Raw genomic sequence first — 144179 nt, forward strand, 5'->3', positions numbered from 1 at the left:
GAGGGGGACAGGCAGTGAGGGAGGGGGACAGGCAGTGAGGGAGGGGGACAGGCAGTGAGACAGGCAGTGAGGGAGGGGGACAGGCAGTGAGGGAGGGGGACAGGCAGTGAGGGAGGGGAACAGGCAGTGAGGGAGGGGGACAGGCAGTGAGGGAGGGAGGGAGTGAGGGAGGGGAACAGGCAGTGAGGGAGGGGGACAGGCAGTGAGACAGGCAGTGAGGGAGGGAGATAGTGAGACAGGCAGTGAGGGAGGGGGACAGGCAGTGAGGGAGGGGAACAGGCAGTGAGGGAGGGGGACAGGCAGTGAGGGAGGGAGGGAGTGAGGGAGGGGAACAGGCAGTGAGGGAGGGGACAGGCAGTGAGACAGGCAGTGAGGGAGGGGGACGGGCAGTGAGACAGGCAGTGAGGGAGGGGGACAGGCAGTGAGGGAGGGGGACAGGCAGTGAGACAGGCAGTGAGGGAGGGGGACAGGCAGTGAGGGAGGGGGACAGGCAGTGAGACAGGCAGTGAGGGAGGGGCACAGGCAGTGAGACAGGCAGTGAGGGAGGGGGACAGGCAGTGAGGGAGGGGGACAGGCAGTGAGGGAGGGAGATAGTGAGACAGGCAGTGAGGGAGGGGGACAGGCAGTGAGGGAGGGAGGGAGTGAGGGAGGGGAACAGGCAGTGAGGGAGGGGGACAGGCAGTGAGGGAGGGAGGGAGTGAGGGAGGGGAACAGGCAGTGAGGGAGGGGGACAGGCAGTGAGACAGGCAGTGAGGGAGGGGGACGGGCAGTGAGACAGGCAGTGAGGGAGGGGGACGGGCAGTGAGACAGGCAGTGAGGGAGGGGGACAGGCAGTGAGACAGGCAGTGAGGGAGGGGGACAGGCAGTGAGGGAGGGGGACAGGCAGTGAGACGGGCAGTGAGGGAGGGGCACAGGCAGTGAGACAGGCAGTGAGGGAGGGGGACAGGCAGTGAGGGAGGGGGACAGGCAGTGAGACGGGCAGTGAGGGAGGGGCACAGGCAGTGAGACAGGCAGTGAGGGTGGGGGACAGGCAGTGAGACAGGCAGTGAGGGAGGGAGAGTGAGGGAGAGAGAGACCGAGAAAGTGACAGTGAAAAAGAGAGTGAAACAGAAGGAGTGAGTGAAGCACCGTGAACGACGGAGTGGGTGAGGGAGAAAGAAAGAGACAGAGGGACAGAACGCGTGAGTGAGAAAGTGAGTGAATATAAAAATAGTAATAACAATCCTTGCATTTGGTATTGCGCCTTATCACGTCTTCGAGACCTCTCAAAGTGTTTCACAGCATATACTGTAGAGTGAATTCACTGTATATTTTCTGGGCGAAGGAGAGAGAGTGAGAAAGAAAGAAAAAGAAAGAAAGAAAGAAAGACAGAAAGACAGAATGAGTGACTGAGAATGGGAGCGAGTGACAGGGAGAGAGAGAGAGAGAGGAAGAGAGTGAGTGACAGGGAGAGACAGGGAGAGAGTGACGGGGAGAGTGAGGGAGGGAGAGGGACAGAGTGACGGAAAGAGGGAGAGAGTGGCGGAGAGCAGGAGGTGGTGGGGTCTCTGTGCCGGGAATGTATTGGAGGGCAGCAACTCGTCTCCAGGCTCGTCTCCCGCTCCAGCAGCAACAGCAGCTGCTGATGATGATGATGTCGGGGGTCCCAGGACCTCCCCCCAGAGCTGCCCTGAGGAAGGCTGGGAGTGCCCGCGGCAGGACAGCCCCGGGTGCGACCGAGGCCACTGGAGGAGGAGAGGCGGCAGCAGGTGAGTGCGAGAGAGAGGGCTGTGTGATTGAGACAGTAAAATCAGGAGCTCGGATTGGGCACACAACCACTAATAATAATAATAATAATAATAGGTCTTGCATTTGATACAGTACCATCGTCGATGCAACATTACCCCCCCCCCCCCACCCCACACACACACACACACACACACACACACAGACATCCCCCCACCACAATGAATTGTAATGTCAGACAGACCACGTGAGTTCAAATTCCAAGGCGGTGCTTGAACCCACACCCTTTTGATTCAGACACTGAATCAACTGAGACTGACGCATAAATCCCCAAGGCTAACAGGGGAAGCTTGTCATAATTTTTTTTGAATAAGCCTGGGAGGGGAACTGTGACTTTGAATTGCTTCGAACTGGGAGTGAAAGTACAACTGACTCACCGGGAGAGAACCGAGCGACTCGCTAGGACTCGTAAGTACAACAACAATTTCAACAACTTGGATTTACATAGCGCCCTCCACGCCGGACGGCGACTCAGAGCGCTTTACAGTTTCGGATCCCGGGACCGAGCCAAGGGGAGGGGGAGGAAGGTGACCAAAGGGGCGGTCGAAAAGAAAGGTCTTCAGCAGAGACCTGAAAATGGGAAGGGAGGGAGCGAGACGAAGGGAGTGAGGAAGGCAGTTCCAGAGCCTCGGGGCATAGTGGCTGAAGACACGGCCTCCGAGGGTGGAGCGGAGGACTCGGGGGACGAGGAGGAGGCCAGACCCGGAGGAACGAAGGCAACGGGTACTGTTTTGAGGAGAGAGGAGGTCAGAGAGGTAGGGGGTGCAGAGGAGCGCAGGGACTTGAATACGAGGGTGAGGAGCTTGAAATCGATCCTCTCTGGGACAGGCAGCCAGTGCAAGGACTGGCAAGGACTGGGGTGATCGGGGAGCAGAGTTTCGTGTGGATGAGAATGTGGACGGCAGAGTTTTGAATGATTTTGATTTTATGGATGGTAGTAGAGGGGAGACCGGCGAGGAGGGCGTTGGAGTAGTCCAGCCGAGAGGTGACAAAGGCACGGACCAGGGTTTCAGCATCGTAAGCGATGGTTGTTTTTTAACTAGGATTAATTTCTAATCGGGGCAGGGAAAGAGCAATGTATTCGCATTTCATTGATTATAACACGCAGACAGCCTTTATGACTTCGGTTTGGCAGGTGCCCTTCTTTGCTAGGTAGCTATTTTTGTGTTGTGCTTTATAACCCAGAGGTGAATGGAAAAGGGATGACTGGAATGCATGCGCATGACCGCTTCGGTTTGTTCCGGCACATGACAATTGTTCAGTCTTCTCAACACGTCATTCAATGATTTGGATGGTTTCATCCGAAGAGATAGATAGTAGATACGACTTTCTATGTTATCAGTTAATAGTTGATGAGGCAAGAAAGCTCTCAGTTATTGCTGCTCTGAATATTTTCAGGCATGATAATAATCCTTGCCTTTGTAACTCCTTATGACAAGACATCTCAAAGCGCTTCACAGGTTACACTGCAAAGTGATGTGACTGTGTGTATTTTATGGGTGATACCCATACTTTGAATAACTTAGTTTTCCTTGAGTGTCTGTAAGTCACAATAATGTGGGGCTATTGTGAAAATTGGGGTCTTCATTCACTACAAACGATTCACTTCAAAAGTCTTATCTTAACCAGGTTTTATAATGGGAATTTTCTGAAGTTAATATTTACTTGAAGACAGTGCTTTTCACTAAAGTATAAGAAATATTCCAATTAAGACTTTTAACAATTGTATTTGTGAATCCAACTCAGCATTTTCGAATTATTTTTCAGGAGAAATGCATTGGTTTGTGATGAGTAGTTTTCTTTTTGCCAAAAAAGCAAAAAGGTCTGTCATTCAGTCTTGGCCATGTTTGCTTTCGGAACACTACAATGGGAATTGCTAGATAAAAAAAAGACCAAGGTTCATCTGGTTGCCTTCTACCATCATGGTAGTCATGTGCTAGATCAGTGAAGATGTAGCAATTAATTCTGTGTGGATTAGTCTACTGACACATTGGAAAGTTTGGGGAACATTAGACCCCAAATTACCTTGTCGTCCAAGCATACCACACTTGTCATGTCTCAAATTACTCATATACTGTACCCCAAAATGTGTTTTCTAAAAGAAATCTATCTAATTTGTATTTGAATGAAATTACATTATCTGCTTCCAACATCTCCCTAAGGATTTACCACTCTCTCACTGAAATTCCACAGATTGGTTTTGAATTAACAAGAATAAGAATACTTGCTTTTGATATAGTGCCTTATCACGTCTTAAATCACAGGCTGTGTCCTCTGGTTCTACCAGTTGTCAGTCGATTGGCGGATTGCTAACCGGGGGTAATAATCCCTCGAAAAAAATAATAATAATTTGTTCACTCAATCCATGACAGTTTTTGGGACACTGCTGTGTGCAATTGGCTGCCGCGTTTCGCCCACAAAATGCACAGTCAATTCACTTTACAGTCTATTCTGTGAAGCGCTTTGAGATGTCTCAAGAAGGCGCTATATCAAATGCAAGAATTATTATTATATTAGTATTATTATTTTGGGGGGAAAAAGTTATAATGCAGTTCCATGAGATAATTCTTTGTTTGTGCCTTTTAATCTTCCAAAATAAAATTCTAAATGTGTGTCACATCTGACATCTTGGTCAGGGTCCAGTTGGCAGATATAGGCTGTGGATCTAACAGGTATTTTAACTGACCTGGTTGTCGCCTGGCCGGGGGAAAAATATGTATACACTTCGTACTCCAGATAGCCATTCATTGACCTCTGCTAAAAAATGCATGTGTGTGGCCAATAGATGAGGAAAGAGCACATGTAGTGACATCGGATGAGGATGGATTGAGCTCAGCTGTACCTGAATATTCTGCCAGCAGCGTTCTGTCTGAAACCACAGGGTGGCTACATGCATGAGGTGTGGCTTCTGTAGTTTGTGGAATTGTGCCCTACACTGAGTCACTGCCACTGGCAAAAAGGAGCAGGTGGAGAGAAACTAGAGAAGATCCCTCTCGAGGTAGTCCAGTTCCTGACCCAGGCGGATCAGCAGTACTCCAGGCCATTGCCGATTACATTGGCAGGACTTCAGGGGCAGACCCCATGGTCGCCGGGGCAGGAATTATTCCCACTCAGCTCCTGTTTAGACTCCCACAGAACCCGAACACTGTAGGGTTCCCGAGCTTTGCTTATCTAGATGTGGAGAAAACTTAAGGTTGCCACCCTGATCCTAAAGTTCTCTACATCTGGATAAGGAAGTTGTGTTCCTCCTGGGAAATAATGTGTATTCTATTCCAGTAACGTTTACAAATTTCTATGCAGATGGCATATAGGTGTGAAACTGTTCACTGGCCTACTTCACGTCCCCTACGCTGCCCGCCCCACTGTCAGGCCTTCAGCCTTTCTGCCCCCACTCTCTGGAACTCCATTCCAGAGTCCTTTCGCCTTGCCCTTTCCCTCTCCTCCTTCAAGGTCTGTCTCAAGACCTTCCTCTTTGACCATTCTCCTTGACTGTGGTCATCTTCCCGTCCCATCCCTCCAACTCTCAGCGCAGGTTCAAATCCCCGACTTGTCCCCTGCTTTGAGACGTCTTCCTGACATGAAAGGCGCTTTACAAATGCAATTTGTTGTTGTTTGGTTTGGGTACTCTTAAGCACGATGTTGGGTGTCCGCAAGTATCAGACACCCAGCTTGGCAAAATAAACTACGGCAAAGCTCTGTCTGTCACTGGTGGTACAGCAGAGCTCCACTAACCAAACTCAGGTCATTTTAAGCTCTGCTCATTAAATAGGTTTTGTTGTGAAGAAGATCATCCTACAACAGACCTCAGTAACACAACATTTTAAGAGGCAGCTTAGTGGACTCGAGAGACCATTTCTAGCTTGGAGACTGAATCCATTGGCAGCCTCTGCCTTTACATAGTAGTGGTTTAAAGATCATACTCCGAACCAAATCGGTGAGGTTTCAGTCCAGATGGATTTGAAGTTTCGAGCCTAGCCTTGAGTTTCTATACTTACTTTTTGAGGCCTTTTTGTGTCAACTTGATGACAACAGCATTTTTCTGAACAAAATGTGTTTTAAGAATATTTCTGCTTTAAGGGGAATGTTGCCAGAGGTAAAGTTCAGCTGACGCAACGTTCTGGCCCTGATATTATTTTTAGCTGACCTTTGTGAGCAATCGTCCGAGGGCCTCCTCCGTAGTGCTGCTAATCAGGTTTTGATTATAAACTAACTGAATGTGGGTTCTCGTATGGCTGCATAAGGATTTTCAAGCGGCAGGAGTGTTGCTGTTTAAATGCCAGAGACCTGAAATGTTTCTTACCTTTTGCTAAGAACAGGAGGAGTTTCACTCCTCTGACTGGTCAGGGTCAGGAACTAATCCCAATGGTTTAAGGAGCTGTAACAATGCAAATCAGACATGTCTGTATTTACAGTACAATACAAAATTACATTGGTCTATATCGTGGCTTTCGCGTCGGGAGGAGATCCCAAGGCGCTGAGCCTTGGGTCACTTGGCATTAGGTCTGCTTTTAACGACTTCTGGATACCTCTAAATAGATCAGAATTACACATCAGCTGTGTGCTTTTCACGGAGGTATTCCATCTTTTACTCGTTTTTTCAGTGAATTGTTGGTGAGTTTGTGTAGTGCTGTGATTGCTATCAATGTGTGTGTGTATTGCTCTGGCTTCCGATTTAAAGCACGGGCTTGAAGTGGAGGAACTCACATCTTTTCCGCAGATATGTAAATGCTGCTTGTGTAACTGTCCTGTGCAGAGTGCTCCAGTTAATTTGACTCCCCACACGTTCTGAGCTGCCTTCCTCCCAAGTCTTGCCATGTAGGCTTCATCTGATACTGTGCTGAATGACAGGATCTCTTTAAATCATTCTAACCTCTTGTAGTCGGTAAGGTTACGTAGGGCAATAAGTTCAAGTTAATCATGTGATGCACATTCAATTCATTCACAACAAGGAGATTAATGCGTGTGTGTGCGGTGCTTTCTTAGTGCCTGTCTAACTTTGTCTCAATTTCTTTTCTTTTTCTCACTTTCTCCCCCCCCCCCCCACCTCCTACTATAAACTAAATTGCAGAGAATAGCGTCTAATCTGTGAAACACAAAATACTGACCCATGAGAGCACAACACTAACTCAATCCATTTATGGTGTGGCATTCAACCAGATTAATGTGACCTGCTTCTGGTTCCCAGAATGAGTTGCTCAATTTCCTTTATTGAGTAATTCCATTACAAATTGACTCAAGATTAGACTCCCACACACACACACCTCCCAGCATAGTGACATTTCCTGTATGATACGCAGAAATGCTTATTATACCGTACTCTAACTTCCTCCTTGGTCCTGGGGCCTTCATGTACAATAATTACATTATCAATGTCTCAGAACTGTGTAACTTGGCATATGAGAATAGCCTTTTAGCAAACATCTTTCTGTGGCTACTCATTGTATGTTGGTCAATTAATATTTTTCTAGTTCAAATTTGTTGTTAGTTTACATCGGGCTTAGTTCCTGAGGAAAATTTGGGCGGTACAAGGGAGCTATCCCTACTTTAATTCATTGATAAATCTGAATCTGTATAATCTAATTGGTAAATTGTTGCTGCTGTATATGAGTAGAATACAGCATCAGAAGCTATGGTTTATTCCAACTATGAAAGGACACCAAATTCATTTGCTCTTTGTTAGAACAAATCTCACATTGAACAATCTGACATAAAAGGCTTTATATAAATGTAATGTGTTGTTGTTACTGTTGTCTAGGTGCTAAAAACTTGAGGGTGTATGATTCTACAATACCATAATAATAATAATAATCCTTGCGTTTGATATAGTGCATTATTATGTCACTGAGACGTCTCAAAGCGCTTCACAAAATATACTGCAAAAGTGAATTGACCGTATATTTTGTGGGCGAAACACAGCAGCCAACGGCGCACCATGTAGGATTGTTAAATGTGAGGTTTGTTAAACAAAGAGCAAAGCGATTTGGTGTCCTTTTACAGCTGGAATAAAGCGTAGCCAGCTTTTAATACTGTATTCTACTCACACACAGTGTTTTTGTCTTTACATATGGAATAAATACACCACCTTTAATCTGGTCATTTTGCTTCATACAGATATTCTCACTGTCTCTGTGGGATTTATGCTGACACCTGCTGACGCTTAGAGGTAGTGCTTGAATTTTATGTTGCCACACTTCAGACTGTGTCACGGAAAGCTGAGCTGCTGTTTGAAACGTTATGGTGGTCCTTGGAATTAGAGTGCAAGTGGATGGCTGCGCGCATTTTTGTAAGGCAGCTGCTGATCAGCAGGAGAGGACTGAACTTCTGGTCTGGTAGTTCCTGTGACATATTACTGGAATAAATCTTATGCCCCACATGTGGGGAAATGAGTTTCGGTGTACACAGCACCAAATCTGAAATGCCTATTTGTGCAATAGACTGTTAGTATGGTACGACTCTCCAATCAGATATGTACAGCACGCAGGAGTTTCATATAATAATAATCCTTGCATTTGATATAACTCTTTATTGGAGTCCCGTAGCTCAATGGTTAGAGCACTCGCCTCGCAGACCAGAGACCTGGGTTCAATTCCCGGCAGGGCGAAACCTTGGGCAAGTTTCCTTATTCCACACGCCTGATGATGATAATAATAATAATAATCCTTGCATTTGATATAGCACTTTTCACGTCGGGAGGACGTCCCAAAGCGCTTCACAGAACACACTGTAAAGTGAATTGACTGTATATTTGTGGGCGAACGCGGCAGCCAATTGCGCACAGCAATGTCCCACAAACAGTCGTAGATTGAAAATGACCAATTTATTATTGTTTTTGGTTTTGGAGGGATTATAATTAGATTATTATTAGATAATCCTTCAAGAAAAAAAAACAATAATAAATTGGTCACCTCAATCCATGACTGTTTGTGGGACACTGCTGTGTGCAATTGGCTGCTGCGTTTCGCCCACAACTATGCAGTCAATTCACTTTACAGTATATTCTGTGAAGCGCTTTGAGACGTCTAGAAAACCTGAAAAGCACTATATCAAATACAAGGATTATTATTACTACGTCTCAAAGCACTTCACAGAATAAACTGTAAAGTGAATTGATTGTATATTTTGTGGGTGAAACGCACAGTCAATATTCACATGGTCTGGCCGCAGGTATCTGTGTGGGGATTGTAGCTTTAAGTCGTGTCAGACTACAGTGCCTCAGACTCTGAAAAGTCAGTTGCACAGTTTGTAACTTGATTTAAGTTTAAACTGTGCAATGTAGTACAGTGTTTTACTGCATCAAAATCCCATTACAAAGGTACTCTTAAGCGAAGTAATGGGTTTCTATAGACACCTGGTTGACCAAAATAAAGGTTCATGAGTAATTGAAATATAGATGTGCGCAGCCCATCATCTCACCCAGATGACAAGAGAAGACTACAGTCCTGTGTTTTTGGTAAATTTTGAATGAGGGCAGTATAGTGCTCAGTATACAAGGAGAACCAGATATAGGATTCACAACAACAACTTGCATTTATATAGCGGCCTTCACATGGGGTAGCATCCCATAGATATTAATATACATAGGAACATAGGAATTAGGAGCAGGAGTAGGCCATTCAGCCCCTCGAACCGCCCCCGCCGTTCAATAAGATCATGGCTAATCTTCTAACCTAACTCCATCTGCCCACCTTATCCCCATATCCTTTAATCCCTCTATCCTTTAGAAAACTATCAATCTCAGTCTTGAATATGTTCAAGGACTGAGCATCTACAGCCTTCTGGGGTAGAGAATTCCATAAATTCACTACCCTCTGAGTGAAGAAGTGTTTCCTCAACTCAGTTCGAAAAGGCTGTCCCTTAATCTTAAGACTGTGACCCCTGGTTATAGATTCTCCTACCGGGGAAACAGTCTCACGCTGTCTACTCTGTCAAGCCCCATAAGAATCTTATATGGTCTATAAGATCACCCCTAATTCTTCTATATTCTAGAAAATATAGACCTAGTTTACTCAACCTATCCTCATAGGTCAACTCCCTCATCCCAGGAACTAACCTAGTGAATCTACGCTGCACCCCCTCTAAGGCGAGTATGTCCTTTCTTAAATAAGGAGACCAAAACTGCACACAATATTCTAGGTGTGGTCTCACCAAGGCCCCTATACAGTTGCAAGAGATCTAGATATTAAGCGCTCCGAAACTCTGTCCAGCGTAAGCAGCACTATATAAATGCAAGTTGTTGTAGGGTATTTAACATCCATTTCAACCAGAATGGGTTCTTCAGGACCAGCCTTGGAACAAAGCAGCAAATCCTCATTGCTGTACTGGAAAGTCTGCCTGGGTTCTGCGCTGGATTCCAAATGTGGGTTTTGAGCCATCATGATTGCCTGACTGAGACAAACTGGCAATTTGATTGATGACGGAAACTGCCTTTGGCAACTTCAGTCATCAACGTGTTGTATTTTTGTGAGGAGCTGTGTTGTAATTCACAGCTTTGGTGCTCTATAATTTAATATGGCTCCTTTCCCGTGGAAGAGTCTTGAGGTGCTAGAGTAATGTGGTGACACCAAACACAAACAAAACAAGATAACAGCCAATCCATCAGTAATTACAACTTGCATGTATATAATACCCTTTGGGTAGGACAACATCTCATTGCACTTCAGGACAGTGTGGAAAGTTGAACAAGGTGGGAAATATTGGAGGTAAGAAGGAGTTGATGCAAGACAGAGGACGAGTCATACCTTTAGAAAGATTTTGAAAGCTGAAAGGGAAAAGAGAGATTTTTTGAATTTATGCAAACATCTTTGGAGAGATTTTTGCATACTGTCTGAAAGCTTGTTCAATGATAGTTGGGATGGGTGGGGCAGTAAATGTAAACGGTCCAAGTGTACAGAACAGAGGGAGTGGATGGGAGAGTTGAATTACAACAACAACTTGCTTTTTTTATAGCATCCTTCATGCAGGGTAGTGTCCCGGAGTGCTTGACAGTGGCGGTGTCTGACACAGAGCCAGAGGAAGAGGGGAGATGACGGTAAGCACGATCAAAAAGGAAGGTCTTTAGACGGGATTTGAATATGGGGAGCGAGGGGCAAGGCGGAGGGATTGAGGGAGAGAGTTCCAGAATTTCAGGGTGTAGTGGCTGAAGGCACAGCCACCTATGGTGTAGGAGACGAGGCACAAACAGGAGGCTGGAGCCAGCCGAGCGGAGGCAGCGAGTGGTGGAGTGGGGGGTAAGCAGATCTGATAGGTAGGGAGGTACGAGGGCAGGCGTGAAGGGATTTGAAAACAAGTGAAGATCTTGAAGGATCGGTTCGGTAGTTGGGATTAGAGGAGATTGTAGAGGTGGGGTGAAAAAAGGTGTGGAAGGATTTGAATGTCATTGGGGTGCTTGGAGTTGATGCCAGTGGAGCCTGGAGCAGGTAGTGGACACACAGAGCATATTATTCAAGAGGAAATGGGAGTTCTAGATGAGCTCGACAGGCAGCATTGGAAGCCAGGTTGACAGTGGACCAGTTCTCTAACGCAGTTGCCCTGTATAAAGTAAAACGCAAAATACTGCAGATGCCGGAAATCTGAAACAAAAACAGAAGTCACTAGGAGCACTCAGCAGATCAGGCAGCATCTATGGAGAAAGGAAAGTGGTTCAACGTATCGGGTCCAACACCCTTCATAAGAACAGACGAATGCCCTGTATTAAGCATTGTCTGACATGTTACTGTACAATTAAACTGCATGGAGTTAGGTATCGTTGATGCTCTTAAAAGTCCAGTTCATATATTTGGCCTGAAGTAAATAAGCAATTTAAAAAATATTGATGTCGCATTGTGTCTTGTATCCTTCCATCTTAAACTCGGATCATCTCAATTGTACTTTGACTTGGAAAGATTATATCCCAAGGACATTTCTACTATCAAAGTAACTTAATTTTGCAAATGTCAGATAAACTAAAGCCTTGCAAACGATGATGAATAGATTCAGTTGTTTTTCTATGTTTTTTAAAAAATCTTCAAATCAGTATTTGAAGTTTCAAAATGTAATGGGGGGGGGGGAGAGGTTGTTAATGAGTTATATTAGCCTCTGTTGCGATGCAATGTTGTTGCTTTCAACTGTCATTTTACTTAACCATCGTTTTATCTTGATTTATCATTTGGTAATGGCTGGATGCATTATCAAGTCTCCAGTTTTCTCTGCACGTTGGACAGCGACAGCCTGTCTAGCCTGCTTTAGGAAACCACTCAACAGTTGCATTTTTATTCTGGTTCAGATTCACTGCTCGTACCATATTCCAAGTCAGGATTATCCTCATTAGGATTTCCTGACTCAATGAGCACGATAAATTCAGCAGACACTGCTGTGTACAATTCTCTGCTTACCAGGCATTCACATTACAGTATGGGATTGCTCCTAACTCAACTCTGTACATCAAGGCAAGCTCTTCGTGAGTATTACTACAGAGCAGACCCTGACAGTATATTGCACCATAGAGTATACTTCCTCCTTAGTGACAATCATGCTGAACTGAGTGGTTGAAGCCAGACACTCAGTGAAATGGAGAATATGGTTGGAAATGTGCACTGAGCATTTTTTCCTCTCCGTAATGTGTTCCTCGGTGAAAATTGACTGTCTAAGGGGTGACTGAATTCCCCTCCCTCCATCATTTGGGAAACAGCAGCCTTTGGTTAGAGGATAACACTGACATTGTTATTGTGACAAGGAAGATGGATCTTGTGTCTTCAAAGGATTTACATTGACCTGGGTAGGTCCTTTTTGTTTCTATGCCCCTTCCCCAATCAGTTTTGTTCAAGTAAATTATTACTCCTGTCTGTTCAGCTACACACGAGATTCAACAGAGCTGCTGTTTTAAAGGTGGGGGACGAGGAGAAACCAAAGGATAGTTTTCACAGTGCGGGTAACTGGAAGTGCTCATGTTAAGCAATGCTCTTCCTCATGAGTGTGTACGTGCATTGCTTCTACAGAGTTGCTTTATGCAGTGAACCACCTCTAGATGGTGCAGCTCCACTGTCTTCGAGTGTCCTTGTGAAACCGCTAGTTTATCTGCCCTTGAAACCAAATGGTTCAGGCAAGAAGCCTTCAATCTTGCATCACTCGCCTGTGTTTTTGCTAACTTTGTGGCGAGTCCACACATCCGGTGTGTATTGCTGGCATTGTGTCTGTCTGTCTGTCTGTTTGTCTTTCACTTGCTGCCTATGTAAATACAGTAACCTCCTGAGCTTTATCTCGACAAGTTGGTCTTGTAATATAATTACTGCATGTTACCTGAGTTCTTGTAAACTATGTCTAAGCATTTGTTGGCTGTTTTACGCCAGTTTTCCCAGAAGCTTTCAAACTTACTGAACGTGGTGTGTTTAAACTGACGTATTAACAAGTAAGTGAAGCTGACTGAGAATGAATGCCGGGGTGACTGGGTGTCTGAGCAAGTTGAGGCCTACTCCTCCTGTTGGAGTTGTACGCAGGCCAAAAGCTGAGTGCTGCGAGTGAAATCTGAGCTCATGTGAACTGCATCCACCGCATAGCATTACAGTGGAAGCAACTGCATTTGACTCTGAATTTGACTGGGCAAGAATTTCACAATGTTTTAACACTCTGAGTCACCAGGCAAAACATCGCAATAAATTAACCATTTTTGATTAGTGATGATCATATTCCAAATAGAAATGAAGGTCTTGAAAGGGTCATTTTGAGGATTACAGTAATGTCAAATTTAATCACATCCACATTGTAACCATATTTAGCAAAATGCATTGTTTATGCGGCAAATACTTATGAAGTTAATTTCCTTTTTTTATCAATGCAATACTCTGGCTTACATCTATAATAGCAAATGTAAGCAAATATTATAGTATAATAGTAGCAAGCTCTCTGAGAAGCCGTCTGGCGTGAAGGGCGCTATATAAATGCAAGTTGTTGTAATAATCCTTGCATTTGATGTAGCGCCTTAACATGTCATTGAGACGTCTCAAAGCACTTCACAGAATATATATTGGAAAGTGGACTGACTGTGTTTTGTGGGCCCCTTTTGTTGTGCAGCTGTGGAATGGGAACAGATAGCAATGGTTGCTGCCTCTGGAGACTATGAAACACGCCTCCTGAGTTGGGTCTCAGACCTACACCTGCAGAAATGCTGTTGGTTGGTCTGTCCTCGTCTGGCCTCGCTGACCCAGCTGCTGCTTACGGCTGAGAATCATTCAAAGATTCAAGCCTGCAATTCATTTTGCTCTGTAGGGCATCGTCAAGCATTCCGGTTACCACAACTAGGCCAAAGGGAGAATCCTTATGCTTTTGGTATCAATTTGGATGACCTTGTCAGATCAATGGTCACTCTGAAGAAAAGGGTTCAGTGTCGAGTTATCTGGAACAGCAAGTTAGGCATATGTATAAGTACATTCATATATGTAGCCAGGATATTGACACCATGATGACTTTCGCCTCTCATCAGATCCTGAAGCTCTTTCTCTTCTGAGGTATAAAAATCATATTTCTCAGTGTCCACTTTTCATACTGTCCTACCGGTATGAAACGTATGAAAGGTAAATTATTTAGTGATCCATTTACATCAGCGTCTTTATGTTCTGTGCCTGCTTCCAGAGAGTTTTGAGGGGGTTGTGACTATTTTTTTAATTACGGTGGAACTTAATTCGAAGCGATTTGATTCAGGGTAACATCACTAGTTGTTAGATTGGATTGCTATTTGACCCATTCCTCTCCACTTTAGCACCTATCTTTCCGACCATACTTTTGGTCGCCTTCTTTACACCCCCCCTCCCCACAAAGTTATAGTTCCCAGATAGCTGTGTGAAGCCCTCTGAGATGTCCTCCCAAAATGAAAGGCATTCTGGAAATTATTTACTGATTCATTTACATCAGCCAAGATGCCATTTTTTGGGAGTCCTGTAGCTCAGTGGTTAGAGCACTCGCCTTGCAAGCAAGACATCTGGGTTCAATTCCAGGCAGAGGGCGAAACCTTGGGCAAGTTTCCTTACTCCACACAGAGCCTAATAATAATCCCTCCAAAAAAAACAATAATAAATTTGTCATTTTCAATCCACGACTGTTTGTGGGACACTGCTGTGCGCAATTGGCTGTCTACTGTTTTGCTCACAAATACACGGTCAATTCACTTTACAGTCTATTCTGTGAAGCGCTTTGAGACGTCGAGAAGACGTGAAAAAGCGCTATATCAAATGCAAGGGTTATTAAGGATTATTATTATTATCTCTATGTCCTGTGCTTGGAATTCTTGTACAGGGCAGTCTTGTGTTTTGGATCCGTAAAAGCGGGTTTTAATGCAACGTGACCAGGCGCTGTGCGGGAAGCCTACAGGCCACTTCCAGGACTAAGAGAAAAGCTGACATGCGGGTCGGTCAGTGACGGCAGGGTCCCCCTGATCATGTGCGATGCGAGAAGTGTCAGTGATGGCGACCTGATGATCTGGAAATTAGCCTTTTTTTTAGCACAGGAAACTTTGCAATCCTCGTCATTGCTATTTCCTGGTCTGTGTGTGTGCCGCAAGACAGGAAGTGATGCTGACGTAATAAGCTGGAAGTGGAGCCCACGGTGTAACTACAGTAAACCTCACATAAGTCAGATCAGTTGGGACCAAACATTTAACATGACTTATGCAAAGTATGAGTTGTGTCAAACTTGCATTGAATATATACTCTTGAACCGGACTTGGGCAGATGTCTGACTTAGGCGATTAAATGATTTATACAGATCAGCTGTATGCGAGTTTTAGTGTATAAGTGAATTAATATTACAGTGAAGCGTGTTAAGCCCTCCCAGATACTATCCCACGTGAAGGGCCCCATATAACTGCAAGTTGTTCTTGTGTTATAGCGGGACTTCACTGCATCGACATTTAATAAGACTTGTGTGCAACAAAATCAAATGGTCTGAACTCTCCATTCGGGAAATGACGTATGTTCTCATAGCAAAAAGTGCAAGCTCTCTCTCTTTGTCCTCGCTGTAGGACATTCAGCATTAAATCCTTCGGTTGGGTGGGGGTGGACGAGGAGGGTTCGTCCACATCTGTTTTGTAGCTCTCCTCCAGCTCGGGGTTTGCGGTCGCGCTGATATGAGAGGTTGGTGAATTCTGGCGCATTCCTGGAGTCAGGCTCGTTGTTGCAGGTTGCTAGGACAACAGCGAGCTTCCCTCCGGGAATCCACGGGCTGTGTTAAATGCGGCCTTGCCCGTTCTGTGACGTCCCAGGATTTGTTGTCGGCTGTGCTTTCTTATCCAAGCTTTCTGCTGCTGCTTTTAAATGGATGGGTTCTGACAGCTTAGGCCGTTGTGACAAGCAGCTGTAAACTTGAATGTACCGATTGCTTTTTTTTTCGCTTCCTCTCTCTCGCTCGCCCGGCGACTGTTTGCTTGCACGGAAGCCACCGGAGATGGCTGTGTGGGGTATGTTAATACCATCGCTCTGCTCTGAATGCTTAAAATTCTGCTCTGCTGCTAGTACTGTCTTTAAGAGACAATTTAGCTCTTACCAGCAACCACAGTATTAGATGCTCTCTTTTAATGCCTTTGATTCTAGTTCAAGGATAAATTAATGCACTATCTTTTGATTTAACCACTCGTCTGTGGAAGAATAATAAGTAATATGATAATAATCCTTGCATTTGAGTTAGCACCTTTCCCATCTGGCAGACATACCGAAGCGGTTCACAGGATAAACTGTAATAATCCTAATAATAATCCTTGCATTTGAGATAGCACCTTATCACATAGTTGAGACATCTCAAAATGCTTCGCAGATTATACTGTAAAGTGAATTGACTGTATATTTTGTGGGCGAAATGCTGCAGCCAATTGCGCACAGCAAAGTGCCACAAACAGTTGTGGATTTTGTTAAAGGATTATTATCCCGGAAAGCAATCCAGCAATTGAATAACAATCAGGTTTCTATTTATTGCTAGGTAAACAGAAGCGTGTGAAGCAACGAAACTTGCCTAAGGTTTCACCCCGCCCGGGAATCGCACTCGGGTCCTCTTGCTTGCGAGGCGTGCGCTCTAACCGGTAAAGTTACTGCTCTGTGAAGTGTAGAGACTGTATTTTGTAGGCAAGTGGAACATGCTGATTAGTCAAACATTATACCATTACCTCGGAGAATGAAGTGCCAATTTGACCAATTAGAGTGCATATTTAGAAGTTTTTTCGAAATCCGAATTTTAAAAATTGTTTATTTTGATCAGATCGTTGAGTTCTTGCTTTTCCAAAGTTATAAAAAAACAATTTGTTTTCAGTGCCAACCTAACCTACCTGTCCACAAGGAGTTTGTATTGTTGTAAGTCTAACGATAAAATATGAAATTCAGACCGATTATCTGATATCCGAGCACAATACTTGCTCGCATTTTGTAATAATTTTGTACATTTTGTCCTAAAATTGCTATATTGCTACAATGATGTGCACAAATTGGCTGTCGATGCACCCACAAAATACAGTGACACCACCTTACAGTGTTTCATGTGAAGTGCTTTAAGACGGCTCGTGGAGGGGTCAAGGAGCTATATCAAATGCTAGGATTATTATTAGATGTTGGTGTGCGACCAGCTGGCTCTTCGATAACATTTAGCATGTCGGTGTGGCAAACCGCCTGTTACTTGTGAATTTGCAGAACTCTCCTCCGTACTCCACAGCTGGCAGCTTAGGAAGTACTAATCTGATTTCTTTCACTGTTAGATGTGATAAGGTTCTATATGCATATGCAGTGTATTTACTAATAAGCTATCAGAGGGAGCTCCAATCTTGTATTAGTTCTGTTGCTTCAAAGGTTGCATTAATCAATGGTTTACGGTAAAATTGAAGGCAGTAAATATTCCAAGCTTGGCCCCATTGCTCTACTGAAAAGCTATTTATTTACAGATCACCTTTCCATTAACTGTGTTGGCTCCTTGTTTCTGCCATTTTCATATTGCGATGCTTTCTCCAGCACTTTGTCCGGGTTTCTACACGACACAATGAGGCACTATATTAAACGCAAGGATTTTTTATTTGTTTTTTTGTGAACTCATTGGAGGTATTGGTGTAAAAGATCTGATTGCCTTGTGACAGTGTCTGCACTTGAAATGAGAAAATGACCAGTTTGGGTCACCAGCTTGATCTAATATTTCAAATGTTGGTGGTTGGGTAGTGAAATTGAGGCAGAGAGTTAGTGATTATTTCCTTTGTGCTCTGTGCAGGTACAGATTGTGATCCATTGGGAGTGTCTTGGACCTAAATAGTTGTGCATCACTTTATAGGGAGGTTCCTTTGATAGAGGATTGTTTTACATGGAATAACAGAGTAAAATTCATTCAATGGTGGACTCTATTAGCAGAAGGCATCAATCAAGCTCTTTTACAAGGCTGTTTCTCACACCAACTGCAAGTATGGACATATATAAAACCTGATTTAATCAAAATCTACACTGCACACAAGTAATTCAGTGAAGTAGGTAAAGTGCGCATTTGGTAGTTCATCACTGTAGCCAGTAAGTGTGCATGCGGTGTCTGGTCAAGACTACATATCCCTCGATTCAATGCGACTTGACCCGTCACCCCATGAACACTTACCGGTAAGCATTGGAATCGTGGGAAATGAAGTTCTGCGCATGTGGTGCGCAGAGACAACGCCCGGCGTAGAGGGCGCTATATAAATGCAAGTTGTTGTTGGTGATGGATCAAGACTATGTTTCCCCCGATTCACTGCACCACATGTAAGTACGTATACATCGATGGGTCAGGATGTCATTTCCCGTGATTCAATGCAGCCGATAAACGCTGGAATCATTGAGGATAGGGAAGCGGCATTTTGAGTTAGGAGATGATAAATACGACTAGTGCAAAGAAATCTAAATGGTTTTGATAGGAACCTGAATGGGATTTGGGTGTAGGTATGATTTGGGCGATTATATGATTCGTAAAGATAAGACTTATGAATTAAGTTGGTAAGTCAGCTTACTCCTCAAGTCTGAGGTTTTTAGTAGTGAAGTGGAATGTTCACACCCGATATCCACAACACGAAATTTGTGCAGCTTTTTATGAACCTTCACTGTTCCTCCCATGTAACTTGCGTAAATCTCTTGCAGTGTGTTCTATGGGACCCAAAACCAGCAGGCTGTACAGTGCTCTGGCTCCGACTATAACCACAAATGGAATCCCACAGGTGCCTAAGTTCATGATGGACCCCAACCTGGAACCGCTTGATCCAACAGACCCCAGTGACCTCCTGAAGGAATGTCAGAAAGCTCTAGAGAAGCGTCCGCCCCGGCTCCAGCGGGACTTCCTGGAGCTAAGGAAGATCCAAGTTCCCACTGATTGCCGCCCGATCCGGGTCATGCAGTGGAACATACTAGCACAAGGTAGGGCAAGTCTCCCTGGCTACGCTGGTCACACAACAGAACCCACATTTAAAATGTGTGTTCTGGGGCGCTTGTATTAAATTGGATTCTGGTGACGAGGTGGATTTCACGAACTAGTTCTTAATCTTGATATGTTTAATAACGTGTACTTCTACAGGATTACCCTAAAGCCAGTGTGTCCCACTTATTTAATCTGGAGATGAGACCAAGGTTTCACTGCCTTCTGCTGAGTCAAAATAATTCTGGGACATCTTAGCCACATGTTCCTATGGTCCTCCACAACTTTTTTTTAAGATTAAAGCTTCTTTATTTTTGCTAACATTTGTATTCTACTGTACTGCCTATCAACAAGTTTACCATCTCTGCTGTAGTTTGTTCAAATGTGTTAATGTAAGTATTAGCCCTAAAAGTTGATGTGCTTAGAGCTATTCAACTACTGGTCATATGCCTGACGCTGACAGCATCACCATCCATGGATGCCTTCCCCCACCTCCACAATATCGCCCGGCTCTGCCACTGTCTCACACCGCAGGCCACCAAAACCCTCATATATGCTTTCATTACATCAAAGCTCAACTATGCAAACTCATTGCTCGTCGGCCCCAACTCCTCCCTTCATAGGCCGCAGGTCATCCAGAACTCTGCAGCCCGTGTCTTCTCCCGCACGAGCCTCTGTGACCCTATCACCCCCATCTTTGCCCGACTCCACTGGTTTCCCATCACACAGAGGATACAGTTCAAGATCCTGGACCTCACCTTCAAAGCCCTCCATGGCCTTGTTCTCCCCCTACCTCTGCGACCTCCTAACTCCCAAGCATCCTGCCCGTTCCCTCCACTCAGCGGGCTCCGGCCTGCTTCACATCCCCCGCCTCGCCCATCCCACCATTGGCGGGTAGGCCTTGTGCCACTGTACCCCCATCCTTTGGAATTCCATCCCTCAGTCCCTCCACCTCACCCCCTCCCTGGCCTCCTTCAAGACTCATCTCAAGATCTCCTCTTCGACCATGCCTTCGATCACCCTCTTTCCCCCCCCACCCTGCCCTCCAGCCTCCCCGATTCCCGACTCCCAGCTCAGGTCCGAAATACTGACTGTCCAGCACCTTGGGACGTCCTCCTGACATGAAAATAATAATAATCCTTGCATTTGATATAGCGCTTTTCACGTCGGGAGGACATCCCAAAGTGCTTCACAGAATATACTGTAAAGTGAATTGACTTTATATTTGTGGGCGAACGCGGCAGCCAATTGCGCACAGCAATGTCCCACAAAGAGTCGTAGATTGAAAATGATCAATTTATTATTGTTTTTGGTTTTGGAGGGATTATTATTAGGCTCTGTGTGGAGTAAGGAAACTTGCCCAAGGTTTCGCCCTCTGCCTGGAATTGAACTCAGGTCTCTCACTTGCAAAGCGAGTGCTCGAACCACTGAGCTACAGGACTCCATGAAAGACGCTATACAAAGTCATTTTGTTGTTGTTATGACTACCAGATACATCAGGGCAGCGTTTCTCAAATGCAGCCACTCGCTTGAATTTTTGGGGCCACAGCAGCCCCCACTCCACCCTCCCACTGCATGAGATTTGCAGCTGCTATTGACCAGCTTTAGCGTTAATGCAGATCATGGCCAGATTTCCACATTGACCAGGAGAGACAGGACCCTATGTTTTATATTACACAATAAAATGTATCATCAGTCAGGGGACACGAGCCATTGTCTGGCATTGGTGCTTGTGTTGCAGCTGGAACATTGAAGCAGTAAATGTAATACTAATCCTTGTATTTGATATAGCATCTTAACATGTCATTGAGACGTTTCAAAGCGCTTCACAGAATATATTGTAAAGTGGATCGACTGTATATTTTGTGGGCGAAATAAAGTGGGCATGTACAAGTGGTGAACAATTTGTCCCTAATATAAACTAGAATAATGTGTGAGTGTGTGAGAAAAAAAAGATGTATTTTAATTTCACCTATTTTTTTTTCCCCCTGCTCCTGTTTTGACACAGCTCTGGGGGAATGGAAGGACAATTTCATCAAGTGTCCGAGAGAAGCTTTGAACTGGTCCGAGCGTAAATACCTCATCCTGGAGGAGATCGTAACCTACCGGCCTGATATTGTGTGTTTGCAGGAGGTGGACCACTACTTTGACACCTTCCAGCCGGTACTCCGAGGGCTGGGTTATCACTCCACCTTCTACCCTAAACCGCGGTCGCCGTGCTTGGATGTGGAGAACAACAATGGGCCGGATGGATGCGCCTTGTTCTTCCTACGGGAGAGGTTTGAGCTGCTTGACAGCGTCACCCTCCGTCTGGTGGCCAAGAGGCTGCAGACCAACCAAGTGGCCATTGCCCAGACTTTGCGCTGCGTGGAGACGGGCAAAGTCTTCTGCGTAGCCGTGACCCACCTCAAAGCCTGCAGTGGGTGGGAACGATTCCGCTCGTCGCAAGGCAGCCACCTGCTCCACAACCTGGAGAGCATCACTGAGGGGGGCGGCGCACCCCTCATCGTGTGCGGAGACTTCAATGCCGAGCCCACTGAGGATGTATACAAACAGTTCAGCTTGTCCAGCCTGAACCTAAACAGTGCTTACAAGCTGCTGAGCAAAGACGGGCAGTCGGAGCCTCGCTTCACCACCTGGAAAATCCGCACGACCGGAGAGAGCTGCCACACTTTGGATTACATCTGGTATTCCAAGCAGGCTTTCATTGTGAATACGTTACTCAATATGCCAACAGAGGAACAGATTGGCCCAAATCGGTTACCATCCTTCCACTATCCCTCCGATCACTTGTCTCTCGTGTGTGAGTTCAGCTTCACGGACAATCCCATTAAATCCTGACCCCAACATCACCTCTTTTTGATACCCACGCTTGAGATTAAAGCTCCAGATTGGAATGAAGCAGAATGACTTGTGTTTCTTTGGTAATGACCTAAACAACACCCTTGCCGTGAAACCACCTGAAATAAACATGTAGCCTCAGAACAGGAATGGTATGAAAATGATGTACATTGGATGTTACACTATTTGTGTTGCTTTACAATTTGAGATTAAGTTGAAATGCCAGTGAACTTTGTAAGCGGTTTTTAACTGTTTTGGAGGCTTAGAACCAATTCTAGATATTCAGTAACCTGAATGTGCGATCACTTGAACTGTTTTTGTTTTTCTTAGCATGTTCTAAGTATTGGTTAGTGGGTGAGGGTTTCACTCTTACCCTCCTGTGGTGGATAACCCAGTCGTGACCTTAATGATCAACTTTAGCCCTAGACGTTGAGAAGAAAAACTGGAGACTTGTTTGCTAAAGCTAGCAAATTCCGTTCCCGTTACAAAGTGCAATCAAACAAATGTTTAGCTGCATGGTTGATGACTTCTCCATCACCACTACCTAACAGACATAGTTACTGTAGTTCAACACTGATATATTGGGAGCGTGGAGAACGGGAAGTGAACCTCCAGGACAATCCATCCACCAAGTCTCCAAATGTTCTCAAAGTCTGTTCTCGAGGGAGTGATTCAAGTACTGACATCACTTCACCTTTGAGCACAAATCACCAAGTCACACATGTACAACTCCATCTGACTCAAGTGCTGCGTTAGTACAGGCCTGTGAGCATCTTGTCTGCTATGGTGATGTAACGTTTTGCAGAGGAACCAGATATAATAATAACCTTGGATTTGACTAGCGCAGGATCACGTCATCGAGGTGTTTTGTGGGTGAAAAGTGACAGCCAGTTTGTGCACAGAAATGTCCCCACTAACAGCCAATGGAGTGAGTGACCAGGTTTATTTGGGGAGGGGTGTCAGCCACTGGGAGAAACTCTTCTCTTTTCCGAAGGACGGCACTTTCGACAACGCAACATATCCAGCACTGTATTGAAGTATCACCCAAGTGTCAGCTTAGACTATGATTTCAAGTCCTAATTTGGAGCTTCAATCCACAACCTTCTGACTCGAGAGGTGAGAGCGCTACCTCCTGAGCCAGACTGACACACAGAGGAGAACGTTCAAAAATCTTGTTTGTTTTATTTTAAAAGAAAAGGGTGTCAAAATACCAGCTCACCATAAAGCTTCACCTTTCAGCCACAGTCTTGGGCTGTCAATTCTTAATTGAAGGAAAATGAGAGGATGGCAGAGATCAGGTGGTGGTTTACCTGCTTCCTATGTTCGGGAAAAGTGCTGACACGGTTAACACTTGCCTGAGTATTAAACCTTGCAGTGTTAAATTGTGGGTAAAGCTGAACTAGCTTTCCAATCTTGATTTGCATAGCATTCGAGTATCTTGAAAGGATGTTTGCAGCGGGGGAGAATGCTGCAAACATCAAACACAAGAAGAGGATCCCTTAAAGTTTTAAACTTTTTATCTAAAAAATGCATTTCAGGGAGATATTTCAATAACAGTGTTATCCTTGATTAAAAGAAATGACAAATTGCGGTTAAGCTAAGCTGGTGTGGAATTTGTATGCATTTGACCAAGCATTGATATCAAGTTTATTTTGGTTTTCATTAAAATTTATGGTTCTAGTTAGTTTTATAAACTTTCAGAGTTTTTTTTACATTAGCAAAACTGCTGGAATGTCCAATGTTAACAATTGATGTACTGGAACTTCCTACCATTTAAAACAAATCCACTACCCAAACTTAGAAATGTATTTTCAAGTAAAATTTCTGAATCGATAGTATTGCCTGAAAAGCTCCTGTGTGTTGCTGTAACCTTCAGAAACTAGAGGGTAATAAGTGTAAATTAATAAGCTAATAGTAATGTTTTAAGTCCTAAGAATAACCACTGTGCTATAGTTTAAAAAGCTGAAGAACTTAGAAAACTATTTTAGCTAAGATGTATTGTGTTTTCAGGAAGTCTAAATTTAGACAATTCTCCAAATTCAAAGGCGAGCAGCTGATAAGACTTTAAATGTAGTCTGCCTGTTCAGGTGCATGTTAAAGGTCCCATGGCACTACTTAAAACAGAAGTTTCTCCCAATGTCCTGGCCAACAAACAATCCCTCAGATAACATTGATCATTTGTTTCATGGCTGTTTGCTGTGCGCAAATGCCCTGCCCCCTTATAAGCCCTGTGTCAAATGCAAGGGTTGTTTTACAGAGAGCTGGCTTCCAAATTGAAGAACGGTTTAAGAATCTTCCAGAATTCTGCACAATCTTAAATTTTAAGACCATGGGATATTTTGGGCTTTTTGCACAAAGACTTGAAAAGGAAATGTGGCTCTGAATTATTCCTTTTGGAAGAGCCTTGCAAACAACTATGAATGTGATTTTTTTTGTGTGTGGGGCAGAGGCAGACGTAAATGTCTGTATTTATTCTCTGTATCAGTCTGATTCGGTTTTGTTTATATCATTGTATGGTTTGTTTTTGCTCCAGTCGCCTGTCTCTCTGCAGCATGTGTGACCCAGAGGGTACAGTAAACACCTGATAACTCAACCCTGGCTTAACTTGTCACTACCACTTAAGTCATCACACTGTCAATATCCTGGCCACATTTATTTATGTGTGCGTATTTATATGTATGCCTAACTCACCACTAGAGATAACTAGTTACTGAGCCCTTCCCATGGAGTGACGAGTTATCAGGAGTTTACTGTATTTCCATTGAATTACTCTACCAGATTAATTGAACCAATCCCTGATGATAGAAAGATGTCTGTTCTTGTGCTAACTGTTTCCTGGCATTACAAATGTAAACTCGTATAACTTATTTTTGTGACATAAAATATAAGTATTTTAATATTGAAATCAATTTACATATAGCTATTAAATGCTTACATAGAAGTATGTTGTACTGTTTTTGTTTAACCCCTTCTTTCCCCATCCACACATCCTCTGTATTTATGGTTTCAAAGTGCATTATTAATTTATTATTGATGCATTCACTCCTCTTTGTGCATTTATCTATTCATTCAGAATTGAAACTGTAGGCAAAATTTGATTCCTTGAAGCAATCCTCAGCTTATTTAAGGATACTTTTGAGATCACCCAGTAGGTGGTGGCCATCTCTCAGTGTAAGAAACCCAGTGGTCTGAGTTTTGTTAAGTAGAGATGATTATTGCAATGGGTTTCACCCTTCAGTATCCTAGTTGGATAAGGAAATACCACATTCTTCGCTGGCATGAAGAACATGAGGGAAATAAATTAATTTTCTTATCCTCAATGTAAGTCCCAGAGTTTAATAAAAAAGGAAAATAAATGTTTTTCTCTATCAATCACCTGCACATTATTTTGCTGAGATACATATACAAGAGAGGAGTAGGTAGGTACATTAGGTGTCCACCTGACTCAGTTAGTAGCACTCTTGCTTCTCAGCTCGGAGTTTGTTGGTTAAACCACAGGAAGATGATCAGTGCCAATACTTCTCAGTAAGTTACTTATATTTATCGTCTCTTGAAATGTTGTCATTCTTAGAATAAGAAAACCGTATAGCTATTGTGTCCCTTCCAGGGATGATACTCTCTTTATTTCTGTTGAAATTTATTACAATTAACTCATCTTGAATTAAAGACCATTTGTTTGTCTTAAGATGCCTGGTATTTGTGTGGGAGTGTTCCAATGTGTGCAGTTGCATAAAGAGGTGATGCAGAAATGGGAGCTTGTTAAAATGAGAAGGATCTTAAAGTTCTGCTGACCAACCAGTGCGGAAAGGTAGTGGGAAATTAGAGCTGGTCACACTATTCGTATAGTATAAAATGCTACTTTTGGTCTAAAACCTCATTGATCCCCCGGCACTTTGTTTCTGAAGAAGAATTAGTCAAAGACTTCAGCACAATGTGTTATACTTACAAGTCTGACCATAATCTCTGCATTCAAACTCTTTGGGGGTTTCAATGGCATGGAGTTAGAGCACTCGCTTTACAAGTGAGAGACCTGAGTTCAATTCCAGGCAGAGGGCGAAACCTTGGGCAAGTTTCCTTACTCCACACGCCTAATAATAATCCCTCCAAAACCCAAAACAATAATAAATTGGTGGTTTTCAATCCACGACTGTTTGTGGGACATTGCTGTGCGCAATTGGCTGCCGTGTTCGCCCACAAATATAGTCAATTCACTTTACAGTATATTCTGTGAAGCGCTTTGGGACGCCTAGAAGATGTGAAAAGCGCTATATCAAATGCAAGGATTATTATTTCAATGCCACTCAACAACAGGTCACTTTTCTTTAAAAAGCAGAAATTTGACGGATGCTAAATGAGAATCATAACGCCACAAGGCAAATGTCAAGCTGTCCCCAGTCAGGTCACTGACATGATTGCAGTACATTGTTCGTTACAGTGGCAGTGCACAAAAACAGGCCATTCAGCCCCAACTAGTCAGTGCTGGTGTTCATACTCCATACAAGCCCTCACTCTTCTTATTCCCCTCTGTTCCATTTCTCCCTCAAGTATGGATCAGATTTTCTCTTAAATACATTGATACATACATCAGTGATATCCTTCAAACAGTTAAGATATTTGCAGTGTTTCAGAATACAACACCAGACATTTCACTCCAATACTCTTTCCAGAGGAACTGAATGAAAGTGGAAACTTGTCAGAATGGAACTGATTCAAGAAATGCAGTTTCTGTGATATTTGCTGATCAAGTAAGATTTATTGGTGATAACTGACTAAAACGTGTTTTTACGTTTAATTTCATCTTTTAGTAAAAAGTCTTTAAAGAAGACATGGACACCAGATTTGTTTGTATTTCTTTACCAAAAGTCAACCAAAAACAGGTTTCACTTTTATATTTTGGTAAAATCTACTTGAATACACTTTGAAACAAGAGTACAACAAAATAGAATATACTTCAAATGTTGAAACTGTACAAACGTCTTCAGTCAGAACACTGGGCATCTTCCTCATTGAACGTTAAAGAGCGAGTTTCAGGACCCGGTGTCAAACTTTTATAAAGAATTGTGATCAGCAACATTTTGCTTTTTTTAAAGTTTGGTTTTACTGCTCTTTCACAATTTCTGAACCCTTATGCTCAAACGGTAAGTCCAATGAGATCCAATGGCACCACCACGTTCAACAGGTATAACTGTGTCAAAACTACATTAAACTAAAAGACTTACCCAAAGTTTTTTTAGGTTAAGTGAGTTATCTTTACTCAAGATATGACTTAAAACCGACCCAAGTCAATGCCCCTCATCCCCCACACCACGCTGTGAGACACTTCCTCATGTGAAGAGCGCTATATAAATGCAAGTTGTTGTTGCCATTAACTTTTTGCAGGGGAGTGGGGAAAAGGAAAGGTTTCAGACTGTTAGTGCTAATAAACATTTTTTGCCTTTCTGAAGGTGCAAAGTGTGTAAGACAAAGTTAAACTTCACTGTTTAAACTCAATGATTCACAAAACAATTGTCTGGGTGGGTGTCTGGAACAAAAAAAGGCTGATCACAATTCTTTCCTTCCGCCCAAGAAAAAGGTTCCGGATCGTGAAGTTCCCTAATTAATTGAAGTCTGCAGGTTTAGAAGTACCTAAAAAGAAACAGCTCATTGCACAAAACCTAAACGGAACATGACCTTGAAATGACAAAAAAGATAAAATCCAGAGTGAAATGTTGGTACAGACACAGTGGGGCAAAGTGACACAGGCATTAGAGAAAAGTTGTGCAGCCGAAAGTCTGTCACTTAAATTTGACCACAACCCAGGTAGCTGACTGACTCTAACTACCATAAGATAACATGTTACTCCATAACAATACTGTGCTTTTAAGTGTAAGATTAAAAAGAGCTTTAAACAAAAATCTAGATCTTTTTTCTTAGCTTATTTTTTTTAAATGAGAGGGAAAACTGAAGCTTCCATTTTAACGTTGCTCACAAACTTAATTATACAAATCCTGCAAAAAGAACTTCACATTCATCTCTCCAAATAAAAGCAGTTTAATCCCGAGCTTCTATTTCAACTTAATCCTTCTTCGTGTTCCAAACACAGTTTTTTTTAATATATAAACGAGAATTCACTCAGCACCAGTAAAAGAAAAAAAAATACTGCGTGCACACAGTGTTATTTAAACAAATGCCGCCACTGCAGTTGATTGCAAAAGGCAGCATCCCCGGTTTTAAAAAGGCCCAGTGTCACCAGCGATTTCCTGCACACTAGTAACCAATTCCTATCCTCCACAGGTTCTTGGGCTCCCAGGACCCCAGGGTCAAATAGATCCAATCCTGTCACAGTTCTAATGACAAGCACGACTGGCCTGATTCGATCAGGCAAGTTTCACCACTTAAGGTTGATGAAGAAAAATATTCCTGGTTCAAAATGTTTTTTAAAAAAAAAGTGGCTTTCATTGCAAGATGAGGGCAGGTTACATTGCTCCCACCACAGCACTGCTACCTGCTTAACAAGCACCTTTTTCTTTGGGGTGGGGGGGGGGGGCGGGGAAGGAATTTTTTTACTTGCACTGACAATGGCATGAAGACACAGCGGGCTTTTTTAAGAAAAAATTGTGCAGTATTCATGCTACAAAACCAAATCATAAACGCTAGTTTAGTGTTTCCAGAAATTCTTTAGTGTAGGTTCAAAAATGTAGTGAAACTCTTATGGTCCCTTATTGTTTGCGAATTGATGATGCTTTCCACCTGCATCTCAATTTCATTGACGTCTCTTGTATTGGTTCCTATTTTGTTTGTTTTTCTTTTTTTTTGAAAAAAAGAGACTGTTTCTTTGTCAGCATTTGATGGCGTGGCTCAAACCCCGCCTTGAACCGTTGGGACGGCAAAAAAAATAATTAAAAGGAAGAGTTCGTTGCCCGCTGAGAACGTTCCTTTTTTTAAAAAAAAGTCTTGCATACGACCAAAGTTTCTTCCTTTTTTTAAAAAAAACAAAACAAAATCAAGTTCTTTTTCAGCTGGTTATTTTTCTCCCGTCACCGTCGATTCTGCCTCTGTTTTGGACGTCAAAGGAAGGGCAATGGCCGACGGCGTGTTGACGACAACCCAGCGAGTCAAAGTCTTGCTGCCCTCCACAATTCGCTCCACTTCCTTGATCACGGGCAGGTTGTGCAGCTCTGCCCCCACCTTCCCTCTCTGCCCTTGCTGCCTCATCTCCGGTCCTTTGATGACCGCTGTGATGACTTGAGGAGCACTTTGGCCTCCTGCCTGCTGGGCGGGCACTGCTAGCCTCATGACCGGCGTGCCCCCCGCCACCGACACGGGGGACAGAGCTTGAATGGCTGTCGCCGCCCCCACCACATTAATGCCGCCGGACGTAGCCAGGCCTGCCTTTGTCTGTAAGTGGCACTGGGCTATCTGTGCCACGGGGATGGTGATGATTTTGGTGGGCTGCATCGCGATTTTGTCGCCATTCTCTGCCGTGCCGGCGGGCACCATGGTAGGAATAGTCTGGATGACCACCTTCGGGGTCGAGCCAGTGGTGTTTGTACTGGTTATTACCGTGGAAACAGGATTCAGCGTCTGGACGGCCATCGTTGAAAACTTCTGCCCCGAGGAGGTCATGACGACAGGCACTTGCATTGCCACCCGTAAGGTTCTGCTGCTGGCAGAGAAAACAAAAATTGACAAATTAGCAATAATTACCCATTTCCCTTCAGGTTTCGAGTTCCACTTACTGTGAAGTCTCATTCTTTTCTGGAATGCATATAAGACAGGTGCTTAATGTCAGCCTGACTCAGTGGGTAACCCTCTTTTCTCTAAGGCAGAAGGTTGTCGGTATAAAATATGATAAACTGCTAATAGCTCGTCATTCCAAGGGAAAAGGGTTCAGTGACAAGTTATGCTGAGAGGCAAGTTAAACATGCGTATAAATACATAAATGCGTATGCAATATTTTGAGATGACTGGCCAATCCCGTTGCCGGATGGAGCCTGAATGCTGGTGGCCGGGGCTTTATTTTTTCTAGTTATATAATAATCCTTGCATTTGATATTGCACTTTTCACGTCTTCGAGACGTCTCAAAGCACTTCACAGAATACACTGTAAAGTGAATTGACTATATTTGTGGGCGAAACGCGGCAGCCAATTGCACATAGCAATGCCCCACAAACAGTCGTGGATTGAGTGACCAAATTATTATTGTATTTTTTTTTCATTTCATCAGAATTCTTACAGTCCAGAGATGGGCTCTCCCATCAAACTGTAACAGTAACTGTCAAGTGTATAAATAGTTTCAGCAATTCAGAAAAAGATTCCTAGGATGAAAGATAATATGGCTGACAAAACAACTAACCAAATAACATTCTACTGTGCTTTGGAAGTCCGAAACTCAAATCCATGCGAAATATGGGAGACCTGTTGATTTTACAGTATATACCAATGGGAGTTCGGGAGTCCTAATGCCAAGCTAAAATTCATCCTCAGGATGCATGCACAAAGACAAATTTGTTTATCTCTACCTCAAGCTGATCCTTATCCAGGATTCATGATTGCTCCACCCAATTCAGATAATTGTTAATAGTAGTTAATAGTTTCAGCCTTTAATATTTTATTAGTTTTCCCTTTGAGTCGAATTATGTCTTTTTTTTCTCTCTCATATTCGCTTTTAGTCAGGTGGCCTATTCGCTTTAGTCAAGAGTTCTGGAACGTTACCCTGCTTGAGAGGCGCTATACAAGTGCAAGTTGTTGTTGTGTGCAAAACCTAATTACCAAATCATGATACAATGTCAATACCGGGATTTAATAATAATAATTGTTTAATTTGATATAGCGCCTTATCTATCATGTCGTCGAAAAGTCTCAAAGCACTTCACAGGAATCTTACTAAGCGTAATGACCGTATAAGTTTATAGACGGACGTAGATTGTAGATTTCTCCCTTCCCCAGCCCAGGAATCAGCTGCCAATTGTGGTGTCACAACTGTTGCCTTAGTGCCTTTGAACATGCATTACATTGCAATAATTCATACCATCAGCGCACTGCCCCCTTCACATGAGACATTAAGTTCAGGCTTACAAAGAGCAGTGCCACTTAGAAAGGCTGCAGCTGAAATCACTGCCTGAGGCAACTTCAGAATGATATCTATGCTTCGTGATAATCGCAGCTACACTGATGGGAGTCGAGAATTCTTTACTTGGGACAAATAAGCTCCAATTAAAAGCTTTTAAAATCTGATCTACTGTTTCCTACCAGGTATTCAGGGTGCAGTAACTGGGTGCACATTGGTACTGTGATATGCACCTTCCCCATAAAGGGAAACTATGGCTCTATTTATTATAAAATATAGAGACACACATCCCTTTCGGGTGGTGAAAGTGTTAAAATGCTGGAATTATGTGGAAACAAGATAAACCGGATTTTGGAGCTCATGGAATTAGCTTTTTATTAAAAATGAAACCTAAACAAAGTGATAACATGCCATTATTTATCATCCTCACATCCTCCACACAATGTAGCATTTAAGTCCACCAAATTGTGGACTGCTGGAACTTTTATGATAATAATAATCCTTGCGTTTGATATAGTGCCTTATCACGTCTTCGAGACGCCTCAAAGCGCTTCACAGAATAACAAAAGGAATTGACTGTATATTTTGTGGGCAAAACGTGGCAGCCAATTGCACTCAGCAATGTCCCACAAACAGTGACCAGTTTATTATTGAAGTGACCAGTTTATTATTTTTTTAAGAGGAATTATTACCCCCAGAAAAGTGATCCACCAATCGACTAACAACCGAGTTCCTACTCACTGCTCGGTAAACAAGAGGCGTGTGGAGTAAGGAAACTTGATAGCATTTAACCTTGAAGAAATCCCTGTGCTCCTCTGACATATCACTTGACCCTCCAGGTTAGACACACAAACGGAGTTAACTCCTCCCACAGGCAGTTTCCAGTTTGTTTACTGCAAGGCAATAAACCTGGCAAGATTCACAGAACTACTTCATCTCCAAAGCTAAGCAGCTGCCACGTTCCACCATAAAAAGTGCCAAATTTAAAAACAATTCAGATCAAAGGCCACAGGTCCATTTGTTCTAAGATTTTTTTTAAAAAACATCGAGTTTTCATGAGTACGGGTCATGGCAAGTTGCCCGCGCAAATCTGTTGCAACACATAATCCTGGGATTCCCTTCAAGAGGTTTCAAGGCTTCTACCTACGCAAAGCTTTACTTGAAATTGTTTAACTAGAGAGAACAGAGTATCCCAAACGTAGGAAATCCTCCACACGTCAGTGCACAGTGTGCATGAATTTCTTTCCTCTTAGTTTTACAAACTGGGGGGTAAAATCTGCAATAAAGTGAGATTTCCTCGAGTTAAATAGGGAACATTTAATGATCACCAGCAGGTGGCACTCCCTCTCCACTTAGGTAGAATTGTTCTCTTGCAGCCTCATCCGACACCATTTGTTTTTTATATTTTGATTTTTTTTAATAAATTGGTTTTTTAAATGCGTTTCGAGTTTCTGGGGCAACTTTAATGTTCCTTTTTTTTTGGTCAATGTTTCCTGGGCTCGATCAAGCAGGTAGTGCCCTCCTTCCCAAGCTCGGAAATAACTTTTAAAGAGATCGTCAGCTTAGGCCTAGCTTTGGCATGAATTCTTCTCCCCTCCTTTCCAGTGAGCTGGAAGAGAACAAATCATCTTACCCAGAGAAGCAAGTGCCATCTCGTGGTAGTTATCAAAACTTTTGTTATTTAGCCCAAGGAAGGCTGTAAAATTACCAAAATTTTGCCCTTGGTTTTACCCGAGTCTAGAAACCAGATTATATAAATCAGGGCTTGTTGAAACAGGTCCTGATGAAGTTTCCTGAAGTGGCACAAAGGCAGGAGTGAGAAGGTGGAAGCTGGGTGACTAGGTGACTAGCATTCTGTTCACTTTCGTGCTAGTTAAAAACATTGTATATTACCAATGGCTGGGTTCCAACAAAAGTGGTAAAGCCTTAACTAGAACCATATCCCCAAATAACGTGTCACAAGCACTAGAAAAGGAGGGCCAACTGAGTCTTTCAGCCCAGTTAGGTTCCTGAGCTATCCCACTGCACCACACAAGTTCCTCAGCTTTAGGCTGGTGTTCAACAAACCTCTCGTAATTGCATAGTTATTTAATGTAATACCCATGTGCCTGGGATCTACTAACCTGGGAACAGTTGTGGTTATGACTGGAAGGGACGTTGTAGTCATATGAGACAGGATTCCACCTTGACCAACCGGTGAGACCTTCACTGTTGCCATTTTGCCCAGCTTCACAACACTTTGCTGAGCTCCGCTCCGAGGACTTCTCGAAGCCGCCGTCGTTGTCTTTACCAATATGGACGAGGAGATGCTGTCTGCAGAGATGGGAGTTGTCGCTACTGGGCTGCCAATGGCAGCAGCCAGCATTTCTGATGGGTAGGGATCTTGGCTAGTAGGGTCCACTTTCTCTTCGTCAATGATGATCAAGTTTTTGGGCATCTCCTTGAACTGATAGACCAATCGCTGTCCCTCTACCTTGGCCAGAATCCCTCTTTGGTAGTAATACCTAGCCAGAACAACACCAGAGTTGAAAGCCATTGTGACTACACAACACATTTAGTCCAGCCTATAAACCTCACAAGAGACATGGGTAGATGTTTCCATTATTAATTCCCCAACTAGTTTACGTTAAAGTGGAAACAAAGCGCTGACATCTCTTTGGAACTAACGGGTATCCACAAGCTGAGTCTGCATTCAAACAAGCTCTTTGATTCACTCATAAAGCAGCACTGTGGAAGCTGCCTCAGAGCACATGGCTCAAATCTAATCAAGGGTTGTAAAGCAAAGTGTTGATAGAATCGCTTTATTAGGTACTTGACACTTCGATTTTGTTACCTTGACATTTAACCCATTTTATTACAACTGCTGTTTGTACAGAGAAAAGCAAATGTAATAAAAGCTATGTAAAAATGTTCCATCTCCCAAAAGCAATAGGTGACTAGCTACCACCTGTATTGCACTGGCACTTGAATCTTTATACAGAAAAACATAGCTTGTCCCAATTTTTTTTCTCACCACTGGCTTACACCTCTCTACTTCTTGTACAGTCTCTTCTTGCTGAGCTGTGAGTTCATGGGTTCTTTGCCCTGTGGTGCTCTGCCCAAGTGGCTATTGTTCTTGTATGAACCTGGGCAGTGAGTGGCAACAGACCACTTGACTGGAGAGGGTGTTACAGCTGACATCAACCCACTGGCTGCCACTCACATAAATACACACACATAAACGGAAACACGTACACACACGTAAACAAGCACATTCACAGACGTAAACACACACACACATAAACACATACACAACCAGTAGAGGGTGGTGTAGTAGGAGCAGGCAATTAAGGGAGTGTTCCACTCCCATTTAGTACTGACTGAAACCAGCAAACTCAGCAAGGATTTGAACCAACGAGCTCCTGGTCCACAAGCTGCAGCTCTATCTACCGCACCATCAAGGCTGCACCACTATATGAGTGGCAAGCACTGTTCATTCGGTGCTTACTTACCTTCAACAGTTATCTTTATTATAAAGTTTGTATCATTGCAGAATGCAATTTTACAATAGCAAGCAGGGCTCTCCTGATGGCTCATTAGGTTAATGCACTTTGTGTCCCAGTACAAAGTCATACACAGTACAAATGCCCAGCAAATGCACAGTTTCCCAGTCTTCCCGGAATTTGCATTCCTCGGCCGAAAGGCGGCAATAGGCAAGGGCTTGGGATAGACTTGGACCTTAGTGTCCTTGGGATGGGGGAAATAGAAGGAAATTTGCATGGATTTACACTCCCGCTCAATAATGAACTCTGTTGGAAAGTGCGTCCACACATGTTTATATAGCACAGGCAGGCATCACGCAAGAACAGCAACTGGACTTGATTGAAATGGAAGAAAAGTGAAGGCATACTGCGAGGGTTGGCCAATAACAATCACAGCCAGGACTGGACTCAGTAGTAAACAACTACAAACTACATTTATATTGCGCCTTTCACTTTGGGAGGCCGCCCCAAGGTGCTGGACAGTCAGGGATTTGCTCCCGAGCTGGGGATTGGGATTAGAGGTGGCGGAGTGCAGGGAGTGTAGGGGTAGGAGGGTGACCAACGGCACAGTCGAAGAGGAGGCTCTTGAGACCGACCTTCAAGGAGGCGCGAGGTAAAGTTTAGAAGCAAGTGATTTCCAAACACAAAGCCGTAAGATTGAGATACTGATAAGAGCTACAGTTTCATTTGTGAGGCTTCACATTGTGTGCTTTACCTTAGTGCCCTGCCCATGGTCTCGTAGTTCATATCCGGCTTGTTTTTGTGTTTACCCCACAGCTTTGATACCGCCTTAGAGTCCACGAGTTTAAAGATGCCCTTCTCACGCTGGGTCCATTTGATGTACCGAGGGCAGGTGTTCTTGTCCTGCAGTAAGTCCAGGAGGAACTCCCAGAGGTAGGTGGTATTCCCTGAAGAAGCAAAAGCACAATGATTCAAATCAGACCACAGGAGGAGTAACAGAAATCATCAGCATTTAAAGTAAAGGGAAGCAAATGTCTGCCAACTTTTCCTCTTAGGCAAAGCAACACATGGCATTCCCAGTGGACAGGATCAAGTCCTATCCCCCTTCCCCCAACTTCAACTCCTGAGATCACTGGCTGCCACGTTTCACCCACAAATACAAAGTCACTCCACTTTATAGTATATCCTGTGAAGTGTTTTGAGACGTACTGACGACTTGATCAGGCGCTATATCAAATGCAAAGATTATGATTATTATTATCATCATTTCAGCCATGCTGCGGTGCGGAGGGTAAGCTATCATGGTACAACTATCACATATCCACTAGTGGCTAGCCAAATTGCTCCAAAGGCTGAGATTGTGAGAGCAAGTTACCGAGGCACTACCTAGATTCCGGATTCATGAACACACGCTCGTATATCCAGGGCTTGGTATCTACCTTGATCGGTATGTAGAGAGTTAAGCAATTGCTGCTCAAGCTCAGCGCCTCCAACTTGTGAAGCCATTGTTCACTGCTTAGGGACGAGTAACTGAGCTGCGGTGATAGCAAAGTCCTTTTACATTTAATGCTGAGCTGTGCTGGTCACCAAGAAGCTCACAAGGAGTTCCTGGTACCTGCCACCCCCCCTCCCCCCCGAGGGAGGCTCAAACCTGAACTTGTCAGTAACCCCCAGAGGAAGATAAAAGAAGTCAAAACACTTTCTGGAGAGAAGGGGAGGAAAGGAAACTGGCGAGCAAGAAAATCAAACCAAAGGAAAGCTGCAGGACTGCACTGCGAGGATGTTTTAATGAGCAAATGTGGGTAAATTATTTATTCTATTTTATTCAACAACAACAGTTTAAGCGTAACTACAGACAGTATCAGCATTTTTACCTCATACTTTATGACCACCAGGACAACAGTTTTGTCATCTCTGATTCCCCAATGTGTTATTCCCTCTGGGGACCCAGTTTATTTAGTGCGAACACTGACTGCCTTACCCTTCCCTTCTCTCGCCTTCTTTTTCACAGACAGGTCCGGCGCACTGCTAGGCAACCCCGATTGCTGGTTCTTTGGTTTTCGACCAACTGCAAGAAACATTTCAAAGCTTATTTACTACAAGTCTCGCCTACACCGAAAGCACAAGGCAAAATAGGCACTTCTAATAATCCTTGCATTTGATATAGCGCCTTTCGCATCGGGAACATGTCTTAAAATGCTTCAGTGGGTTATATTGCAAAATAATAATAATCTTTACTTTTGATACAGTGTCTTTCACTTTGGGAAGAGGTCGCAAAGCACTTCAGAGGATTTACTGTAAAGTGTATTTTGTAGGCAAATGCAGCAGCCACTGTTACACACAGCAATGTCCCAAAACACAGGCATGAAATGAATGACCAATTTCAATTGGGGATTGTTGGCCAGGACTTTGAGTAAAACTTGCTTCTCTTTTTGAATAGTGCCTTGGGATCTTAAACTGGCAAACAAGACCTCGGTTTAATATCTCATCTGAAGGACGGCACCTCCAACAAAAATGGCATATCCTCAATGATACATTGGAGTGTCAACAGCAACAACAAAATTACATCTGTAAAGCGCCTTTCACGTCGGGAGGACGTCCCAAGGCGCTGGACAGACAGAGTTTCCGGCCCGAGCTGGGGGTCGTGGTCGGGGAGGGTGGAGGGCAGGGGTGAAAGCAGTGAGATCGAAAGCACGGTCGAAGGAGGGTCTTGAAGTGAGTTTTGGAAGGTGGCGAGGGAGGGGGCAAGGCGGAGGGACTGCGAGATGGAGTTCCAGAGGGTGGGGGCAGAGTGGCAGAAGGCGCGACCGCCAATAGTGGGGCGAGCGAGGCGGGGCACGTGAAGCAGGCCAGAGCCCGCTGAGTGTCAGGCAACACTATGAGTTCCAAGACCCGACGTAGCACTTGAACTCACAACTTTCTGACTCACAGGCAATAGTGCTACCAACCAAGCCAGCAGACACACCTTTGGCATTGCTTCAGTAAGTTCTGACTGGAATTTAGCTAAAGGGAGTCAGTGCCGAGGAATGGGAACACTTCTCTATTTGAGTTGCACAATCTCATTTACAGCCACTGCCAGGACCGGTACATCAAAGCTCTTTCTAGTCTACACAGAGTGACTCAACTCCAACCTCAGATACTAAATTCAGATGAACTAGACTAAGGAGAATGTGGTCTACTGTGTAGAAATTCATAAGACGTCATTAAGATTGATTCCAGAGTCATAAATAGAGAATGTTGCCAGTAATCATAAGTGTATCAGGGCGATCCGTGCATATGCTGACAATTACCAGAATAATTCCTTATTTATTTGTGACTTGTGTCAACATGTAAGTTGTCCTGGGCTACAGTCTTGTGCCCAAAGTGGAAATGGGCTGAAACCATCCAACCTCATTGCACTTAGGATTTTCAAATGCAGGGAGAGGAAACATTCATCCACGAACGTTCCAGCTCCTTGAGACTTCCTCCCGACATGAGAGGCACTATACAAATGTAATTTTGTTGTTGTTGTTGTTGTGATGAATCCAAGGCCAGATTCAAAACAAGGTCCCTAAGGTGAAAGGTCAGAATTACATTAAAATCTTTCTGTACAAAAAGACACTATTCAGCCCATGTTTTTATAAATCGACCATTGGTTTTACGAATCTCACTTTGCACCTCCTTCTTACCACAACCTTTGGTTTACTGCCGAGGTGTTTATCCAGGTCAGTTTTGAACGATGAGTTCTACCCCAATCCCCAACTTCCAAACGTTCGAGCAAAAAAAACTAAATCAGTCTTTCTAAGACACGGTTCATTCATGCCCTACAATAATAAAACCGCAAGATAAGGAACATTTTGTGAGCTGGAAAATAAATAAGCAGCATGATAAAGTAACAGCACACCTTTCTTTTTCTTGGCTGGCTCTGGGGCTTCCAGTATCGGAAGTGCAGGCGACGTGTCCATGGGCTCAGACTCTTCTGTCGATACTTCCACGACAGTCTCTGTGATGACGTCGGGCCTCATGGCAGCGTGAACGAACTCGGGGGTTGACACACACGGTGGAACAAACACCTGAACTGCATTGAAGACGTGCGAAAAAATACCATCAACAAACTGCTCCTTCTGCTGCTGCTTTTACACTCAAAATTCATCAAAGGTCAAACCTAGAGCTTTTTTTCTACCTGTAGAACCTGAAACAATTCATCACGCCCAGCGGGTGAACAAAACGCCATTTGATATCCTGACACGGTATTAATCTGCAATTTGTCCCTCTTACGTTTTCATCAACAGTAACGTGTTACGCTGACACGACCCAGCAGTGTTGCACAAATAAACTCTACAGGCATGAATTTCCACCTGGTCTTCACATTAAAAGTATTGTCTTACTACTTACTCTGCAGAATTTCGGAAAAATCCTAAATTCAGTCTCAATTTGGAAACGACTTTAAATCGACATTGAACAAGAGGCAACATTTTAGGATTGCAATTTCAATCCCTTGTTGCAAGTGAGCGTATTTTGACTGAAATTCTTTTCATACAAAGGAGAGCAAAGATTCAGCTCTTGATCACTGAGTCAGTACGATTTGCAGTGTCAGTGGACGTCAAACTTGTCTGCATAGACAATATAGACCCTCAGGCATTTAACTTAATGAAAGCCTGGCTTCATAAATGGAGAATCATATCTATCTTATAACTAAACTTTAAGAATCAATCCTACTTTATAACTAACTGTACATCCATAGTTGTAATCTAACATATTTTTATCTGGAAGGTTTTAATTTCATGCAATTGCTGGAATTTCCAATTATAAAGAGTGTGAAGAAAGGACGAATTTCTGCTGAATTTGAATTTCGGTTGAAATGCAATGTAGGAAAACAGAACAAAAATGATTGGATAGCAGAGGATTTACAATCTTTTTTCGAAAATATATTTTACGTAGAATTATATGGCATGGAAACAGGCCATTTGGCCCAACTAGTGTTTATTCTCCACACCTCCCCACACTCTCTCTCCAGCTCTCTATTTGAAAGTATAATTTCACAACTCTCTTCTACCCCTCTTTGGGCAGTCTCTTCTCCCTCATGTGGGCATCAAGTTCTCCCTCAACTACATTGATGCTTTTTGCTTCAACCACAGCTTGTCACGGAGTTCCACATTCTCACCAACATCTGTGTGAAGTTCCTCCTAAACTTGCTATTAAATCTACTATTGCCTTAAATATATATAACATTTCTAATTTTGCACAAAAACAGTGTGAAACTAGAATAGAATGGCTAAATGAAATTGGCGGGAGGGGGTAACATTCCAGAAGCATTTCTTCCCAACATTTGATTCAAGAAACTGTAGTGCAATCTTAATCTATGGTGCAATTTTAAGAACAGAGTGGTAACCCAGCACTTTGGGTAAGATGCACCAAACTGCACTAAGTAAGAATTATTAGCCTTAAATATACTTATTCTCTTTCAATTACTCTTTTTAAAAGAATTAATGTAAATGCACAACAGCACGACAAAATGTATAAATTTTATTTTTGTCAAGCATAACAACCATTTGCTTTTACATAGCGCCTTCCACACAGGGTAGAGCCTCGAAGCACTTATAAGCATAAGGAGCTGTAGAACATTTGAGAATGCTACAAACAAAGCAACATACACAAGCTGGAATTTCACATTAGCTGCAACACTTGGCTGTTGCTTTTGCAGATTTGGCATTGCAACAGTGGCATTCCTGACGTACAAAACATTATCAAACTGGAAGTCGCTGGTCTGCGTTACTTCAGTGACTTTTTGAGCCTCTCTTGGGAGACTATAATTTCACAACCAGAAATTACCCTGTATCTAAACAGTAGCCAGTTTGGAGAACTAAAATGCCACCCTTGATATAAAGTTGGGCACCATTTATCTCTTTACAAAATGGGCTTTTATAAAGAGAGGGGCTTGAGGTTCAGTGAAATGTATTTGCACACCAAGCTCTGGAAGCAAACCCTTTCAACAACACAGACACAGAAATGCTCCAATCCTCCCCACACAACACAGTGAAAACCAACTGCAAGGCGGACAACCTACCATCATCGCGATTGATTTTTAGCTAAATGTAAAGGTTTAAATCTAATTAACTGGATCTATTTGCTGCTTCAATCAATCAATCAATGAAAGAAACAAAACACAATTTCTGTGACGTTACTCGCAGAGCGAGAATATCAGCCACTGAAAAGTGACCCAAGATCCCCACTTCAACACACAAGTCGCCTGAGGAGCACTCTAACCACTAAGCCACAAGACTCCAGTAGTAAAAGCTGGAGATACACAAGGAATCCTTAGTAGCAGAAAGCAGGTTTGCCACTTTTTCTCTAGCTTTTCCAATTGCATACTCCATCGACTTGTCCCCCTTATCCAAAAGCTTTACCCCCACCTGCTGCAAGTGTGAAGCATCCTCCTGACCATGCAAGTTCATCGGATATTTCCCAAATGGTTCCAACACTCCAAAGTTCACGTTGTACAGATTTCCACACATCTCCGTGACAGCACAGACCTATGGATTTTTAGAATTACACTGCAAGCTTCCCAGGTTTGTGATCAATAATAATGTAACCTCTGTGCAGCATTCTGCAAATGTATTAAATGTCAAGCCAAGTTCAGGAGAAACCCTTTGCCTTCACTCTGTGTTTGGGTTAAAAGACAACACTTAAGTACACAGATTTTGAGTGAAAATCCATTCATATTCACAAGACGGTAACAATTTACAAAGCTAAAGGTTCTGTTTCACATCAGGGAAAGACCAATACACACGTCAGTTAGAAATCTGCTTAATAATATAATAGCCATCATTATCATTATCAGAGAAACCTGCTGAAGTAGGTGAAAGCTTAAAAAAAGTAAAGATTGGTTTAAACAAAAACTCTATTAAAAAAAGAATCAAATTTTCCCTTCAAAACTTGCCCAAATAGGAATACGTACCAGAGTTCTTGTCATCTCTCAGGATGGTCGGAGAATCCATATGAAGCAGTGCCTCAGCTGCCTCGATGGTCTTGTCTGTGCAGTGTACGACATTGCTGCTGTGGACCGATGCTTCCACTGTGAAGTTAAGAGCAACAAACAATGAGCAAAGATCCTCCCTGAATTACACAACCTGTTATTTAGATGGAAATTGGCATTAAAAACCAACTTGGTTATTGTGACTGGTGAGACAATGAAATAGCAACTCCAAAAAGGATCATTCTGTAATCACTCTTGCTGTACAATCTATGCTTGAAATATATACCGTATTTGTAAATGTGAATTAATACCACAGCTTGCACTTATTAAGCACCCTTCACGTAGGATAACCTCTAGGAGCTATTTACAAAGAAGGCATTGGACAGCATAATAATAATAACAATCCTTGCATTTAGTCTAGCACTTTATCACGTCGTTGAGATGTCTCAGCACTTCACAGCATATATTTTAAAGTGGATTGACTGTGTAAGTTGTGGATGAAACATGCATTTTTATGGGCAAGGAAGCAGAGAGACCACTGGTCACACAGAGAAAGTACGTCACCGGCAATATCTTGCACGATCTGCTTTCTGAATATATGTAAGTCTGCCTCCAGCTCACTTGCAGCCAGACAACAAAAGGAAAGAAAACTCGACTTTCAGAGCAACTAATCACGTTGAAACATTTCAAACCATTTCATAAAGCACAATCATCATGTGTAGTGATAGTGACTATTTTGTACAGGGGAAATGGAGCGCCCACATTATAGCCACGAACCCAACGGAACCAGCAATTAAGTGAATGACTAATTAATATGGAGGATTACGGCTAAGAGACCGAGAGAAACTGCCATGTCTTTTCAAATGTCCTGGAATTTGTATCCTTGACCTTGGTTTAAGTGTCATCCAAAAGATGGCACCTCGGACAATGTATCGTTCCCCAAACACTGCACAAAAATGTCAGCCTTAGAGTAGATTATGAGCTCAAAGTTCCTACGTTGGGCTTGAACCTACCAACCTTCTGACCCAGAGGCAAGAGTCTTACCAACTGAGTCAAGCTGATACCCAGGAGGTTGAGTTAGTGGATCTCAGTCAAAGGAGCAGTAGATTTGCTATATATTGCCCTCGTCATCTGAACTGGGGAGGTGAAAATCAACCACATTCCTCGCTATCTAGTGCCCCATCTAGTAGAAAATCAGGACAAGATATCAATGAAGGCACAATTGGGTTTGACGATGATGATCCTCACAGTTCAATCGCCTGCCAACATCCAGGATCACACGTGATAAATGGCTTCTTACGAGCAGTACCAAAGAGAGTCTGGCTCCCGCCAGCACAAATTCAGCACCTCCTCAAGAGAAATAGCTTTCAAAGAATACGATGCACCTTTCCTTTTAAATAACCCAAATTAAAATATAGTGGTTCTCTAAGAAAGAGAAGTGGTTGAACCTCAAATCTTGTGCAACTTCCTTTTGAATGTAATTGGGAGTAATTCGGTTATATAACGGTTTGCAAGTATGCAACCCTTACATAAGGCTGCGGAGAAAAAAAAAACATTGAACAAACTTAAAAAGCCGCACGCTTTTTGGACCAATTGTAAAGCAGCATTTCACCGAATCTTTGCATAAACAGTGCATGTGAACAATCATTGATGTTTGGTCCCGTTTCCTGCCAAATCAGAATTGGACTAGATCCAGCGGTGACCACACCGCACTACACAGGAAACCACAATATTTCACACTTGGAACTGGAAGGTCCAAAAAGTACAGCTTCACCACAGTACTGCACAAGTCACATACTCCAAACAAAATAATTCAAGGGCGCAGCTGAACTGCTTCTCTCTGCCAGACTGTTACAGACAAACTGATGATTTATTTGCTCTGGCTATTTTGATGCATATTAACCCAGCATCCAAACACAACACAAACCTTGCAAGATGAACTCACTATTGAAAAGGCAATTTAGATTTGAGACAAAAGGGTCCTGCGGAATCATGACAAATCTGAATGCCCACCCCTCCTGTAAACGTTTTAGCCGCATTTTCCTTCCACTGAGAATCGTCAACTCAGCTCAGCTGGTAGAACGCTCACTTCTGAGCCAGAAGGCTGTGGGTTCAAGCCCCAGCGAGGAATTTGAACTCAGAGTCCAGGCTGGCAGTCTAAAGTATTAGGGAAGTGTGTAATTGTCGGAGATGTCATCCTTTAGAAGACACATTCACTTAAGGTCCCACCTACCTTTTCAAGAGCATTAAATGTCCCATGATACAGTTTGAAAAAAGAAGCATATTTCTCCCAGAGCCCTGGCCAACAATCCTCCAGCTCAGTGGTAGCCAAACCATGGACTGCGAGCCAGAAGTGGCCAACAGGGCCATTAAGAAGTGGCCCGCCGAACATTCGCACTAGTCGAGGTGAATCCATTTTAAATCAATGTTTTGTTTCGAAGTGTTTTTTCTTGATTTATGGCATAACATTTATGGCATAAATCAAGAAATATTCAATCAAAAAAATGTATTTTGTTGGCCGACCAAAAAGGTTGCTAGATGTTCCTCATCATCTTTAACCAAAGCTCATTTCTCTAGCAAACGAAATGCCTAATAAAAAAATTATACATATACAAGATGGATTTGTACATGTTTGTAAAAATTACTCTGAAGGGGTATTGAGGTATGTTAAAATTATAAAAAATGTTAACTCCTAAAAAGCAACTATCCAATTTGTGGTAATCCATGCAGGTCAGACCGTTCCTTTAAACTTCCAACACCCATGCGTACACAGAGCTTACGTGCACAAATACATTTTAAAATGGATGCTCGGAGGAAGAAAATACACAAATTATAGTTGCTACACATACAGCCCTCATATCCAGTCTCCATCCTGCTTCTCATCAAAGTGGCAGGAATGAAATGCAGAGTTTAATTGCTACATGTACACAAAATGTAAATTGCAGACACATCCAGCAGCTTCCCCAACTCCACTCTACCACCGAACCTAATATTTAACAAAAGATATACTATATTTACTATTTCAAAAATAGGAAGCATAGGAAAAGAGAAGAAAAATACTTTTACAATTAGGCTTTTTTACTTCATCTTGCACACAGAGGGAGAGGTGAAATTATAGTGTAAGCTGTAGCTTTAAAAAGAAACTGCCGAAAGAATAGCAAACAGACAGAATAAGTAGATCAAACATGTCTCAAAAAACAAAATAATGATTCTTTCTTTCAACTGATCAAGAAATGATATTTGCCACATTTGTTTTCCAAATAATTGGATGTAGCTGCATAAGGAGAAACTACAAATAATCAAAATTATTCCAAGTAATGCAAACCTACATACAAACTGTCACTCAGCCCTTACAAATTCACATTAATTTTCAAATATCTCCAATATTGGATATTACCTGAGCCAGTAGAAAAGTGCAGAAATATTTGGGAGAGATTTTGCAGAACTCTTTACAAATCTGTAGATAATCGAGGAGAAATTTGTTAAATTTTGAGGGAAATTGCGGAGGGTGGTATTGAGATGCATTTTGCTGCTAACCTACAATTTTTCCTCTTTTCTCATTTTCAAAAATGCTTCATGCTCAGGAATAAGCTCCTTCAGGTATGTATTACAAAGCTGTGATGGTGTTGTGATAGTCCCTCCCTGTTTCGTGTACTTGCATAGAAACTCTTGGAAGGCAGGAGCCTTTTCAAGCGGTTTGTCTGCTCTAGTCAAACAAAGTCCAATATGAATTCTTGCCTCTCCATAGGTGGTGCAGTGGCTCTAGAGAAGCAGGTTGTCAGAGCAACTTGTCTTTGAGGTCCAGATCTACCTAAAAAGGAAAAAATAAAAATGAATCTTCATGATCATTTGTCGCTAGAAATGTTCTGTCTATTTGATTTTGTTTGCTGTGGTTGTTTTATGTGCTTTTAAAATTCAATCAAAAAGGGAGATTAACTTTTGTAATCATATAAATTAAGATTTTCTTTCAAAATTAAAGTGAAAGCAAACAATGATACATTTTCATTTAATGTTATATATATCAAAAGTATTTTACCTTCTTTTATTTTCTTTATTGCCACTGCCTTGTGTTCACGTTTCCGCTTCCGCAAAAATTCACCGGACGTGCGATCGGAGCCGCTCCGGCCACGGTAGTGGCATCGAGCAAACAGCGCGAGGGGCCTGGGGCACTGTGGAAAAGTTTGTACCCAAGGAAGCCGGTGTAGCGGGTTTGTAGCGGGCGGCGCCATTGTGGAGGAAAATGCGGTGGTTTGTCCGCACTTTTCTATTGGCCCAGGATATTAACGGCCCATATCGCTAGCATTTTCATTTTCATCACAGGTGAGAGGTAGTTAGAAAGCAACTGAGAGAAAGAGAAATTGGTTCCTTAAGTCAAAGCAGCAAATGAGGGAGAGCCAAACTGTGGAGGTCTCCTGGATCAATTCTGGCAATATCCCTTGATACTCCTCTTCATCATGGCATTGCACCAGAGTTACACAAGGTATTCAAACTGCTTCAATTTTAACACAGCTTATGTGCAAGATGAGAAAACGATTCTTCTTGCAAAGAGTAATAAGAATCTGAAATGTACTACAACATCACCCTTCATGCAATATAATAGTCCTGTAGTTTAGTGGTTAAAGCACTCGCCTTGCAAGCAAGCGACCTGGGTTCGATTCCCGACAGGGCGAAATATTGGGCAAGTGTCCTTACTGCACAGGCCTCTATTTACCTAGTAGTAATTAGGAACACAGTTGTTAGTCGATTGGCGAATCGCTTTTCCGTGAGTAATAATTCCTTCNAAAAAAATAATAAATTGGTCACTTTAATTCACAACTGTTTGTGAACAGTGCTGTGCACAACTGCCTGCCATGTTTCGCCCACAAAGTATACAGTCAATTCACTTTACAGTACATTCTGTGAAGCAAGTTAGATGTCTCAAAGACGTGATAAGGCGCTATATGAAATGCAAGGATTATTATTATTATTATTTACGCAGGTCAGCATCTCAGAGCACTTACCTTAGAAACCATAGATGAGGAATCAGATGAAGGATTTAAGATAGAGATAGATACCTGGGCAGTAAAAAGGATCCAGAGAAAAGGCGGGATTTTAAAAAAAAGGTTGTATGTCTTTGGTTTCTACTCTTCCTAATTTTCTACACAGAGCGAACTGAATCCTTGCATTTGATATACTGCCTGGTCAATAGAAAAATGCGGCTACAACCCCCGTCTGTAACAAACTCGCCATAAATGTAGTTTCTGGCCCGCGGGCCGCTCACGCTGTTTACCTGATATCACTGTGGGTGGAACCACTCCGGACGCGCATGCACAGTGCGGCGCAAGAGACAAATGGGCTTCACTCGAAGGCCCCGCTGCTGTGATTGTCTGCGTGTCTCTACGTTAGTGTCTACGTCTGTCCTATATGTGTGTGTGTTTATGAATGTCTCTGTGTGAATGTGTGTCTCTGTCTGTGTATGTATGTATCTTTGTGTCTACGAGTGTGTATGTGTGTGGCTGTGAGTGTGTCTCACTCTCTGTGTCTCTTTGTGTGTCTCTGAGTGTGTGTCTCTGTGTGTCTGAGTGGGTGGGTGTGTATCTCTCAACAACAACTTGCACTTATATAGCGCCCTCCACGCAGGGTAGCGTCTAAGAGCGCTTAACAGTGGCGGAGCCTGCCTCCAAGTCGGGGGGGAAGTGGCTGTAAGCATGGTCAAAGAGGAAGGTCTTCAGGCGGGACTTGAAAAAGGGGAGAGAGGGTCAAGGCGGAGGGATTGAGGAAGAGAGTTCCAGAATTTTGGAGTGTAGTGGCTGAAAGTGTAACCTCTGATGGTGGAGTGGAGAGTGCAAGGAACAAGCAGGAGGCCGGTGCCAGTTCGAGCAGATGTGACATGTGGTGGATTAGGAAGTGAGGAGGTCGGAGAGGTAGTGAGGTGTCAGGGAATTAATGGATTTAAACACAATAGTGAGTAACTTGAAGTCGATCCATTCAGCGATGGGGAGCCAGTGGAGCCTGGCCAGAACTGGTGAGATGTGGGTACGGAGTTTGGTCCGGGCCAGTATGCGGGCGGCAGAGTTTTGAATGAGTTGCATCTTGTGAATGGTAGAGCTGGGAGACCGACCGGCAAAGAGTGCATTGGAGTAATCCAAGCGGGAGGTAATAAACGCATGCGCAAGGGTTTCAGCTGCATTTGGGATAAGGTACAGTCAGAGGTGGGCAATGTGGCGGAGGTGGAAGAAGGCGGTCCTAGTCAGGGACCCGATGGGGGGGGAGGAAGGACAGTTGGGGATCAAACCGGACGGCTAGATTGCACATTGATTTGGTGAATCTGAGGGAGAGCCCAGGGAGGTTGAGAAGTTTAGATCCGCAGGAGTGAAGACGTTGACGGGTGCCAAGGAGTATGGCTTCCATCTTGTCCATATTCAACTGCAGGAAATTTATACTCATCCAGGCCCTGATGTCTGTCAGACAAGCAGATAGAACATCGGTGGACCTGGAGTCAATGCTGGAGGAGGCAAAGTAGATTTGTGCGTCATCTGCATACATGTGGAAGTTTACCCCATGTCTGCGGATGATATCGCCCAGAAAGAGTATATAGGTGAGGAAAAGAAGAGGCCAAGGATGGAGCCGGGGTCACCTGCAGGTGACCGGGCGGAGACGGAAGGAGAAACCATTTGCTGAGATGAAATGGAGGTGGTTGGTTAAGTAGGACTCGAACCATGCAAGTGCGGTCCCACTAAGGCGGATGAGGGAGGAGAGATGGTGGAGGAGGATGGCATGGTCGACTGTGTCAAACGCGGCAGAGATCCAGGAGAATGAGGCAGAAGGAGCCCTGGTCACAGATAGAGAGGACGTCATTTGTGACTTTGACAAGCGCCGTCTCTGTGCTGTGGACAGAGCAAAAACCAAACTGCAGGGGCTCGAGGAGGGAGTGGAGGGAGAGGTGTGACCAAGTTGAGCTGCAACATTGCGATCCAGGACTTTGTCAAGGAAGGGTAGGTTGGAAATGGTAGGGTGAGAAATTAGAGGGATCGAGGGTGGGTTTTTGAGGATGGGTGTGATAACAACTGTTTTCAAGGGGAGTGGAACAGAGCCTGAGGAGAGAGACTGATTGACTGTGTTGGCCAGCAGTGGCGAGAGGAGGGGGAGTTGACTGACCAGCAGCTGGGTGGGGAGGGGGTCAAGGCAACAGGTGGTGAACTTTATACAGGTGATCATGGTTGAGAGGGGGCAAAGGGGTGTAAGGAGGGAGGACGATGCAGTCAAGTGGATGTTTTCAATTTTCTGGGACCTCTTTGCACTTGGCGCTTGATGTGACACACACAAATACACACACTCACAGACACAGAGACACCCACACACACTCAGAGACCCAGAGAGAGAGAGAGACACACACACACACACACACACACATAGTCAAGAGACACAGACTCTCGGTGTCTGTGAGTACGTGTCTCTCTCTCGGTGTCTGTGAGTATGTGTGTCTCGCTCTGTGTCTCTGTGTGGTGTCGGCGCTGAGAGGCAGGAGGTGGTGAGCTCCTGTAGCCTCACTGGTGTCGTTCTCCCCCACAAAAAAATGGCAACCCAGTTTTTGCTAAAGAAGCAATTAATCTTTTTCTGCAAGAATCTAATATTTGTTATTTCCTTCTGTTTAGTTTTTATCAATAAAATTAAAAAATGTAAAATGTACCTCAATAGCACCAATCAATCCCTGCAAATTTTAGCAAAGCCCTCCGCAATTTCCTAAGAGATTGGCAAAACACTCTGCATTTTGGGCAAAAATGTCCGCACTTTTCTATCAGCCCAGCTTATCACATCTTCGAGACATTTCAAAGCACCTCACAGAATACACTGTAAAGTTAATTGACTGTATATTTTGTGGGCGAAAGGTGGCAGCCAATTCCACACAGCAGTGTCCCACAAACAGTCGTGGTTTGAGTGACCCAATTTTTTTTATTCATTTTGAAGGAATTATTACCCCTGGAAAAGCAATAAACCAATTGACTAACAACTGAGTTCCTACTTACTGCAAGGTAAACAGAGACGCGTGGAGTAAGGAAACTTGCCCAACGTTTGGCCCTTCCCGGGAATTGAACCCAGGTTCTCTCGCTTGTGCTACAGGACTCCAAACAAATTACTATCATATTCAATATTCCAGAGATTCTCACTTTGCTTTGAACAGCCTAATACACTTTCTATAATCAGATGGCAACAAGATTCTTTTTAGGAGTTCAATTTTGGCCAGCAAAGAATGTGATGACATTATTTTGATCAAAAGTAGATCTGCCAAGTGTTTTGTACCTGAATCGTGCCAGGATTGCAGAAAAAGGCATTAGATGTTATCTTAAAATATTGAGCACAAGCAAAAGGCATTAAACTAGCTGCAGATTAAAATAGGGCTGATGCTGTTTTTATTGACGATAGAAGGTCAAACTAGCTACAAAGCACTATAAATAGACGGTTGTGTAGTTTCAGATAAATCTGGGCTCAGTGCACGAAGGGTGAGGTTTTAGATTTCATTAACAACATTACATCAGAAGTGTTCTCCCTCTCAAACACACAGACGGACTGGACTCATGCTCTTATTGCAATGCCACCTGTTGTAAGTCAAACACAACTTTCACCAAGGTAGTCACTCATGGTTGTTTCCATTTATGGAAATGTGCGAAGCCAAATCATCGGATGGAAACAGCCGCCCGAATGGATGTGCACAACCCGGGCACAGTCAGTATATCTCTTCCTTACTGAAGGGGAGAGCAGCCAATTCTAACTAAACATTAACCCGCGACAGGGAAGAAGGGGAGGGCTGAGTATTTCAAAGAGAAGAACGTATTTAAATACAAAACGTGGCTTTGCAGCTTGCCAGAACAGGATGTAGACAAACTTTTTTTTAAAAAAACTTTTCAATTGATACATATTAATCATACCAACACCACCAAAAAAAAGCTTGTTTTTAGGGAGGATGCCTTTTGTACCGAAAGTGAGCAAACAGACTACTAGAGATTTCCAATTGCAAATTTATAGTACGTCAATTTCAGCTCCCATTTCTCCGCATTTTTAGGAAAGTTGTAAAGTTAAAGTACACAGAAATCTAAGACGTAAAGTAGTGGTCAGGTTGTGCAGGAGCCTTTCGTCTCGGGTCACAGTCCATAACTGAATTGAATGGGTAACTGCCTCAAAATAGGACCTGTGAAAAGTGTCCAAAAAGTTCATTTGATTGTCAAATACACACACTGGAACCCTGAACCGCAATAACATTGAATTCCATGCAAATGTCTCATTTCAGAGAAAACAGAACTCCTTCAAACCATACAATTTTTCACAACCGGTTGTAAAATCAAATGCCACACTTTTCTGTTCTCAAAATGTATTAAGAACACATTAATAAAATCTACTACTGTCGATTTTATACAGTGTTTTGGGACACCCTCCCGACGTGAAAGGCGCTTTATGCATGTAATTTTGTACTGTACTGTATTGATAGCTATAATAAATAACAATAATCCTTGCATTTGATACAGCACGTTTCACAATTTCAAGACATCTCAAAGCGCTTCACAGAATATACTGTAAAGTTAATTGACCGTGTATTTGTGGGCAAAACCCGGCAGCCAATTGCGCACAGCAGTGTCCCACAAACAGTCGTGGAATGAGTGACCAAATTATTATTGTGGGTTTTTTTCTTGAGGGATTATTATCAGGCGTGTGGATTAAGGAAATTTCCCAAGGTTTTGCTCTCCCGGGAATCAAACCCAAGTCTCTCACTTGCGAGGCGAGAGCTCTAACCACTGAGCTACAGGACTCCACAAGCTGACAATCTCTTTGGATGTATTGTATATGGAACTCCTCCCAAGGATACCAATATACAGTCAATTCACTTCACAGTATATTCTGTGAAATGCTGAGATGTCTCCCAAGACGTGATAAGGCACTATGCCGAATGCAAGGATTATTATTATTATTATTTGCTTGGCTAAGAATCTCAGCAAATGCATACCACATATTCACCAAAGAGGACATGTAACATTTATTACGACTTGCTGGCCAGTTGGGGACAATACAGCGAGATAAATAAATAAACACGTCAGTTGCACACAGCCTTAAGCCATTTTCGCTATGCACAAGGTGTACAGAAGACATAAAAACCGAGTAGTTTTTCTTCGACGTGTTTGCTTCCTCGGGTACGTTTTCCAAGCCCGTGCGTGCGATGGGTTTGGAAGCTCGATTTTAAAACCCTGACTTCGCGCGTACGGTACTTACTTGTACATTATACCCGTGGGACGTTAAGATTACTTCTGCTCTGAACTAATCAGCTTCGTGGTTGTGCGCTTTTCTTTGTCTCGCTATGCACTTGACCTGGTAGGGAGGGAGGGAGGGAGGGAGGCCATCCGCTGACAGTCAGCAGCTGAAAACTCTTCAGGAAACCAAACCAAACCACTAAAATCGTACTGGAAGTGAACCATTCGCATTCAGAACAGAAACAATAGAGTGGCTGCAGCATCTCGATCCCTCTCACGGTCTTTGCTAAACCTACAATTGAACTTTATTTCATGATTGTTTTTTTTTTGGGGGGGGTGTGGGGGGGGGTGTGGGGGGGTGTGTGGGGGGGGGGGGGGGGGTGTTGGGGGGGGGGTGTGGGGGGGGGTGTGGGGGGGGGGGGGGGGTGTGGGTGGGGGGAGCAGACGGGCTGGGGAATGGGAATCCAGTTTAGCATTTTAATGTGGCCTCGTATCTCGCGTGAAGCGCAGTGCGCGACTCTGCACTGAACCGAAGAGGAGAGAGCAACCATCAGCAGGTCGGAGGATAGAGAGAGAGAGACAGAGAGAGAGAGAAAGAAAGAGAGGAAGAAAGAAAGAAAGAAAGAAAGAAAGAAAGAAAGAAAGAAAGAAAAGAGCAACTGCGGCCCCATTGCACTATTCCCGGGTGCAGCGGCGCTCGCTCCCCGGCTTCCCTCCCCAAAGCCATTCCACCGAGGGAGGGGGGGAGGGGGGGGGGGGAGCCCCGGGGTAAGCAGGAAGAAGCCTTTGTATCGCCTCCCCCTCCGCGTCTCCTCCCCCTTTCCTCCGCCGCCACCATTCCCGTTATTGCTGCGTCCCTTTCCCCCCCTCCCCCCTCCCCCCCCCCCCTCCCTCGCTGGTCAGCGGCAGCTCAGGACAGGCCATTCAACTTCCGTGTTTACAGCCCCTCCCCCTCCCCCTCCCGCTGCCGCTCGCGCTCTCCCCCCACACACACACACACAGACACACACAGAGCATTCCAACCCGGCCCGGGCTCGCGTTCCATTCTCGCTCTCTCCCCGTCCACCCCCCGCGGGGCTCGCGCGCGCTATCCGGACCGCGTTCCATCGCCCCTCTCCCCCCCCCCCCCTCCCCGGGACCTCACTCAGCCCCAGTCCCTGTCAATCACCCGCGCGCCGCTTCCGCCAACATCAAACCTGGCGCTGCTGCACGGCACCGGGGCAGTGCCGGGCCGGGCAGGGCAGTGCCAGGCAGGGCAGTGCCGGGCCGGGCAGGGCAGGGCAGTGCCGTGCAGTGCAGAGCCGCGCCGCTCCGCTCAGCGGAGGGAGGAATTTCTGACTCGAAACGCAAAGCCACAAGGGCAGGACTCGAGAGAGAGAGAGAGAGAGAGAGCTTTGGGACAGGGCGAGAGAGGAAGAAAAGAGGAGGAGGAGGGAGGAGGGAGGAGATGCTGAGGGGAGGAGTGGCAAAGAGAGAGTCCCACTACCAATTATTAATTCGTTCGAAATATATTGATACATATATATATATGTGGTTTTTGAACTTAAAAAAAATGGGCGCGGTAGCGTTCTTTTATTTACGTGTGAAAAGACTGGGAGGGGGGGGTGTGGGGGGGGGCATTAACGTGCCAAGACGTATGGGAGGGAGGGGGGGGAGGGGGGAGGGGGGAGGACAAGAAGCCACCAGCGCACTTCCTGGTTCCGCAGCTATTAATGTAAAGTAACGGCGAGCGAAGCCTCACACAGTCACTCACACACACACACACAGAGCAGCAAATCAAACCACACCACACGCTGCCCCTCTCTCTCTCCCTCTCTCCCTCCTCTCTCTCTCTCACACACGGTACTCTGCATACAGTAGTTTCCTTTTATTTTGAAGCCAACCATCTTCAACGTGCAACGAAACACACAACTTGATTTCCTTCCTTCCTTTCTCTTTCCTCTCCTCCCCCCCACACACACACACACACACAAAGCAGGAAGAGAGCCCCTCTCGCCATGCAGGTTGCCAACAAGGTGCTCACTTCCTGATCTCTCTTCCCCTTTCCCTTCTTTCCTTACAGTAACGGGACTGGAGCAGACAGTTGCATTCCCCACCTCCCGTCTCTCCACACGGCGGCGGGGGGGGGGTGGGGGCTGACTCTCTGGGGGCTGTGTGTGTGGTGGGGGGGGGGAGTGGGGGCTTCGCAAAAGTTTGTTGGTCTGGCGGGTTTTACCGGCTTGGATGAGGAGGTCCAGTTGGTTTTTCCGACCCTCGTGAAGTGAAGTCGCCATCTTTCTCCGCAAACGGCAGCAGCAGCAGCTTCCCAGAGAGGGGGGGGGGGGGGGGGAGAGCTGATCGTATCACTGCGCACCCACAGGAAATCTTCACAACACAACGCACAGCGCCGTATCCGTCCGCAAAAGCCAACACTTGCACCGTGTGTGCACAGAGACCCGAGTTACACACATACACAGACACACATACACACACAGACATACACACACATACACACAGACATACACACACAGACATACACACAGACATACACACACAGACATACACACATACACAGACATACACATACACACACAGACATACACACACATACACACACACACAGACACACAGACATAAATACACACACACCCACACATACACACACACACATACATACACACACATACACACATACATACACACACATACATACACACACACACAGACATACACACACATACACACAGACATAAATACACACACATACATACACACACAGACACACACACATACACACAGACACACATACACACACATACACACAGACATACACACACACCAACACACATACATACACACCCACACACATATACACACATACATACACACACACACCCACACACATACATACACACACCCACACGCATACATACACAGACATGCATACATACACACATACATACATACACACATACACATACGCACACACAGGCAAACACATACATACATACAGACATGCATACACACACGCACTTTCACACAACTCCTCCATGTTTTTCATTCCCTTTCCTATAAAAAGCTCCACAATCGATCTGATCCCTTGTTTTTTTTTCCTTCCCTTCTCTCTCTCTCTCCCCTCCATCTCTCCTGACTGTAACATTAAACGGAGGAGAGAGGGGGTCGTTGCTTTGTCCTCTCTCTCTCCCTCTCTCTAATGCCCACAAGAAGATGCACTAAAAGAACAGATCCGACACCAGGAGTCAGACTCCGCGGTGCAAACAGAGGCGGAGAACACACAGCGCGCGGTTCAGATCTCCGGTTATCGGTGCGGGATCCCCTCCCACAGAAAGTCAGGGGTTCTGTTAACACCAACAGCCGCGCCTCCGCCTGGTCTGCAGATCAGATCGGATCGGATCGGATCGGGTGCGACGTCCACACGTTGCATTCGGTTTTGCAAAGTTCTCGAAATCGAAGCGGAGCAAAGACGCTTTTCCAGCTCACGCTGTGTGGGGACGACTAAGGCGACGAGAGAGAGAGAAAAAAAAAGACCCCAACAAATGCAGGAGCTCCAGGAGTCAACGGGAGTCCTGATATTTGCTGCAGCAACAACAACAACAACAACAACAACAACAAGATTCCATTTATAGAGAGCGCCTTTCAGGTCGGGAGGACGTCCCGAGGCGCTGAAACTCTCAGGCAATGCGCGGGTGCGGTCTGGATCACTTGAACCGCAGCAGAAGGTCTCACGTTACTCGCAGAAACTGGGATTTTGCAACAACATCAAGCGAAAGGGGCTCAGGTCGGGAGTGGCACGAAACCTTCCCGAATGTTTGGTTCGATTCGAAGCATAAAACTAACGACTAAAAGACCCGAAGGCAGTTTCGTGGTTGGAATGAATGGCGAAGCGGGTCCCAATGCAAACACTTTGGACGGATCGCCAATTTAATTTAAAGGGGCTGTCGTCATTGTGTGATGAACACGGCCTGGGATTGTAAAGCTGTCACCATGCCACCAACCAACGGGGCTGCACAAAAACATGTCCTTGCTTGCTTTATTTATTTACTTTCATTTATTTATTCATTTGACAATTACTTCGGCTTCTGTCGTCATTTCGGCCAACTCGGTGGCAAGTAACCCGATGCCTAATGCGGAAATAATAAAACGATTTTTTGGTCGTGTCTCAGGACATTAATATCCAGGAATCGCTTTTATCAGATTACCCGTGTTAATCAGAGCTTCCTCGCCGTGTGCACAGTAAGGGATACTGCACACTGGTAAGACACATCAGCATATAACGTGTAAGAGAGCAATGCCTAACACACACCATCGGGGAACAGAAGTTGACGCAAGACGATATCTTAATTTTCTTTCAACACAGCCATTCGTGCATATGTTTGCATAACGTCTATCCCGTTAGCCATTTAACCCAATAGTTATGCAGACGAGGCCATGTCTGGCCGTAATTGAAATTGGATGATCAAAAGACTTGAAAGGATACTTCAAAACTGTCTTTTTGTTTAAAAAAAGTGCTCAAGTTCCATTTTCTTCTATTGAACCGCCCCACTCAAAACTCAATTAGTACAGCTCAAGAGAACTGGGACTGGAGATTTTGCACAGGGAAGATTTTACAACATTCATGTTAGGAAATATACCACACAAAGGCACTATTTAAAAAAAACTGCAACCACAGAAAATGAGGGCAAGCAACCACTTGCAGTTATAATCTCAATGAGTTCTGAAAAAGGTATAAGTTGCTTAAACCTTGAGGTTGTGGTTTTCTGTGGTCATTTCTCTCTCACACACACACACACACACACACAACTTAGACCACATCATTCACGTTCGGTCTTTACTTTGATTATGCCAAATAAGGAAAAAATAGAGGGAATTGCAAGGCAGGAAAGCACAGATTCAGGTTTGTGAAGGGCAAGTTTAGGACTGACGCCAGAAAGTATTTCTTTACAGAGAGTAATTAAAAGATAGAACAGGAATGATGGTACAGACTAGGAGTTCAGATTTTAATAAAGCATTTATATGAAATAATACCTGTATTTGATGTAGCACCTTATTCCAATGGCAAAACGATTTAGCACTTCACAACATTCACCAACGTGTAGTGTACCTCGAGGTCAAACATAGCAGCCAATTTGCACACAGCAATGTTCCACAAAGAGGAATGAAGTGAATGACCAATTTTATCTGTAGAATTGTTAGCCAGGACACCAAGAAAATCTCCCTTCTCTTTTCAATTGGTGCCACAAAATCTTAAAAGTCTACCTGTAGAGGCAGATGGGAGACTTCGGTTTAACATCACCCCCAAATGCTGGCAGCTCCAAAAGTGCATTGCATTGGAGCATCAGTCAAACTATCACAACTGTTTTACAGCAGAAACTAGTAATTCAACAAGGAAGTACAGCTGTTGATCGGTATAGGCCTGAAGAATGGTTACATGTCATTGAGTTCAGCACATGTATCTAAAGTAATAATAATCCTTGCATTTGATATAGCATCCTTCCATGTCATTGAAACATCTCAAAGCGCTTCACAGAATATAGGTTGACTGTGTATTTTGTGGGCGAAATGCAGCATCCAAGTTTTGTGCACAGCAATGTCCCACAAACAGCCATCAGAGTGAGTGAACAATTTTACTTGGGGTCAGGACTGGGAGAAACTCCCTTCTCTTTTCAAATTGTGCCATGGCATCTTCAATTTCGACCTGAACAGGCAGAAGGGACCTTGTTTCAACATCTCCTCCGGCAATGCAACACACCCCAGTACTTCATTGGAGTGTCACCTTAGACTATATGTTCCAAGTCCCAACGTGAGACTTTGAACCCACAACCTTCTGACTTAGAGGCAGGACTGCCACCACTGAGCCACGCTAACATTTCACTGCTGTCTTTTTACGTACTTCCTGGATGTGAAAATACTGTGTTTGGTCAGTTGTCATGATCCAGATTTCCCAGAGTTCAAACTAAAACTAGCCAATTCCACCTTCATCTAGATCTGTGTAGGAGTTGCTTACATAATATGTCAGAATATATCAGAATTGCAACAACAAGATTACATTTGTATAGCGCCTTTCACATCGGGAGGACGTCCCAAGGCGCTGGACAGTGTACAGAATTTCAGACCCGAGCTGGGGTCGGGGGGGGGGGGGGGGGGGGGGGAGAAGGGAGGGGAGGGGAAGGGGGGTGACCGATGGCATGGTCGAAGCGGAGTTAGCTGAGTGGAGGGAGCGGGCGGGTTGGTAGGGGGTTAGGAGACACAACAGAAATTGTCAAACATACCTATCTGTTTAAATCAATTCTCTTGTGCTAAAAACAGGGATGAAATGGAAAATAAGTTTTCTACAACTTTGGAAATTTATGAATGCGAGCACAAAATGATAATGCAGTAATGCCCCCCCCCCCGAGTCACCAAGCTGAATCTGGCAATTTAAGTCATTGTACATTTTCAACTGGGTTCTCCCTTTCAAAAGAACAACAAATTGATCTGTAATTCTCCAGTAACTTTGTGGTCAAACCTCAGATAACATCTTCGTTTCCACAAGTGAGTATTTAAACTACCACTAGGTTTATAGTCAGTAATGTACAGCACATACGATTAACAAGGACAACAACAACAAATTACATTTGTATAGCGCCTTTCACATCAGGAGGACTTCCTTTGTATGAAGTAAGGATATTTGTTCACAGCTGTAGCGTGAACCACACGTTTGAAAAAAATACACATCACAGAGTTAACCCAGACCTCAACCTTTATGTGGAATAATGTGGCTTTGTGGTAAAAGGGACTCGCCTCATAAGCAAGAGGACCTGGATTTGATTGCCGGCAGGTCAAAACGTTGGGCAAGTTTCCTTACTCCACACACCTCTGTTCACCAAGCAGTAATTGAGAACTCAAGTGTTTATCGATTGCCGGATTGCGATTCCAGGGGTAATAATCCCTCCGAAAAAGAAGATTTCAAAAAATAATAATTTGGTCACTCAATCCACGACAGTTTGTGCAACACTGCTGTGCGCAATTGGCTGCCTCATTTTGCCCACAAAATATAGTTAATTCACTTCACAGTATATTCTGAGACATCTAGAAGACGTGATGAGGCACTATATCAAATGCAAGGACTATTATTATTACAGCCATTTTAAACCTCAATCCAAAAGGTTAAAGATTTTACTGTAATTGAAATTCGTCCAACTTTACAACTGTCTCGAAAGGCAAATTAGACTAATCAATAGTTTCATATCTGAAGGGAGATGGCTGTCAGAACTGATTAACATTTGCTTATTGTTGTGGTCTAAGCCTATTGCTGCAATAACTAGGCCCCTCCAATGTTGTACATCAAGGAAATAAGATGGATGCATCCCCAGAGTGGCTCTATTTACTTTAATAGGTGATGTATTTGGGCACTGAGGTAGGACAGGATTGATCTTGCCTGGAATGGCCCACTCCAGTCAGATAAGCCTGTGACCTACATTAGTATATGAAGAATGGCCAGTAGGTTACATACCAAAGATCCACACCCCAGCAAGAGTCACCACCACAGAACAGTATCGGAAAGGGGAGAAAACTAGAGCAAATCTTCTACTCTTACCCCATCTGATCGTTTCCGTTATCCTTCCACAATCCTCCTTTTCCAGTTGTATTGCTGTTAGTCTTTCCACTGTGAGGCAGACTTGTTGCATCAGTTAAATTGACAAGTGTGCGCTACATTTTTCTCATATTTGCTTTGCTCCATTTCTTGGGTATTCTCATCCACTAGTCTTGATCCTTTGCAGTTTTCATTTTTATTTCCACTTTCTTTATGCCCCTTTCTCTGCTCCCACATTTATTCTTCTCTTTTCTCATTTTCCATTCTCAATATTTGCAGCTTCTACAACCAGCAGTTTGGCTAGCTTTGCCTGTTAACACCAAATTACATACAGTCTGATGTTCTTCATTACCCATACTTCTACACAAAATGCGGTCCACATTATTCCAGGGCACTGCTGGTGACAAGACAGCCGATGAGCCATTTTAGAAAAATGGCTCATCGGCAGGATTTGGAGGAGCAGACCATTTAGCTCTTGTTAACCCTTTTTTTTTGGTCACCCAGGTGTCTGACATACAGAAACCCATCACCATGTTTAAGAATATCCAAACCAAGCTGGGATTTCCATGCATCCCACCTACACATGGAAATCCCAGATAGATTGTTGGGATGGAATACACACTCTCTCCCTGAAAGGATGCATCCTGCCTACCTAATTCTGGAAAGTATTTAGATGCAAGTTGCAAGAGCCAAGGTGGGGACCCCAGAGTGTGCGTTGTGGTACTGCTGGAGTACTAGCAAGCTAAAACCAAAGCTTGCCATTGATATCGTTGTCTGGTAAGCTTTCCCGTTGCTTGTCCAGTTAGGACCATGCTAGCGGTTAGGACTTTGGCATAGCAACTCTCAGGTATTAACTTGTCTTATTCAGCAGCACACTCACCTCGAATTAGAAGGTTGTGGGTTAAAGCCCTACACTGGAACTTGAACTCATCGTCTTGGCTGACACTCCAGTGGAGCACCAGGGAAGCTCTACTATATCGCCAGCGGTGCCTTTGTTTGGATATGATATTAAGCTGAGGTCATGTCTGCCTGTATTTCAAGTAGATGCTAAAGACTACATGGAACTAAACAAAAGGCCAAAGGGATTTTTTCCTAAATTCCAGGCCATCAATCATCTAGATTAATTGGTCATTTGGTTCATGGCTGCTCAAATGTGCCAAAAGAGACAAAGCCACTTGACATCATTTATCTCTAAACCAGTGCGAGATGTTTTGACTTTTATAGGCGTGATATCAAACCCAAGGATTAACAGCAATTCATATCGAGAGGGGATCAGTGTTTGATGAGCATAAGACGGAAGAAGGCAATCAAATGCATACCCTTTCACCTAGAACAATTGGGTACTTGAGCTTAATGTACAGATTGGTTCCAGCGAGTGGCTAGTCACTAAGAGCTTGAAGTTGATGCAAGTGGAACATTCCAGCAGGATAATCCCATCAAATTATTTGATAGATTATTCCCTACAGACTGACAGCAGAGGGCGACGTAGTCCACAAATCATTGTGATGCCTTTTAGAAAAATGGGAAGTTTGGAGTCTTAAACTCAAATAAAAAATGAGGTTGAGGGGATCAACGATAAAATCATGTAGTTCACCAAACCAGAACAGACAGGATAGCAAATGAAGAAGAGTTTTCCAGGACAACATCTTTAGATTGATAAAAGGCACAGTATTGCAGATGATGGAAATCTGGTATAAACACAGAAGTCGCTGGGAACACGCAGCGGGTCAGGCAGCATCCATGGAGAGAGGAAAATTAGTTAACATTTCAGGTCAATGACTTTTCATCAAAAGGTGATTGATCTGAAACATTAACTCATTTTCCTCTCTCCATGGATGCTGCCTGACCTGTTGCGTGTTTCAGCGACTTCTGTGTTTATATCTTTAGATTGATGGTTGTCGTTGGTTCCTTTTGTGAGAAGCAGATTTACAATAACAGCAACTTGCAATTATATAGGGTCCTTTAAGCAGGGTTGCTTCTTAGAATCCTGAAAAGATTTAGTTCCCAAACTAAAGGTCGAGGAAGAGGGTTGATGTGAAAATCAGTAAAATAGTGGAGTACTTACCCTGGGAATCCATACTCTACTGAAAATATCTCCCCTCTCCCCCACGCAGTTGAAAATATTCTTGGGGGGGGGGCAGTGAGTAAACCTCAGTTAATGGATTGGTCCCCTTTAAGACAAGTGACCCGTTGGCTTGAATGACAGGTCTATCGACTAATGTCGATTACTTTTAATGATGATGGTCAGGTAAGGATGCCCCGATGAGATGCCTCCAAATTGAAAATCAGCAGGCACCGTCGACAAGTTGGGAGGGGGCAAAATGGGGCCCATGGATACTGTGAGTTGGGGCTGCTCAGAGGATTGGTTGTGGTCCTCCAATGGCTCAGGGCTTTTCCCTCCCCAGCTCCACTTAAAGAGGTGAGCTGTATATAGATTTGGGGGTGCTGAGCCCCTCTAGCCCTAGCCACCAATGCACATATACATAATAAATTGGTGACCCAGAGAAGATCTTGTGACCAAATCCTATTATTATTTGCTTCTCCCGAAAGACAAACTTTGGCTTCACGCCTGGGTTCAGACCTGATGTGATGTTGTGTAAGTCCCCTCAACTCTGCTGGAACAGTTGATTGGTTTGTATAAATATTTAGTCACAAGAGAAATATAAAAAAACATTTGGGGAAAAGCAGGGGAATGGGACTAAACTGAATACGCTTTTGAAGAGCCAGCATAGGCATAATCGGCCAAATAATTTCCTTGTGTACTGAAAATTTCTATATGTCTATGGTTAAAGGGAAGGTGTTGTAAGACACAGCATGAAATAATTAGTGGTTGAAAATGGTCTTCTGATATAGGTAGTTAAGCTCAGAGACATTACTTTGCATGAAGGATGCTAAGTTATTGTTATTCTTTGATGTAGCATTTTAAACCTAGATTGTACATAAACAATAATCTGAGAAAATTCAAACACATTTAATGAAATTAAGCTAAACGGCCAAACAAATATGGGTGGTGGTGGCACAGGCGGAGAGAAGAGAGATGTGATTTGGATTAGAAACCCTCTCAATAAGTGAAATAGATTGTCATGAGACTATTAATTAAAATAGTCCTTGCATTTGTTATCGAAATTTCTCAAAGTGCTTTACAGAATTTACTTTTAATTTAATTTACAATTGTGCGCAATTGGTTGCCATGTTTCACCCACAAAATGTACAGTCAATTCACTTTGCAGAATATTCTGTGAAGCTCTTTGAAATGTCTCAATGACTTGATAAGGAGCTATATCAAATATAAGGATTTTTATTATTATTATTAGAGTGCAGTGACTATTTTTTCAGAAAATAAAGAATAATTGTTCTCTAACAGTAGAAGCATAGTTATTGGGCTCAGGAAGTAATTTCGCCTACCGATTATACACTTACCATACTTTACAGCAAATCCTATTCTTTGAGATGTCCTCCCGACATAAAAGGCGCTTTATCAAATACGATTATTATTTTTAAAAAGTCACACAGATTTTGGTCATTCTTTTTCCTTAAAGAGCCTTGGATTCACTCATCACACCCAGGATACATGGAGTGCAAATATAGAAGAGTGACAACAGTCTATGGAACAATACATCTAATTCCTTTTAATTGCTATTGAAACCTGTATGCAGCTCAAACAGTGTAAATGGTTGATTGCTGTCTATTTTGTCTCGCTTACAAGGCATACTAACTGTTAAATTAAAATCTTAACGACAGTTAAAATCCACAAATTTCAGGTTGTGTTTTCCATTTAAGGTTATTTTGGAAAAATCTGAGATCAGGCTTTAATCTTCAACAAGAAAGCCACAGCACTTGAGCAAGAGGCTCACTTGCTTCCGTTTTAATATAAATGCAATTAAGGGACAAGTCTCAGCCGCTTACTCACCCGATCGATCAATCTAAAAAAATGTCTGGTAAATACGCTACAGTGTTACCCGCTATCCATAATAATTGAGATCAGACTCACTGTGGATATCGAAATATGCAGATAATAGGTCATCATACGGATTGTAATAAAGAGTGAATTTAAACTTACCCTGTACAATAATGTGCTCTCTGCACAGCACTGCATTTTCTATGTACAGTACTGATCGTAAAATCAAATGCAGCCACAATGACATTGTCACTCACTCACTAACCTCTACCTAACAGAAACATGAGTAAGATACTTAAGCAAAATAAATGAGGCACAATAAAGTTGTGACTTTGAACTCAATCGAGCTGACACTCCAATGCACCAATGTGAGTAGAGTGCTGCATTCTTTGGATGAGACATTAAACCAACTGCACATCAGACTTCCGGCTGACCATGTCCCATCTGCCTGTTCAGGTGAACTTAAAGATCCCATGACGACACTTCTCAAAAAGGGAAGAGTTTCTCCTGGTGTTGCCCAACCCCCAAATAAAACTGGTCTCTCATGTCATGGCTGATTGTGGGACCTTGCTGGGTGCAAACTGGTTGCTGTATTCACCTACAAGATACACGGTCATTGCAGTAAATCACGTGAAATGCTTTGAGGCATCCTCTCTGCTATATCAAATGCAAAGTTTTTTTTTATTAGTTGGGGCGGCAGAAATTTTTGTCATTATTTCTGCGCATTGAATTGATTCTGCAACAGTTCCTATTGAAACTGTTATAATTTGAATTCATTTACCACTGTTACATTTTAACACACAGAAGACCACATGGCACTGCTCTTTTCCTGGGATCACGACTCAAATTTGTTCCAAGGATCATATTTGAGCAAAAGGTTACAATACATAAATTATAGATTATAGATTAAATGCAACAATTATCAATGAATTACCCTTTTTTTACTATGTGTGGTCACTGAAACAATTAAGCAGAGCACCAAATTCATTGTGTGAAATCAGACAAAACGGAACAGCTTTTTTGGTCAGCCAGGAGTCTGATGTGCAGTTCCATTACCATGTCCGGAGTCTAACTTCTCACGCGGGGGGGAGGGGGGGCCGGGAAAGAAAGAAGAATACGGATTGATGCACGCCACACAAACTTTGTCTAAACCTAGAAAATACCAGAGCAAATCAGCAGAAGCTGACACTCACAATTTCAGGTGCTGGATCAGCTAAAACCACGTAGTTTATCCGTGCAAAGCATTGGTAAGCTTCCCGCTGTTTTTCCAGATAGAATCAGCCTACCTGTTAAACGTTCTTTTACAGGGCTATGAGGTACAGAGTCTAAAGAAACCAGTCTCCTAGTGACATGTCCACCCTCCCAAGCCCCATTGAGAAGCCAGGCAGAGAGTTCAATTGCCAACAGTATCTTGGAATACTTCAGATCTTGGGTACTCAATCAGCGAACCCACTACATAGTTGACTCATATCCACTCATCCTTTTGTCGGATGTGTCACCGTGAATACAGCCCAATCTTCAGAGAGACACCGCTCAACTTCCCCACCCTCTGAGGGTCAGTCACAGGTTGGTTACAGAGTGAGATGTAGAAAGAGACTAACAGGTAGTACTTTCTAACTTGTGTCAAGCTTTGTGTCAAGCAGTGATTTGGTGTTATTATCTAGCCAATGATGGTTGTCTCCACTGATAAGAAGATTTTCCTTAAAGTTAGGCTACCATCTTTTGGTAACCATTTTATGCTGAAACATTGCTTTTGACCATCACCAATTCCTGAACAAGCAACAAAGTGTTAGGCTGAAATGCACTGAATTTATCATAACAAAATGTAGAAATTGTGTAACATATATATCTTTACACTAATAAAACGACTAATAAAACAACTGCGCTTCAAGAAAGATCTCAATAACCAACTGATGTAGAGACATCATGTAGATTTATACCTCATCGGAAAGGTCTTGGAGCTGGGAGTGACATGGGCATATTTGTTTTCAGGTATCTCCTATCGTTCATGAGTTATTTTCAGTTTTGCGTTGTAGTTACACCTGGTGGCCGCCGAGTCAAAATGGCGCTGTGGCATCGTGTGTCACAGAGCACATATGTATGTACGCATCGCAGTTACACCTGGTGGCCGCGTGGGCTGACCGTGGCGCTGTGGCATCCTGCGTCACACAGCACGCACATAGCCAAGCGGCGGGAACAAAATAAAGAACACAGGCAAAGCTAAGCTGCGGCAACAACAAAATAAATTACATTTTTAAAGCACCGAGTCCTCCCACTGAGTCCTCCCAAAAGTAATCCTCCCAAAAGAGTCCTCCCAGATGAATATAAAGATGAAATGTCAGTCTGTGTGTCAATCTACATTCCATATTGGATCCTTTGGTTGCAAGCGAAGCTTCAACAGGTACAGCTAGTACTGTAGCACCAGGGCAGCATGCAATTAGGAAGTCAATGTAAACCACAACAAACCACAAAATGCAAAGAAGATCATTGAAGAAATAAGGAAAAATTACTTTTTTAAAAAAAACACATGAATTTGTCAATGAATGTATATTGCCCAAATCCCATAATAAAACTGTGTGTACTGTGCTGGGCCTAAGCTAGGGCATCAATATCTAAACACGGAACTGAAAGGGAAGTGCTCAATAGGGCACAATATGTACACAGTGAGCAAACGGGGTATGCAACTGGTTGCTCAAGTCTCTATGAAAAGGTCACGTTTAATTGGCTGTTTTAGCAGTCTGCAACTACAGTAATCACTCTCAAGAAGACAGGTGTGAAAGTCTGGTTGATCAAAGTCTTGATGAACAAGGGTTTTTAAGGAGTTTTTGTTTTAAATACTGTGATCTAGTTGTGATTGAGGTGTGACTATAATTGACCCAGGTATCCACGGGGCAGGAAGGGGCAAAGAAAATCAGGAAGGAATCATGCGCCTGATCATTATCTAATGACCCCTGTGTGCATAAGTCAATATCAGTCATGGACAGAATCAGAATTGGCTCTGATATCCTTCCTCATGACAAGCAGGCTGCCATCCTAACCCACACATACACTACATCATGCAGTGGAAAGTTGCTGATTCCCATGGGATGGTACCTGTGTGAAATCATTACCTTGGTGCTCCAAAGAGATATGCCTGGTTCATCAACCAGGCTTCGAGAAGCAGTCATGTCCAAGTAGACAGAAACCCATCTGCCAATGCCCTGATGGACATGTACCTTTCTCCATGGCTATCATCTAGTTGAAGCCACCTGCACTCACCTGTCACAGAGTGGCCATAGGAGGATGGTCCTGTCCCTCCATTCACCCACAGAATGGTGAACAACACAATGAGCTATGGTGGAGGAGTGGGCCGCGAAGGGAAGAAAATTCATAAGAAAAAAAATATATTCAATAGGGCACAAATCTGAAATCTTTCATTTCACTCACAAATGTGCAATTGTACATTTTAATTCCTTACCAGCACAATAATAATGATAAATGTGGATCGTAATACAATCTTGGGAGACAGCTGGGGCAGAATTGAAATCCGGAGGATTTCATGAGCTTGTGAATATCATTTCATCCATTATTATGGCTCCTACCTGTTTCTGACGAATCCGTCTCGATCTCTTGCTCTTCAGCAAAATCTTGCAACAAGTACGTTTCATCATCGTAAACCAGTACCTGTGCGGCATAGACCTGGTCGAGCCTGGCACTGGGAACTGGCTCAACAATCACCGCTGGGTAGTTTGCACTGCTCTCTGCCTCCTGAAAAGCAAAATAGCACAGAATAAATGAAGATTAACAAGAATGCATCAGAGAAAGATGCTGCTTTAGCACAGTAGTGTATCACTTTGCATTTAAATTAAAGCAAAAAGGCAGAAATCCACTGATGAACTTGTGGATTCAACCCACAATCTGCATTTAGCCCTGAGCCATATAGACCCGGTTCAATTTCCAGTGTCTGCTGAGATAGCTGTTCTTAGCAGGGCACTATTAATAATGATAATAGCATTTGACGTCTCAAAGCACTTCACAGGATATACTGTAAAGTGAATTGACTGTATATTTTGTGGGCAAAATGCAGCAGTCAATTGCGCACAGCGGTGTCCCATGAACAGTCGGGGATTGAGGAACCAAATTATTCTTATTGTTTATTTATTTTTCAGGGGATTATTCCCCTGAAAAAGCGATCTGCCAATCTGTAAACCGAGGCGTGTGGAGTAAAGAAACATGCCTAAGGTTTCATCCTGTCCAAGCATCGAACCCAGGTCCTCTCACTTGCGAGATGAGTGCTCTAACCACAACACTACAGAACTCCACATTAGTTGCAAGGTGTGTGCTATAACCACTATGCCACAGAACTCCACATTAAATCAACATTAAAAATCAAACTTAGCCACCGTGGGCTCGCCACACCGTGGGCTCGCTTAGAATTCACCAACACACACACCAACATATCTGATGCTACTGGCACTGGAGGGGATCAATGCATATTAACTGATATTCAATAGTTAAAGTAAGACATGAAGCTGTCAAGATAATACAAACACCAGCACAATGAGTGGATTCATTCACCTCCTTACAACAGAACAAAATGCTCTCATTCACAGCTTCTGTATTATCACAGACATAGAGACTTTGTGGCTCGAGCTGAATATGGCTTATATCAGTGAATACTTCACTCTCTGACAAGATGCACGTTTGGTAAATTTCCAAACATTTTTCAGGCTAGAGCCCGTAGCATGGAGGAATTTGCTACGTCAAAAGAGTGTGTGTATGTGTAACCAACCAGTGCATGCAGATTTTGAAGTCTTTTCAGCATGATTATTGAATGTTTAAATATTCAATATAAAATAGTAATTGAGCAAAGAAAACCCTGCGTTGGACAAAAGAGGTGGAGATGCTGAGAATTTACTATGTCAATATAATAATCTCTTCTGGCTATGAATCAAATTGGGATCTAGCTATAAATACACAGTCACTACACAGTAAATCCTGTGAAGCTCTTTGAGATGTTTTCTCAAGGCACTATCATAATTCCTATATTTTTGTAAAATAATAAATAATCCTTGCAATTGTGTCTTGGGGATTGTTGGCCAAGACACTGACAGAAACTCCCTTCTCTTTTAGAATAGTACTATAGGATATTTAACTTCCACCTGAACACGCAGATGGGACATCTGTTTAACAGCTCATCCAAAGTACGGCAACTCCAACAATGCAACAAACCCCCAGCACTGCACTCTATCCTCCTCCACCGTCTCTTCTCTCACTCTTCATAGTTCTGACCTTAAATGGTTCAGATCCAACTTCTCAAACCGTCTCCATTTTGTCTCTACAAACAGCTTTTCCTCCATCCCCCGTACCATCTTGTGCAACGTTCCTCAGGGCTCTGTCCTTGGTCCTCTCCTCTTCAACCTGTACATGCTGCCTCTTGGTGACATCATCCTCAGACATGGGATCAACTTCCAAATGTATGCAGATGACACCCAATCTATCTCTCTACCTCCACCCTTGACTCCAGGACAACTGCTGTCCTGACAGAATGTCTGTCAGACATCAAGTCCTGGATGAGAGCTAACTTTCTATAGTTGAACGTTAACAAGACCCTCCTGATTTGCTCCCGTCAGGGCCTGCACACCTCAGGCACTGGCAGCATCACCAGCCACAGATGCACACTCCACCTCACTGAGCCAGACAGGAACCTAGACGTCTTGTTTGACCCTCAACTGTCCTTTCTCCCCCACAGCCTTGCCTTCCCCCACCAACTCAACATCGCCCGGCTCCGCTATTGCCTCTCTTCTCGGGCCACCGAAACCCTTACCGAATCCCTCCACAACAACAAAATTACATTTGTATAGCTCTTTCACATCGGGAGAACGTGCCACCACAAGCTGCAGACCATCAGAACTCGGCAGCTTGTGTCCTCTCCTGCACCAGGCTCTGTGACCCCATCACCCCCACCCTCGCCCACCTCCACTGGCTCCCTATCCTCCAGAGGATAGAGTTCATTATCCTCATCCTCGCCTTCAAGATCCTTCACGGCTTTGCCCCTACCTATCTCTGTGACCTGCTAACTAACCCCTTATCAACCTGTCTGCTCACTCAACTCAGCAGTCTTCGGCCTGCTACACATCCCCACCCGGACCACCCCTCGATCAGCGGTCAGGCCTTCAGCCTCTCCGCCCCCACCCTTTGGAACTCCATCCCACATTCCCTTCACCTCTCTCCCTCCCTTGCCTCCTTCAATGCACGTCTCAAGATTTTCCTCTTCAACCGTGCCTTCGGCCACCCTCATACCCTCCCTTACCCCAACCGCACCCCCCCCCCACCCGGGTCCAAATCCCTAACTGTCCAGTGCCTTGGGATGCCCCCCCGATGTGAAAGGCGCTATACAAATGTAATTTTGTATTGTATAGTGTGTACTAACATGCTGAACCATAACCCAGCAAAACACAGAGCCACTGGAAACTGGCTCACTAACTTGACACAACCTCCACATTTAATGTTAGCTAACAATTAAAATACATGAAGATCAATCTGCCAACAACTCATTCTCAGGAGAAAACCAGGACAAGGTGATGAACAGGTAAGGAAAAGTGCTGTCAGCTACACACCATAACTCATTATTTAACCCAGTCAGAAGCTAACACTGGACCCGCTAAGTAGTCAAAAAGTGTACGTTGTACAGCTGAACTCGTAGCATGGACCTTAATAATAATAATAAATAATAATCCTTGGATTTGACAAAGCACCTTATCACGTCTTCGAGACGTATCAAAGCGCATCACAGAATATACTGTAAAGTGAATTGACAATATATTTTGTGGGCGTAACACGGCAGCCAATTGCACACAGCAGTGTCCCACAAACAGTCGTGGATTGATTGACCAATTTTTGTTTAAGATTTGTCACATGTTCAGTCTCCAGTGGCATGTTCCCATTAGACTAACGGTCTTAAAAATGCAATCCTGTCTGCTAAAATCTAACGGTATGAAATGGCTTGTTGGTTCAGTTACTTAGGATATAAATAATATTTCCCATATGTCAACATCAATAATGAATTCCGCACAATCTTGAAAAACATTTCTTCAGAAAAGGAGCAGCTAAAGCATAACATTCTTACAATGAATTACATAAAATAAGCATGTTTCCATAAACAAAGCATCAAGATAAATGATGTGTTTACAACTGCACAAGAGGGATACATCCTAAAGATACCCCAAGGATTAAAGGAACACATACTAGAGTCAAAGCCAGCCCAGAGTTAAAGGGACATCCACCAGTTTCATAACTTGGACTACATTCTTGGGAGATAGAAACATTAAGGGATATAGCGAGAAAACAGGGAAATGAGAATAGGCCAGGTCTTGTTACTTAGTGCTAAGCAATGATCTGTGGCAGAGCCGTCTTAATGAACCAAATGACTTTCTCCTGTTCCTGACTACCCAGCCCATGTTAAAGAGATATCCCCCAGCTACCAGCCACTCAGTGTTAAAAGCAAAACATAGCTCCATGGTTCAGTATATTCCTATTAAATAATAATCATTATCTTTGATATACCACTTTTCATGACAGGAGGATTCCTCAAAGCCCTTCACAAGATTTACTGTAAAGTGTAGTGTTTTGAGAGCGTATGTGGCAGCCAATTTGTGCACAGCAATGTCTCAAAAATAGCAACAAAGTGAATGACCATTTTCATGTAAGGTAAATTATTTAGTTGGTCGCCCATCAAACTTAAGGCTCCTTTGGAGCAGAAATCTCTGATGTAAAATGCATTCTTTCTTATCAAAAATTTTTTTTAAACAAATCTCCTGCTTTCGGTCAAAAATCAGGATGGAGGATTTGAAACAATAATTGTTTTCACACAACCGAGCGATTCAAAACATGTCGCAAGATGACATTCACCGAATGAGGCTCAGTATACTCATTTTGACACGTCAGCATCCTGACTGCTTTAAAGCACATCACTCATACATGTACCAACAACAAAACAACGTGTATTAATATAGCATCCTTCACGCGAGTAGCGTCTAGGAGTGCTTACCACGATGAATGCAGATGGGAGCCGCATTTCCGGTCACGGTGCAGCTGTAAATTTAGCAGAACAAAGGCCAAAACAAACTGATTAAGACGCTATATTAAAATACAAGGATCATTTTTAAACAGTCATAAAGACTGTGTTGTGAAAGGGAGTGGGGAAAGAAGGCCTGAAAAGTTTGAATTCCCATGTACTGTCCCATGTTCCACAGGTTGATAATTTTCTATTACGCACAAGGATTGCTGGATTTCTTTTTCGAAACAAGATTGCATGCATAACAGAGAAAATCACAATTGTGTACGTACAAAATAGGGGAGTTGGAGGGGTGGAGGCTCACGTGGAGTATAAACAGTCGCGATTAGTTGCGCCGAACAGTTCATTTCCCTGCTGTAATGCTCTATGTAATTCTAAATGTTTATGGTACATTCTAACAGTTTAAAACAGAAATGAGTGTGTAGGATTTGCAAAAGAAAAAAATAATAATTAAATATGATGCTCCTTGGCTGACCTGCTGCTGTTGATTCTCCATTCCATTACTTGCAAAGTCAAACACCAGGCCTCCGCTATCCACCATCACTGATGTCATAGCACATTCCCTGGGGCCTCGAAAGGTGCTATGAACAAACCGCTCCCTCACACAGCAGTACGTTGCTGCCACAGTCTCCCAGCGCTGAACAGATCCTTTCTGCTCCAGGCACCTCGGGAACCATGCAGCACTTGACAGCTTCTTCAAGGAGCAAAGACAACGGTGCAGCACAGAGAGCGATCCCTCCGGAACGCACTTCCTCTACAGCTCACACCTTCCGAGTTCACAACACCAGGAAAACGACATTTCATCAAGTCTTCAGACAGAGTTTAGTGTTATCTGTAAAAGACACACAAAAAAATCATCCTACTGCTTATTGACTTTTTTTAAAAGGTCCACACATAAAGGGATGTAGCCGCAGAAGGGCAAAAGCTGGCTTGATCTTGAGTTTCGGTATGAATACAAACCCTGAAAGCGGGACCTCACAATCCTTCTGGCTTTTGGGGTTTTAAGCAGGAGATATCCGAAAAGCTACCACAGAGATATCTGGATTTTAGCAGCCTGGTGTTCATAGTCAAGTGGCTTTTTGATCCTTCAATGTCAGCTCTTCCTATCTTTGTGACGTGTTTCCATCATCCACCAAATATTGGATTGTTCACTCACTAACAGGGAACGGGAACTGGGTTTGGACTGTTACAAGACAGATTAGTTTTACCCACTGATGAATTGTTGCTGCAATAATAATCCGGAATATTGAAACTATCTCACCTAGCTCAGATCTCTAAATTCATGAGTTCTTAATGCAACAACAATAATTTGACCTTCAATTGATTTTCACCTCACACAATCTGCACAGTGTAACAGTGGTGACATTTCATTAGTGGCTTACATTAAGCACTTGTGGCTATAAATTTCACCCAGGTCTAGATTTACTCTATTTATGTCTTTTTTCGGAGCGCCCAGAAGGTATCAAATTGTTGAATTCAGTCCTAAGCCTAAAGTAAGTTGCCTGTAGTTCTTAAAAGAAACTTAAAGAAAACACAATTTAAATTTAAAGTTTTATTTTAAGTACACATTTGCTAAATTCTGGAAGTTCCAAAACTCTCAAAAGTGGAGTAAATCTAAACCCAGGTGGAATTCCCATGCCCCAAATTAAGTTTATAAACAGTGCAACAAGAGGGCAGCAATGAGCAGAATCTCCATCCAATTTTGACAGTTCTATTGTTAGTCAAACCGTTTTTATTGATACGCTTTGCTCTGCTTCCGCCCAACCATTTAAACTAACCTTCAGTAATGCCGAAACACAACTTCCATTCCATGCGTGAATCTGTAACTCTCAAAATGAACCTGGAAGGAACCCAAGTCTCTTTTTAAACACAATTACAAATACATGCAATAACTGCCCTTAACAAAGAAACATGGTTACCAATCAACTTCACTTACATCTCTCCCCCGCTCCCTAATCGAGTCCTTCCACTCCAGCTTCTGCCCTGCCCACGGCACAAAGACGGTGCTCGTCAAAGTCACAAATGACTTCCTCTCACTCTGTGACCAGCGTTCCCTCTGCCTCCTTGTCCTCCTGGACCTGTGCTGGGTTCAGCACAATCGACCACCCCATCCTCCTCCACCACCTTTCCTCCCTCATTCATCTTAGTGGGATTGCATTCTCCTGGTTCAAGTACTACTTAACCAACCGCCATCATTTCATCTCCACAAATGTTTTTTCCTCCTGCCCCCGCCCAGTCACCTGCGCTGCACCCTGAGGCTCCTTTCTTGGCCCCCTTCTCTTCCTCATTTCCATGCTTCCTCTCAGTAATGTCAGCCACAGACACGGGGTCAACATGTATGCAGATAACACCCAAATCTACTTCTCCTCCTCCAGCTGCGACTCCAGGTCCCCAATTTCACCAATAAAATATTCCAACAATCATGTCCAATTCTAGCAATGAAACATACAAAATAAACATATTCAAATCTTCAGAGGGGAGGAAGGACAGAATGGCTCTGTGACCTGGTCACTCCGGACAGTCAGTCTTTCAAAAAAAAACAATGCTTGCATTTAATGCAGCATATTTCATGCCAAGAGGACATCTCAAAACACTTCATAGGACTGACTGTGAAGTGTAGTCACAGTGTATCTGGCAGGCGAACGAAGCAGCCAATGCGTACAGCCATGAAGTGAATGACCAATTTTATTTGGGCAGCAAACACCACATCTTAAACCCTGATGCAGGCGTATTTAGGCACTGGTCTCCCATTCCAAACCTTTTTGTTGGGGAGGCCGTTTATCCCAATCCGAATCTCAGTCTCTCTGCAGCCGCAGAAACATCCCAAAGCCTTTGCTCACTGCTGTCTCACTCTGCATCTTTCCCCTTTGGGTTGCACTTCCCCTTTCAAAAACCACAGATATCTGTTCTTACGTATTTCCTCCCCTGCTCTGGGTCTCCTGCTGGCTTGCACAAGATGCCATTCCCTGGCCAAGAGGGGCGGGTAATCAGGCAAGCAGTGACGTCCCCGCCGACAGGGCTCTCTGAAGACAGCTGCAAGGAGTTGCACAAGAGCAGCTCAACATAACAGCCTCCAATTTGTTCTCTTTTCCAACTCCCCCTCCCTCCCTCCTGGGAAAATGACAAGCTCAAGCTTTCCTTTAGCAGCTTTCCCAGCTGGCCTCGGGAACACACAGTATAGAGAAGTGCCCAAAAGAGAGGCCATGTGCGTGCGTGTGTGTGTGGGGGGGGGGGGGGGGAGGCTGTCCCTATATGAATTAAAGCTTCACTTGTACTTTGAAATGAAGAAATAACCAAGATTAAAAATATTACGACGACTGATAAAACCCTTAGATCTTTTGCTGTGGATTCAGAGTGTGGGATATAAACTCTGAAGTGAAAATAATGAAAACAGGCAACCTCGCCCTCAAAAAACAATCGTCAGGTAATCTCCAGAAACAACATTCCAGTCAGCGCCAAACAACATTTAATCACATAGCTCTTATTCCTGTTCAGCTGTTCTCCTGCTTCCGCACCAAGCTACAAGAACCAAACATCCCCAGCCTCGCCCGGCACCACTGGTTCCCCATCCCCCAGAGGACAGCTTCAAAATCCTTGTCCTCACTTTCAAAGACCTTAAAGGCCTTGCTCCTCCCTACCTCTGTGAGCTGCTAACCCCATTCTGACCTGTCCACTCAGCAGACTCTGGCCTGCTCCATGCTCCACATTCCCCTCCCGGCCTGCCCCACCATCGGAGGTCGGGTCTTCAGTCTTTCTGCCTCCACGCTTTGAAACTCCATCCCACAGTCCCTTCGCCTCGCCCCCTCCCTTGCCTCCTTCAAGGCCCGTCTCAAGACCATCCTCTTCGACCGTGCCTTTGATCACTCTCCTATCCCTACGTTCCATGTCCTCCACCACTCCTGAACCCAACCCAGGTCCAAATCCGTAACTATCCAGCGCCTTGGCATGTCCTCCCGACATGACAGGCACTATACACATGTAATCTGTTGTTGTTCATCTTGCCCCTATTTATACTACACAACTAGAATTCAAATCAACTCAGTTTCCAATTGATGCGTTGAAAGTACAGCATAAACCAGGTTTAACGCGTGCAAGAAAAAGCATTATTCTGCATAACTTGGTTTTCTTCAGCGAGATCAAATTTGGAGAAAATTTTTTGAATCCTATCTCCTGTTCCAAATTTTTTCTCCTTTTGAGGTTCTGCCACATTAGGCTTAGGATATCTTACAATTACAATTCAGTCTCCTTTCTAACTTCAGGGCAACTATTTCACCCGCATACACACATTCGTAACATCCAGGCTCGAATACGCAAACTCCCTGCTTGTCAGTCTCTCCAACTCCTTCCTTCATAGGCTGCAGATCATCCAGGACTCTGCAACCCGTGTCCTCTCCCGCACCAGGCTCTGTGACCCTATTACCCCCATCCTCGCCTGACTCCACTGGCTTACCATCGCACAAGAGGATACAGTTCAAGATTCTGGCACTCACCTCCAAAGCTCCCTCCATGGTCTTGCTCCCCCCTACTTCTGCGACCTCCTAACCCAATACCAACCTGCCCTCTCCCTACACTCAGCGGGCTCTGGCCTGCTTCACGCCCTCAGCCTCGCCCACCCCACCATTGGTGGGTAGGCCTTCAGCCACTCTGCCCCCAACCTCTGGAACTCCATCTCGCAGTTATTCCGTCTCACCCCCTCCCTTGCCTCCTTCAAGACCCATCTCAAGACCCTCCTCTTCAACCGTGCCTTGGTCACCCTTCTTCCTCGCCTGTACTCCACCCTCTCCAATCCCAACCCCCAGCTCGGGTCTGAAACACTGACTGTCCAGCATCTTGAGACGTCCTCCCGACGTGAAAGGCACTATTCAAAGGTTTTGTTGTAGTTGTTCACCCAGATCAATAATAATAAATAATAATAATAAACACCACCCTTGAATTTGATTCAGCACCTATAATGTCAAATTGTCACAAAGAACTTTACAGGTTATTACTGTTTAAAAGATGTCAGCTGGTGACACTCTCATCTCTGAGTCTGAAGTCAAAGGAGGGCTTTGAAGGTGGGATTTGAGCTCACAGTCCAAGCTGACACTCCAGAGCAGAGCTCGGTTCTGCAGCAGCTTTCAGATGGGATGTTAAAACTAGCCTGTTCAAGTAGATGTTAAAGATCCCACAACACTGTTCAAAAGAAGAATTTCCCCCATGTGTCCCTCACCAACAATCCTCCAACAATTGGTTGCTATGTTTTTGTCTACAAATGCATAACTTCTGCATTGAAGTTAATTGTCCATGAGGTGCTTTGAGACACAACATTATAGGTGCTCAGGTGAAAGGATTATTATTGAAAACAGTCACTACACTTGATAAGTAGCTGTGAAGCACTTTATTATAAGAATTATAATAATCCTTGCAATTGATATAGTGCCTGATCATGTCTTCAAGGTTTCAAAGAGCTTCACAGAATATACTGCAAACTGAATGGACTGTAAATTTTGTGAGCGAAACCCGGCAGCCAATTGCGCACTTTGAGATGTTTTTAAGTGATAGAGCACTATAAAAATCCATTGTCTTTCTTAACAGATGACAATTTGAAATTAAGTTCTTATTCTTGATGCACATTAGCTGCGGCACCAGGGACATGCAATGAATGTGGCAAGGCTGGGAGTTTGCCAATGGAAAAGGAAGTGAGAAAGGGAGAGAGAGGCAGTTGGTTAGGAAGACACTCACCATTTCCCGACAGGTGGTTTCAAAGCATCATGTGGGGAAGGAAGCCTGGGAACAGATTGTCCGTCTTCTCGGGCATGTGGGGACCCAGCTGCGGGAACGATAATTAAACTGGGTCAGAAATGTTCATTCAGAGAAAATCATTTAAATAAAATGATTGCACTTGAAGCAACCTAGTCTGACCCTCAAACCACAGGCCGAGACAATAACAGAGCAATCCCCAGGAAGGGAGTCACGAGCTCCATCACCTCCCTGTGATGGGAGGCTGCTTAAAAGCAGAAATTCATCCCCTGCTATTATCATCATCAACCTTAATATTTTGCAAAGAAGCTTTTTTTTAAAAAAAAGTAATCAACTTGCAGATTGGGGTTTACTTCAACAAACATTCAGCTTCTGATTTCTGGACAAGGGACTCGAATCTCTTCACGGCGATGATGGGGAAACCACCAAGCAAGAAGTCTTGTGGGGGAGTTCAAGGGAGTTAAAGCACGACGAGAAGCCACAAAGCGAAGCGAATTTAGGAGAGAATTCCAGAGGCAGGGGGCATTGGTGGGGGGGTGGGGGGGGGGGGTGTGGGATGGAGTCCACACAGTGTCTGAAGGCTCTGTCATGCTGATGATAATACTATGGAAGGAATGAACCAGAGTAGGAAAAGCACAAAGTACAGGCAGGAGACTGGGAGCTCTGAGACGCAAGAGCAAGTTGTTGTTGCTGTTGTTGGGAGTGGAGGAGATTGAAGAGACAGAGAGGGGCAGCATGAAGCTGATGTTGGCACTGCCAACCCAATCTTAATACATTTATGAAACACTCTAGTGCTAGATTTACAGCAGAGTACTGAGCGGTGGCCTGCCTGGGCACAGGAAGCATTAAAAAGCTAATTTCCTCCCCAATCCAAAGGCTGAAATGAACTGCCACAAACACAGTGCTGACAGTTAACTGTGGAACAAAAGTTAAAACAAACTTTAGTTCAATATCTTATCAGTATTTACAGCAGACTGGATGAAGCAGTGAGTTAGCACACTGGTCTTTCAGCTCTAGGGCCTGAGTTCAAATCCAGCTCAGACAGATGAAATTAAGAGTGTCTGTATGCAGACAGTGAGTTCCTAAAGTGGAAAGGAGAAACCTGTCCCCATTTCAGCATTTTTTGGGGGTCGGCCAGGTTTCTGATACACGTGGAAACCCTTCATCACGCTTAAGAGTATCCAAACCAAGTTGAGAATTCCATGCATCCCACCTACACATGGAACAGAACAGCAACAACAAAATTACATCTGTATAGAGCCTTTCACATCAGGAGGACATCCCAAGGCAGTGTTTCAGACCCAAGCTGGGGGTTGGGATTGGGCAGGGGGGAGGGCGGGGGGAGGGCAGGGAAGCAGGGTGATCGAAAGAACAGTTGAAGAGGAGGGTTTTGAGATGGATCTTGAAGGAGGCAAGGGAGGGGACGAGGCAGAGGGACTGCGGGATGGAGTTCCAGAGGGTAGGGGCAGAGTGGCAGAAGACCCGCCCGCCAATGGTGGGGCGGAGGACGTGAAGCAGGCCAGAACCCGCTGAGCGGAGGGAGCGGGCAGGATGGTAGATTGTTAATAGGTCGCAGAGGTAGGGGGGAACAATGCCATGCAGGGCTTTGAAGGTGAGGACTGGGATCTTTAACTGAGTCTAACCAGCTAAGCCACATAGTTAGGCAAGGTGAGTTTCTAAAGAGCAAAGGATGAAACTACCCGCAGTTCCCATCTCTGAGTGACAGCAATGCAAGCACTCACTCCCTGGAGGAATGCATCCTTGCTTAAATAATTTCGGAAAGCATTAAGCGCAGGTTAGCAAGAGCCAAGGCTTGGGGACCCCAGAACTGTGCTTTGGGGTACTGTTGGTGTCTAACCAGCTAGACCACATAGTTAGACAAGGTGAGTCTCTAAAGAGCAAAGCATGAAACTACCCCCAGTTCAGCATCTCACAGCAATCTCACTCCAAGTGACCACAGGTAGGCTGGTGGAGGGAATGGAAAATGCCAGAATATAAGGAGCAAGAATGGGGGAGAAAGGAAAGGGATTCCTCTTCTGAGCCTTGGATAAGGCACTTTGTTGAGCAGAGGGGAGCTTTTCTCTGCACCTAACCATCCAATAGTTGATACCACAACCTGCTTGCATTGCTGACACTGGATGCCCAAAATGGAAAAGGTGTTCTATTCCACCAACATTTATTGAATTCACTTTATTGAAAAGAAAATTCACCAACAAAAGAAATAACTAAAAGAAAGAAAGAAAAATAATCCAAGAGACTTTCTGTTTCAACTTGGTTTTGCAAAGCTGGCGTGCCAGTGAAATTCTTTGTTGCATTCCTTTTGTTGGTGATGTATGGCTGTTGATATCCTCAGCGTGTGGGAACGGGTTCGTTTTCTGAAGACGTGCCCGAAGCCCCAGCCCTCTTTAAAGTGGATTATGGCTTTGCTTGCTCTGCCTCACTGCTCTAGGTAATAAATAATCCCTTCCATAAAATAAATAAAATAATAATAATTTGGGTACTCAATCCACGACTGTTGGCGGATCGCTTTCCCAGGGTTAGTAATTCTTAGTAATAAATTGGTCACTTAATGCACGACTGTTTGAGGGACACCGCTGCGCGAATTGGCTGCCACGTTTCGCCTACAAAATAAAGTCACTTTACAGTATATTCTATGAAGCACTTTGACACATCTCGAAGACGTGATAAGGCACTATATCAAATGGAAGGATTATTATTATTATGAGGGGGGAGAAGAGAAGAAATGGTTTCATCAACAGAAGCCCTGTTGCGAAAGCAGTTTCGTTTCTGACTTTTGTGCCATGCTTGTTTGCCATTTGTACATTTAAAAATGTATTTATATGGTAGTCTGGCTCATTGGTAGCACTTTCGCCCCCAAGTCAGAACTTATAAACACATGTCTCATGTTAGGACTTTGACCTCACAATCTTGGGCTGACACTCCAGTGCAGTACTCGGGTGCGCTGCATTGTTTGAGGTGCCATTCTTTGGAAGAGACATTAAACTGAGGACCCGTCTGTCTGTACAGGCGGACGTTAAAAACCTCACAGCACTATTTGAAAAGGGAAGGGAGTTTTTCTTGGTATCTTGGCCAACAATCCCCTAGATAAAACTGGTCATTCACTTCACAGCTATTTGTGGGACATTGCTGTGCACACGTTGGCTGTCACGTTCGCCTACAAAAAATACACTTTACAGCAAATCCAGTGAAAGGCTTTGAAACATCTCAATGACATAAGTCACTATATAAATGCAAGGGTTATTATTATTAGCATCATGCAGGTCAATTTGTTTTTTTTTAAAAAACAAAGGTTATTTTCGCAGCTCCCAGGCTAAGAAGTGCGCTTCCAAATCTCTGCCAATGGCGAAAAGTAAATTAGGCAAATTCCAGGCACCAGTAATTCTCAGGCTACTTGAGAATCGCTTCTATTTAAATCAATACTCAAGTACTGAAGTACTGTAGTTAGTAAGCTAAATACAGCTTAAATGCAAGTGTCTACAATCATGTGCAATGGAGCGCGATGGTTTATTATTAATAATCCTCATGTTTGGATCTCGTGCCTTTCATGTCAGGAGGTCGTCCCAAAGTGCTTCACAGAACATACAGTAGTGACTGTGTTTTAACTTTTTAAAAAGGTGTTTAACAAAACGCAATAAAGCCAAATAACAGCCTCAGTTGCAAGTCATTCTCAATACAGATCCAAGGAAACAAAATCAGTCGAGTCTGAATTATCATGAAACAGTGCACATTGTATTGTGTATTTGTACATAAGGGAGAATAGCAGAGCATCAGCAAAGAGACACTATTACGTTATTAGGATTCCAACTGTTTACTTCTACAGAGCAGCTTAAAATAAAATAAAAACAAGTGATACTAATGCACACTTTTTCTAACGTTCTCCTTGCAAACTCCATAAACCAACTCATGCAAAACTCCACCTCTGCATCACCCACAAATTCCGTATGCCCATCACCCCAGTTCTCGCCAAGCTCCACTGGCTCCCTGTCTCTAAGTGTATCCATATCAAGATCCTCACCCTTACCTACAAATCCATTCAAATCCTAGCAGCTCCCTACCATAACAACAAAAAATTACATTTGTATAGCGCCTTTCACGTCAGGAGGACATCCCAAGGCACTGGACCGTCAGGGATTTGGAGCTGGCAGTGGGGTTGGGATCAGGAATGGTGGAGGGCAGGAGGGTAGGAGGGTGACCGAAGGCAGGTCGAAGAGGAGGTCTTGAGACGCGCCTTGAAGAAGGCAACGGAGGGGGGGAGGCGAAGGGACTGTGGGATGGAGTTCCAAAGGGTGGCGGAGTGAGGCTGAAGGTCTGATCCCCAGGGTGGGGCAGGCCAGAGCCTGCTGAGCGGATGGAGTGGACTGATCTCTCTGATCTCCTCCTACCTCAGTTCTCTGCTCACCCCCTCCAATTGGCTTGCTCGAGCTTGCTGCGCTTCTCCCCCACCCTCTCCACTTTTGTAATTCTACAACCTCTGAACTCCCTTCCCCCTCAGTCTTGCCCCTTCTCTATTAGTCTTTAAAACTTGCCTCTGTGGCAGTGCCTATGGTCACCATCTCCCTCCTCAGGGCCCACCCTAGTCATTGTACAGTGCTCCGAAATTGTATTCTGCATGAAGGGTGCTGCATGAATGCAAGTTGTTGTTGTTTCATGTAAAAACAGCCCAAGAAACATTAAAACAGACAAATGTGGTTGGGATTGCACAAAATGTACAGCACAAAATTTGACCAGAACAAATGAATGAGATCTGGCAACCAATAAGTGGGATACTGTAAATGTGAGACAGTGCTGATAAGCGCTGGGAGATTTTGGAGACATTGCACTCCTAATCTTATCAATAAAAAGGCGCATCAGCACCTATTATTTTAGAACTGAAATGTATTCCATTGTACTTGTGCCAAACCACTGGGCCGCAAGATAAGAGAAGTGTACAGGAAAGAACAACCACTCCCCTCCCTCCATATATCGTGAAAACAGACTACTTGGAAAATGCCTGCCCTGCAGCAAGTGAACGCTTTCAGAGCAACGAATCATTTAAACTCCCGAACCTGTTCAACTTGAGAAGAGTTAAAATGGAGAAAAAAAAATTTAATAAATTAATTTCTGATTTACATTGTCTGTATCATGTGCCTTGTAAGCTACAGTATTTAGCAAATGTGACGGAGAGTTAATTAAGCCCGCTTCAAAGTAGGACGCAGCAGTTTAATGCTATGAAGTTTAGTGCAGTGCCTTTAGGCCCACTTGCCTCATTTGTCTCTCTCCAATTTAATCAACCTTCACAAAGATGAACAGCTGAAGCCCTGTTAATTATATAAAGAAATCTGTACCATTATCAAATCACAAAGTAGGAGCCCTTTCTTTTTATTTAGCCGGGGGGTCCGACACAATGTGGAAACCCATCACCATGCTTAAGACTATCCAAACTGACAGAGAGTTCCGCATATGTATTCCATCTACATACAGAAACTTCCCTGTCTGGAATGGAATGCACACTCTCCCTCTGGAGGGACTCACTCTGCTTACCTAATTCAAGAGAGTTTTAGGTGCAGGTTGGCAACAGCCAAGGCTTGGGGGCCCCAGATCGTATGTTGGGGTATTGCTGGAGTTCAATCAATTAAAAACACAACACTTGACATTACGAGCATTGCGCTTGTAAGCTTCCTGCTGCTCGTCCAGTTAGGACAACCCCTACCTGACTTGCAGGGTTAACGGGAGATGAGTGGTAAGATTCTCTGCCTCCAGTGTCTGGTGAGCCCCTCCAAGTCCGACCAATGAGCCAGGAAGGCTGCTCTGTCATCAGCAGTGAATTACTGAATTACTGATCTTTGTTATTTCAAGAGCTGCTTCATGAGAGGTGGGTTGATGAGCAACATCTCTTTGGAACTGAGCTTGGCTATGAAATGTCGGAATCAAGTCAACCCTCTATGGTGGTCTTGGCAGTCCAGTTCCTGAGCCAAACAGGTCCCAAGTCACTGCTCGGGTAGGACGTATTGTAATGATCAGAAACTACAGGACAACACCATTATAAGGCAGCAGTTGGGGTCCATAGCATTCCAACCCACCTTATCGGGACCCGATCAAGAGTGGCTGCCAGACAGCACTTCTGCATCGTGACATCACCAATTATATGACCAAATCACGAAGCATGTACACAAAGAGCCATCTGGCTCAGTCAGCACCCATCACGCTTCAACTGGCTGTGATGCACTTTGAATCCCGTTGTTGTCAATGACAGGTTTTGAAGCTCAACGACAGATTTAGAGTCAGGACTTTGGATTTGTTGGCAAGAAAACGCTGGGGTTCACAACAGGGGGGGGGGCAGTCACACTCGTAAGCGAACCAGAGTTATAATGAAGGATATTAACAGAGTTCTACTGCATTTCCACTGGTCAATGAGTTGGTAACTAGATGGCATAAAGGTAAGTGTATTTTGCCCATAAAATACACACAGGCACACCACTTTACAGTACATCCTGTGAAGCACTTTGAAATGTCAAGACAACATGATAAATCGCTATATCAAATGCCAGAATTATTATTATTATTATTATATTAAGATCAACACCAATATAAAAATAAGGACATAAGAGAATGCTTTCTGACACAGGATATATCAGGATATTGAATGTCAAATACTGTATATAAAAAGAATGATTGAAGCAGTTGCAAAATAGCTTTAAAAAGGACTGGACAAATATTTACAAAAGAAAAATATAGAAAGGAAAATGGCACGGAAGTGAAACTGACTGAACGCGTGCTCTCAGAGAGCTGGTACAATGGGTTGAATGTCCTCTTTGTGTAAGACTGTAGGTTTCTAGTAGAGATGATGCAAATCCTAACACGGAACTGTAAGGATAGAATGACAATGGCGACTGAACAGCACATAGTGGGGAGTGGTCTGAGTTATTTATCAACCCTACTCTACACCTGAAACCAGACAATGTGTATTCCTGTGCTTCATTCCTGTTCCCAGATCTACATCAAAGATATCTGGATAGCTGCCCACCAGCACCTGTATTGGGGAAGCAAAATAAGGGCCAAAAGGGAACAATAGGTTCAGCTGTTATTGCAAAGTTTCAAAAGCCAACACATGGAGCTTCTGAACTAGAGATGGCTCATCAGCGAGGCAACTGAGGCACTGCCTCACCTATATCTCACAGCAAAACCTGCGAGACCAGCAGGGGATCTTAACAGATTGAGAATAGTGGGTCTGCCTAGCGTGCGGGAAAGCGGGCCCGGCATGTATATATACAATACAAAGGCACTGGACAGTCAGGAATTTGGACCCGAGCTGGGGGTCGGGATTGGGGAGGGTGAAGGGCAGGGAGGGTCGGAGGGTGGCCGAAGACTCAGTTGAAGAGGAGGGTTTTGAGACGCGCCTTGAAGGAGGCAAGGGAAGGAGCAAAGGAATTGTGGGATGGAGTTCCTTAGGATGGGGGCAGAAAGGCTGAAGGCGTAGCCTCCAATGGTGGAGTGGGCCGAGCGAGGGACCTGGAGCAGGCCAGAGCCTGCTGAGTGGAGGGAGCGGACGGGTTGTTATGGGGTCAACAGGTCACAGAGGTAGGGGTGGAATGAGGTCCGATGTGGAGGAACTAGTGAGCTAGTGAGGCTGGGTGAAATTGAGAAAGTGTGACCGGCCAGCATCGACTGAAGACCTTGTGCATTCCTGAAGCGCCCGGTGCTATGGGAACAATGTACTTGATAAGGCAAACTCATAGATTGCCTCACCTGCCAAAAAAGGCAGCAGCCAACACTGTTCCGAACTATTTCAGACGAAAAAAAGCTTTGGAACAGCACCGCTCTTTTGGAATATGTTGTACATTAATCACATACTAGTATGTGGATGGGAAACAAGTCATTTTAATAGAGATTTGTTTCACAATTCAAGAGTCATCCATCTCCCTCCCAACCAGGCCCTCTCTGTATTATCTTTGTACTTTCAGCCAGTCATCTACTGCAGAGAATCTGAAGTAAATCAAAACGGTGGTTTCATTGCTTGAGCCATGCCAAACAAGCAGCAAAAGATGGCATAAATGTACAATGAGAGAAAGATATCACACTGATGTGAAACGTAAAAGGAACTCACTTTTTATGGCGCTTTTTATGACGTGCTCACGTCAAAAATAACACAAGCCATTTGCATTTATATAGCGCTTTACAGGATAGGATAACATCTAGCATCTCAAAAGATAGCAACAATAGATGTTGTATACAAACACAACAGCCATTTACACCAGTCACATCCTGTTGACATGAGGTGAATGACCAATTAATCTGGAAGGGGGTTGCTCACCAGGAGAAACTCCATTCTGTTTTCAATAGTCTCATGGGATCTTCAACATCCATCTGAGGAGCAGGCAGATGAGATCTTAGGCTCAACTGAAGAATGGCACTTCCGACAATGTGGAGTCCTGTAGCTCAGTGGTTAGAGCACTCGCTTTGCAAGCGAGAGACCTGAGTTCAATTCCAGACAGAGGGCGAAACCTTGGGCAAGTTTCCTTACTCCACACGCCTAATAATAATCCCTCCAAAACCCAAAACAATAATAAATTGGTCATTTTCAATCTACGACTGTTTGTGGGACATTGCTGTGCGCAATTGGCTGCCGCGTTCGCCCACAAATATACAGTCAATTCACTTTACAGTGTGTTCTGTGAAGCGCTTTGGGACGTCCTCCTGACGTGAAAAGCGCTATATCAAATGCAAGATTATTATTATTATTATAATACAGCCCTCACCCACGACTACACTGACCCAAAACTGTGATCTCAAATCCCGATTTGGGCTTGAATTGACAACCTTCTGACCCAGAGACCAGAGTGCTACCAACTAAGCCACAGTCACACACAAATGAACTACACACTGATGTCACATCAGTGAAGTTTTCATGCACATCATCAGTGATCATCAACATTGGAATCCTGTAGCTTAGTGGTTAGAGCACTCGCCTTGCAAGTGAGAGGACCCGAGTTCAATTCTCTGGCGGTGCAAAACCTTAGACAAGTATCCTTACTCCATAAGCCTCTGTTTACCTAGCAGTAAGTAGGAACCCGGTTGTTAGTTGATTGCGGACCAATTTTTCAGGGTAATAATTCCATCAATTTTTAAAAAAAAAAATAATAATTTGGTCACTCAATCCACGACTGTTTGTGGGATGTTGCTTTGAGCAATTGGCTGCCACATTTCGCCCACAAATATACAGTCAATTCACTTTACAGTGTGTTCTGTGAAGCGCTTTGGGATGTCCTCTGACTGAACGTCTCAAAGATGTGAAAAGGTGCTATATCAAATACAAAATTATTATTATCTTCATCAAATGAATCTGTAGCCTGTATAAAATGTTTTGCCTGCTTTGTGCCCAACATCGATCAATGTGTTTCTAGGTATTGTGGCCAGTCAGCTTTGTGCTCTTCAGCTGACATTAACACCACCTTCTCTTTCTTCTCCTTCCCCCCCCACCGCAATTACTTCAGAGGAGATAATGTAACCAAACACAGGGTAGATTGTTGGAGGGCGATATCATTAAAAAGCACAAAAGTTACTGCAGTCAACTCACTCTAACTTGTATTTATAAAACAATGCTGCTTCTCTGGAGATAACAGTTCAGCTGTTTTCACAGCGCGCTACTTGCACAAGAAGAAATTACATTTGTATAGCGCTTTTCACATGTGGAGGGCATCTCAAGGTACAGTCAAGGATTTGGATCTGAGCTGAGCATTGGGATCAGGAGAAGTGGAGGGCAGGGAGGGTCGGGGTAGGAGGGTGACCGAAAGTGGGGTCGAAGAGGAGGGTCTTGAGACGAGCCTTAAAATAAGCAAGGAAAGAAGCAAGGCAAAGGGACTGTGGGATGGAGTTTCAAAGGGTGGAGGCAAAAAGGCTGATGGCCTGATTGCCGATGGTGGGACTGCCGGGCAGGCAGGGGATGTGAAGCAGGCCAGAGTCCACAGAGCAGAGGGAGCGGACAGACCAGTAAGGGTTAGCAGACCACAGAGCTGGGGAGGAGCAAGGCTGTGAAGGGCTTTGAAAGCACGGGCGAGGATTTTGAACTCTATCCTCTGGGGGGTGGGGAGCCAGGCGAGGGTGGGGGTGATGGGGTCAGATAACTCCTCAGGCATTACAAACTGAACGCTTTCCACAGTGACAAACAAAGCAAAACACAAAATCAAACTCTATTGGGGTGAAAATTCCACCTGAGCAAAGATTTACCCAATTTGTGTAGCATTTTACTGCATCCCAGAATTTGTAAAATTATTGAATTAAGTCTGAACTTTGATGTCGTGTTCAAAAAGAAACTTTTAAACCGGCTTCAAAATTGAGGCCAAGTTTAAGAATTTGCAAAATTCTGAACACTCCAAAACACAACATAAATAAGACTAAATGAAGGTGGAATTTCTCCCCCCACATGCTGCAATCTCCTCGACATAGAAAATAATCTTAATAATAACCAATTTTCTTGGGGGGGGGGGGTGGAGATTATTACCCCCAGAAAATGATTGGCAATTGACTAACAAGCGGGTTCCAACTTACAGAGCCGTGCAGAGTAAGGAAACTTGTCCAAGGTTTTGTCCCGGCCGGAAATCAAACCCGGGTCCTCTCACTTACGAGGCAAGCGCAATAAACAATACTCTACAGGACTCTACAGATCTCCTTGCAATTAATTTTTTTGTGTGCCCTATTATTGTCCTTAACCTACCTGCGGGAAGTATTCTTCAGACTCTGTAGGGTAATAAAACATATCCAGCGCAGGGCGGAAATATACGCTCTAGACTGGGAAAGAAATAGCTGTGCTCGGGTGCGAAGTCCAACCTTCTTGTGCCACTGCCTAGTCAGGGAAGGGGAGATTAGACAAACCGGTCATTCCAACCTGCCGAAGCTGTCAGACTAGGATCGGTTGCTCTATTGCTCAGCAAGACATAAGTAGTTTCCACCGTGGTCAATAGGTCTGTCACTCAAGTCTTTGTACAGATTGTGAACTCCACACACCCCCCCCCACCACCCACACCATCACCGCTCTACAAACCCCACCCTCTCAACAGCTAGGCTCCGACCGCAATTCTTCCATTGATCTGTCACTTCAACCTCACTCGGGGCCTGCAGTAAGCCACACCAGAACGTCACATTTTAAAAAGGCAACCAGCACAGTTCTACACAGAGTACTGATTTAGAAATGATCTCAGCACTCTACTTACACAGTCAGACTCCAGTGCAGCAATTCCACAGAGACCTCTCCAGGACTTGGAACAAACACTGCACTGGCTCCTTATAGAGAAACAAATCAGTACCGCACCGTTTCTGCAGTCTGTGCTCGTGGCAAACACACAGCACTGGATGGGCCCCACAGTCCTGCCCTTAAAATAGGTACAATTCAAACTAAGGCAATATTATTCCAGACCAGCAATAGAAATATTACATTACATCGCCCACAGATGTTTCACATCCTCCTGAACTGATCCCAAGTTACTATGCTGTGCTGTTAAAAGCTGGGAAAATGTCAAAGCACAAACATCTTACTAACTAGTCAATTACCTGTTCTCCCAGAGGGAGACTTGACAAGTACAAGCAGCAAACATGAGCCCCTTACCACCGCTTTGCATTACTAACACTGGTTACTCCTTCAATCTCCGTTCGCCTACCTCAGGATTAATACAACACTACTGAAGAGATTAATTGTACAACAAACATGAGCTAAACCATGTGATGCAAACACAAATGCAGGGCACTTCTGATCATTCAGTCCGAGAATCCACTGAGCTACTTGCTGGAGTAAAGCCTCCAGAGTACCACAACATAATCAGATGGTTCATTTAACAACAACTTCCATTTGGAGAGACTTTTACACAAAAGAATGCCTCAAAGCTACTTGAGAAATGTAGCAGTGGATACAGAGAAGGTAAATGAAATAAGAGATTCAAAGATGTTGACTGAAGGCACGGTTGAAGAGAAATGGTTTAAAGGAGGTTTTTGAAGGAGTGGAGAGAGGCGGCAAAGCTAAGTGATTCAGGAAGAGGACAAGGGCTTTGGTGGTTAAAAACTCAGGGAGTAATAAAATAATAATCCTTGCATTTGATATAGCGCCTTATCATATCCTTGAGACGTCTCGAAGCGCTTCACAAAATATATTGTAAAGTGGATTGACTGTGTATTTTGTGGGCGAAACATGGAATGATTGACGAGGGAGTAGAGGGAGGAGGAGCAAGCAATAAGCTGGAGTCAGAAAAGCGGCGAGTGGGGGGTGGAGGGGAAAGGAACAGTGCACTAGAGGCAATCACATGGTTATGGTGGGATGAGACTGTGGAAGGATTTTGAGTCTGGGTCAAGGATCGTGAACTAAATCCTCTGAAAGCAATGGAGCGGCAAGGATGGGAGCAGTGAATGCAGGGCTTTGTGGGATCGGGATCTGAACCTGCAGAGATCTGAATCAGATGAACTTTCTGTGGAGCAGATCACCGGAGAAATCTAATGAGGTGCCAAAAGCACGGGTGACAATTTCAACAAGAGTGGGACGAGGTAAGGCACGAATGGGCACATTCCAGCTTGACAATGGACCACATGTAGAATTTGAAACAGTTAAAATTGTGAAACAAAACCAGTCTTCACTGATTTATGGTTTAAAAGGAAAGNAAAAAAAAGGTGTACTTTTGTCTTGAGCCGTGCACGGAAAATGGGAGATACTCAGAACGGGTATACACTGCTGGAGGCCTTACGCTTTGGAGATGCTTTAGATTTAAAACAAAAATAAGGAGCACAAGGAAAAACACTCTTAACCATGGTGGTGGGCATCTTAGCATATAGTCCAAACAGCATGGTGAGACTTGGAGGAAGGTGCCAGCCACCCTCATGTGTGTGGAGTAAAAAGAGGCAAATGTGTTGGCTCATCAATGCAGAGGGAAAACTACTCAATTAAATGATAATATTTGCAGTTGATATAACTCCTTACACGTCCAGGAGACATCTCAAAGTACTTCACAGGATTTACTATAAATGTAGCAATGGTGTGTTTTGTAGGCGATCAAGGCAGCCAATTTGCACCAGTAACGCCCCACAAATGGCCATGAAGTAAATGACCACTTTTATCTGGGGGAATGTTAGCCAAGCCATCGGGAAAAACTCTTTGGGAAAATATAACAAGGCTGAATTCACCCTATCAGTTTGTACTGTTCAAATATAGAATCAGGGGTACAAACACACAACTATGACCTTGACTGTAAATCCAGGATACTGTTTTGAATTTGGCTCGGTGCAGTCAGAAAAGAGTCGTTGAACAGTGACCTTAAAGAATAATTATTTCTGATCAACGGGAACAATTGCTGACTTTCTGATCACTGTGCAGCCAAACAGAGTTTGTCCAAATTGAAAAACTCAATCTTTAGGCAAACGACCAGCCACAAGCGTTCCTGTCTCAACGGGCAACGTACTTTGATTTCAGCCAACGTGAAAATAATTGAACGCAGCTCAGATGTGTAAAAAAAATCCACAAGTTAATGAAATTCTATTTGTAACTAAGTAAAACATTTCCCTTATTCTAAAGGATGCGGTGTGTGCAGAAATTTAACCCCATCCTGACTTGTCATACTCAAGCACCAGGGCAGCCACATTCCAACTGTATGACATTAGAGATTCTTCCAGGGTTACTGCACCTGTACTTCCAGCCGTGTTGTGAATTACAGAAAGGCCCACTTCATACCAGCAATTAATCATTACAAGTCTATGGCGTGGAAGACTAGAGGTCAATTCAACCGTTTTATCTGTATTTCACATTATGAAGGGGAGGGGGAGGGGAGGGGAAGTGTCTCAGAATCCAAACCATAATTCAGCAGTTCTGGCTATGTGTTAGAGGAAACTGAAACTTCACACAGATTAGCAACAGTCTCTTGGGTGGTACTTATTGAAAACTTTTTGGATATCTAGTGACACTACATTGCAGGGCTTTCCACAATTAAACCGGGATGTTACGTCCTCAAAAATGCCTATAAGGTTGGTCAGACCAGATCTAACCCTTCTGAAATCGCCATGTATTAGATTATTTTCTTACAGGCAATCTTCAATTTAATTACTAATGTGCGACTCCATTTGTTTTTTTTTGTGAAGTAGGTTGAGTTTTCCGAAGTTGATGCTGAGGTTGGGTGAAGCTACCAAGATGGAGTAGAGTGAGAGGCCCTCTCCTGATTATATTATCTGGAATACCTGGTAGTGACACCGGGTTCCTGAAATGAAAAGTTGTTCAATTCACCAGAGACTGTGTTGCCTGGTGGTCGTTGTTGTTGTTGTTGTTGTTGTTGTTATAGAAATGTTGATGTTGTTATACAAAACACGTCCTGTAGCTCAGTGATTAGAGCACTCGCCTCATAAGCGAGAGTCCTGGGTTCAATTCCCAGCAGGGGGAAACCGTGGGCAAGTTTCCTTACTCCACACGCCTGATAATAATCCCTCAAGAAACAAAACAATAAACTGGTCACTTCAATCCATGACTGCTTGTGGGACACTGCTGTGCGCAATTGGCTGCCACTTTTCACCCACAAATATACATTCAATTCACTTTACAATATATTCTGTGAAGCGCTTTGTGACATCTAGAAGACACGAAAAGCGCTATATCAAATGCAAGGATTATTATTATTATTAATTGGAAAAATAAACCACTCAATGCACCCATCTGGAAATCCCAGAGATACCGATTGTTGGAACAGAATGTGCACTCTCTCCCTGGATGGACGTGTCCTGCTTACCTAATTCAGGAAAGTATTAGCCACAGGGTTGGCAAGAGCCAAGGCTTAGAAACCCCAGAGTGTGAGTCGGGGTACTGCTGGAGGTTAACCAGCAGTATTCAGGGCAGACATATATATACACACACACACACACACACACAGAGCAAGAAATGGCCACTTAACTTTAAGGGAACGAGTTAGACCCCAACCAAACATGTCCCACCCATGTTTCCCTTCCCTCCTCCTTCTGCTGCTCTCAGTAACCAGTGAAACAATATTCTGAACACCTTCAGGATTTGGAACTGAACTGGTAGCTTCTTAGTACAGACTCAAGTCCCAAGGATTCACTATGACAAGCACTGTTGGATGGCCACAGCATTTGGGCACTTCAATAAGATATATGTCATTGAAATATGGAAATTATGGAAATTAAGTGTACATGTATAACAGATGACAGTATTACTGAGTCCTTTATAATTTAATTGATATTTCGAGTCAGGGTGTGGGGGAAAGAGAAATCGCATTTGCCACCCTGGTACAGTATTTCCGAGTTCATGAAAACCTCAGGCACTAAATATTTCATAATAAAAACCTTTAGAAACTCTTGATCACATGGCAGTATCAAATCATTTTACGCCAAGTTGTTTTTGCTTTTTATGTCCACCTTCCTTCTTCCCCGAGTGTCAAGACAAACACAGCAGCAAATATGCACACAGCACTGTTCCACAAGCAGCTGTGAAATGAATGACCAATTTATCTCGGGGACTGTTGGCCAGGACACAGGGAGAACACCCCTCCCACCCTCACGCACAGACCCCCGCCTCCTCCCCACGCACACCTCCCCCCCACCCACACCTCCTACCCCCCCACCCACACATCCCACCTACACAGACACACACCCCACCCACACACTCTTTTCAAATACTGCCATGGGAACTTTAATGTTCACCTGAACAGACAAACAAGACCTTGGTTTAATGCCTCATCCATGACACCGCAGCACTGCCTGGGAAGCAATGGAATGTCAGCATAAACTATGAGCTCATGTCTTCACATAAGGCTTAAAAGACACACAACCTTCTGACTCAGAAGCAAAAGTGTCCTCCCAACATAAAAGGCACTAACATACCTGCAATTTATTGTTGTTACTGTCGCTAGCAACTGAGCCAAGCGAGTAAAATAACAAACAACAGCTATTAGGAAACACTGAAAGTGGTGGGGCTGGAATTGAAAAAAAAATCAAAAGGTGCACAACCTCTTCAGCCTCATAAACCGGAATGCAACTTTGGTAATTTGGTCACGCAATCCATGACTGTTTGTGGGACACTTCTGTGTGGAATTGGCTGCCGCGTTTCACCTACAAAATATACAGTCAATTCACTTTACAGTGTATTCTGTGAAGCGCTTGAGACGTCTCGAAGGCGTGATAAGGCGCTATATCAAATGCAAGGATTATTATTACTACATTCGGGGCAAATTTACATCGTCCAAATACAGCAGGATTTTTTTTTGAAAATTATATACTCATAGACGGGTAGCCTGTATGAAACTGGTGTACGTTTTTACTGGCTGCTGTGTATTGAATGTTGGAACTACAATTTTTCTTCAATTTAACGATTCTCGGACCCCTTAGATTTAAAAGGTTCGCCGTGGACAAAAATCCTTGTGCTAAACAGCATCGCGGTACACCGAACTTCACCGACCTTTTCTGCTTATTAGTGTACAAGTAAATCCCTACAACCGATTGCTCAACACTGGTGCGGGAGGCAAGCTTTTCGGTTCTAAAAATACACTTTACGCCCAAAAAGCAACAAGCAACTCAGTGATAACTTCTAGTGAAGGTTCACACCATGCACGTGGTGACAGAGAATCAGAGGAGGGGAGACTTTGCTGAATGCATATTTTTGTGCACAGTAGAAACTATCCAAGTGTCTCTCTTTTTTTGGAGAAGCAATGTGACAGCGACCAGAGAAGGAGCGTCAGCAACCAATGAGAGTTGCAAAAGGTCTATATAAAAATATAATTTGTGCTGGGGGGGGGGGTGAGGGAAAGGATACTTTCTTTGCATTATTCAATTTAAATTACAATCTAGATGCGTTAGTCAGATTTTTAAATTGATTTTTTAAAAAAAAACATGTAGGGCAGAAGGTGGTGGTGGTGTGTGTGAGGGAGTGAGGGGGGGGGGGGGGGGGGTTGCCTCTCACAGGCTGGAGGGACAGACACAGACAGGATCCTCAATCTCCTTCCCTCTCTCTAGGCCTCAGTCACAACTCAGCCCCAGATACAGCTGCCCCCCCACCCCCCCCCCCCCCACACACACACACACAGGCCAGGGCCGGCAGCCTGGCCTGGCCTGCACACAGCCCAGCACAGCACAACCCACCCCAGGCCAGCACAGGCCACCCCAGCACAGCCCACCCCAGGCCAGCACAGCCCAGGCCAGCACAGCCCAGGCCACCCCAGCACAGCCCACCCCAGGCCAGCACAGCACAGGCCAGCACAGCCCAGGCCACCCCACCCCAGGCTACCCCAGGCCAGCACAGCCCAGGCCACCCCAGCACAGCCCACCCCAGGCCAGCACAGCCCAGGCCAGCACAGCCCAGGCCACCCCAGCACAGCCCACCCCAGGCCAGCACAGCACAGGCCAGCACAGCACAGACCACCCCACCCCAGGCTACCCCAGGCCAGTACAGCACAGGCCACCCCAGCCTACCCCAGGCCAGCACAGCCCACCCCAGCCCAGGCCAGCACAGCCCACCCCAGCCCAGGCCAGCACAGCCCACCCCAGGCTACCCCAGGCCAGCACAGCCCACCCCAGCCCAGGCCAGCACAGCCCAGGCCACCCCAGGCTACCCCAGGCCAGCACAGCCCACCCCACCCCAGCACAGCACAGCCCAGGCCACCCCAGCCCAGGCCACCCCAGGCCAGCACAGCCCAGGCCAGCACAGCCCAGGCCAGCCCAGGCCAGCACAGCCCAGGCCAGCACAGCCCAGGCCACCCCAGGCCAGCACAGCCCAGGCCAGCACAGCCCAGGCCACCCCAGGCCAGCACAGCCCAGGCCAGCACAGCCCACCCCACCCCAGCACAGCCCAGGCCACCCCAGCCCAGGCCACCCCAGCCCAGGCCACCCCAGGCCAGCACAGCCCAGGCCACCCCAGGCCAGGCCACCCCAGCCTACCCCAGGCCACCCCACCCCAGGCCAGCACAGGCCACCCCAGCCCAGGCCACCCCAGCACAGCCCACCCCAGGCCACCCCAGCCCAGGCCACCCCAGCCCAGGCCACCCCACCCCAGCACAGCACAGGCCACCCCAGCCTACCCCAGGCCACCCCACCCCAGGCCAGCACAGGCCACCCCAGCCCAGGCCACCCCAGCACAGCCCACCCAGGCCACCCCAGCCCAGGCCACCCCAGCCCAGGCCACCCCACCCCAGCACAGCACAGGCCACCCCAGCCTACCCCAGGCCACCCCACCCCAGCACAGCACAGGCCACCCCAGCCCAGGCCACCCCAGCACAGCCCACCCCAGGCCACCCCAGCCCAGGCCACCCCACCCCAGCCCAGGCCACCCCAGGCCAGCACAGCCCAGGCCACCCCACCCCAGCCCAGGCCACCCCAGGCCAGCACAGCCCAGGCCACCCCAGCACAGCACAGGGCCTCTCTGCACACCACACGCTTGACAGTGACAGGGAGACTCCATTAAACACACACACACTCACACACTCACTCACTCACATATACACAGTCACTCACACACTCACTCACTCACACACGCGCTGCGAGAAACGGCCGCTTAACTTTCAAGGGAACAAGTTACACACCAACCAAACATGTCCCGTGTCTCCCCCCTCCGTACCTTCCTCCTCCTCCTCCTCAGTCTCGGAGTTTCAGCATTGCAGCTTTAGCACAGACACAGACACACACACAGAGGGGGGGCGGGGGGTGTTGTTGTTGTTGTTGTGGTCCTCTCTCTCCCCCCCCCCCGGGGTCTCCAGGGCTGGTGCTGGTGCTGGTGGTGGAGGTTGTTGTTGTGAGAGGGACACACACACACACACACACACACGGGGAGAGCAGAGCGTGTGTTACCCTCTCACTGTATCCCTCTCTGCAGCTCTCACACTGAACCCGACTGCTCCCTCCCTCCCTCTCACACTCACACACTCCCTCCCTCCCTCTCACACACTCCCTCCCTCCCTCCCTCCCTCTCACACACTCACACCCTCCCTCCCACTCACACACTCCCTCCTTCCCACTCACACACTCCCTCCCTCCCTCTCACACTCATACACTCCCTCCCTCCCACTCACACACTCCCTCCTTCCCACTCACACACTCCCTCCCTCCCTCTCACACTCATACACTCCCTCCCTCCCACTCACACACTCCCTCCTTCCCACTCACACACTCCCTCCCTCCCTCTCACACTCACACACTCCCTCCCTCCCTCTCACACACTCACACACTCCCTCCCTCCCTCACACACTCACACCCTCCCTCTCACACTCACACACTCCCTCCCTCCCTCTCACACACTCCCTCCCTCCCTCTCACACACTCACACCCTCCCTCCCTCTCACACTCCCTCCCTCCCTCTCACACTCCCTCCCTCCCTCCCTCTCACACTCCCTCCCTCTCACCCACTCCCTCCCTCTCACCCACTCACACCCTCCCTCCCACTCACACCCTCCCTCCCTCTCACACCCTCTCACACACTCCCTCCCTCCCTCTCACACACTCCCTCCCTCCCTCCCTCTCACACACTCACACCCTCCCTCCCTCTCACACTCCCTCCCTCCCTCTCACACACTCCCTCTATTCCTCCCCCTCTCCCTCTCACACACTCCCTCTATTCCTCCCCCTCTCCCTCCCTCCCACTCACACACACCCTCTCTCTCACACACTCCCTCTATTCCTCCCCCTCTCTCTCACACACTCCCTCTATCTCTCCTCCTCTCTCTCATACTCCCTCTATCTCTCCCCCTCTCTCTCACACTCCCTCTATCTCTCCCTCCCTCTCTCTCACACACTCCCTCTATTCCTCCCCCTCTCCCTCCCTCCCACTCACACACTCCCTCTCTCCCCCTCTCTCTCACACACTCCCTCTATCTCTCCCCCTCTCTCTCACACTCCCTCTATCTCTCCCTCCCCCTCTCTCTCACACACTCCCTCTATCTCTCCCTCCCCCTCCCTCTCTCTCACACACTCCCTCTATCTCTCCCTCCCTCTCTCTCACACACTCCCTCCCTCCCTCTCTCTCACACACTCCCTCCCCCCCTCCCTCTCTCTCACACACACTCCCTCTCTCTCTCCCTCCCTCTCTCTCACACACTCCCTCTCTCCCTCCCTCCCTCCCTCCCCAGCACTTTCTCGCCCTCTCTGGTGCTTGCACACACGCTACAATCCAGGTCACCCCTCACTCATCCTCCCACCTTCTGTTTCCACCCCTCCTCCCTCCCTCTCTCTCTCTCCCTCCCTCTCCAAACACAACGTCAAAGCTTCAGCCAACACACAAAAAAAATAAGGAATTAAAAAAAATCCTTTCCCAGAAATTATTGCATCGCTTTTCCAGTCACAGAGAGAGAGAGAAGGGGGGAAATCAGCTGCTTTACATCACCACCAACCCTGTGAATTTCTGCTCAAGCTGCACCATCCATCCTCGCCTTTCCCCCACCCCCAAAACACGACTGAGTCATGCCAGCTATTTGCCACCAGTTGGTGTGGTTCTGCTGCAACAACAAAATGACCTCAACTTGCTTGAAAGGATAATAATAATAATAATAATAATAATGATCCTTGCATTTGATAGAGCGCCGTATCGGGTCGTCCAGACGTCTCAAAGCGCTTCACAGAATAGATTTGCAAAGAGAATAGATTTGCAAAGGAATTGACCGCGTGTTATGCGGGCGAAAATAAAATAATAATGGAACAGTGAACTCAGGATGCAACGGAGGAATGCAACCTGATTTTGTTTTATTTGGGCTGAGAATAAATAATAATCCTTGCATTTGATCCAGTGCCTTATCGCGTCTTTGAGACGTCGCAATGCGCTTCACAGAATATACTGTAAAGTGAATTGACTGTATATTTTGTGGGCAAAATGAGCCAGCCGATTGCGCACAGCAGTGTCCCACAAACAGTCAGTGGATTGAAGTGACCCAATTGGGGGGGGGGGTGGGGTGGGATTGTGGCAGATGCCCATTTTTATTGATAGTGGCAAATGCCACAGAGAAGCCAGACGATTGCAGACATATTGCTTTGACCCCAAAACACTGGAAAGAAATCAGATGTGAATGAAAAGGATCTTCCATGTTCTGTTCTGGAATATCCCTCTCTGCCTCCATATTCCACCAAAGACCCTTTCCCCAATTCCAGACGCGGTTCCAGAGTCGACAGCTCTGCTTCCATATTCCTTTTTTAAAAAAAAAACATTCTTTTCATATGACCACATAAATTTTAAATTCCTAAAGCACCTTTCACATCGGCAAGGCGTCCCAAGGCATTTTATAGTACTGCACAGTACATTATTCCCCTCTCTAGCTCCCCCACTCCTTCTGCACCCAACCGTGGCTGTGAGCCAAAGGGGAAAATGGATTAAATGGGCAGTAAAAGAGTCTTGTGATAGCGAGGAATATCAACAAATGTCGCACTGTATACAAAGTACAGTTCTTATAACGTAATCTAGTGAGTCACCTTGGCTCAGTTTGGCACCATGCTTGCCACTGGTTCAATTCCCCCCTAAACTTTGGGGTCAGAGTTGGCGGGTGGTGAAAGTCGGAGTGCTGACTGAATTGTTGGAGGCACTGTCCATCAGAAGAGATATTTATCCTCCAGATTAATTGGTCATTCACTTTGTGGCTATTTATACCTTACTGTAAATAAATTAGCTGTCACATTTACCTACAAAAATAGTCACTATACATGACAGCAATTATTCACCCACAAATACAGTGTATCCACTTTACAATATATCCAGTGAAGGTTGCAATTGGGTGCGGATCCCTGACTGCCCTATTAGGGACATTCTCCTGTAGTGAAAGGCGCTATAAAAATTTAATTTGTTGTTGTTAAGCGCTTTGCGTCGTCTCAACAATGCGATAACACACTATATCAAAGGCAAGGATTATTATTATTACTACTACAGTACCTGCAAATCACTTTAAGATGCTTATATTAAATGCAAGTATGATTAGAAAAAGAACAGTTCATTTAATTTAATGCTTGGTGGGGTTAATGTAAACCAGCTGATCTTTCCTACCTTTGATTCAGAAAACGTTGCAACAATTTCTGGGTAATTTAATGAAAGAAACTGCCTCGATGATGTAACAAAAAAAAGAACCTCCTGCGAACCCTTCTCTGTAATAAATTGTCCATGAAACTGCAGCTCAAACAGAGTCTTGTTTGTGTAATGCTGTTTCTGTGGTGAATCATCTTTTGACAGCAGGAAATCCCAACCACTTGCATCAGCTATTGGTGCTTTTATCCTCTAAGTCATCTTCTATTGGACTGGAAAGGGTGATGTAACTCAAATTGGGAATGGTTGACTGTGTTGATAATCAACCAACCAGGCTAAATACACATGATCCCTTTTTTTCTTTAGATCAGTAATTTGCAAGTGAGGATCCAATGAGTAATGTTCATGTGACATTGCATCCTAATAATCCTTCACAGGGGCTGTATTTTAGACTCAGTACAAATGATGTTTGTTGATACCATGCATATGCATGGATGCCATTTTCACAGTGTGTAGTTTATGTACATAACAGGTAGTAATAATAATAATTCTTGCATTTCATATAGCTTCTTATCATGTCGTAGAAACATCTACAAACACCTCACAGGATTTTTACTATGCAGCATAGTAAACAGGCAACTGTCCATGTAAGCCAAGTGCACAGATAAATACATAATCAGGGAAGACACCATCAGAGGAGAAACAGGTAAAAATAAGGTAGAAAACAAGAACTTAACACAAACGTAATACATCATTTTGTTTGTAATGTTTTAAACAAAACCTACCTAAAATAAAAGCAGCTACATAATTTGAAATCTGTCCAAGACCAACGAAAAAGAACAATGTGCAGAACATCTCCCAGCTCACAGAAAACACTTGAACAAGGCTGAAGATTGTCTGTAAAGCCATGGTGGCAAACAGAATAAACTTTCTCCCATACCTTAAAAGGAAAATAAGCAAATATTAAATAAAAGTACGTTTTATAGAAATGATATGTATTGGTTTTTTTTAATACTTTTTAAAACTGTTCAACGTGCTGAATTCACAAAAGAAGGTTCTTCTAGCATGTACCTTGTACAGTTCTTATGCAGCTACACACTATATAAATGCAAGTTGTTGCTGTTGTTATCTCATCCTGGTTCCTTTGAACATTTTAAACATATTAGGAATCTGTAGAACATGTTTGGGAAGATCTTTAGGAATTATAGAAGCTTCATTGACATTTCCTGCCATGACAAGAGTGTTAGAAAGTTTGCTAGACTTTTATTAAAATAAATTCTACACTTCTTTTTAATACTTATTGCTTTTATTTTGAAGTTATGATGCCACTCTTTGTTCTCAAAATAATAATAATAATCCTTGCATTTGATATAATGCCTAATCATGTCGCTGAGAAGTCTCAAAGTGCTTCACAGAATATATTTCTACATGATAGGAAAATATATCTGCATTGAAATCTTCTAAATAATGATTTTATAATTTTGAATACATCTATCAAGTGTTTTCTTTGTAACAGGGAAATTTCCAAAGAAGGCCAATCATTTTAGCCACTCTGCCCATTCCAAAGTGCCTCCATCTTGCTTCCTCACTCATTATAAGGTCCAACTCAAAACACACCTCTTTGACAACACTTTCAGTAATCAAACTACACCTAACCATCATGCCAATCCTTTCTATGCTTCACAAGCTTCCTGTCCCCAAACAGGTTACAAGAGCCTCACCCCCACATACAAATTCCTTCATGATCTACTTCTCTGATCTGCTCTTACACCATTGCTTTGCCACCCCACCTTCACTTAGCTAACACAAGCTGCTGTGTATCCACAACCCCTCTTATAATAATAATAATAATCCTTGCATTTGATATAGCGCTTTTCACGTCTTCTCGACTACTCAAAGTGCTTCACAGAATACAACAACAACAACAATCCTTGCATTTGATATAGCGCTTCTCACGTCGGGAGGACGTCCCAAAGCGCTTCACAGAACACACTGTAAAGTAAATTGACCGTATACTTGTGGGCGAAACGCGGCAGCCAATTGCACACAGCAGTGTCACACAAACAGTCGTGGATTGAAAATGACCAATTTATTATCGTTTTGTTTTGGAGGGATTATTAATAGGCATGTGTAAGGAAACTTGCCCAAGGTTTCGCCCTGCCTGGAATTGAACCCAGGTATCTCGCTTGCAAGGCGAGTGCTCTAACCACTGAGCTACAGGACTACAGGCTACAGGACTCTTGGTATGAATTAGTGGGGAAAGATCTCAGGGAGTGAGGTCTCGGGGGTCGAGACCGGAGGTAGATGATAGCGAGCCAGAGGGAAGGGGAGGGGAGATGTCTTTGGGTGCGAGGCCAGTCGGAATTGAGGCCAACATGTGTACAACCAGCCCACCATCACCAAATACAAAGATTATTATTATTGTTATTATTATTATCAAGCAATCAAGTTCCTAAAGTCACTATACTGATAACCATGGACAAGAGAAACGCAAGCTTGGAAGTCACTTCACTGCAGTTATTTGTAAGCTTTACCTGTCAGAAAGATGTCCAGAGGCAAAGGAACCAGAAAACACGCCTACGAAAAACATTGATGTAGTGAATGGTCTTTTCCAGCTATCCTCACAGACGAGATCCCACTGCAAGGAAATAGAAACAATGTGTGAATAACACAGAAATGTTCTTTATCTTTTAATAGATGCCATTTCTATTGTTAAAATAAAATCTCATGGAAATCTATATTTAAAACCTATTGCTTACAAAATAATAAAAGTACTTGCATTTGATACTGCGTCTATCATCTTGCGGTGTTGTCTCAAAGCGCTTCACAGAATAAACTGTAAAGTGAATTAACTGTCTATTTTGTGGGCGAAATGCAATGCTCATGCACAAAAATGCACATGCTCACTTCAGGAAGAGTTCCAATTTAATAAGGACTTTTTGGTACTCAGTGATAAACTTTATAAAATAAGGAAAAAACAATTAATGCAACGAATAATTAAAAAAAAGGTATTGTCATTGTTCCCAGGATTTTTGATGCCGGCACATTTTTTGGTGCTGGCAGAAATATATTAATTACAGAGGAGTGTAATACAATTTAAATTGCAAATATGTCATGTGCATTTTCTTGTTGGACTGAAAGGTGAAATTGCTAAAAATAAGAATGGGATAACACCTTCCAGTAAAGGGATAAGTGGCCTTTGGTTCAACCTACTACTTGTTCAGCTGTTTGCTTCCTTTTAGTTTCTGATACTGAGAAATGGTAAATTCTTCTTCTTGAAGAGTTACTAATTGGTTTATAACAAAGGAAGTAAAACTTCAAAGTGTATGAGTAAACAATCATAATTGAATAAATCTTGTGAAACACTTTAAAACATCTCAGCAACATATTAAGCCACTGTATCAAATATAAGAATTATTATTCAAAAGTGTTATCTTGGCCAACTATTTTTCAGATTGATCGGTCATTCTATTTGGCCATTCCCAACTGTTTATGGGATGCTTTTGATTGACGTGTTTTCTTACAAAAACAGTGACAGGTTTTTTTTCATTGCAAACTACAACAAAATCATCAATTCCTCACAAGTATATGCACGTTCAGCCAACCACACTCATCTCTTTTGGTGCACGTTTGCATGTCAATAGTTGGTCTGCTATTCTTACCTGAGTGACAATAGTAGAGATGTACCTGTCAGTGCTGTACTCCCAGCCATCCACACAGGGCTCAGTCTCACGTGTTGTGGCATTTAAAGCATCTGTTGCAGGAGTTTTGTACCTTCTACATCGACTGTAGATCATCTCACCATCCACCTCCTCTATAGGCAGCAGTGAACTCAGATTAGCTTCTCCAGTGGTTCCGTTCAGAGAATCAGGCAGACGGCAGTGGTGCTGAGGGGTGTCTGCCAGAAACACCATGGACAGACCCACATAGCTATTAGGGATAACTGAAACACTCAACAAAAAGAACATAGTTCTCTAGAAGGCTCCCCAATCTCCCAAGAAAGCGATGGCTTCATCATAGTCTTGCATTGTCTCCCTTTCTGAATACAATGTTCTTCCAGTTGACACAGATAATGTCGACGAGTAATAATTTTTTCTATGATCTCATGGACACAATATTTAAAGTTCTTTCAAACAAAATTCTCTTCCAACAATTCAAATAAACTGAACCATTCACACAGCCGTGCAGGTTTGACTGGCAAATGCTGCTCTGAGTAATCATGAGCAGTTGCACTTCAAGGGACAGCTTCTCCCCTCCTAATCCAGTCCCACTTCGCATGTGAATCCCTTCCTCTCAAGTCCATTGATTCTGTTAGAGTCCAGGTTGTGAGTGTGTTGGGATAATATCCCCAGGCGATCAAATACCCAGGCATATTCTTCAGCAACACCCCAACATGAAACTTTGAGCTGCAACGGGTCTGTTGGCGACGCACTTTCAGGAACTCCACTCCACTGGGCATAATCCAGGGGATCAGAAGATATTCTTTGCGCAAATTCCTTGGATTGACTACAGTGTGACTCTGTGGGGAGAGCCCGGGTGCTGCACTGCACTGGTTGCTGGGTTGGTGAGTAGTTAAGCAAGTCCGGTCAAATGGCAAATGACAAATATTATTGCAAATATTACGATCCCATTGTGAATTATGGGCAAGTGTCTGTTTTGTCAAAACAAATCAGTTAATTTTAATTTTAAGGACAGCTGGACGTTATGATACTCATTCATGTTCCTGAACACTCTATCTCTCCACCTTGCCCCTTCCTTCCCCATCTTTAGGTTGCACATGAAGACCTTCCATTTCGACCGTGACTCTGTGGGGAGTCAGGCTCCGTCACTGTTAAGTGCTCTGAGCTGCTACCCTGCATGGAGGGCGTTATATAAGTGCAAATTGTTGTGCCTAGGATCACCACCCACCCCCCCTCACTGGCTCGTAGTCATGCTCCGCCACTCTCAAGCGCTCTAGGACAGGATTTGGAAAACCAGAACGTTGATATTATGGCCTTCACGGAAACCTGGATCACCCCAGGTGACATCTTCCCCTTCACTGAGGCCACACCACCCGGCCACACCTACCACCATTGCCCCACACCCCAACCATTGTGACGGTGGGGTGGCCCTCATCTCCAAGCCGTCACTTGCTCTATCCCTTATTCCGCTGGCTTATTCCCCTTCTTTGAACACCTTACCCTCTGCCAACCCTCCAACCTCTCACTAAAAATCCTCCAAATTTACCAACCCCCAAATCCTCCCCCACCTTCATCTCTGTCATCTCCACCCTTCTAGCTTCCCTCTGCCTCTGCACCGACCGCCTCATCATCTTAGGTGACTTCAATCTCCACTTCACCCCCTCTTGCTCCACCTCCTCAGACTTCTCCGCTCTCCTCTCTCAACCTCTCCCGGGCATTTGATATACTCCCATATCACATCAAAACGTTGCAACCTGCTTCACAGAGTTCTCTAAAGTGTAGTGACTATGCATTTGTAGATGAAGGTGGCAGCCAATTTGCACACAGCTGAGTCCCACAAGTAGCCAAGAAGTAATTTACTGGTTGTATGTGAGAGATTAGGCACTCCAGGTGTTTTGTTACAGAAGCCTTGTGAGGAGCATACATGTGGATCCCTGTAATGTGTTCATTTTACTGATAAGTCTGATCAATAGTTACACTTTCTTCTGGGTGGGGCACAAAGACTTGGGGTGGGGAGGGGGAGAGATTATTGTTAGCCCACACAAGCACGTGCTTTAGAAATAGAATTGATTAACATTCCTCCACCTCTATATTCAAAGCAATTTAATAAGAAACAATTTATTAAGAATGAATTTGTCTACCCAGAATTATTTAAAAAGTACTGTTCTGAGATAACTTGTTTTTTTCATACAGAGTCCAAAAGCATTTGCAATCAATGCGACAGCTAGAGTGTGTAAAGTGTTCAAACCCAAGACTGTAATATATTATTATTATTATTATTATAACGAGTAAAGGACTCTTGTTGTTAAATGATCAGCATAACAAAGTTTTCATCTTGATCTGAGCTCGATGTGGCTCTGTGATGTACCTGATAATAGTCTGGATTTTATACTATAGAAATAGTCAAACCCTCTAAACATTCATTGGAGCTGATCATCGCGAGTGGAAACCAAACACAATAGAGAGAGAATAAAACTCAGTGTCACTTATCCGGGTGTTGGCTAACCCCAAACAAGGTGAATTTTGCAAAGACATGGTTTTTTTTCCTTGTTAAAAAAAAACAAAGGGGGTGAGGGGTGGTGAATGCTGAAACGATTTGTGCAAATAAATGTACATTGCCCCCGTCTCTCAGTCTGAAATATTCCCTCCAGCACATTAGCTATGGCTTGGACTTAGAGCATATTTCCAGTTTTTAAAAAAAGTTACGATCTAGTTTGTGTCTTTTTTCGTGTTTGTTTTCAAAGAGTCAGTTTGAAAATTGTTTGAAATTTCAGTTTGAAATTTCAAATTGTTTGAACTGCACAACTCAAATTTACTTCTCTGTCAATTGCATTCCACTAAACCCCATTGGCCACGGATGCTGTAAAAATGCTTTATCCCACATGTTTGAACTGAAGGGACTGTGTCAACAAAACGATGCGTCTGGTTACAGGAGATTATTGTGTGTACATTTGCTGGAGAAGTGAAATGAAGAGCTGGGTGTTTTTTCTCCTTTCTCAGACACTGAAGAAATGAACCAAGTGCAGCTTGAACGAATGCGATTGCCCCCTAGTGCGATGTCCAAACACTGCACTGAGCGATTGGGATATACAGTAGCTACATTTTTTGATAGCTACCAAACTTGTCAAGGCCTCGAGAAATATGCCAGTATTGTGCGATTCCTCCCCGTGTATCACTGCGGGTAAAAGGACTTTCTGCCATTTGACCAGCTACCCTGCATGGGGGGGCTCAACCACTGCTATATAAATGCTATATAAAGGCAAGTTGCTGTTGTTGCTTGCTTCATCGCAGTTTGAGGTTTACACAAACTTTTCATTTTCTTGTGTTGGTCACAGTATTCCCTTGCAGTTATTCATCAAATTTGAACATTGCTTTTTTTCCTGGAAGATTTATTTTTTAGTTACTAATTTGGGATTTTTCATTTTTTTCTGGATTTTTTCTGCGTTCTTTGTTTTAATTAACTGTATTTATAATAATATTGACAATCCCTTGCAGTGATTTGCAATCAAGTGTCGTGAGTGAACTTTTAGGCCAACCCAGCAGACAACTTGCAAACAAGGTCACACAAACCACCATGAAGTGAATGGCCAATTTATCTAGAGAACCTTGGAAAATCGTCTTCTCTTTTTGAGGAGTGACATGGGGTCTTTGCCATTAAATGAAGTAAATCAATATGAAATTCCTAATTTGAAAACATCAATGGATGAAATAAAATAATAATAATAATACAATACAAAATTACATATGTATAGCGTCTTTCATTTCAGGAGAACATCCCAAGGCGCTGATAGACATGGGATTCCACACATCACAGAATAATAAATACATTGTGCTGCCATAAGGATTTGCAGGTAAAGTATTTAAGATTCAAATCAGATTCTCTCTTCTCAAGTGGTGTCAATAGATCTTTAAGGTCCACCTGAACAGGCAGACGGGACCTTTAACAGCTCATCCCAAACACAGCACCTCTGACAATACAGTGGTCCCTATCCAGCATTTTCAGAAATACTTTACCTGAGTACATACATGTTATGATCTCCATGTTGAGTGTGACATATTTTGAAGACACGTTTAAACATTCAGTGAATTAGAAGTTACTGAGTAAAGAAAGGTTGGGGTGGAAGGAGCAATAAGGGTGGTACTTATGAATGAAAACTGAAAAGAGATTTCTCACTTGTTTTCAAAATGCAATTTTTTGCTAAATTTCTCTCACCGAAATATTGCACAGGAATAAAAAGGCAACAACATTCTTGGGGAACTGTCTCTTCTTGTTTTTCCAACTTCCTTAAGCTTGAGTGATGAGGAGGAGGAGAAGAAGCAGAGTCTTGAGAAAAACTCAGGTCACTATTGTATCCCTCGCTGTTCTCAATCCAATCGCGGGAAGGTTTGGACAGAGAAACGCACTGAGGAGCTGAGCATGACGACTGGTTATCCAAAGTCTCAAAGGCTTTGTTGAGGATCCCGCAATATGAACATTTCAGAGGGAGATTATTGGAACTCGATACTGTGAATATCCCTTGAATCATCCCCACTTCCCCATCCATTTCACCATGTTTCCGATAAAGGGATTCAATTATAAACAGATTCTGTAGGTATTTCTCAGTGATGACCAGGACAGAGAATGACAAGTTCAGCCTATTGTGAGGGGACTGTGTTTCCCCACAAACAGCAGCCAGGATGAAACACCAGGACATAAACCAAGAGGCACATGCTGTGCGCACCAGCAGATTGCCATCCAACTTCCTGGTGGGGTTTTTGCAATAATCCAGGGATCTTTTGTCAACTCTATAAATGGCCAGGCTGGCTGCAGCTGCTGCAGACATTAAGCAATCGTGGGCCCCCAATCGTGGGCCGCCAATCTTGGATTAGACCCCACTGTAATGCTAGTTATCCAAATACCTTGAAATTGAGGTACAATCAGATACGTTCACAGTTCGGCTGAAGTTCTGGTCAGCGTTACACGTACTGCCTTTTGCAACAGGGAACGACTATGAGCATCAAATATTGCCAAAGGCTCTGAGTGTAAAGCTAACCTGAATTTCAATAACAAATTACATTTGTATAGCACCTTTCACATCTGAAGGATATCCCAAGGCGCTGGACAGTCAGGATTTGGATCCGAGTTGGGGTTGGCATCAGGAGGGATGTAGGGCAGGCAGGGTAGAAGGGTGAGTGGAGGGGTTGCAGAGCTTGTAGAACACATGAACCTTATTGCCAGTTAATAAAGCCAGAAGGAGCAGAAAATACAATGAAAACACTGGATGGAAGGTAAAACTGGGAGTTTTGGACATAAATTAATTTGTATAAGTGGCGTTTGAAAGCAACGGCCACAGCAGTGAATAACAGTGTAATCTACAATTAATAGTAGGGTTTAAAGTAAATTATTGTTATTGCAACATTTTAATAGGATCTGTGACGTGGTGATTAACCATCAAAAGATACCGATGTTAAGAGTTGCTGTAGTCTGATGCATTTCTCAGCAGTAAATGTGAAATATGAGCAGTGCCAAGGCAGGGAAACAATGGAAGTGAAATTTATAATTTGGAGAATTGGAAGGGTTACCAAGACGTTCTTTTGTTTTGTCGGGATGGAAACTTCTAGTTGCCGTGAGCCCAGAAGTGAATCACATTTTGAATCGAAGTTGCAACAGCCAACTGTGATTGTGACACTCAGCCAATGCAGTGTTAATCGATTATAACTTTAAATGCTTCCAATAAGAACAAGGCCGGAGCTGTGTTTTGAAGCTGACAATGTTGTCAATTTCACAAATTGCCAATTCATCGGTCATCGATGGTTATCTCTCAGGGTTCTGGGGTGATTCAAACCTAATTCTCGTATAACGGACCCATTGGAAAATTACTCGCCACTCAGTTTGGAAATACTTTTGATTCTTTTAGGAATGCAAGTATTGAAGACATGATCTGTAATAGATAATGATAGATGTGGAAGTTGACCCAATGTCTGCGGATGATGTCACCAAGAGGGAGCACATAGTATTGAAGAGGAGGGGACCAAGGACAGAGCCCTGAGGAACGCCGCACCAGACGGTGCGGGAGCTAGAAGAGAAACCGTTTGTGGACATGAAATGGAGGCGGTGTGAGAGGTATGACTCCGCACCTCCATCTCCTACCGCCCCTAGAAAAAAATCTCTCGCCCCACCTCACTCTCGGCTGCCTTGGCGTCATCTGAAATCCTTCCCCTCTGGGCTTCCTCCCGCGATGACCTATCCTCCTCAGTCACTCTTCTCCACAGCTCCCTCTCCTACACTCTCGATTCCCTTGCTCCCCTCTCTTCCCGAACTATCTCCTATTCACGTAAGTCACCATGGTACACCAGCCACCTTCCTCCACTCCCTTAAACCATAGGTGATTGCCGCTGAACACACCTGGCTTAAATCAAACTTAATGGTCCTACGTCAGATCTGGCTGGACCTTATCAAATCTTACCGCTCCGCCCTTGCCTCCGCTAAATCATTGTTCTACTCTAAGACAATCTTGGAGGATAAGGCTCCTCTTCTCCATCACCAGCCGGCTCCAGCACCCACCCTCTCATGCCTCGTCCATCCTCACCTCCAATGCCAACTGTGAGGCGATGCTGGACTTCTTTGAACGAGATCCACCCAGCTGCCTCTGCCCTTTTGTCTACTACACCCTCCCCATCTGGCCCTGACATCCCAGCCCCTACCCATCCCTCCCTCTACACCTTCGAACCAATCTCCCACTCCTCTCTCACCACCACTGTAACCCGCAGGAAACCGACCACCTGCTCCCTCGACCCCATCCCTACACATCTCCTTACCTCCTATCTCCACCTTCTTGCCCCTCTACTCACAGACATCGTAAACCTTTCCGTCCACTGGTATTGCTCCCACCACATTAAAAATGACCATCATCACTTCTATCCTTAAAAAACCCATCCTGGGCCCATCTCTACTCAAACTACCACCCCATCTCCAACCTCCCCTTCCTCTCCTAGGTCCTGGAATGAGTTATTGCTTCTCAGCTTCGCTCCTTCCTCTCCCGCCAAGCCCTTCTGGAACTCCTCCAATCAGGTTTCCGTGCCACCCGCAGCACAGAAAGAGTCCTGGTCAAAGTAACAAATGACATTCTGTCCATCCACTACCAGTATTCCCTCTGCCTCCTCGTCCTCCTTGACCTCTCTGCTGCCTTCAATACCATTGGCCATTCTATCCTCAACCACTGCCTCTCCTCTCACCACAACCTTCACAACTCTGTCCTTGACTGATTCATATCGTACCTCTCACACCGCCTCCACTTCATTTCCACAAACGGTTTCTCCTCTAGCCCCCACGCTGTCTCCTGTGATGTTCCTCAGGACTCTGTCCTTGGTCCCCTCTTCTTCAATATTATGCTCCCTCTCGGTGACATCATCCGCAGACATGGGGTCAACTTCCACATGTATGCAGATGACACCCAATCGTTCCTCTCTACCTCCACCCGTGACTCCAGGACCACTGCTGTCCTGACAGAATATCACAGTCCTGACAGTCCTGGATGAGAGCTAACTTTTTTCAGTTGAACGTCAACAAGATTGAGGCTCTTCTGATTGGCTCCCGTCAGCGCCTCCACACCTCAGGTGCTGACAGCATCACCATCCATGGTTGCACCCCACGGAAGCCTGGGGTGATGGGTGTGTAGAGTTTAGTATGGGTGAGGATCTGGGCGGTGGAGCTTTGAATTAATTGGATTTTGTGAATGGTGGAGCTGGGGAGGAGGGTATTAGAAAATCAAGGCAGGGGGTGAAGAATTGCTTGAAAGAGGACAACTTTCTCCTGGTTTAATGGTAACTTAGTTTAATGATAACTTTAGTGTTAACTCTACATTCGATCTTAACTCCAAATTTGTTAATAAGGGAAATGATACAAAGAATAACAATACATCAATAAGCTAACAAGCTACATTTATTAATTAGAAATCACAAATACAATTTTCTTGTGCACTGAATTACAGTCAGTTTATCATATGAACTAAATGTGTAAATTAAAAGAAAGGAACATATGGCTTATCAATGCAACATATTACTGTTTGCACATGGGTTTCATGATTGTCTTTATTATTACATGTCCTTTCAGAGAACATAAGTCACATGGTTCTCCCAAATCTGGTTGACTTTAAGCCAGTGTATTGTTTTGCTTTATTAAAAACACCCATTAAAAATGACAAAGGTTTAACATTTGTTAAATGAAGTGATACCTGGTGGTGCAAAGTATCAGTTTGCAAACTTGTTGTACCACAAAGTGTTAGCAGTCCCTTCAAAGTGAGCTCTGAATAAATGAGCTCCCAATAAATGAGTTCCCAATGCAGCCACCCTGAGCTGTCCGCTCAACTGACACGGGCCTCCTGCTCGTCCCTCGCACCCTCCATCCCACCATCGGAGGTCACGGTTTCAGCCACTATGCCCCTGGAACACTCTCCATCAATCCCTCCGCCTTGCCCCCTCTCTCCCCCTTTTCAAGAACTGCCTGAAAACCTTCCTCTTCAACCGTGCTTACAGCCACCTCCCCCGGCTGAGAGTCAGGCTTCGCCACTGTTAAGCGCTCTGAGACGCTACCCTGCATGGAGGGCACTATATAAGTGCAAGTTGTTGTTATTGTTGTCAAGCAGAGGTGCAAGCAAATAGAAGTCAGACTCTTCCCAGTTGAGAGAGATGGAAAATAGGAAGGAGAAACATTTCTTGCTACTCTGGTGCACTCCTGTTGACCAGCTACAGTGCAACATTAGCACCGAGAGCAATACAATGGTTACATGGCTTATTTATCCTACTGGCAACCGGTTTTCTTTAATGTTGTTCCAATACATGTATTTCATGATGCACTCATTCATCATTGAATGTGGTTAACCCTAGTGTTGATACAGCTCAAACTCTCTTTCCAGACACCAGTTTTTGAAGCACACTCTCTGTAATTGTAAGCCATGTGCTTTTCACAGTTTCAGTGAACACAGTGTAAAGGTTTCACCAAGTCTACTTTACATCCCTTAACTGGAATCCTAGTGAGAATCCAGAAGCATCTGCACAAAAGTTTCACAAAATTGTTATTGTACTGCTATTATTATTATTGCGCTTTACTGAAATCATTATTATTTTATTATTAGCTTCCACTATTATTATCCATTACTTCATTACTAGTGATTGCAACAAGTTAATAAAAATGAAAAAAACATGTCAATTAAAACGCTTTTTCAGGATTTTCTATTTTAATCCTTTGAATGATTAAATTGCAAAAGTAGAGGTTGCAATTCATAATGCTGCACAGGTCACTCAATCCTCGACAAGTTAGTTATTTAAGCCTTTCACAGTGAAAAAAATGTCTTCAAAGGTACATGGAACCGAGCAGCCACTTTACAATCAATCAAGTGAGTCCAGCCCAGTAGCCTGCTCACCTCTGTGCCTGAAGGGGCCCTGACAAGCAACCCAGAAATAAACCACCAAGTGGGTTTATAATTGTAAAAAATGAAAATGAATGCAAAACGGGGAGTAATATTAATGGCATTCGAGAATGCTTTGCAATACTTACTCGTGCGATTACACACAGTGGAAGCGAGAAAAACAACTATTGGTGTGACTCGTTCAAGCTGGATCAGTGAAGCAGTAAACTGTACAAACATCACTGTTGTATAACATCATCCAAGTAATCTGGAACAAATAAACTGAACGTTACAGATAGTTCACTGTTGTACAGCTATCCTGCTTTATTTATTAATTCATATGTAGATGGGCTAATTTACACCAGCAGCGTGTTATGTTCTATGTTTTGCCTTATTAGAATTCACTATAAATATTCACCTACTAAAATACCCTAGAGATTATAATATTTTCAAGATAGGATTTTTATAATCCCTAATAGCATGCAATGCATGTACCATGCAATAGATTCTTACACACCAGCTCGTGTACAGTATTGCTTTCTGTGTTCTGCTAAAATACTACTTTTAATCGCAGTACCAAGAACTAACTATACCAGGTGCTGTGACACTGTTATACTTATTATCCCTTCACCAATCTTACTCCATCTCGACTGCCGCATTATGCTTTAAAAAGTACTTTGAACAAAAGAAAAAGATTAGACCTTATGTTACAAAGATTGATAGTGGGCAGTCCTTTGGGACGTCCTCCCGAGGTGAAAAGCGCTATATGAATGTAATTTTGTTGTTGTTGTTGTCAACAGCTCAGTGGGCATAACTCACTGTAAAAAAAGTTATAAAGAGACTCAGAGAAACAGAAAGAGAACAGTAGAGGTTACGCTTAAAAGATTACTGTATTTTAGCCTCCCCTTTTATTAGATTGCCAGGCATCTAATAGCTGACAAGTAACTGCTGCAAATGACACCACAGCAGTATTAACTAAATCAGCAGTTCAGTTCAAAAACTCTTTGAAGGCTTTACATGGGAGATAGCAAAATCCTTTTGTGTTTTGCTGTATTTAAAACATTGTTTCATATGTTTGTACAAATTGCTTTAACTAGTTTAAAAATTGCACAGTGCGGTGTTCATTCCAGCCGTGATGGCGGACAAATTGGTGGAATTCAGCATGTGTATGTCTCGCTGTGCAAGGTAGTCCTGCTACAGGCATTCCACAACATATGTGCTGAGCTCCCATTTTGTGGACTGAACAAAAGAACAATAAGGGATTGTCACCAAGAGGAAAGAGTGGAACAGATGGGCCAGGGTCCAGAACTGCAAAGGAGCCAAGCATTTATGTATGTCACCCATAGTATAGGCGAGGAGTACATTTTAATTTCTTTGCCCAAAGGATCTTAATAAACAGGTAAAAGAGAGTCATTTAGATAAAACATCCACTTAACATTATACATAGTGTCTTTGTCAATGCTTCACTTTTATGGTAAATCCCATTGAGAGCATCGCCAAAGACATGCATTGAGCAGAAGTTTTACCCCATTGATAGCACAGAGGAGGAAAAGTTTGACTGCACAGTATAGTTCAAACTATTTTATCCTTTCCACAGAATCTTGAAGGATTATTTTAAATAACAATAAACATTTTATAATTAGCTCCCCCCCACCCCCACAAGCAAAAACGCCTGAGAATTGTATGTTTTCAACTGCTCAATGAGACTATTAATAATAATAATCCTTGCATTTGATATAGCGCCTTATCACGTGTTTGAGACATCTCAAAGCGCTTCACAAAATATAATGTAAAGTGTATTGTCTGTGTACTGTATTACACCATTCACGGGCAACCTGCATCTTTTACCTCATCACCGAAGACACATATAGCTGTTTAAGAGTGCTGCTGACCTCTGCTCCAACGCAGTCAAGGAAGCGATGTGCTGCATTACTGTTTGAATTCAACACGTATTCATTCACTGCAGGTTAGGAGCTGTTTAAAAAGGCTCGCTTTAAAAAGCTGTTGCATTGTGACCTGACAGAAGCAAACTGTGAATGCAAAGCCAACAGCTAGATCACCTTCTGATGATGTGGTTGTGAAATATTTGTTCAAAGTCAACTAATCGCCATTGAATCTCGCCAGGAGTGTTTGCGTGCCTTAGAATAAACATTGCCCTTCTCTGTTCCTGGCTGCACTCTCCTTAATCAACAGAGGACAGTCCAGCCATGTGCTCTGATCCACAAACACTGTCAAGTACCGTTTTTTGAACAACACGCCAGCGGATATCCCTGAATGTTACAAAAGGAAAGTGTTTTCCTTCAAAACCGCAATAGAGACAGGCACATTTTACCTCTTGGGGACATTCAAATGCAAGTTCAGACGGCGAAATCTGGATCAGTGAAGCCCAAAATGCCTCATTGTTTTAAAATAGTTGAATATTGCAGAATTTTGAAAATGTATTACTTTCGAATTTAGAAGCTGGTTTTACGCAACCCTTTAGGTAGTTTTCAAATTTCAAATTTTAAACTAAAAACAATAATAAATTGGTCATTTTCAATCTACGACTGTTTGTGGGACATTGCTGTGCGCAATTGGCTGCCGCGTTTGCCCACAAATATACAGTCAATTCACTTTACAGTGTGTTCTGTGAAGCGCTTTGGGACATCCTCCCGATGTGAAAAGCGCTATATCAAATGCAAGGATTAAATAAAATAAATTAAACCATGAGAAATGTCATGCAAAGGCGCACTACAGTTGTAACTAGCAGATGACCCTTTTGGGTCCTTCAAATGGCTGTGTGTGTAACAAAGATCTTTATAAACTATGGTTAAAGATCTAATTGATGAAGTCCAAAGCAGGCGTTACAAAGCCTGTAGAAGCATGAAGGTTCTATGTTGATTAAATGGATAAAGCGCAGAAAACAAATAGCCAAATAATCAAATCCTTGAATGAGCTCAAAGTGTCTTATTCTAGAATAAAGCCTTCACACCTTTATACTCTATAGACCCTATGGACTAATTGACTTGTTGTCCCTTTAAGAACCAGCTAGGTATTGCTTTGAAATTCAAGAGATTTTCAAAAATGCAGTTTCAACAGGGATTCAAGATGACTTGCCAGTTAACCAAATTGTAATTTCTAATATCAATAATCTATCTTGGTATGGCTCTTCAGTCAGTAACATAATACAATCCAAATTCAAACAAACACAATTTCCAACTTGCTATTCTCTTTTTTCACAACAGACAGCTGTTTCACAGCCTACTGTACACATTAGAGGCCCGAAATTCCATCCACTCTTAGCTTGCAAGACTAGGCGGAATTTGTCTTCAAGATAAAAGATCACTTAGAATCGTGGAAAATTCTTCAATTCAATCTTAATTTAGAAGTTAATCTTCTTAACGGATTGCGGAAAACCAGCTTCCAAATTTTGATCCCACCAGAGAATTGTCCATAATTCTGCATGATTTTAAATATTAAAATGATCTTACAGGCAAAAGATGGGCCGAATTCCAGGCCAACAATTAATAAAGGAAAATAGATCTACATTCTATAAATTGTTAAATTAAATAATGGGGCACCCCATTATTCGGATTATTAGGCTAGTTCTGTTTTATTTTTTCCACAAAATGCTTTCGATATTTCCTCTTCTTCCCCCTCACTTTAGGTTTCACCACTTTTAAGTGCTTGAAAGCAGAGCACTTAATCATCTGATTTTATTCACCCTTCACAAGAAGAAAAGTCTGGCCTTCGCTAGGTATGTGTGAGAGCTTCCATAGAGCTGCTGAGATCTGTCAATCCCAGTTGCACACCCACATCTGAGGCAAGTTCTCTACTCTGATTTGTGCGAGCGTGAGGTAGAAAGTTTCCACAATACGTTTTTCACTTTAAGATGAATCAGTTTAAGGTTCAAGCAAGTATTTGGGGGCTTATAGTGGGAACCCATTTATCAGGGTAGGTCGGGAAAGATCTCCTTTCAGTGCAGAGACAAGTTCATGTCAATGGTATTTATGCCTTGTACTGCATGGCCGCAGTTCTAGCATTTTATGCACATTGGATTTTGTAAGAACATAAGAATTTGCTAGACGAAAGAAGACCAAGGTCCATCCGGTTTGCCTTCCACCATCCTGGCAGTCAAATGCACATGTTGTGTCCCCAAACTATATATTGTATCCTGAGATATTATTTCCTAACAGAAATCTATCTAATTTGTACATTTTTAAATGCACGCATACACAGGATGCTGAGAAACCAATGATTTGGTTAAAAATTTAGCGTGGGTAAGTGGCATTCGGAAAAATGGATTCTCACTTGATCTCTGCACTGTGACTTTGCTCAATATTTCAGAAACGTCTTGCATGTAATCCAAGGAAAATAGATCTACATTCTACAAATTGTTGAATTAAAAGATGGGGTCCACCTTCAATGCCTCCCTCTCCACACCCCGGAATAACAATCAGAATTGAATCATAAACAATAGTTAACATCCATGAAAAAGATAACACCTTAGGGTTTCATTAAATCAGGTTGAAAATAGGAACAAATTTCTAAATTCATCAGAACATTGTTGCAATTTTTTTAAGCACTTAGCGAGAGAGAACAAGAATTCTACATCATCGGGAAATTATTCAACCCAAAATCAACTCTTCATCACAAGAATGGGAAAAGAGTGCATCATCCCCAATGGTCACAGAGTCAGGCAGGATTCAGACCTGGCTGTTATGTCACGAGAGATGCAACCAAGCCAAAGCAAGAATGTATTGCTTCCAATGTCAGTTCCAAGCCCCAACAAGGGGCTTGAACAACCACAACCTTCTGGCTCAGAGGCAAGAGTGCTACCCATTGATTCGGGCTGACACACAAAAAAACTACTTGGTGTAAAGTGCTTTGAAATTCATTCCCACTGGGTGTTGTTTTGGATTAGGATTGTTGGTATTTAGAGGAAGTTCTATGATGGGATGAAACCTTCCTTCATTCCTCTTCTGACTGCTCCTGGAAAAAGAATAACATTAGTATCAGATTAAAGAATATCTGAATACCGAATATCTGAATACCGAATCATAGTTTCTGCTGATCAATGAAGTTTTCCATTGACTGGAATAAAACAAGTATAAGAACCAAGAACAAAGCTTTGAATGGGGACTATTGCTGTAGTGCATCTCGGAGCTTTGTGTCTTGTGGGTAAGGGTTGAATCCAGATTGCAGGCAGAAGCTACATGTCAACTAATATCAACTACAGCTGGAGAAGGGAATGAGCCACCCCGGCAATGAATGTAGCTCAGCGTTAAATACGGGTAGCAGCTCGTTGACGTCTAATTCACAAGTTCACAAAATTGGTTTAGATGGTCCTTTGATGTCACCTTCCAGCGTACACATCCTACCTTTCTCCCACCATAGCAACAAGTTTTTTTTAAATTAAGTCCAGCATCCTGGCTTCTGCTGCTGCCCTCGACTCCAGGAAACATGTAATGTCTCTGGCTAGGGAGGGAGGGAGGGAAGGGGGGATGCATGATAAGGAACCTACGCAAGATTCATGTTGAGATGTTCCTTTCAAGTCTTGACCTCTACAGGCTTTTGCATTGGAGGACGTCTCAAAGCCCTTACACCAGATTTACTGTACAACTTGATGACTATGTATTTTATGGGCATCTGCTAATAAATATAATCCCTGCATTTGGTATAGCTCCTTTCATGTCAGGAAGACATCAAAGTGCTACACAGGATTTACTATGTAGTGGAGTGACTGTCTATATGTAGAGTAACACAGCAGCCTATTTGCACAAAGCAATGTCCCACAAACAGTCATGAAGTGAATGACCAATTTTATCTGGGAGACTGTTGGCTAGGACACCAGAAGAAGATTCTCTTTTTGAAAAAGGGCATAGGATCGTTAATGTACACTTGAACAGACAGTCGCGACCTTAGCTTAATGGCTCATCTGAAGGACAGCACCTTCAACTGTACAGCAGCCCTCTCTCCCCCAGTACAACATTGGAGTGTCAGCCTAGATTATGTGAGTTTAAATTCCCGACATGGGGTTTGAACCCACAATCCTCTGACTCAGAAATAAGAATGCTACTGACTGAGCCAGGCTGATATCCCTGTGTCCCTTTGCAAGCACATATTATAATAATAATAATATAAATAGGCTGTTGTGTTAGTCCACATTTGATATAGTGGTTTATATCATGTCTTCGAGATGTCTCAAAGTGTTTCACAGAATTGTCTGTATATTTTGTAGGTGAAACGTGGCAGCCAATTACACACAGCAGTGACCCACAAACAGACATTACCTTTTTTAAGGGTTTATTACACCCAGAAAAGCAGTCCACCAATTGACTAATAATCGGCTTCCTACTTACTGCTAAGTAAACAGAGGTGTGGAGTAAGGAAATTTGCTTAACGTTTCGCCCTTCCTAGGAATCAATCCCAGGTCCTCTCGCTTGTGAGGCAAGTGCTCTAATCGATACACTACAGGCCTCCACAAATATTACAGTGTATTATACAAGTAATTCAAAAGCAAGTTCACCACACCTAACAGCAACGTAAAACAAATGAACCTTTAAACCACAAAGGACAAGCTGCGTACACTTCTATTTTGACCAGATATACCTGTTGGGGTGTTAGCTGAATCCTGAAAGTCCAACTCACCAACTCTGAATTGGCCTGGGGTCCGGACTGGGCTCCTTGAAATTCTCTAAAACAATTCCTGATGACTGAGGATCATTGACACAGCTTTCTACTTCTCTCAGCCACACCCTATGCTGAACTATGGGGCACATCGGTGAGATTTCATGTAAGGCAGCATCTCAGGTAGAGAGTAGCAATGGTAAATGAGAGAACAGTGAACTTACATCAGCAGCAGGTGCGCTTCCTCCATTGCATTCTCAGGAGCGGCATCTGCTACACAAAGACAATCAGATTAGGGTGCACAGTTTTATTCGAAAGGCAAACTGATTTGGCCTAATGTGTGAGAGAAACACGTATATAAAATGTGTGTTCTGGCACAGAGATCATTTAAACTGCAGTTTTCCTGTTTAAGGGCTTTTTCAATCCCAATGGCGAATTACCCTTGGGGCACCATCATGGCTGAGCCCAGTCCTGTCCTTACTACCATATGTATTCCAGTGGGGAATCTCCACCAATTTCTGCCTATCCATAGCTTGTGAACCCTGCATCCAATTGTGCATTGGCACCCCCACCCTGTTTCAAATCAACGTTTCCGCACAGACCGGGCAACAAACCTGGTCTGGTCTGTATGACTCAGTGCCATACCTATTTGGGATATTTTGTCACTGAGACATGGGGAGAGTGAAGGAGGGTGGGGGGGGCATGCGGGGATATAACAATTAAAGTAACAGTTACTGAAGTAAACAAAATGGAACAGGCTCCCTCTGGAGACAGCGGAAGCAAATGTGTTGATTCTTTCAAGAGCAAATTAGATAGATTTCTGTTAGAAAATAATATCTCAGGATACAATGTATAGTTTGGGTCACAACACACACATGCGACTGCCAAGCTGGTGGAAGGCAAACTGGAAGGTCCTTGGTCTCCTTTGGCCTAGAAAATTCTTATGTTCTTATGAAGTGAACAGAAAGGAAGAGTTATGCACAGAACCAAACACATACCTTTAACGTCTTGAACAAGATCTGCAGGAACTCCCTGGTTCCCTGGTCCATCTTCAACAGTTGAAGGGGCCTCAATGGCTAGTGGATCTTCAGGTGTCTCAGTAGTTTCTTCTGTTACCTTCCCTGGAGGAGAACTAAGGAGGACTAAGGAAGCAGCTATGTTTGGATCGGCTACACCTGAAGTCACCTCCTCAGCTGACGGAGTGTCAACTTTCTCGCTGGTTTCTTCTGAGATGCAGGTTGGGGGCTCCTCGGGATCAGACGGGGGAGTAGACGTCAGTAAAAGAAATTCCTCATTGATTGAAAACAATCTTTCTGAAACCAATACCGTGAACACAAGACAAGTGAGAAGTCGGCATGGAAATGAATCATTATAATTATCTTTACATTTGATATAGGGCTCTTCATGTCATGAGGATCTCCCAAAGCGCTTCACGGGATATATTTTTATATTTTCAATGTCACCCGTCCAGTTTGAGTCTGAACAGTTTGCTTTGGGTTGTGGGTGGGGAGGTGCATAGAGAGAGGGAGAAAGAGAGAAAAAAAGAAAGGAGAGCAGAAAGTTTTAACCCATAACTGGATGCCAAATGTGAGATTTTTTAATCTATTTCATTGTTTCATTTGTTTCTGTGTCTTCTCATATGGAAGTGTCCATTATTAAGATCAATAATGGTTTCCATAAAGTTGGTTAATTAATAAATTAAATGGAACTAAAGCCATGCCACACCCACCCTCTCCCCCGATCACCCCCACCCTCTCCCCCGATCACCCCCACCCTCTCCCCCGATCACCCCCACCCTCTCCCCCGATCACCCCCACCCTCTCCCCACAAACCACTAATCCTCTCCTTAGCTCCAGTCTTGAATTGAGTCATAAAAACACAGACATAAAAAACTACAGCATCGAAGCAGCCATTCAGTCAGCACTGGCTCACACAGCAAGGAAATCACTTCAGTCGCACTGCACTACCTTATCCCCATACCCCTTCAAGCTTTTGTATTCCTGCCTACTTCCTCCATGAAAGCTAGTCAAGGGCAACCACCCTTATCAATTTGCATGATTAAGAGAACACCTTCTGATATCTGAACTTTGTTTTGTGCAGCAACATCATGGCTCTCTGGGTTTTCTTCAACAGAAGAAGGGACTTCCTCACTCAGCGGAGCCTTAGCGCTCTCACAGTTTTCTGAGTCAGTGCAGGAGGCCTCTTCATTAGCAGAAACAGCAGCTATAAAAATAGAATAATGACTGGCAGCAGGACACATAAATTCAGCAAGTCTCTGTCTCTAAAGCAAAGAGAGCGAGCAACACAAATGAATAAACAGCACATGCAAACAGATCCTCAGCAGACAGCACTTCAATGTTGGGCAACATATTGATGTTTGAACAGGTTTATAACAGTGAAATTATCCTGAAACTACTAGTACCAGATTTCACTATTGGGGACGAAAGTGCAGTATTTTCTTTTACCGAATTTCAAGTCAAATGGATCAGACAAAATATACTTGTGTTTGTTCTGTGTGGAAATAAAACATGCATTCAACAATGTTTTAGAATTACAATAATGGGAATATATTCTTATTTTATTTCTAAGACATTGTTGAATGCATTCTTCAGCAAAACTAATGTTTTAGAAATCCCCAAATTACACATTTCTTGTTAAGAAAGACTACAAATTAGACTCCATAGGTGTCTATAAAGGGGTCAGTATCACTAGAAACAATATTCACCATGTAATCATCATCCAAGTTCTAGCCAGTCTCCACTGACTCCCTCTCTCCCCTACATATTGATGTCAAGCTCCTCACCTCACCTACAAATCCATCCAATGCCTGGCAGCTCTGTATGCCTTCTCCAATCTCCTCCTACCCCACTCCTCTGCCCGCTCTCTTCACTCAGCTAACTTGGGCTTCGCACCACCATCGGTGGTTGAGCTTTCAGTTCCTATGCTCCCAAACTTTGGAACTCCTTTCCTATATCATTCGTCTCGCCCATCTGCTTCTGACTTGAAATCCCACCTCAAATGCCTATGGCCACCTTTCTCTCATGCTCTCTCCTCCCCCTTGCTCAGTGTCCAATCCTATCTCTATGAAGCCCTCCGAGACGTTAGCCTAGGTCAAGGACAGTATATTAACCCAAGTTGTTTTTGCATAGTTTAGTACAGCGAAATCAGGTCCAAATTCTTAATAGTATTAACAAGCCAGTCCTTGATCAGCTCTTTGATAACATGAAAAAACGGTGCATCGAATGTTCCGAGAGCATGAGGGAGGGAGTCCTATACCGCAGTTGTGGGTGTGAATCCCACTTTGAGTACAACCTCCTCCAGGAGTACTAAAGCAAAGAGTCAGCATCTTCAGAAGATTAGAGCAGACAACTTCTAAGGGAAAAGAGCATTAAAATTGATTGTGAAAGAAGGGGAGGCTGTGCTTTTGAACACACTCAGTCTAGTTTGCATTGAGTGGCGGAAATGTGGCTGTGGGGGGAGCTAAAGGCGGAAGGTAAATATGCACGCAATTCCTGAAAATATATGACATGCATCCCCGCCTTCCCTGAAGATATTGCCAACGCTGGGGTAGTTACATTGTTGCGTGCAGTTTGTGGGTACCCCACTTATGTGTTGTTCAGAGCTACTTGGGGAAGAAATTCTAGCTTTGACTTTTTTCTTAGCATTTCAAATCGAGCACGTTTTGGACAATTTTCAAATTCAGTCTGATTTATGAAACCAAGTTGTTGAAGGGTTCTTGAAATACCCTTAAACATTAAAGAGCGAATTTAAGAATTGTCCAAAATTTGCATGCTCTGAAATATTAAAAATAAAGTCTTGTCTAGACCCAGGCAGAACTTGTCCCTTAATATTTATTGAAAGGACACATGCAGTACTCAGGACTACCACAAAGAGTCAGAAATCAGTAAAAATATTCATGAGGTTAGAATCATAGAATCTTACAGCACGGAAGGAGGCTGCCGCGTTTGCCCACAAATATACAGTCAGTTCACCTTACAGTGTATTCTGTGAAGCGCTTTGGGACGTCCTCCCGACGTGAAAAGCGCTATATCAAATGCAAGGATTATTATTATTATTCGGCCCATCGTGCCTATGATGGCCTCTTTGAAAGAGCTATCCAACTCGTCCCAAGAATTGACCGATTTTAAAAAATGCAATCATCTTTTTATAAAGTAACAACACTTGTTGCATTCAATGTGAGCGAGCATGGGAATCGTTACAGCAGAAAGGTTTTATGTTCCACCTCACGCACAATTATTTTCAATGAAGTCAATATCATGCTTATAATATACTCGAACAAAATTCACTAGAGCTGCGGAATTCTGATTCAACAATAACGACAAATTACATTTGTATAGCACCTTTCACCTGGGGAGGTTGACCCAAAGTGCTGGACAGTCAAGGATTTACACCCGGGCTGGGGGTTGGGATCAGGACACGTGGAGAGAAAGGAGGGTGACTGAAGAGGCGGTCAAAAAGGAGGGTCTTGAGATGGGCCTCAAAGGAAGCAAGGGAGTTGGTGAAGCAAAGGGACTGTGGGATAGAGTTCCAAAGGGTGGGGACAGAGGAACTGAAGGCCTGATGGTGGGGCAGGCAGGGCCGTGGAACAGGATGGAGTCTGCTGAGCAGAGGGAGTAGACAGGCCGGTATAGGGTTAGCAGGTCACAGAGGTAGAGAGGAGCAAGGCTGTGGAGGGCTTTGAAAGTGAGCTACTTCAGCTACATTTGGGCATGAAACTTAGGAGTGGGGTATGGGGTGCGAAGTCTTCACAAAGTCACAATGAAAGTTTGGATGAAGAAACTCTGGGCCCATTTGATCTCATCCTTCCACAATACCAATCTCACCACCCTTCCCATTACAGTATCAAGTGTTTTCGCTGATTCCAGTGGCCTAGCCTCCACCAACGTTCCTGGCGTCTCTATTTGTACCCTGTTTATCTCAGCTTCGATTGTTCCATAGGGTCCAGCATTCCTGTGGCACTTTGCCACAAACGCTATTCATGAACAGTGAGTGTCAGCAGGCTGTTCAACCATGCGAGGCATCACAGCCAAGCCCAAACTGTTCTCTCCAGACACCCACAAGTGCATTTTCTACCAGGAGTGGACCTAACTATTCTCTCTCCTCCTCCACCCCCCACCTCACACATACACACAGCTCAAGATTTCAATAAAGATCAATGCAGTTGGTGCTGCAGCTGGTGCATAATGTAGCCAATGTTGGCACATGAACCGAATGCTTGGCAGCTATCCTGTTCTTTTTGTCTGCTGCTCGGGGCTATTTTTCAGAGTTCAAACAGATGAGATCTTCATACAGAAATCTCTCTGTACAGAAATGTTTTTGAAAGAACGGCTGGAGCCCGGAGCCTGTCGCCCCTGTCTCTGCCAAGCCGTTGGTCTGCAGGTCAACAATCCACTCTCTGCTTGGCAAGAAGATCTTTCCACATTGACCTGAAGGTGTCTCCTCTCTCTATTACCCACTGCCACTCTGTGACTGACATCAACGTACACATGCTCGTGGCTTTTGGATACAGGTTGCAACTCACCACTGAATGCAGCGGTCATATGGCTCAAAGGGCTTGGTTTAATATCAGGGCAAAGTTCCTTGCCCTCGGCCCTCCGGTAAATCACCGCTTTATTGCATTCACTGAGAAACATGCCATGACATACATCATGCAACCCCACAACTTGCTTCATTTAGCTAAGCCCGCTCTGCTAACAACTTACAGGTTTACTGAATGAAGCTGATTTCAAAATTCCTAGGAATTCCTAGCAAATTGCAATCAAGTGTAGTGACTGGAAACACAGCAGCCAACTTGCCCGCAGCAACATTTCACAAACAGCCACGTAGTGAATGCCCAATTTATCTGGAAGATTGTTGGCTACAACAACATGAGAAACACCTTCTCTTTGAAAATAGTGTGAAGAGATTTTTACTATCCACCTGAACAGACAAACTTAACTTCAGTTTAATGTATCATCCAGAGGATGCACTTCTGACAATGCAGCACCACACCCCCCACAGCACTGCACAACAATGTTAACTTAGTGCATTCAAGATCTTTGCTTGGGGTTTAAATCTACAAGCTTCTGATCCGAGAAAAGAGTACGAGCCAGTTTGGCAACATTGCACAGCTCTTAAACATAGAGAGGGAGAGAACTTTGCGAATAACAGACTGCATCTAGTTCTGTATATTCACCCATGAAATAGAAATTTCCATATTCTGTTTACGTGACTGTAATACAACAACAAAATTACATTTGTATAGCACCTTTCACGTCGGGAGGACATCCCAAGGTGCTGGACTAGAAGTGTTTCGGACCAGTACACATAAGAGATTCGATAGGGTACATAGAGAGAAATGATTTCCTCTGGTGGGGAATCCAGATCAAGGAGCTCTAAAATTAGACCTAGGCCATTTAGGAGTGAAATCAAGCATTTCTTCACGCCAAGGTGGTGGAAATCTGGAACTCTCTCCCCCAGTAGGCTGCTCATGCTGGATCAATCGAAGACTGAGTTGGATAGATTTTTGTTAGGTCAGTGTATCAAGGGATATGGATCAAAGGTAGGTAAAGCCACCTCCACTGCCTTAAGGCACAGGTGCATGCTGAGTGCACCTGGCTCAAATTCAATGTAACAGCCCATCGGCAGATCTGGCTGGACCTTATCAAATCTTACCGCTCTGCCCTCGACTCCACTAAATCGTCATTCTACTCCAAGACAATCTTCGAGGCCAAGGAAAACCCCAGGCTCCTCTTCTCCATCGCCAACCGATTACTCCACCCACCCTCTCACACCTCATCCATCCTCTCCTCCAAAGCCAACTGTGAGGCAATTCTGGACTTCCTCGAAACCAAAGTTGAGGGGATCCACTCAGCTGCCTCTGCCCTTCCATCTACTAGCCCCTCCCCATCTCCTCCTCACATCCAGCCCTGCCCATCCCTCCCTCCACACCTTCGAACCTGTCTCCCACTCCTCTCTCACCACCACTAAAACCCGCAGGAAACCAACCACCTGCTCTCTCAACCCCATCCCTACCCCTCTCCTTAACTCCCAGCTCTACCCCCTTGCCCCCTCTACTCACAGACTTCATAAACCTCTAACTGCTCACTGGCACTGTTTCCATCCCTTTAAAAATGGCTGTCATTGCTCCTATCCTTAAAAACCCTCTCTGGACCCATCCTGCTCCCAAACTACTGCTCCATCTCCAACATCCCTTTCCTTTCCAAGATCCTGGAACGAGTTTTTGCTTCCCAGCTTTGCTCCTTCCTCTCCCGCCACTCCCGTCACAAACCCCTCCGATCAGATTTCTGTGCCACCCACAGCACAGAAACGGCTTTGGTCAAGGTGACAAATGACATTCTGTTCATCTGTGACCAGGGCTCCCTCTGCCTCCTCATCCACTTTGCTACCTTCAATACCGTTGACCATTCTATCTTCCTCCACCCCTTCTCCTCTCACCTCAACCTTTATGGTTCTGTCCTTGACATCTCACACTATCTCCACTTCATCTCCACAAACGGTTTCTCCTCTAGTCCCCACACCATCTCGTGTGGCGTTCCTCAGGGCTCTGTCCTTGGTCCTCTCCACTTCAATATCTATATATTCCCTCTTGGTGACATCATCCAAAGACATGGGGTCAACTTTCGCTGACCCTCAATTATCCTTTCTACCCCACATCCATGCCATGACCCACTCTGTCTTCCCCCACCATCAACATCGCCCGGCTCCGCCATTGTCTCATCCCCATCCTCGCCCGACTCCACCGGCTTCCCATCATACAGAGGATACAGTTCACGATCCTCGATTCTGTACACAAAGTAGTTGAGAACTGGGAGCACAAAGAGGTCAAGAATGGAAAACAAGTAATAGGGATTTGATAATGGACACTAAGGTTAGAAAGATATTGCAGAGTTTCACTAAATTACCCCTGGAGATCAGTGCAATAGTTTATAGGATATTGCTGCAAATAGGTTGCAAATCCATAATAGAGCAAGTTGTATAGAAGAAACGGGCTTGGTGAGCTTCACATCCAAACTTTTGCAGTCTCTTAAGCTCATTATTTACATCACATTGACAACACCAGCCTTTAAGTTTCAATGTCGCCTTTTATTATTATTATTATTGCACTCTTCACAAACTGTTACACAGAGAATCTAAAGCAACTATGTCTTCTTGAACTATCCATATAAGATGGTCAAATCCCACATGTCAAGCATGGTAAGGAATTAATTCACGTATTTTACTAAACAGCAGTCTTGCAGATCATTAAAACTATCAAACTGAAAAAATACAACTTGTCTAATTTGTGAGATTCCTTAATACAGAATCTGAGCAAATTGGGCTTCTCCCAGTAACAGGAAGTGTGTTATTTCAACCTGTGATCTCCTCTACAATACCATCTACTTCCAGAACACAGTTCCTGCAGGTTGATGAAAAGAATTCCCACAAATTAGACCCTATTATATCCTTATTACTGTTATTTCACACGTGTGTCTGGAACTATAACTGCTGGTAATCATAGTGGCCAAGATATCTAAAGACTACCTATGCTCACTCTTGACTGACAGTGACTCTTTTGTTTTGAGCTGTTTTATGGTTGGTGAGAAGGAACGTGCATTTAACAGAGGGAGGAACAATTCGACCGTTCAATTCAAAACTCTTTACACTCGTTCTGCTGGAAACACAACCCACAACTAGTATTTGTGTTTAGTTGTGAAAGAGATCAATCAGTTAGTGCATGCATTTGATGCTATGATTTTAAGTCTAATTCTATTGGAATGTCAGCCAGGGGAAATCTCCAGAGAAATCATAAGGCGGCACTGTTCTGCTATTGTCAGCCTACTCTGGCAATAAAATTAGCTTTAACACACATGTTAGCATGGCAAATTCTTTTCAGAAGTAATACAGCAATTGCCAAAAATTGCATTAAACTTTTTGTCTTCAAAATCTGTAAAGTATTATTCAATACCTGTAAAAACAGTTTTTTTCACATCTCAAGGCTTCTAGAGTTAATTATTTGGATGAGTAGAGAAAGTAAGATGGAAATTAAACTGAAAAGAGAGGCATACAGTGAATCTAAAGAGAGAGTCAAGGAAAAAGGGCTCAGTGATGAGTTATCTGGAGTGGCGAGTTAGACATGTGTATAAATACATAAATAAATGCCGTTGGGATATTAACATCATGATGACGTAAGTGGTGGTTAAGCCAAGGTCGAGTTATTAAGAGTTTACTACAGATAGATATCTATAAAGAAATAACTTGTAGGGGTATGGGCATAAAGAATTGCTCTTTCAAAGAGTCAGCATGAATATTATGGGCCAAATTGTCTTCTGTACTGTAAATATCTATGTTTATATGGTTGTGATATCCTAAAAATATGAACACTTTAAAAGCTGTATTTTGATCGCTAGTTATCTGTTGAGCCTTGTAATGTTTCTCAGTCCACAACTCTGGCATATTAAGTAATTCCTCTTTCTCTCTTTTTCTGTCTCTCTCTCAATTTCTCTCTCTTTCTCTCTTGAATCATATTCCACTATTTTAATCAATCTTGGCAAATCTTTTATGCCATCGGTCCCCTTACCCCTTTTGCTATACCCCTTAATACCTCTATTACCCAAGTATCTGTCTTCCTCTCTTTTAAGCTTTTTACATAGATTTACATATACTGGACCACATGGAAACAGGACATTCATCCCAACTAATCCATGCTGGTGTTCACATGAGTCTCCATCCACTCCTTACTCTCTCCCATACCCTGCTTTTGCCTTCTCCCTCATGTGGATATCACTTGATGAGAAATTTACCATATTCTCACTTCTGCCCTGAATTTCCCACAATCTCATGGATTAGGTTTATTAAAAGCACCCTTTTTGTAACAATGACATAAGTGGCAGAAGGGGAGGGAACTGTCATACAAGTTTGAGTAAATCCAACCAGTGTAGGTTGACAAGTGGGATACCTCAGGCATCTAATAATAATAATCATCCATAAAGAGAGTTGCATGGTTTGATATTACATCTAGTGAAGCATGCAATTTTTGTCTGTAAAGCTTGGTTAACCTGGAACTGCAGTATCCTTCGAGTTGCTTTTGGTCTCTCCCTCCTTTTTGGCTGGGGCAGCTTTCTCTGATGGAGGCTCCGTGGGCTGTGCATCTGCAGCAAGATCTATGGGCTCTTCAACATCGCACAGCTCAGCTGTAGCAGCTTTGGCCTCTTCACTCAAATCTAATCATTGGTTGAACATAACCACATCAGAACATGTCAATTGAAGAACTGTTGACATCTTTAAACAGGAACTCCACCCCAATCAGTGCTGTGCGCAGAGGAGTCTGCAAGAATGCAGTCACTCTACTGAAAGTCAGGGTTGGGTCACATTAGGATGCTATGGGGAGGAATTTTACAGGGTGGGATATGATAATTATGATCATTACCATTAGTAATAACAATCATATCACACGTTGCAAATTCACCCTCCCTCCTACCATGGATATTAACACAAAGCTCTTGTCGTACTCAAGAAACCCAATCCAAATTTGTTAGAAGGGTCATGGCACACAATGCTACAAATAGAAGCTGGCCTGAAGAGTTCCCTGCTTGGCATCTCCACAGTGCATGGCACTGTGTAACCAAACCCTGACCACAGCGATAAGAAGCGTACATATGCAATGGCGACTGAGGTGGAGTTTCCCATTGAAATCTTTGCCAAAAGGCTAGAACTTAAAATGCTCAGACGTCACATTAAACCAGCCGTGCAACATGCAATCTGATCGATAACCCAAACAACAGGCAACCGTTAAGCTGGGACTTCAAACCAAGTAAAAGGAAAGGAGAGGACAAATGACGAAGGTAAGAAATGGACAGACAGCAAAGGAAAAATGACAAATGGAAGGTACAGTAATTCTGCTTTTTATAAAGTGTCTCTGAGAGTCACACAACCAACGTTCCAGCAAAGAACATGTTAAAGAGACTGTGCTTAATACCGCCTCTCCTGTAAGGGGCCCATAAATGAAGCATAGTCCATCAGACAGCATTATACTGAGGAGCTACTGCACTAGACATGGTAGCAGATGCACAAACAGAAAAATGCTTAAGACAGCAGCCTGAAAAACATGTCCAGCATTCAACAAACACCAATTCTATAAATGCAGTAACCAAAACATTTGATTTCTAAATTTGGCACAAACTCACACACTGCTTTCACTTGCTAACAAAACTGCTGAACAGATCTTCAAGCCTTTCTGTTGCTGATGTAAGTTATTTTTTTCAATCAATTGACAGTAGTAAGCATAACACTCATTCAGGAAATAAATAATAATTCCCGTTCGGACTGAAAGACAAGGGTCACGAGAGGATTGTCCACTGAAAACTCATCCATGTTTCTGACAGATGATTTTCTGGAACGAAAGAAAGAAAGAACTTGCATTTTTACATCATCTTATCACGTCAAAGTGCTTGTTTCTCTAGCAATTGTTGCCAAGTGTGTGACCTTTTTTTATAGGCAAATATGATAGCCAGTAAGGACACACAAATAGCTGTGAGGTGAATTGTTGGTCAGGACACTGGGAGAAACTCCTTTCTCTTCTTGAATAATGCCATGGAACAGGACCTTGGTTTTATAATAATAATCCTTGCATTTGATATAGCGCTTTTCACGTCGGGAGGACGTCCCAAAGCGCTTCACAGAACACACTGTAAAGTGAATTGACTGTATATTTGTGGGCAAACGCGGCAGCCAATTGCACACAGCAATGTTCCACCAACAGTCGTAGATTGAAAATGACCAATTTATTATTGTTTTTGGTTTTTGGAGAGATTATTATTAGGCTCTGTGTGGAGTAAGGAAACTTGCCCAAGGTTTCGCCCTCTGCCTGGAATTGAACTCAGGTCTCTCGCTTGCAAAGCGAGTGCTCTAACCACTGAGCTACAGGATTCATCTTCTCTGATAATACAGTGCCCCTCTCATACTGCCCTGGAGTGTCAGCCCGGATGATGTGCTCAAGTTCCATGAGGGGTTTGTAAGATGTAGGGTAAAAAGTATTAACAGCATTCTACAAAAGAAGTCAAAACTTCCATATTATTACTCTCTTTTTATTAAATGTACCAAAAAATCGTAAAGGGCTCATTCTGTCTTTGTTAGATAATATTGATAAGGGAAATGTACAATAGGAAATAAATAATAACAACTTGCATTTAGATGGTACCTTTCACATATAATCAAAGTTCTCAAAACACTTTATAAAACAATATGTGTTTAATCAGAAATGAAGTGAAGATTGTTAAATGGGAAATTGCGGAAACTGATCTATGCCTGCAACATCCCAACAGCAAGCACTTGTATTTATATTTACAAGAGACGAGTAGCCAATTAAATTGCAAATTTGAGGCTAAATTTGGATGAGGAGGGGACAAGTACCGTAACACTGACACAGAGAGGGAAAGAGCAGAGCAACAGGAGGAAAGAACAAAGAGGTTTCGTCCCCACAGTATTTGGCTGGGTACACATCAGCCACTGACCCCATTCTGAAACACACTGGAATAACAAGTTCCTAAACAGTGGACATTCAAGAAACAAATAGAACATGATTATAACAACAAATTGCATTTATATAGCGCCTTTCATGTCAGGAGATGTCCCAAGGTGCCAGACAATCGCGGTTTTGCACCCGAGTTGGGGGTTAGGTTCGGGAGGAGTGGAGCCAAAAGGGGAGGTGGAGTGGGAAGGTGACTTAAAAGGAGCAGTCAAAGAGGATGAAAATCTTGAGACAGACCTTGAAGGAGGCAGGGAAAGGGCACCACTGCACAGATCCCCAAACACAAAGCAATGAAGTAACGTTTTATTGTTTACTAGTCCATTTCAAGATTGGTGTTTTGTAATGTTATACTTTTAGCCTTTCGTTTAAAAATAAATCACTTTATTTACAATTTTTACTCATTTGAGTTATTGTGTTCCACAAGGTTTTGAGTTTGATTCATTTTTTTCATCCTTTCAGATACCTGAATTATAAGGCAAACTATTGACATTCCAAATACATTGAAGTTTCAGCTGTAAAAGGGGTTTTTGGGGGAAGTGAGTGGGTTGGGGTGGGGGATTGTGAAGCTTGGAAAGAAAATGAAGGTTAGAGAAGGGATGGTACCACTGCATAGGTATTGTCAAATGCAACCTTCTGGAGTCCATAAAACATCTGAGCACAGTCTAACCTAGCTACACCTTAAAACCAATGCTACATATATAACAACGAGAATAGTTTGGTTACATTGACATACAGGGTTGATCGAAAAGTCATAATATCTATCCTATTATTTTTAAAAAATCATTTCTTTAAGACTTATGAGACATTGTAATGATATCACAACTTTTTGGTCACCCTGTAGATACACACATTTGTTGGAGAATCTCAAGACCTGAACAAGAGTGTGAAATTGTGATATTCTCTGCGACAAATAGTAGTTGAAGCACAGTAATAACATTATTTTCATGGGAATTAGGGAGATGCTTGAAAAAGAGGAATTAAGGATATGGAGAATGAGCAAGAAATTGGGATTGGACTCATGTGGAGAAAAAGATCAGCGCAGACTTGGTTTTGGTTTCTGTGCTGTAACATTCAAGGATTCTATGATCCTCTCAAATTTGTTGCAGCTGCTGGTTTTTGAGACCCATTTCCTCAAACTTGCTTACACTGGACATCTGACGCAGTTTCAAATAGACATATCAATGAAACATTGAGAACAGGATTTGTTATTATTCAAGGCCCATTCAGCGCTTATCACTTAATGGACCCTTTGAAGTATACTGAACAATTTGTGTTCCGTACTAACATCTTCCTCTAGATAAGGAAAAGCAGAAAAGAATTTGTTAATAAAGGGCAAATTGTGTCTCTTTTCAAAAAAATATAAAAGGGTGACATCTTTGTGAAAACTAGTCCAACAAAATTTTATTAAATTTGGGTCGAACCTCATGATTGCGTTATTTGCCTGTAATATTGTTGCTCTGAAATTGACATCAACCCTCCTTCTCCTTTCTTAAATACACGTATAATCACAGTATAAGTGACACACATTCAACCAGAGTTAAAACAAATCAGACTAGATTTCATCAGATGGATGCCCTTATAACTTTCGAAAAATTGTGCTGCTACTTTTATAAGCAGTTTAAAAGCTATTAAAACTACATTTTCAGAAGCTGCACAGTATCAAATCTTTCCCACAACATTCCTTCCTTTGTGCAGAACTCGGCCTTCATTGAAGTGCTTTCTCTTAGTTCACCAAAGCTGAGATTGGTCACATGGGAAGCAGAGGAAAATAGGTCCAAACCCATACATGTCTGGCCACGCTCGGTGCTCCCAATCAATCAATGGTTTATAGTGAGTACTTACTCCACTACAAACCCTCCACCATTGGATACATAGGAGCAGTCGGAGGGTATTCAGCCTATTCAGCCTATTTCACCAGTTTCTAAGATCAAGGCACATCTTCCCAAGTATCTAGCTTTCCTGTTGGCTAGCTGATTCCACTTCAATTGACTTTCTGGGGCAGTGCATTCCACATTTTCATAACTCTCTGCGTGCATTTACAACAGGTATTTTGTACTATAATGGTGTATCCATATATTACAAATAATAATGATATAAAACCCAGCATGTGAGATTGCTCTCAAATATTATATTAATAATAATAGTAATCCTTGCATTTGATACAGCGCTTTTCACGTTGGGAAGACATCCCAAAGTGCTTCACAGAACACACTGTAAAGTGAATTGACTGTATATTTGTGGGTGAACGCGGCAGCCAATTGCACACAGCAATGTCCCACAAAGAGTCATGGATTGAAAATGACCAATATATTATTGTTTTTGGTTTTGGAGGGATTATTATTAGGCGTGTGGAGTAAGGAAACTTGCCCAAGGTTTCGCCCTCTGCCTGGAATTGAACTCGGGTCTCTCACTTGCAAAGCGAGTGCTCTAACCACTGAGGTACAGGACTCCATATTGTTCAATTTCACACAACGTAAGTTAATAATAGCTTACACATTCTTACAAAAAGGAAAAACTTACTCTCATCTGTCAATTTGTCTTTTGCTTCAGACATTATACTGTCCACTCTGTTGTTGTACCTGGCTTTATCAGTATAGATAGTTCTGTAGGTCTATATAAACACAATTTTATATCAATTAATTGGTGCATTTCTTAATAGAATTTTTCACACATTAAATAGAAAAGTGGTTTATTTTTATGAATAATATTATTAATATATGATTCATAAACGATTAATAATAATTATTTGACATAGCACCTTATTACATTACCAAAAGATCTCAAAATGCTTCACAGAGTTTTACTGTAAAATGCAGTGAATGTGTATTTTGTAGATGAATGCAATAGCCAATTTGCGCACAGCAGTGTCCCACAAACAGCCATGGAGTGAGTGATCAATTTTTATTTGGAGGACTGTTGGCCAGGACACCGGGGGAAACTCCCTTCTCTTTTCAAATAGTGCCATGGGATCTTTAACACCCACCTGAACAGACAGAAGGGACCTTGGTTTAACGTCTCACCGTAAGGACAGCACCTCCAACAATACAATGCCTCCCCCGCAGCACTGCATTGGAGTGTCAGTTTAAACTGTGTGATTCCAAGTCCTGACGTGGGGCTTGAAGCCACAACCTTCTGACTCAGAGGTGAGAGTGCTACCACTGCACCAAGCTGACCATTAGTGTACCTGCAGTGTTAAAGTGAGATCTGTGCCAATGTCTTCAGTGAAACTGACTTACATAATAGCCTGCGCTTGCACACGCTGCACCGATTACCAGGATGTACATCATTTTCTCGCCTGAGTCGCCTCCCGGGAAACTGTTGGAAGCCATCTGGCGGATAGAAGCTGTGGAGCAGAGCATGGCCATGATTGCAAGAACAACAACTTCAACAACTTGCATTTATATAGCGTCTTTCACATAAGGTAACATGTCGGAGACCTTTTCAGGGTCGGAGTTGGATGCTGAGCAAGGGAGAGGGGGCTGAAGGAGGGAGGGGCCCATAAGCACGTTCAAAAAGGTAGGATTTCAAGTGGGATTTGAAGATAGAAAGCTCAGGCGGTGAGATGGAGTGATAGAGGAAGGGAGTGCCAAAGGTTAGAGGGGTGGGGGACACTCAGCAACCCCAGTTTTCTGAGTGGAGTAGGCAACTGAAGGAGTAAAAGACTGAAGAGATGAGGTGCCAAGGAGTGGATGGATTTGAAGGTGAAGGTAAGCACATTGAAATCGATGGGAATCAGTGAAGACTAGCGAAGACTGGTTAGGGTCTGGAGGGCTGGTGATGGGCAAGCAGAGTTTAGTGCACATGAGGATGAGCTGCAGCTAGTGGAGAAGACAGAGAATTAGGCAAAACTCAATTCAACTTTGCCATCAATGGTGAAAGGATCATTTGGGAGGAAGAGCGTTACAAGACAGACAGCATCGAGGTATCACAAAAACAAACCACGACCACTTGGGCATTTATCATCTATATAACAGTCCACATCCCGCACCCCATCACCTCTAATAACAACAGAGGCTTGCACTTGCATAGAGTTGTAGGGCTGAAGGATGAAAGCATCAAAGCGCTTCACAAAGACGATAACGATCATTGAGCAGGAAGGCCACACAGCAGGTGGATCATGATTATAATACCGATACACGTGAAGGATTGCTGTGATCTTCTAAAGCATAAGAATAACTCTTAATAATAATAATCCTTGCATTTGATATAACGCCTCAAAGCGCTTCACAGAATAGACTGTAAAGTGAATTGACTGTACATTTAAGGGTGAAACGCGACAGCCAATTGTGCACAGCAGTGTCCCACAAACAGTCATGGTTTGAAGTGACAAATTTATTATTGTTTTATTTTCTTGAGGGATTATTATCAGGCGTGTGGAGTAAGGAATCTTGCCCAAGGTTTCACCCTGCTGGGAATCCAACCCAGGTCTCTCGCTTGCAAAGCGAGTGCTCTAACCACTGAGCTACAGGACTCCAAACTCTTAAGCAGTTTATTGAGTTCATTGGAGCTCTGAGCATTACATGTCTGAATCACACTGCATTATTCCTTATAATGGACTTTGTGGATAACAACTCCACATGTACACGTTTCAGCTGGGGAGAGTGATGAGGAATGAGAACCTGTGGATTTTTCGCTCCCCGGCTTCCAGCTTAGGCTAATTACAACATCTCCAGCATTAAGATCCGCTAACTCAGCAAAGACCATAGATGAAATCTGGTATAACACTGAGTGTATCAGTCTGTGTTATCTTGTTACCTATCTCCTCCTGATCCAAACTCACCCAAAATTATTGTGTGTAAGACATTGCTGGTGAAAATTAGCTACCTTGATTGCCTATAGAATATTCATTTCTAATTTTGCAGCCTATTTTTCTCAGCTCTTAAAAAGAATGGTGGGAAATCAACTTTCAAATTCAGATTGAATGTAAGAATTTACCAAAGTTCCACACAATGTTATACTTTAAAACGATCGTCTTAAGGCTAAAATCAAGAAGGATTTGGGGTCAAAGATGCCTTCAGTAGAAAAGAAATTTGGAAGAAATACAGAATAAAGTGTCCAATGTCTAGTGCACTCCATTAAACAACGATTGGCTTCCACCACGGGTGACGTATTGGAGTCAAATGAAACATGGTCAATGTGGCAGGAATTGACATGGGCTGCCTGTCAGCTACATTTTGCAACATAATCATATATTCAAGGAATAAGTAAGAGTGTAGCATCTGGTTATAATGCTGTGTTCCTGCTCATTGTTTTCAAAAGTTTTTTTTATTGCATGGCAATTTCCGTTATTTTAACCACACAGAGAGTTCAGATAGCATATCTAGTGTGTAACAATCATTAGTGTTAGGGGTGTGCTGCAATCCTTTAGTCAGTCTGTATACATATTTATTTTAAAATTATTTAAGTCCCAAACTTTCACCTCATCCTAGGTTCGAAGATCATTTATTCCTGAAATTTACAATGGAAAATTCTGAAAAGCAGTCTTAATATGCCAGCCAGTTTCCCACAGTTCTTAAAAAGAGAATAAGACCAGACTGCAAAATAAGGTTGGACTGAGGAATTTCCAACAATTCTGCATAATCTTAAATTTTAAGACAAAAAGGTCATGCCTGGATGTAATTTCAGATCTTTGAGACTTTTTTTGTACTCCGAATCTTCCTTCTGTTTGTCTACCCTTATCTGTCCCTCTTCAAGCTTAGTGATTCCTGTGAGACCCACAGTTCCACAAATGCACAATGGTCCTCCGGTACCTCATTCCCATCACCATTCTTCACAAGTCAGCCAGGACTGCAAGTGTTGGGAAGCTGTCGTACTTGACCTTCATAAATTTCATCACAAGATCAGTTTGGATAAAGAAGGCCTTTTAACCCATGTGATCTCATCCTCAGGAATACCCACCTGTCACCCTCTCATCAGAGCAATAATAATATAATAATAATTATATCTCTGATGAGATATAATATCTCATCAGAGAAACAAGCTGTGCCTAAACCCACTCATTCTTCAAAAAGAAAAATTGGTCACTGAGGTCTAATTTGTGGTCAGTGTTAACCATGTGCAAACTTGCATGTAACAACAATAATAATAAGCCTTGCAGTTGATATAGCACTTTTCCCGTCTTCTAGACATCTCAAAGCGCTTCACAGAATATACTGTAAAGTGAATTCACTGTATATTTGTGGGCGAAACGCGGCAGCCAATTGCACACAGCAGTGTCCCACAAACAGTTGTGGTTTGAAGTGGCCAATTCATTATTGTTTTTTTTCCTCCATGTACAGTGGTTACAGGTTCACTTTTATTATGTAATCAATACAAAGAATTACAGAATTAAGGAATCCCTTGTAAATTGCCCTTGTACATGTGTTTACACATGGTTGACACAATCCACAAATTTGAGCTCAGTGCTATGAATGAAAATCTCCTTAAAAAGATTAAAAAGTGCAAATACAGAGTGGTTCACACCACCAACTACTTCACACAATAATGACTTCCCACGTTTCAACAAGTTTCTCCAATGCTCTGGGGAGGTACCAAAATAGGTCAAAGACTTGAGCCCCTGGACATGTTTGCTTGCTTGCTGGGACTAAATTAGGATTTTTGCTGAACAAGTGTGAAAATTACTAAATTGAAAGGTTGGTGCCAAGTTTGTTGTTCAATTTACTTGCTGTATTGTTTCCCTATAACTTGTGGATCAATTGGCACTGAACACACAGTGAGCCAAATTGCATATTAAATTATTAACAAGTTGAGCAGCCTAGGAATTGCTCAAATGTGGCTGATTAGTAACTCCTGACTTATCTACAAGTAAAACTCATACATAAAGCACTTCATTGAACACAGATCACAAAGATAGATACTGGAATATAATGCAATGCTCCCATGTTTGTTTTGGCTTGGCCATTTTGCAAACTCCTAGAATAATAGAATATTACAGCACAGAAGGAGGCCATTTGGCCCATTGTGCCTGTGCTGGTTCTTTGGAAGAGTTTCCCAATTCAGTCCCATTCCCCCACTCTTTCCCCACATCCTTGCGAATTTTTTCCATTTCAAGTAAATCTTTTTATTCCCCATTTGGTTGTGGGATTTATTTGGGGTTTTCTCCATTTATTCAACTCTACCAAGAGGGAATCCTTGAGTGAACATCTTAGGCTCTGAAATTACGATTTGTAAACAGTTAAGCCTCATGTGCCACAAGCAGAACATCTGAAACCGCCACCCAGATCTCAGATCAGATTTCCGTGAAGACAGGAGCCAAATAGTGTCCAGAGGTTGATTACTATGTAGCCAGGACACCCTGTTTTTCAAATTTTTCTTTTGTGAATCTCTCAATGTAGACCCCCTTCCATGAGCAAGAAGGCAGCAAGTTGAGGCAAGAGAGCAGTCAGTGATTAATCAGAGAAAAAAGATGATCTCACTGGAAGCTCTAACAGAGAGCCCGAGCGGAAAAGAGTGACTCTGAAAGGAGAATTATTTCTGTTGTGTTTGAACGAACATGAATTTTAATGGTGGCAGCTGTTTAAAACGCTACATTTCTCACTAATTTCGTAATAAGTTGGGCTTTGTTGATTTGCTTGGTTTATTTATTCTGTAAACGTCTGCTCTGTCTGACCTGTTGGTTTAAGAGAGGTTGGTTGTGTGCCACAAGCCCATGTAAAAATCCAGCTTGTAGAATGATTGGTGTGTGGGTGATGGTTGAACCCCATAGGTGACCAACTCTACAGTGACAGAAATTTACAAGAAACTACAGATTTGTGGGCGAGGTGGTGGAATGGAAAGCCACAAAATTGGTAACACATGTCAAGTTCACAGCAGCATTGCATAGAATTATGTAGAATGTACAGCAAGGAAACAGCAAGGCTAACTAGGCATTGAAGGAGGCTCAGCCATAAGATCCCCTGCCTTCTACATCACTGCATTGGTGCTTGACACAGGGAGACCAGAGGGGTGGAAACACAAGACACTTAGGAAAATAAATACAGTAAACCCCTGATAACTCATCACTCCAAGGGTAAAAGACACAGGGACGAGATATCTGTTTACTCATGCAATTTATTTTATTAAAACCGACATGCTAATTATAGCTCTTACGACCATAATTCTCCACGTGTAAGTTCTGCTCTGATCCAGCCTACCAGGCCTGGCAATCCCTCACATAGAGAGAGCAGAAATAAGAGGGCAATTTAATAATTGGAGGGACAGTGAATACAAACATATACTATAGTTTCTATTGTACATCTCCTGCAATTGGTCACTGAGTTGGGATGACAGGATGCCTAGGGACATATCTGAACAATAGGAGATGGTGCAAGGACAGACAGGGCTAAAGCAGAGGAATAAATTATAATAATTTTAAAATGAAACAAAGCAAAGTTAACCCTCATCAAAACCCTCTCCAACACCATAACATCTGTTAAATTGTGTGTTATTTACGGTTCACAGGTTAATTGAAAAATCACCTACAATGCCCTTTTTATAACATGTCATTTCATATTATAATAATCTGATAAATAATAATCCTTGCATTTGATATGGCGCCTTATCACGTCTTTGAGATGTTTCAAAGCATTTCACAGAATATACTGTAAAGTGAATTGACTGTATATTTTGTGGGAGAAACGCGGCAGCCAATTGGGCACAGCAGTGACCCACAAACAGTTGTGCATTAAGTGACCAATTTATTACTAGGAATTATTATCCCTGGGAAAGCGATCCATTAATTCAATAACAACTGGGTTCCTATTTACTGCTGGGTAAATAGAGTCGTGTGGAATAAGAAAACTTGCCCAACGTATCGCCCTGCCGGGAATCAAACCCAGGCTTCTCGCTTGCGAGGTGAGTGCTCTAACCACTGAGCTACAGGACTCCACAATTTTCTAGATGGTGAGAGGGGATGCTGACATTGTAATACAGTAGCCAGCAGTGTACAGTGCTGACGCTGCTGGAACTTTTCCTCATCAAAGCACAGCAAAACAACATTTGCCCCAAATCCCAAGGTTGGTTTGTATGGAGCCCATCTGATTACATCCTTCCAGAACATCCACTCCATCTTGCCATCACTGTATCAAGATGTTTTTTAAATGAGTCCAATGTTCTGACCTCAACCATCCTTCCTAAGCAATCAAGGAATTAGTTGTTAATTACTTTCTGGGCAAAGAAATATTTCCTGGTATTATCCTAAAGTTGTTGTTTGCGATTCAAAATCTCTTTTTCTCCTATCAGAAATATAGATCTTGACTTCTAAATCCCATTTAAAATTGTATATACATATATAAGGTCCCCTCTGAAACATCTTCTTTCAAGACTGAATTATTTACTGCAGCTTGTCTAATCGTTGCTCATAGCTCATTCTTTTAACACTGGGATCATCTTTGATGCTCTCTTCTGCACTGTCTCGAGGGCCTGGTCTGCCTACTTATGTCACAATGACCAGATCTATATGTAGGTAATGCCTGACCAGAGAACTATTCAGTTTGAGTATGATATCTGGGGATCTAAAAAATCAGCTGGTGTGGCAATATAGCCCAGCACATTTGTGTTTGGTTTATTGTTGCCTCACACTGTTCTGACATGGTGAGCAATGAGTCAACGAACACTCCTAGATCTCTTTCAGCTTCCCCCGTGGCAAGTTCTATCCCATTCATGGAGTGCATTTATTTCCTATTCTTACTTTTTATGTTTAGTACTTTGCATTTATCTGTATTAAACTGTACTTGCCAGTCATCATCCCATATGCACACCCATCAAACTCCATAAGATTTTGCTGCCTCTTGATTCCACTGTTCCTCCCAATTTGGTGTCATTTGAAATTTTAACTACTTTACATTAGGTCTGGGAATCCAGATCATTAATATATACAAGGAGGAGAAAAGGCCTCAGAACGGATCCCTGAGGCACCCCTCTTTAATGTATCTTACGTGTCCCCACATTGTACTAATGTTCAACCTAACACCCTATCTTGAACAGAATATATAACAGGGCATATTACAGTTATGTAGTCAGAATGGGTGAGCTAATGGTTGGCTACTTTACTTCACGGTGTGATTGAAATGAACAGATGGATCTTTTCACATCCGTTCAGATTTATAACAACTACTACAAATTTAATTTATATAATGCCTTTCACGAAAAGAGGACGTCCCAAGATGCTAGATGTTGAAGAGTTTAATAATAATTAATTGTAATAAGTTTTTCTTATACAAAAAAGTAGTAGCATATCTAACCCATTACATACCCCTCCCTGTTATATAGGGTTTATATAACTGCAAAGACATTATAAAGAGCATCCCACCATGCCCATTTAGAAACATGTAGATCTTTTCACATTATCCCTCTTTTAATCCCTGACTCAACTGGAGTTGGTTCATTCCATCTTGTTGGGAACAGACTGTCCAATAAAGTTAGGAGTGGAACACTGAATGAAAGATGTAAACTTAGGATTTATTACTTCTATCCAGGGTTGTTTGTGGGACACTGCTGTGCGCAATTGGCTGCCGTGTTTCGCCCACAAAATATACAGTCAATTCACTTTACAGTATATTCTGTGAAGCACTTTGAAACGTCTTGAATATGTGATAAGGCGCTACATCAAATGCAAGGATTATTATTATTATTATCGCTTTTTTAGAGTTGCAAAAGAACGTACTGTTGAGGCGTCAGACAATACATATTGTTAGGAAAGCTTTGCTACATAAGGAACATCTTTCAAACAAATGTATCATTTTCCATATTAAGAGTGACTTTTCATTATCAGATAGACTGAAATTTTAATTTTAGCATTTATAAGCACTCTAACCAGTTGGTATAAGCAGAGCATGTAAAAAAACAAGTTATGCCCAGTCTGGCCAATGGCATCAAAGGGTAGGACACATGGAGCCAAGGTTTGCAGCGTTTCAAAACTAACACCAGTGTTAATTTATATAGGATTTGGTTGGAGACTTAACTCCATAGCAAAGACATCTTCAATGGGGGGAGGGTTCGATTGCCCTGCAAATCAGCCAGGGTACAAAACTGTCGGTTTAAGAGCAGAATTGTTTTAAGATCTTGGAGCATCTCATCTGGTAACATTCTTCGTGGGAAATTATATGGCAGTTTGGGGAAAAATTGCGCTACAATCACTCCTCACTATCCACTTCTCTGCATAAAAATACCTGAAGCTCTGCAATTGAATTATTGCCTTGTAATCATGCCCAAGCATCTATCATGCATTATTTATCGTGTCCCATTGGATTTTTGTTTTGATTTTGGAAGAAAAGTTTTTTCCAGACATAATCCAGTTAAGGAGGAAGTGTTAGCCTGCTTCAGTACACTTGGCTTTGGGTCAGAAGAGTGAGTTCAAGCCTCATGTCGGAATTTGAGTTTGTAGGCTTGACTGACACTCAAAGCAATGCAAGAACTGGACTGTTGGAACACATGGACAGGTCACCTTTGTTACAGATCTGAGGGACTGGCTCACAGTGGTTCATAAACTTTGTTCTCTCTTGATTGCTTTGCATTTGCTGTTTACAAGGTTGTAGAAAAGATATAAATAGAACAAAACAAAAATGCAGCTAGCACTTTCTCAAAGTCTTGCTGTAAATCCTCATTAGACAGCTCTCTACTTGGGTGTCAATCTGTTGACATTGAGTACTTAATAATGATGAGTTACTATAATAATAATCCTTCCATTTGATATGGCACTTATTACGTTGTTGAGACATCTCAAAGTGCTTTATAGGATATACTGTAAAGTGGATTGACTGTGATTTGTGGGCAAAATGCAGCAGCCAGTTGCGCACAGCAGTGTCCCAAAAACAGCTGTGAAATGAGTGACCAATTTTATTTGGGGGATTGTTGGCCAGGACTTATACCTCAATGCTGTGAGTCACCGCATAAACCACCAACCAGGAACAAATGTATTTTAAGAAAACAGCAAATGAGCAACAGCCGTAAGCAGTAATTCAAACAACAACCTATAACTTGATATTTTATAATCAATCACAAATAGCTACACCATGGGATAACTATTTTCCCCCATGTAATCAAAGTTGATCCTGAATGTTGAAAAATATCTGCATAATTTTTTTTAATTATTAGAACATTTTGGGGGGAGCAACTGTGAAACAATTCTTGCGTTGGTTGTGTTGCTGTAAATGGTACATCAACTAACCATTCAAGGAAAGGACGGTTTGTTTTACATTGATAATTTGTAAAACATGCTTGTAAACTCTTCACACAAGTGTCTTTCACTACCACTAGAGTTCAATCAGAACTCTACAAAGAGCATTTTTGCAACAGTTAATTTATATAGCGTTCTGTTTGCTTCTTTGTTTGGTATTTACCAGGAGATTGCAGACACGTGTTACAAAGTATTGAAGCTTTATTGTCAAACTACATTAAGAAAGTATAAGCTACACTGTACCTAAATACAATTTGACTTCCTGCAATGCTACACTTTTCAATACAGTAATTGAAAAAAACGTTTTCAAGTGGTGTGTCCTTGAAGCTAAACTGCTCCAAGGTGACGTGTTTGGAAACTGATTGTAGGAATCGAGCCAGCCCTCTGTGGCGCTCTTCGTAGACCCCTCAAGCCACTGAAACTCTTGTTCATGCCTTCATCACCTCCAGGCTCGACTATGCAAACGCCCTGCTTGTCGGCCTTCCCAACTCCTCCCTCCACAGGCTGCAGATAATCCAGAACAACAACAACAACAACAACAAGATTCCATTTATAAAGCGCCTTTCACATCAGGAGGACGTCCCAAGGAGCTGGAACTGTGCAGCCCGTGTCCTCTCCCGCACCAAACTCCATGACCCCATCGCCCCCACTCTCGTCCGACTCCATTGGCTCCCTATCCTTCAGAGGATCCAGTTCAAGATCCTGGTCCTCACTTACAAAGCCCTCCATGGCCTCGCCCCACCCTACCTCTGCAACCTCCTAACCCCCTACCAACCCACCCGCTTCCTCTGCTCAGCCGGCTCTGGCCTGCTCCATGTCCCCCGACCCACCCGCCCCACCATTGGCGGAAGACCCTTCAGCCAACCTCTGAAATTCCATCTCCCAATCATTCCACCTCGCCCCCTCCTTAGC

The 144179-nt window shown here is 43.5% G+C and overlaps 3 protein-coding genes and 1 non-coding gene across 16 annotated transcripts in view; 2 read left to right on the forward strand and 2 right to left on the reverse strand.

The window, feature by feature from the left end:
- Nucleotides 1-1493: 1493 nt before the first annotated feature.
- On the forward strand, nt 1494-22897 carry LOC103181305 (nocturnin). 3 transcript variants are annotated; one of them, XM_007897695.2, is made up of 3 exons: nt 1494-1748; nt 18876-19148; nt 21155-22897. In XM_007897695.2, the coding sequence occupies exons 1-3, from the start codon at nt 1559-1561 to the stop codon at nt 21985-21987; spliced, it is 1296 nt and encodes a 431-aa protein (XP_007895886.1). In that variant the 5' UTR covers nt 1494-1558; the 3' UTR covers nt 21988-22897. The 3 variants fall into 3 exon arrangements, with proteins under 3 accessions (XP_007895886.1, XP_007895888.1, XP_007895887.1); XM_007897697.2 differs by lacking the exon at nt 1494-1748 and adding an exon at nt 2087-2193; XM_007897696.2 differs by lacking the exon at nt 1494-1748 and adding an exon at nt 10792-10813.
- A 4999-nt stretch (nt 22898-27896) lies between these two features.
- On the reverse strand, nt 27897-95619 carry elf2a (E74-like factor 2a (ets domain transcription factor)). 9 transcript variants are annotated; one of them, XM_042339036.1, is made up of 11 exons: nt 95535-95619; nt 92758-92760; nt 76940-77027; nt 71694-72050; nt 66744-66909; nt 41457-41573; nt 38403-38576; nt 36501-36587; nt 35274-35466; nt 33161-33541; nt 27897-29632 (listed from the first exon to the last, which is right to left on the reverse strand). In XM_042339036.1, exons 4-11 carry the CDS (start codon nt 71769-71771, stop codon nt 28990-28992), a joined length of 1839 nt encoding a protein of 612 aa, XP_042194970.1. In that variant the 5' UTR covers nt 71772-72050; nt 76940-77027; nt 92758-92760; nt 95535-95619; the 3' UTR covers nt 27897-28989. The 9 variants fall into 9 exon arrangements, with proteins under 9 accessions (XP_042194970.1, XP_042195001.1, XP_042194954.1 ...); XM_042339067.1 differs by lacking the exon at nt 92758-92760 and having other exon boundaries at nt 27897-29629; XM_042339020.1 differs by lacking the exon at nt 92758-92760.
- Nucleotides 91287-91358, forward strand: trnam-cau. The gene has a single exon. It is a non-coding gene; the product is annotated as a tRNA-Met (tRNA).
- Nucleotides 95620-116799: 21180 nt separating the features above from the next.
- Nucleotides 116800-144179, reverse strand: part of mgarpb (mitochondria localized glutamic acid rich protein b) — a 29045-nt gene continuing 1665 nt past the window's right edge. The window contains exons 2-8 of one of the 3 annotated variants that reach the window (XM_042342879.1): nt 134350-134456; nt 133634-133724; nt 128643-128807; nt 120655-120807; nt 119583-119897; nt 118809-118854; nt 116800-116946 (exon numbers count right to left, since the gene is read on the reverse strand). In XM_042342879.1, the coding sequence (XP_042198813.1) occupies nt 116823-116946; nt 118809-118854; nt 119583-119897; nt 120655-120807; nt 128643-128807; nt 133634-133724; nt 134350-134456 (1001 nt within the window). In that variant the 3' untranslated portion in view covers nt 116800-116822. Of the gene's footprint in view, nt 116947-118808; nt 118858-119582; nt 119898-120654; nt 120808-128642; nt 128808-133633; nt 133725-134349; nt 134457-144179 lie in introns of all 3 variants that reach the window. The other 2 variants (XM_007897686.2, XM_007897687.2) reach the window with 2 other exon arrangements.

Source organism: Callorhinchus milii, unplaced genomic scaffold (genome assembly GCF_018977255.1).
Source record: "Callorhinchus milii isolate IMCB2004 unplaced genomic scaffold, IMCB_Cmil_1.0 Scaffold1, whole genome shotgun sequence".
NCBI lineage: Eukaryota > Metazoa > Chordata > Chondrichthyes > Chimaeriformes > Callorhinchidae > Callorhinchus > Callorhinchus milii.

Excerpts from the sequence above, each read along its gene's own strand:
- LOC103181305 (XM_007897695.2), top strand. The coding sequence starts at position 1,559 with ATGTATTGGAGGGCAGCAACTCGTCTCCAGGCTCGTCTCCCGCTCCAG. Across the intron at positions 1,749-18,875 it reads AGGAGGAGAGGCGGCAGCAG|TGTGTTCTATGGGACCCAAA; the intron begins GTGAGTGCGAGA and ends AATCTCTTGCAG. Across the intron at positions 19,149-21,154 it reads GTGGAACATACTAGCACAAG|CTCTGGGGGAATGGAAGGAC; the intron begins GTAGGGCAAGTC and ends GTTTTGACACAG.
- elf2a (XM_042339045.1), bottom strand. The coding sequence starts at position 71,771 with ATGACATCAGTGATGGTGGATAGCGGAGGCCTGGTGTTTGACTTTGCA. Across the intron at positions 38,577-41,456 it reads GAGAGATGACAAGAACTCTG|TTCAGGTGTTTGTTCCACCG; the intron begins GTACGTATTCCT and ends TCTTCAATGCAG. Across the intron at positions 35,467-36,500 it reads GAAGGCGAGAGAAGGGAAGG|GGAATACCACCTACCTCTGG; the intron begins GTAAGGCAGTCA and ends TTGCTTCTTCAG.